The sequence below is a fragment of the Natrix helvetica genome, assembly GCF_964273705.1.
Source record: "Natrix helvetica genome assembly, chromosome: Z".
Lineage (NCBI taxonomy): Eukaryota > Metazoa > Chordata > Lepidosauria > Squamata > Natricidae > Natrix > Natrix helvetica.
The window spans coordinates 103,843,880-103,988,058 of NC_138554.1; the positions used below are offsets into that span (position 1 = coordinate 103,843,880).

The 144,179-nt window shown below is 39.0% G+C and overlaps 3 protein-coding genes across 10 annotated transcripts; 1 reads left to right on the plus strand and 2 right to left on the minus strand.

The window, feature by feature from the left end:
• Positions 1 to 13,103: 13,103 nt before the first annotated feature.
• BZW2 (basic leucine zipper and W2 domains 2) lies at positions 13,104 to 63,421 on the minus strand. Of its 7 annotated transcripts, XM_081970883.1 has the most exons (14): positions 63,326 to 63,406; positions 62,503 to 62,647; positions 60,525 to 60,603; positions 51,209 to 51,273; positions 41,876 to 42,052; positions 41,181 to 41,284; positions 39,333 to 39,398; positions 37,747 to 37,882; positions 35,637 to 35,746; positions 31,045 to 31,215; positions 28,828 to 28,974; positions 27,823 to 27,961; positions 17,047 to 17,169; positions 13,104 to 13,998 (listed from the first exon to the last, which is right to left on the minus strand). In XM_081970883.1, the coding sequence occupies exons 4-14, from the start codon at positions 51,264 to 51,266 to the stop codon at positions 13,961 to 13,963; spliced, it is 1,269 nt and encodes a 422-aa protein (XP_081827009.1). In that variant the 5' UTR covers positions 51,267 to 51,273; positions 60,525 to 60,603; positions 62,503 to 62,647; positions 63,326 to 63,406; the 3' UTR covers positions 13,104 to 13,960. The 7 variants fall into 7 exon arrangements, with proteins under 7 accessions (XP_081827009.1, XP_081827008.1, XP_081827010.1 ...); XM_081970882.1 differs by lacking the exon at positions 60,525 to 60,603; XM_081970884.1 differs by lacking the exon at positions 60,525 to 60,603 and having other exon boundaries at positions 62,503 to 62,644; positions 63,326 to 63,342.
• Positions 63,422 to 63,629: 208 nt separating this feature from the next.
• ANKMY2 (ankyrin repeat and MYND domain containing 2) lies at positions 63,630 to 95,807 on the plus strand. Of its 2 annotated transcripts, none has more exons than XM_081970880.1 (10): positions 63,630 to 63,905; positions 76,350 to 76,414; positions 77,621 to 77,759; positions 78,533 to 78,631; positions 79,207 to 79,367; positions 81,610 to 81,821; positions 82,234 to 82,369; positions 90,670 to 90,798; positions 92,377 to 92,546; positions 94,500 to 94,645. In XM_081970880.1, exons 1-9 carry the CDS (start codon positions 63,839 to 63,841, stop codon positions 92,500 to 92,502), a joined length of 1,134 nt encoding a protein of 377 aa, XP_081827006.1. In that variant the 5' UTR covers positions 63,630 to 63,838; the 3' UTR covers positions 92,503 to 92,546; positions 94,500 to 94,645. The 2 variants fall into 2 exon arrangements, with proteins under 2 accessions (XP_081827006.1, XP_081827005.1); XM_081970879.1 differs by having other exon boundaries at positions 63,638 to 63,905; positions 92,377 to 92,497; positions 94,500 to 95,807.
• Positions 95,808 to 100,199: 4,392 nt separating this feature from the next.
• Positions 100,200 to 115,485, minus strand: LRRC72 (leucine rich repeat containing 72; the record flags this gene model as incomplete). The annotated part of the gene is made up of 9 exons (XM_081933558.1): positions 115,260 to 115,485; positions 114,053 to 114,126; positions 111,438 to 111,507; positions 108,945 to 109,026; positions 106,840 to 106,953; positions 104,337 to 104,426; positions 102,916 to 103,074; positions 101,917 to 101,944; positions 100,200 to 100,365 (listed from the first exon to the last, which is right to left on the minus strand). The coding sequence occupies exons 1-9, from the start codon at positions 115,365 to 115,367 to the stop codon at positions 100,200 to 100,202; spliced, it is 891 nt and encodes a 296-aa protein (XP_081789684.1). The 5' UTR covers positions 115,368 to 115,485.
• Between the last annotated feature and the right edge of the window lie 28,694 nt (positions 115,486 to 144,179).

A 144,179-nucleotide genomic window follows, 5' to 3' on the forward strand; every position in this document is an offset into this window, starting at 1 on the left:
TTATTTCTTTCCTATGTCTGAGTCTAAGATTGATAGGTATTGTAGACCAATATGTCTTTGAAGTATTTGTTTGGAAAAGTCTGGCTTCTAATGCAATGCATATAGTTGGAGACTGTAATTAATTGCCTACAGATATGTTCCTATATTCGGTATATATATAGAACAACAATAAGTAATAAAAAGAAAGCCATAAGAATATAAACAAAAGCAAAAAAAAACCTATAAAAGGGATCTTAAATAACAACTAAATAAATCTTTATACAAAGGAGATTCCCATGATCATGTCAGTAGAAAGTCTGTTCATACACTATAAGCATATCTTTCATCTAAGGTTTCAGGTGAAGTCTACTAGCTGTTATCTACACATGATAAATCCAATGTTTCCTCATGCTTTGATAGATTTCTAATTTGGGGATATAATTCTATACTCACTTTCCCCAATATCCTATTTATAATCGTATGGATTAACAGTGTCATTGTGGAAAGAACAGATCAAAAGCATGTAGGTTAAAAGACTGTTCTAGTGCATTGTACTTTTACTGGTTGGAAATCCAGCCCTCACTAGACATCATCTATGGAGTCCATTAGACAGAAAATAATATTTTATTGAAAGTTTTGTGTATATTGAAAAGACAGAGACATTAGGATGAACAATAAGGCAACCCAATGGGTATCTGATTTGTGTGTTTGTGTGTCCCATGTAGTGAATTTCATTTTTATTGGATTATTGTATATTTGCCTTGAACTGAAAAGCCACATGCTTTTTTTTTAAAGCATCATGGTAATGTATACAGAAAAATAGAGAGCTTTTTCAGAAATAACATTTCCTAAGTTAGTGGAATTTTCTTTAAAGATAATAAGGATTTCAATTTGTATAACATCTGTGTGATTCTATCTATCTGTTTATCTAAAACAACAAATTCTGGGCATCAAAAAATCTGGAGTGATCAAGGATTATATAACACAATATATCTCAACATCTGTGTCTCTTAGCAAAAAGACTGTGATGCGAAAGTAGGTAAGGGAAAAAGACATGCATATAAAATCAGACATTTATAGGAAGAAAAGGTTATATTTTTCTTCTGTCATCCTAGAATCAGGCTATATCCATTTAATGTGTGGTGAGATATTCAGAAAGAGTTAGAGGAAGAGCTAATTCAGACAACTAATGACTGAATATTTTCTGTATGAAACAAGTACATTAAAGTGTTGGGTTATCCAAGTAGTCCTTGTTTTAGGACCACTTGTTCGACACCTATTACAATGGCAAAAAAAGCAACTTGGACCAGTTCTTGCAGTTACAACTTCCAGTTATAACTGACCCTGCACCTATGTGCTCAAAATTTGGGTGCCTAACAACTGACATAGCCATGGGCTTCTAGTATCCCAGGGTCAAATGATCACCATTTATGATCTTCCCAGGGGATTCTGAAAAGTACAGCCAATGAGGGAAGCAAATCACTATCACACAACAATGTGATAGTGATTTGCTTAACAACTGCAGCAAACAGCTAATAAAAGCAACTCACTTAATGAACCTACCACTTAATAATAGAGGTTTCAAACCCATTTATGTTTGTAAGTTGAGGATTGTGTGTGTGTGTGTGTGTGTGTGTGTGTTGTATTTGTGCTGATAAATAAATAAAGGGAGACTAGTATGGATCCATTTCAAGCTTTGGGCATACCAGCGGTTGTAACACAAATACATACATACATACATACATACATACATACATACATACATACATACATATGAAGTAATTTATGCACTGATTCAAAATGGTATGATGGATATCAACTTGGATGGCTTAGTTCAAATTCAGAAGTGAAGGGATTCCAATGACTGTGTCACAATGGTTTTATATTGTTTCTTGGATGACAGGAAGCATTATGTTTCAAATATCAGTTGGTGTTGGAAGAATGAAATGTCTGCATTTGTTTCTTGCTTATGAGCCTCTGATCAATATCTGATAATAGAGTGAAGCCTCCGTGTTTTCAGCTTCAGATTTTTTAAATCTTTGAACTCTTAATACTGCAACATTTTAGCCTTACACAAGAAAGAAAGTGTCAGGCACTAAAGATGAAAAAATGTTAAGTGTTAACCTCTGAAAAAGTGCAGACGTTTATATGGCACCCTCCTCCTCTCATTCTCTTCATAGATGAAGATGTGACCTTTTTGGTCAGGTTCAATGCCAGCACTACCAATAAGAATAAATCCTCAGTGTGGAAACAATAGCAAGTACTATATTATATTGCAAGGTGAAGTACAGACCTTATCACTGTTGATCCATGTGAAGCAAAGATGACAGAAAGTACACGTGTAAAGCAGAACTGGAAGCCTTTTGTGAAATGGATTCCAGCCAATAGTATGATTTTGCAACTGTTTTTAGTCACAGAGACACAGCATAAATATCTTGATATCTGGGCCAACCATCCAGGGAAGGAGGGCAAAATCTAAATAAAATGAATGAAGGGCAAATTAGATAAATTGCCGGTTTTAGTCCTCTCCCCATTCCCAGCAAGTCTCTGCTTATTCCAAAGTGCACTGTTCAATAATCTAAAGATGGATATTTTAAAAGAACTGGATTTACTGGATCATACTTGGCAGCCATTTTATGGTGTAACTACCATATATTTTCAAGATTCCAAATGTGCCCTCTGGGACTACATTGTTATCCATGGCTTTATCTAACACTGAATTAAAGTTTAGTTCAAAAAAGGTTATTTGATGATACATTTGTTACTCCTGATTATCTTTAATTCTTTTGTTTCTGCTCTGCAGGTGTTTTAAGCCCTCCCCCAGAAACTGGGAAATATGTAGATAAGGAGAGAGATGTTTAGTAACCTGGGCCTAAATTATTTAAGGTGGATAAAGTCAAAGACAACATTAGCAGGCAGCATTACTAGATTTTTGAGTATTAGCAGGTGTAGAGTTGCAACTGGCTACATTTAATAATCTTATGAACTCTGTACACCCTTCTATAAATGATTGCGATAAGATGGTCAATGTTCATTATCTGCATACTCAAGGTGCTTTCTTGCACTAAAATGTCCAGTTTGCTAGATAAAGACAAATATAAATATTTGCTGCAGCAAGTTCACAGTTTAAAGAGCAAGCTGCTGCAAATGATATGTATGTCAGGCGCAAGGCATATGTTATATATAAATGTAGAAATAAAAATGCAGTAGGTATGAAAAATAGGTCGATCAAATGCAAAGAAAGGAATGCTTTTAAACTACCCTAAAATTTTTGCAGTGGTAATAAAATGTGTGAATCCAGTGGGGGCTCTCGGTGTTCTACTATAGCATTAGGTCATACATTATGTAGGTGCAGTTTCTTATCCTTGCATTTTGAGATACCCTGTGCATTTGTAAGTCTGGAAAAACAGTTCATAAAAAAGGTAACCTTCAACACAAATACACATGGCAGAGATCCTCGTACAATTTGTAGATTTTTCCCATGCCACTGTTTTTAAAAGAAGTTTAAAATGTGGGTATACTTGAATGTTTCATCCACTTGGCCTCTGAAGGACTGGAGTTTTAATTCTGAAAATCTAAGCATACTTTTAACTTAATTCTGTGTCATTAAATATATATAAGCATAAAAACTACAGCCTTATAGATATGTCTGACTTTGATGATGATTTCTGCTTAATGTGGAAATAAATGCCATTGGCAATTGCTCAGAGTTTGAATTTGGCATAGTTGGGACTGAACTGCAAGGAAAGAAAATGTATTTGTATTGGAAATTTGATGCTATATCTCTATACTTCTTATGTGTACAATTGATTTGGTTTGCTGGGAAAGCCATAGTGATTTTGCTTGACATATATAACCTTAAGAGATAAAAACACTAACTCCAGTGGTTAAACTCCTAGATTGAATTACACCAAACAATGCCAGTCAGATTATATTGTAATGAATGTCCATAAGTCTACTATAAACTTGCCGAATTATTTTTTTCTTTGTTAGAGCTCCAATGGGTTTTGTTCATTCTGAAATGGTGTTTGTTCATTGATATTTTGCCAGCATTCTGTGCTCATAATATTTTCTGAGCTCAATTGTGATTGTAACTTGAGGGCTACCTTTATTGTTAGTTACAATTTCCAAATCTGTAATGCTCACTCATGTAAAAATTAGTTTTCTTAATATTTACCATTAACATAGATATTTGACTTCTCATTTTTACTTTCCAGATGAGTTCAGTCTTCTTTACTTCAGTCAATATAGTGTTGTGTACATATCTCTAATTTTTTTTAGTAGGTCCACTCCAGTTTTGATTTCACTTGATAGATTTGATTAAAACATTATTGCAATATATTTATTAGCTATATTAATTATAAGTATAGGGAAAATGTACACTTATTGTTATCTAGGGCTGTGATGGTGAACGTATGGCACACACGCAGTCCCCACAGTCCAGTTCCAATCACATTTCTCCAATGCGTTTCACTCTCAGCAGATAGATTCAAATATACTCTTGTTGCTATATACTCTTGTCAGTATACAGTCCTTCTCACCTACGTGAGGTCAGCTACTGATATAAAAAACTCAAATAGAAATCATCTTTCTTATTTTATAAGGAAGGTAGTCTATCTGAAAAAAAAATGGGGCCATGAATGTCAAAACTAACATGTGGGAGAGAATATAGGCAATAATGACTGAGCCAGGCAGTCAAGTTGAATTAGTGACTTCCCTCCTCACCTGATCAGCAGAATTTCCAAAAGGCTAGTAGCCCTGAAAAAATATTTCCAGAGCCGTTCTTTTATTATTTTTTTAAAGAACCAACAAGTTACTAAAATATTTATTTAACAAATTAATGATAAGCATCTTGATATAATTGCTACCATTCCTTTCCCAAAGCAATATTTGATATCAGGTACGCAAAGGTCTTTGAAAAAGCTTTGCCTTCAAGGTTTCCCAGAATAGATGCCTATTATTCTGACTAATGGACAGAATGACCCAGGAATAGTTTATGCTTCTGGAAATATTACCTTGTGCAGCTTTCCTTTGCTATTTCCGCCACAGTTTTAACTAGGACTCAGTGATCACATTAGAAAAAATTGAATATTTGCCCAGTCTTAGTTTAGAAAGATAATATTGGGTCCTTTTTATTTTTATTTTCTCTTGCTTGTCATCAAAGGAATTACTTCAGGCATTCTAGTTTTCTACAGACTGGGGTCTTTTGCCAACTAAACATGCCTGTCAGATTGCTTTGGTTTGGTTTTATTGAATTTATATTCCGCCCTTCTCCCAAAAGACTCAGATTCCTGGTATGTAAGGATTTTAGTTTTTGTGACTCCAAAAGCAGTTGCCTATTTTATGTCTCTGATTGACATGAGTTTTCCACTAGATATATGATATGACATTTTAGATATTGTGCATCATTGAGTATTGGATGAGTTCTTTGTTTAGAGCGAAGTATAATCTAATGTAAGAATCCACTGACAGAACATCTATTTTGTATGCGCAAAACACACTTTTGCATGCAATTTACTAAGTGGGACTACTCTTTGTCTGCAGTGTTGCCCAAATCTGACTGTAGGTTCTGCCTTGGTTTATCTTTTCCAGTAAGAAACTGAGTTGGAAGACCATTTCAGAGTAATTTAGTAGAGTGCTCTGATAAAGTGGTGTCTTCCTATGAAAAAGAGGAAACCATGAAAAATGAATTACATTTACTTTTATAGTTGAACAACAAAGAACTTTGAAGCAAAAGTTGATTGGTTTAGAAATACTCATCTGCTTACATACATCACCAGAATTAAATTACATCACCAATTATATGTGAACATAGCCATAGGAAAAAACATTGTATTTTGTGTAAAAGTAAAAGAAACATTTGCAAAGGAAAAACAAAAATAGGTACAGGTAAGCTACAATATGAGCCCTTTCCAAGGTTGAGCTTGACTATTTTCTTCGTTCGTAGAGGCTTGAGAAGAGCTAAAAAAAAAATGGTTATATACAATGTCTTGAATGCTCTCCTGCCAATCCTGGTTTTAGAAAGAGAAGCTTTTCTTTAAGGTTAAGGCTATAGGAAATTATTAACAATACAATTGAAAAAGCAAATTTAAAACACACAAAAACCCACGTTAGTTAGCCAATTCAACAGAAACTACAAAAACCAGGTTTCAAGTATTACAAACTCCATGCTCAGTGGCCCTCAGCAAGGATGTTCAAATATAGGGGAAACAGCTTCATCACTTAATAGAAAGGATTTTATCTAAACATAGTAGCACAATTTGTAATTCCTTTCTCAAAACTTTGTGTGTTGGTGGAGCCAACGCCAAAGCAAAGATCAAATAACTGGGAGATGTTCTCTTTGTCACTGCCCTGAATTTTTCAGCATTTGCCGTTAGTTGTCCTGATCCTTTTTCATCATGCATTATTTAGAGGACTTTTTTTCCCACCAATGAATAGCAACATTTTTCTCTGTCCCCTATGAAGGACAAAACAAGCTAACACAATAGTTTTAAACACTGTAAATCCCATAAAGATCAAATGAAGGATAGAAGCTACTGAGAGAAAACAAATGCAAAAAATTGCATTGTCCATTTATTAATTTAAATCCATTATTAACATGGATATCTCTCCAGCTTTAATTGGAGAATGTTATCCTTCCACTACATGCATTGTAGGACCAAGAATAGAGACAATTGCTAGCAAAAATGAAAATTATTTATCATAAAAATGGCCAAGAGAAACAGGCTTGAGTAGTTGTGCCACGACACATTTCCTCCAAACTAATGATCTTCAGATCTGTATGCCCACAATTATAATTATGATAAAGTGTAGGTAGCAAATGTTATGAATAATTTTGATGGGCACTTCTAGAATTGTCAATTATTTATTTATCAGGAAAGTCTGAAGGGAAGGCTGTGAAAAGTAGTATATTGGAAGAAAAGTAGCCTCAAAGTGTAGGAATTCTTTCTTTTTTTATATAAAGAATTTTATTAGTTTTTACAAACATTTATGGAAAGGGGTAAATAGGTATACAAAAATTTTTGACAGCTACATCGTGCGAAAGGTAGAAATCCCCCCAAATCTCACAACTTTTACAGAAACCCCCCCAAATCTCACAACTTTTACAGAAACCCCCCCCCCCAAAAAAAGTAAGAGATAAACATTGGCAGCTTTTTGTTTTACATTGTATCAACCATATATTCAATCATCTCATATGTCACTTCCAACAATTACATTATATCAACAATTGCAATAATGTTTCAAATATACTTATTTTTGTGACCTGAGTCTTTTCAATATTGCTTCCTCCCCCCTCTCTTCTGGCAGAGCCACGGCCCCTCCCTCCTTCATATCTTGTGTACTGTCCCCGTTCCATCTAAAAGAGCACTGTGTTTTTTAATGAAGGCCTCCGCCTCCGCATAAGTGTAGGAATTCTTTCTGATCTCCCCTAAGGCACTGAAACTACAATTCCTAGTCAGCATCACTACTGAAAGATGCTGAAAAACTAAAAAATTGTCACCCCCAACATTTAGTATCTGGTGGCAGCCTGCTGGAGAAGGCCAAGTCAAACTTAGAATGTTAGAATTCTGCTTCTAATTACAATGATAGCAACTATACAAAATTCATTGTTTGTTTTTTCATTAAGTTGTAGTTACAAAAAAATAACAGAATGGCTCTGAAGTCTCTGGTCCTTCCAAGTCATTTTGAAGTTATATACAGAATTTTAGAGATGCAGACTGCAATAGTTTTAACACTTTTTAGACAAAAGTGCTGTTTTCAATCAGAGGATATTGTGCACCAGAGACGGTCCATTGCTTACCATCTGTTATCTGAGTTTAACGGTGTTAAAACTGGCATACATCTATTATACCAGTGTAATATTGTTGTTACAACTAGGTCCTTGCAGCATCTGTGGTACTTCTGCTGCTTGTTTTGTTAGAGGCTTCACTCCATCCTCTGTGTATCCATTGCTTCTTTCAGACTATTTTATTTTCTTTCAATGGCATTACTAGTAAGTGGCTAGTGTCTAAAGGCCATGGATTGTTTCTTCCATGGGAGAGGGCAGGAACTTTTCCTTTTCCACTTTTTCCATTCTCTACATATCGTTGAATAAATTGCATAATAAATGAAATGGTGAAAAGAGATTTGTCCATTCTGTAACCACTCCAGGCTTTGCCATTTCAGTAAGCATCATTTATGCACGGCATAGTCCCAATTAATTGGACAGCATCTTGAACTAGCATATTTCAGATTTTTGATAATTTTGATTAGCAAAATACAAAATCAGTTGGGGGAACCTTGCAAGGGAGCCAGACACTCTTCAGATGGTTTCTGCTATTGCTGGTGTCCTTAAGATATGTTTGATCTGCATAATTTTCTTTGGTCATGCCCATCTGCAGGATACTTGGCTGGGAAGGGTGACCTAGTGATTACTGAAGAGAAAATGCTGAATTACATTTGTAGATAATAGCAGCCAGTGCTTTTTCCTTTCCCCCCAGATTTAAACATTGCAAGCTTTTTATTAGCTTTCCTGACCCACTTCTTATTACATTAAACCAAAATGGACTATTAAAGAGTTTGGAAATACATAACATTAGAACATCAAATCAAAATGGCAACATATTCTATTACTAAGTGACAAGAAATACAGCCACATACGTTAAATTAGAAGATGAAGGCTTTTATAGAATCATCCCCCCCCCCACTTATTTTTAACACAGTTTATTGTTACAATGCTTCGAATGTTGTTTTTCTTTTCCTTTTCTTTATTATTTCACCATTGGCTCCACTGTTATTTTGGCAGTCATAAATGGCCCATTAAATTCATCATTACTACTTATTTTGCAGGTACCAAATCTCACTATCATAGCCAATTGCATTGATTAATTGATTATGATAGCTGCAATCATAATTCACAAGTTGGGCCTCCTTGAGTGGTAACAGGATGACATTATCTATAAATATAGCAACACATGAGAGAAAATGAAACACGCTCAGTGTTAAATGAGACATCACAAATTGAAAACAAAGGTCTGTTAAATAAACTGACAAGCTGCTTAACAGCCCAACCAGCCACCTGCTCTTCTATCATGTTTTACAAAAACTCAGTGTCTCTGCCAACTCAAGGAAAAATGCTATTATATATAAGAGCTAGGAGAGTGTAGAATTATTGTTGTATACAAAGATTTAGCATGTCTGGTCAAATTACTTATTTTCCTGAATTTCTAATTAAGGAAATCCTTGTTTTTCCAACATAATTGGGCCTAGCAATGTGGCCATTAAATGAAGAGGTTGCTAGGGTGAAATCATGATTGTGCTTATGATTTTATTCCAGCTCTCCTTTGCATTGTAAATCTGTGAAAGTTAAAAACACAAGAAGTTACTTTTTCATTGCTGGCATAATTGTGAATGGTGGCTAAAGAAGTTTTGCAAGGAACTGTGCATACTTGTGATTGTGAGTAGTAGTGTTGGCAAGGCAGTATTTCAGGACATTCAGTAAGTCTCATTGCATAGCTAAAGAAAGTTTCCTTCAAATCAAGCTCAATTCATGCTGACTTTCTCGGAGATACCTTTGTAATTTTCTAGTCAGCAATATGGAAATGGTTTGCCACCATTTCAGGATTTTGTTTTTTTAGTTCTCACTGTGGTCTACAAACTTGTAATCCTTATAATCCCCTGGAGATCTCCTGAGTACACCCTGGACCAGTGGTGGGTTCCTACCAGTTCAAACCGGTTTGGTTTGGCAGTCTGGGTCGCTGGAACCGGCAGCGACCCAGGCCTGCCACGCCCCCGAACTTGTTCTCTGTGCGGCACCAGAGGTGCTGCCATCTTGTTTTTTGCTTCTGCGCATGCGCAGAACAATTTTTATTGCACTGTGCATGCGCACGCAGTGCACATAAAGCATGTTCGTGCGAAGTGCCCATGAGAGAACCGGCAGTAGTGATCTCCGGAACCCACTCCTGCCCTGGATCTAACCCTGATTATCTTCAGAGGTCAGGCAAAAACAGTCAGATGATGCCTCCTGTCAGGAAAGGCTTCTTAATGTAGCCCAGCTGCTTATAGGGTGAACTAAAAACCATGTCTGATGATAGGAAAAAAAGGCTGAGATGATCAAATGAACATAAATTTTAAATGACTACATATAGCGCTGCTGAAAAGTATAGACAGTGAGATAGTCCTCGCTTAATGACCATTTGCTCAGCTTCCACTTGAAATTACAATGTTGCTTACAAATGGTACTTACACAAAATTAGTCATTACAGCATCGCTGTGGTCACATGATCCAAATCTGGGAGCTCTGCAGCCTCCGTGGTAACTATATTGTTACCAGGTGCGTTTCAGCTCCCCCCCACATTTCTGCCCAATCCTCGCTTTTTTGACTGCCATGCATTTCGGCTTGCACCCACCAACTTCACAATCCCTGCCTAACAATCTGCTCTGAAATTATAATGACGGTTTCTGCCAATTATGGTAAAAAAGTGGGATTACATGGAAAGCGTTCCTTTGGGAAATTAAAAGATGAAATCCATCTATTCTAGAGTACTAGAATGACGTCAAGTTTTGTAATGGTTTAGGGTGCACTGCTTTGCCATACTAAAATCTAGGGAATTCACATATGCGTGTCTGCGTGCGTGTGTGCGCACACACACACACACTCTCATTTACTCACTCACACATAAATGTCTTATGTATTTTAGAAGAAACAAAAAGAACATTCTTAGATGGAGATAGGAAGGAAATGGAAGGGGACATATTTCAGAGATAATGGAAATGGGCTAGTGAAGTGGGGGGAGAATAACATGAAAGAAGCTTTTTCTGGAAGACAGAAGTATACATTTAGGTATTGCAAGGATAGTAAAGGATTTCATTTAAATGTGTCAGCAAAAATAAAACCTGCCTGATAATCATGATGTGTTTTAAAGAGTCTGGGAACTGAAATAAATTAAAATAGAAACAGGCTAATTTCTATTAATCCACACTAGAGGGCACTAAAACCAAAATTTAGATTAAAGGCTTTCACAAGTTTTATTTGTTGAAAACTTTGGCAAACTGGAGAGTTTCTTAACTACCATATTTTCTTCATATAAAACAGTTTTGCAGGTTTGTAAATGTTCAAGTGCGTAATTGGAAATAGAAATTAATTCAACCTAATATAGAAGTGATTGCAAAACTGACACTGCTTCTTTTGTTGATTGGTACTAATTTGGAATCAGAGGTGACTGGATGCGATGGGCCCTGAAAGGCCTCATCTTGATGGAGATACTGGAGTATGATTAATGGTTTCAAGAAATGAAGAGGCAAAAGGGACACTAATGTGATAGCAAGAGACATAAGACAAGGAGCATATTAGATGGTACAAGCCAACATTAAGGCCTATCAGTAAATATGGCAAAGCATTCAAATTTATCCAGTACAGTTTAAGGCAAAACACAACCTGCTTGGAATGTGATGAGCAAGATGAATTTCCTGTAGATTGCTGCTACTTCTTTGGTAGGCATTTTGCAAATTAACTCACTTATTCTCTCAATATTAGATCTATGTTGGTAATCGATATAGATCATTACTGGACCAAGGAACTCAAGACAAAATCATACAAACCAATCCTTTGATCTAATTTAGATCTATGCATCTTAATATATTAAATCTAGAAACTTCATTCATTTCCCATCTTATTTGAACCTGTTTATCTGGGTTAGTTCTGGATATTCCTAAATGCCTATTCTTCATCTTAGATAGCTATAGAAGCTCTGAAACCTCTATTTAATATAAATATGAAGGATAGATCTCCATTTACTTCACACCAATGGGTTATTGATATATATTTGTTGTGTCCCAGAATGGATTTTTTCATCAGCAGGGCTTTCAAGCAATTTTATCAATATCCTTGAGGATTTTTCTATATATATCAAGTGGTTATTTTTTTTTAAATCATTTATCATACATATTTGCAATTACCTTGCTAATTTAGACTTCATAGTTCAGGAGAAAATATAAAACTGATCTCTATCCTTCTTGCTTTGAGGTATAAAATATAGTTCGCTATCTAGTTATAAATTCCAAAAAATAAACATCATATTTCTGAACCAAATCTGCTTTTATATGGGTAACAACATAATGCTAAAATGGTTAGGATAGCAGATGTTTGTCCTCCAATCTTTGTTCAATTTATGTCAAACTAGGTAGCATGATTAACAAACAGGGATGATAGGATTAGAATCCAACAATTATCTGGAGAATCAACTTTTGCATTACTATTTTAGAAAGAAATAATTCTTTCAAAAAAGAAAAAAGGAATAACTTTTTAAAAAAAAAACAGCATTCAAATACAGATAATTTCCTCTACTTGAGTGCAAAATGTCCATTGCTAGCCAAGACAGTTAAATTTTCTTGCCACAGATATTAAACCAATCACTGCAGTTGTCAAACTGTATTAGGGGACTGGAGGGGACTGGAGACTAAAACATATGAAGAACGGTTGCAGGAACTGGGTAGCTTAAGAGAAAGAAGGACTAGGGGAGACATGATAGCAGTGTTCCAATATCTCAGGGGTTGCCACAAAAAAGAGGGAGTCAAACTATTCTCCAAGGCACCTGAGGGTAGAACAAGAAGCAATGGGTGGAAACTAATCAAGGAGAGAAGCAACTTAGAACTGAGGAGAAATTTCCTGACAGTTAGAACAATTAATCAGTGGAACAGCTTGCCTCCAGAAGTTGTGAATGCCCCAACACTGGAAGTCTTTAAGAAGATGTTGGATAGCCATTTGTCTGAAACGGTATAGGGTTTCCTGCCTAGGCAGGGGGTTGGACTAGAAGGCCTCCAAGGTCCCTTCCAACTCTACTATTGTATTGTATAACTGTTAACATGGTTGTTAAGTGAATCTGGCTTCCCCATTGATTTTGCTTGCAGAAGGTCACAAAAGATGGTCACATAACCCCAGGGCACTGCAATTGTCATAAATACATGCCAGTTGCCCAGTGTCCGAATTTTGATCACGTGACTATGGGGCTTATATGAAAATTGATCATAAGTAACTTTTCACTGCTACAGTAACTTCGAACAGTCACTAAACGATTGTAAGTCGATAATTTGCATTCAAGATATTTTTAAAATCTACCCAGTTATTAAACACAGGACATCTTCAATTGATTGAAAATTATTTTAATTGGTTAATATAACCGCTGAGTAAATTAAACAGGTCTTAAACCCTTTTTTGTGATTTATCACTGTTTCTTTTGTGTAAGAACAGTCACATAACTGTTTAAAAAGAAAAGAAAAGAAAAACAGGATCCAGTTTAATGTAGATATCTTAGGGCTGGATAGGTGTTACCTATACACACGGCACACTGGCTCTCCTTTGGTTTATTGCAGCTTTTTATGTGGAATATCTCATTAGCCCAGGAGGTTTCTGCCCCAGCATCAAATATTCCTGGAGGCATCAACCTCAAATCTGGAAACATTCCACATTGGTAGTCTTATACTAAGAAGAAGCTTGCCATATGGATAAGGTAATGTTCTTTGAATAATTCTGCTGTAAAAGTTCAGCAGTAGTTTATTTCCACACTAACCACTTCTCAACAAAAAGTCTCGAAACATGAATATACAAAATCCATTTAATTAAAAAAAAAAAAACCTTAATGATGTTGACTCACATGCACAAGCAAATACTGAACTAAGTATAGAGATTTAAAATAAAAAACCCTTATGGGCAGAAAATGAAGTACCTGAAAATATGCGAAGAAAAAGTTCTTAAGCTTTTAATTACAATTTCCCTAATTGTCTCCTTGCTGAATGCCATTGTCTACATGGCATATAGCTTGCCAAAAGAGGCTCATGTATAGCAACAATAATGCTTTTTATTTATTTATTTTATTTCTCTAAACAAACTAAGAAAAAAATCTAGCCTAAAGTTTCAATATGACACTGAAGGAACAACCTTGCTTGGATAGTACAAAATTATGAAAGAGCAGCCAGCTGTAATCTTGTTTGGTTTGTGCTTTGTTTAGCCTTCTTGATTTTCATCCCCTTCAGATTCAGATTCTATAAAACAGAGAGAAAAATAATAAGTTTCTTATAGCTTTAAAAATACTACACACACACACATACACAATTCCATAAATAAACTATCCACAAGCCAAAAGGATGAGGTTGAAAGTGAGAAGCATTTATTTTAATCAGTGGCATAAATGCTCTCTATTGTCAAGAATAAGCTTCTTCGCTCTGGATATTTTGTATGTTCCTCATTAAGTTGTGCTAATGGCCATGTTGAATTTAACATCCAATACATGTGGTGGGCATCTGGCAGGGCAAAATAGACCTACAAATACACTGATGAAGTCTGGACTATAAATTAATCATTAACAAAGATTCAAAGTAAACCTCATTATAGGGACCTTCTTAAGGGGAGCCTCCAAATTATAATAAGAAAAATTGGGAAGGAGACTATAACTGCTACATCTCATGATACACAAAGTGTAGCAGTTGTACTTTCTCCTTCCCAATTTTTCCTATTGAAATGTTTTATAATTTTATCATGAAATGTAAAAGTTACAATTACCAGTGCTGACAATCATCTCCCAAAATAAAAATAGTAATAAACCTGGACATGACATTACTTTGCCACTATTCCTACTAATATCTTTCAGGTTTTGAAGGCCACAAAAATCTCCCTGGTCCATGAAAAACAAAACTAACAAGACTATATCTCACACCATCAACCCTACAGTGCCAATGTCTGGCTGTTTTATCAACATTTCTTGAAGGAAAGGGCTGTGAGCCCTATTTGTCTTTCCATAAAACTGCAACAGACCAAGGCAAGGTTTCCCCAATGTGAATGACATGTACAGAATCCAACTATCTTTAGGACTCAGCATTAAAACCTATTCCCCCATCACTAAGCCAATCCTATCTCCCTGCCTGCCACTGCTTTTTCCTTGGATGGAAGGACAAAGGCTGCTGCTTCCCTGTGTTGTTGTAAAGAAACAAGACTGTCATGAAACGTAGCTATGCCTTTCCCCTTTTCATTGTATTTATTCTTACTTTGCAAGATCATTTTCCTTGATTTTCAAATAAAATACTACCCAAGATGGTGCAATTAAAGACATACAAACAAGGCAACAACAAAAAGCAGGAATGCTGCTGTTCATTTATTTGTGAAAAGCCCAACATGTGAAGTTTAGATGGGTTTTACTTTAATATCTCTTCCCGTGGCTCACTTACTGCTTATCCAATGATTATATTATGTGTGAGTATATCTGTTTTTTTTTAAATTACATGATTCAGTTTCTTTTTGGGAATGTTACTTCAGTCAACTATTTAAAAAAAAGATGAAAAAATTACTAAAAATTGATAGGAATTGATTAAGCAAATAAATATTTTAATTCTGAAGGCAAAATACGATTTCATAGTTACAACCTGCCACCCAAGCGTTGGTTATGTTGAATTAGACTTCAAGGGAATTTGTTTTATGACTTTTCAACAGGATACAAAAAACCCTTCTCCATGAGAAGCTACTATATGAAGTTGAAGAATTAAATCAACCACAATAAAAAAAATGTCTTATTAACTATTGGTAGAATATATGTGACAGCTGGTAGGCATCAAACATCTGTTCTTTCATTTATGACTGTATGCACAATGGAACTAGCCATAGTTTTTGATTTAAAAGCAGAAGTAGGCAACCTTGCAATTTTTACTACAAAATATTCAGCATTTCAGCTCAAATGATATCCAATAAATAAGGTGATAAACACTCAGTTTCAGTGAAGCAATAGTGAAATAAAGAAGGATGATGCCGAATTTAAGCTGTCACTTCTTCAAAAGAATAAACACAGATAAAATGCTATGTTATGCTTCTCCACTTTGTCAATTTGAAGCGCCATCCTCCAGTGTATGTATGTGTACACACACATACACAAATATACTGTATGTGTTTAAGTGAATGTGCACATATGAAACACCTCTTTTTAAAAAAATGTTAAGCAGCCAATCACCTCCACCCCCAGCTTATAGGGCTGCTTCAGAAACTAATCCAAACTGTCTCCATATGGGTACATTTCGCCCAGTAAAATGACATGGCTGTGCATGGCTGTACATCATATGAAGATAGACAGGAACACCTTTGGAAAAGCAAGTATGAACCTATAAAAAGACATTATTGAGTGGTATGCATTTCAAAGCACTTTTTGTGAAAAATTTGCGGAATTCTAATATATACTTTAGAAATTCCAATACAGCATGGATAGTGTGTATTTATGGGTGAGTATATGAAAAAGAGATTAAGATATTGAGAGGCAAAGAAAGACAAACAATATTAAAAAAAAACTATAAAATAAGGTAGACATTGGTTCTGTGAACCTCTAGAGAGCAGCTGTCATTTTCACATTCACAATGGTCACATACAGGTTCGCACACTTTCCTCTCCCTGCCTCCAGAAACCAGAAAAGGAAAAATAAAGTATGGAAATTAGGAAAGTGGAAAGAAGCTATTCAGGCAAGGCAGTATGAGAATGGGAAGAAAGAAAAGAGAATAAAAAGCCTCCTTTAGAATTCATAGAAAGAACTAAATTCACCAACAGAGGAGATAAGTAATCTATGTGCTGATCATTTGAAGGAAGAACAATAGCATGCAGCTCATCTATAACAACAATGTCAAACATCTCACCTAAATTAAACACCAACTAAATATTTGCAAATGTATTATATAAAGTCACAGCAGTTATTTAAACATTTTGGGGCTGAGACTAGACCAAAAATATCATAGGAAGCTCAACTCTTTTGAATTAAATTATTAACCTGACTTGCTGATATTACTAGACAAAATTTATAACCGTACCCAGCAGTGATAGAGATTGAACCCAAAACTTCCTATGTGCAAGCAAGATTTTCTTCTTGATTCAAGTCTCACCCAGGGATTAGTCAATGTGTAACCTGACCAGCCAATGCATAACCTATTTAAGCTTATTCAGTTTGGCCAATGGATAATCCAAAAGATTTTGTTCTGTGGACCAAAGAATCTCAGAGCTCCAGATAAGCAAAGAACATCTCATGTAATTCAAAATTTAATTTAATTTTTTAATTAAAAAATTACCTTCTTCAGCATTTTGCAGCCATTCCACAAACTTCTTCATTTGATCAAGAAACACACTTTTGCCTTTAGAAAGATGTGCCTCTTTGTACCATTTCAAAATGGCTTCTTCACTTAGGACATCAGCTGAAATTCAAATTTAGAAAAATAACCATTAGTAAATATTTCTGGATAAAGGGTTGAACTCTGCAAGTAATCCTCCGCTAACTATGAAAATTGAACTCAAAATTTCCACTGCTAATCAAGACAGTTGTTAAGTGAATTGTGCCCCATTTTATAACCTTTTTTTGCCACAGTTCTTAAAACAAACACTGTGGTTAAATGAATTTGTTAAGTGAATCTGCCTGGGAAACTTACAAACGAGACACTGCAACTGTCATAAATATGCACCCAAATTTCGAACATGTTGTTGTAGAAAAGAAGGAACTAGGCCAAGCTCTTCAATGCAGGAAAGAGTTTATTATGCATAGGAGATGCATAACCATGAAGATGATGCAACATGGAGATGATGCAACAATCATAATGTGAAAAACAGTTGTAAGTTACTTTTTTGTGCTTTGTAATATCAAATGTTCACTAAATACTATTGCTGCTTTAAAAAATACATCCTGAAATAATTTTACTACTGTTGACAGAGACAAATAACAAGGCTTCAGCTGGATATTAAGATATGAAGGAAACAAAGATTCAGATGTACAGTACTCCAGAGGAGGAAAATGAACTAGAGGGAAACAAGTCTAATTAAAAGAGCTGTAGAAAGATCTGGTTACAGTACATTGTGCATTATGAAGAGATCTCAATAGATTATAAAGGAGCACAAAAGTGAAACGTGCCACCTAGAGGAATTCAGAGGCCAATTGATTTCCCTCTTTATTTGAAAAAAGTCTGATTGTAACTTTTGTATGCTTTTCACATATATCCTTTTGTAAAATAAAATTTTTGCCTCAATTAAGCAATCATCTTTGAACATCTCTCATACTTACATTTTGGAATAGTAAGTTAAAGATGATTGCACAGCTATTTTAAATGCTTCTAAATTTTTGATGAACTTTTACAGGATATGGTAATCCGCCAGTATCTCTTAGAGAATCATCACTTGGAACAAAGCACACAAACTGAGACACTGAGAGAATAACATTTTAGAGATTGCCATCTACTACATTTCCAAGGGAGAGCAAAAGACATGTAAGAAAAGACATATAGCAAAATAAGTTATGAAAAATTGGCATGTTTTCTGATTTGCAAAACTAAAGTGCAAGTCAACATAAATTATGTTTGCTTCCATAGGGCTGGAGGATAAAAGCCAAGAATACCAAATTAGTTGGCAGGGTTTATCCTTTAAAGCTGAATATGCAATAGTTGTGAATGAAGGGCAGTACAGAATATATTCTGGCCAAACTATAATTTACAGAAATTAGAGATTTGATGAAATTATTGAAGTCAGACTATTTGATTTATGAAAAATGGGAATCAATAAAAATGTTTAATTTAATAATTTTAAAAGTAATATATTTCACAAAATAAATGTTTCCAATTAAGCTAATTGGAAACAGATTTAGAAATCACATCTTCACATAGCACCATAATTTATCTGTAGAATTCATTAGTACAAGACATGTTAAGAGATATTAACTTAATGGGTTTGAAAGAACATTGAATTTATTATATGAAGGTCTGTGAAAACTCACCAATTTTCATTCATCACATTTCAAATATGAATTACCAGGGAAAAAGGGAAAAGAAATAAATTTCTTCATTTCCTGCTAATAAGCACCTCAGAGGTATCCAGTTGGCCACTATGAATACAAAATGGCAGAATAACATGGATCTTGATGTGGCCCATAAGAGCTATTGTTATATTCTGAACTTCTTTCATTCTTAAGAGATTCAGGTGAAAATGGGGGAAGGAATATATATTAGAAGACATGGGTTTCACATTGAGTTAAAGAATAAGATAGTGCCTTAATAAAATATTTTTTCCAGTAAAGGAAGAATAGACTTATTGACAACAAACAAACAAACAAATCCTTCCATTTAAAATGGTCATTATTCAAAACAATACAAACAAAACTATTCTGAAATTGTTCTACTGAAACTATTTTCCCCTTCAAATATTTATAGCAGCAATCCTAGTAAGTACCAACCAAAGAATTTTGGTTTCCATGACAACTAATCCAAGATCAATATGAACACAATTCTTAAACAAAACTGAAAATGGGGAAAGGAAGAAATCCAATAATTTAGCCAAAGAATTGACTGCTTTCATGTCAGCTTTTTGAACAAAAAATAAACAGCTTTTTCCTTTTGGAAACCTCTTCCCATGAATTACAGGTTGTTTAATATTTCTAATACTCATGTTCAACTTTCAGATCTTTGTAGCTGTGCCTGAATGCAAGTTCAGATCAGCAGCAGAGAAGCAACCAAAAAAAAACCTGCCTTGATTTAAGTTCTGCGTCTTTTACTGCCAGAAACAAGTGATAGAAAGCATGCCTACGTCTACTTTTAATCAAATTAATAGGGAGACCATCTTGTGGAAGATTATCATGTTCTGGGTACTTCAGTTCATTAAATTTTATTATACTACTTGAGGGCTAAAAATATGTCAACTGCAGTCCCTTTTATTTTTAATTTGATGAATGACCCACAACCATTTAAAAGCCTGATATGACCTATGACCAAGAAAATGGCAAACACCAGTAATATGCTTAGGCAATAGGTGTTAGATACTAGCTACAGTTATAATGGTTTCCACCAAGGTCCTCTGTTCTGGCGGAAACAGAGGTTTAATCTCATTGGTCGAAGGTTCTGACAGCTCCCTATAAAAGGGCTGCTGTCAGACTCAACCTTTGCTGGATCGTACATACTTGTTCTGTTACAATAAAGAGCTATTTTTGCCTTTAGCCTACCGTATTTATTCGAGTATAACGCGCACACGTGTATAACGCGCACCCCTAATTTTCGATTAAAAATCGGTATAAAATTTTGTTTCACACCAAGCATTGTAATTGACAAAAAAATGTTGTTGAACACGTGCGGCCATGATAAAAATCATTTATTGACAACGTAAACTGGTATAAACACAATACCGAAATAAATAAATGCCGTCCATTTTATTGCTGATGCCGTAACGTGTGAGCGAGGCGAGGAAATGAAGCGGCGACCATACAGCGGATAATAAGAATTCTCACCCCCAGTTCGGGCCGCCCACTGTACGCGACGAGGGGACGTGTTTTTTTTCTTCGCCCTCGCGTACAGTGAGCGGCTGCAGCCCGGAAAAGGCGCAGTGCGAATTTACAATTTGCCTGCGCCCTCAATGGACCGGCCGCCACTGCCACCCCACCCCTCGTTTATAACGTGCACCCAAACTTTGATTTCTTTTCTCGGTAGAAAATTTTGCGCGTTATACTCGAATAAATACGGTAAGTGTGCCTTTCCATTACCCGATCTAACACTGGTGATGAGGGTGGGATTGGAAGGCAACTAACCAAACCAAAAAGAGCGTAGCAATCCAGCAAGTAAATCCAGCCTGGAGTTCAGCGTGGCTTCGAGCAACCATTTTTGAGTGGCAAACTCAAAACGCCCTCAGAACACAAAATGGCAATGCACACCCCATCGATTCCATATGACCCAGTCACCGAACGCTGGGAATCGTATATGCTGAGGTTCGACTGCTTCCTCGAAGCCAATGACCTCATGGGTCTTTCTGAAAGCCGCAAGAAGAACATGTTCCTGGGTTACTGTGGACGGGAAGTGTTCGAAACAGCCAAAGACATATTGAGCCAACCCCGGTGGCCAGTGCTCCAACAGATGCTGAGGATACACTACGCTCCCAAGCCGTGCAAGCAGGTCCGCTAACATGAATTTAATATTCGTAGCCAGAAGGAAGGCCAATCAATCAAGTATGTTGCGGCACTAAGGAAGGCGGCAGCGTACTGCGAGTTCAGAGACCTATATGAACTTATACTAGACCGCATCATATGCGGTGTGCGGGACATTAATTTACAGAGGAGGCTACTTGCCAAACCTAACTTCACTCTACAAATTGCCTTGGACGAAGCCAGGGCATCCGAATTGGCCGTTAAGTCTACAGAAACCCTGCAGCGCCAAAGCAGTCCATAAGACATGCGAAAGAGCACACACATACATCGCGAGGCTGCAGAGGCGAAGAGCTCAGAAGACGAAGATGACAGCTGCCGCGTGCCAAGCCGGCACGCAAATTCAAACCGCGTCTCCCACTTTGCGCAAGCTGCAGAGGAGACCATGCCAGATTGTCCTGCCATTTCTGTGACGCTATTTGCCAGCGCTGCGAGCGAAAGGGGCACATCGCCAAGGTTTGCAGAAGCAAGCACCCCACAACGACCTGGCAGCCCAGAAGCCAACCTAACCGCCAGCAGAGGACCAACCAAGGGGCATGGCAGCAGCCACCACGGTGCTCAGAGGGCGACACAAGAGTCACCTACCACACCTCAATCGGCCAAGTCCGCACTAGCCGGCCAAAAAAGCTGAAGGTCACAGTCCTCATCAAGGGCCCTCCACGCGAAACGGAGATCGACACGGGTCATCACTAACCATCATGCCATGGTCTACACTCAAGTGGGCTATCCCTAGCCTGAAGAAGCAGCATCTATGTACCCCTGACATCCACCTTTGCAATTACCAGGGGAGCAGAGTCCCCATTGTGGACCAGGGCTCCTTCCGAGTGCAATTCAAAAACTACAGCGGCCTGCTCCCAGTGACGGTGGTCAGTGCAGAGCATCCTGGGGCTTGACTGGTTTGAAGCCCTGGGCCTAGAAGTGACCGGTATCAATGCCTTGAAAGATGAGAGCGCCGAAGCAATTTTTAAGGAGTTCGAGGACGTCTTCGGCACCGGTCTGGGTAAGTATGTGGGGACTCCAATTTCTTTTAATTTAGACCCCAACATAACCCCATAAGGCTAAAACTCAGGAGAGTACCTTTCGCTCTCCGCCGGAAAAAGTTATCTGGAAATTGACAAGCTCGTAGGACAGGGAATCCTAGAGCCGGTTGATCATGCACTCTGGGAGACCCCTATAGTGACACCTGTCAAATTTGATGGGTCTGTCCGCATCTGTGTGGATTACAAATGCACAATCAATAAAGTGTTACAACAAAGTGTTTACCCTGTACCCATTGTACAGCATTTATTACATTTTTTAGTCCCCAGCAAAGTATTCGCTAAATTGGACATGGTGCAGGCATACCAACAATTGCCTGTAGATGGCGCTACCGCGGAGGCCCAAACCATTGTGACGCACAGGGGTGCATTCAAATGTAACCACCTGCAGTTTGGAGTTAGTATCGCCCCTGGACTGTTCCAAAGGGTTATGGAACGGCTTTTGCAGGGGATTCCAGGAGTTGTCCCCTATTTTGACGACATCTTGGTATCGGCTGCAAATGTGGCACAACTTTTCAAACATTTACAAATTGTTTTGACCAGAATTCGAGACAAAAGCCTCCATCTCAAAAAAGAAAAATGCCAAATTAACGTGCCAAGGGTTGAATTCTTAGGGTACCTAATCGACGGCTCTGGGATTCAGCTGACCACTAAAAAAATTAAAGCAATCCAGGACGCCCCTACACCTTGCAATCAAACCGAGCTGCAGGCATTCCTCGGGCTCCTTAATTTCTACAGCGTCTTTCCAGAACAGAAAGCCACCGTTGCTGAGCCCTTACCTAATCTCCTGGCAAAAAACGTGAAGTGGTCCTGGGGCAGAGCCGAAGCAGCCACATTTGCCGCAGTAAAAAGACTATTGTCAGCAGACACGTTCCTGGTTCAGTACAGCCAGACCCTGCCACTGGTGTTAATTTGCAATGCCTCCCCATTTGGCGTCGGAGCCGTCCTCAGCCACTGCATGCCCAATGAAAGTGAGGCTGCCATAGCCTATTACTCAAGAACCTTGTCTGCTGCCGAGCGGAACTACAGCCAGCTGGACCGTGAGGCTTTGGCTGCAGTGGCCGGTGTAAAAAGGTTCCATGAGTACCCCTACGGCCATGATTTCGAACTAATTATGGACCACAAATCACTACTGGGCTTGCTGGCTGTGGACCGACCTACTCCTGTGTCATTATCGCCACAGATGAGCAGATGGACTATTTTCCTAGCAGCCCATACCTATCGTCTCATCCACCGAACAGGCTCCACTTTGGGGCATACCAACATTTTGAGTCGCTGCCCGCTGCCAGAACTTCTTGCAGACCCTACCCACGAGACGCCAGTCCTTCTTATTGACTGCTTAGAGACTGGTCCTGTCTTGTCTAGTGACGTTGCCTGTCACTCTGCAAAAGACTCCACCATCAAACAAATTTTGAACTGGGTGTGGAGGGGGGGGGCAAGGGGCCTGTTGGGTCTGATTTCAAAATGTACTATTGTAAGAGAGATGAATTGTCTGTTATTAATGGTTATTTGCTGTGGGGGGACCGGGTCGTTGTTCCACCCAAACTGCGAGTTGCAATATTAGAGGCTTTACATGTAGGACATCCTGGAATTGTCGGGATGAAGTCTTTGACCAGGAGTTACCTGTGGTGGCCTAACATGGACAGTGAGATTGAAGAATGGGTGGCTACCTACACACCGTGCCAGGAGTCCAGACCAGCTCCCACAGAGGAGCCTGCTAAGGAGTGGGAGCGACCTCAAGCACCGTGGTCTACGGTGCACATTGATTTTGCTGGCCCAGTTCATGGCCAGACATTCCTAGTAGTTGTGGATGCCTACTCGAAATGGCTAGACGTAGTCCTGATGACCTCCACTAGGGCAGAAGTGGTCATCAAGGTACTATGGAGACTTTTCTCCACACACAGCCTGCCCAACGTCCTGGTCTCTGACAACGGGCCCCAATTCACGGACAGGGAATTAGACATGCCCTGGTCGCGCCATTCCATCCGGCCTCCAATGGTCAGGCGGAGAGAATGGTGAGATCTGCAAAAGAGGCCCTATCTAGGATGGGCCTGGGAGATTGGCAAACATGGGTTGACCATTATCTTCTAATTCAACACATCACACCAAGTGCCACTACAGGGAGAAGCCCCTCCGAGCTTCTCATGGGTCGCCGGCTTAGGTCCCATTTAGACTGGCTACACCCAAACTATTCTGCCGCATCGCCCCTAGAGTCCACAAGCAAAATTTGGAATTTTAGCGTAGGGAATTCAATTACGCCCATAACTATGCTGGGGGAACTCTGTGGATTCCTGCCACAGTGAAAGGCATCACTAGGCCTCGCTCTTGTCTCGTAGAGCTCGAGGACCGTCAGAATTCAAGAAGGCACGTTGACCAACTCCGTGGCCGCCTCTCCAACTCCACTCTTAAGGCAGCCAGAGGTAACTCCTGCATGAGTTAGCCAAAGCTATACCCAAAAGGAGCACGAAGTCACTCCTTCCACAGCCAACTCAAACCCGAAGACACCGGGATACTTAGCTACTTGTGTTGCAGGCCCGCAGCGAGCTCCGAGCGAACCGGCTTTAGATGTTCCAGCAGTGGCCTATGAAAAGTTCCAGGAGCTTCCACCAAGCGAAGCTGCAGAGCAAACAGATCCGTCCGACCTGTCTGAAGAACACCTTCCGACTGAACTGTGCAGGTCTGGCAGAGCTACCAAAATACCCGCCTACCTGCATGACTACTTTACCAGTAGGATGATTCCATCTAAGATGGGAGGGGTGTTAGATACTAGCTACAGTTATAGTGGTTTCCACCAAGGTCCTCTGTTCCCGTGGAAACAGAGGTTTAATCTCATTGGTTGAAGTGTCTGACAGCTCCGTATAAAAGGACTGCTGTCAGACTCAACCTTCGCTGTATTGTACATACTTGTTCTGTTACAATAAAGAGCTGTTGCTTTAGTCGGAGTGTGCCTTTCCATTACCCAATCTAACAATAAGCTTATGTTATAACCATTATTGTTTGTTAGCTTGGTCTGGGAAATTTTAACTTCTTAAAGAGGACTTAATTTGTTGGCCTTATCTACAGAATAGTCAGGACAAATCCAAAGAATAAGGACTATAATATAGGAACAGGAATAGGAACATCTTTTATTGGCCAAATGTGATTGAACACACAAAGAATTTGTCTCCAGTGCATACGTTTTCAGTGTACCTACAAGCAACAAATGCATGAGTCTATGATGGCAGCTATAATTCTGCCCCATATCTTTCTGGAGAGGGTAGCAGAACACTAAAGATGATGTGACACCACAAGAAGAGTTGCAGTAATGATTTCCATTGCATTTTGATGTTTTTTAAAAGTGGGTTGGAACTGAAAAGTTTCTTTGATGTCACTTTTTCCACTTTCAAATTACCCAAAATTGCACTATGCCTTTGTGCTGCCAAAATTCAGCAATGCAATCTTGAAGTATTGATGGTTTTGCAGAGCCCAAAGGACTTCATTCCTTGTGTGTATCAGATTAGAGTATGCTACATGAATTTCCAGATAAAATATGTTTACAGCTATATGAAAAATAAAATAGGAACTAACTATATGAAAAATAAAATAAGAACTATCTTCATCATCTCATGATGAATGTTATTGGCTCACCTGTGGAAATCTTTTTAATGAACAAGCTAGAAACAAAGAGTTTGTCAACTTCTAGCAGATTCTTTGGCATACTAAGCCAGACAATGAAATGTTTTCAAATTGATCTTTTCATTTTCTTTATTTCATTTATCACTCTTTTTGTCATTCAGTTTTATGCTAGAATATATTTGTCACCTACATAGTGAGAGTTGAATTAGCTGATACGTAATTCAGTTGATTACGTGATCAAGTCACTAAATTGTAATTAAATCAAAATAGAAACATCAGGTAATGTTTTGACTTTTATTTGAAACCTAATTTTTTCTGTAATGCATTTAGACCCTGAGGGGTAATAATAGCCATACTAGAGATTACAGGAAGCAGGAGAACTTTAGTCTTTTGGGTGTTATTATATGATGTATATGTACCAACAAGTAAAATTGCTAGGGAATTCATACACCTTTTGCTAAACATAGTCTGTAGCTGAAAGTAAAGTTTCATTCTAGCTTTGAAAAAAGCCTTTCCATATTGATATTCTGGCAAGACATGTCCTGAGCAACATGCTGGACTTTTGGAAGCTGCTCTGATAAATGCTTAAAGCTTTTACTCTTACGTTAACACTGGTAAAACTGCAAATATTGTATAATATCAAAATCCATAGAAGTAGACACCAAGGATGATGAATATGAATTTTCCTGTGGAAAATATTAATACTCCCTCCAGGCCACCACTCTTCTGAAAAGGAATTAAAACATAGCTCTCTACCCTCACATGGAGAGCCCAGAGGTTGGGGCCCTGAGAGGCTTTCCTTTACCTTTTTAGCTGATTTTTAACTGGGGTCATCCTTCCTCATCTCCTTTTAAATTCATTTTTAATTTTTTTTTTTAATTTTTAAATGATAATATATTTTTACACTTTATTGTACACTGCCTTATTGAGGGAGATGTGTGTGTGTGTATGTGTGTGTGTTGGTCTTGTTGTATTTGGCTCTTTTCCCATGTAAGATTGAGATTGTCTTGGCAACGTTTCAGCGAGGTCTCACTCGCCATCTTCAGGCTGGGCTTTGGACTTAAAGTGTGATCCCAAAACCCAAAACCCAGCCTGAAGATGGCGAGTGAGACCTCGCTGAAACGTTGCCAAGACAATCTCAATCTTACACGGGAAAAGACCCGAATACAAGACAAGCATACCTACACCATGGGAAAAGACCTGAATACAACAAGACCAGCATATACATACATACATACATACATACATTTGTTTGTTTTTGTAGATTTTAATGATATAGGTATGCAGGTCTTGGCATATTCGGGTCTTTTCCCATGTAAGAGTGACAGTATCTTGGTGACGTTTCAATGAGGTCACACTTGTCATCTTCAGGCTGGTGCCTTTGGCTTCATGCTTGTGCGAGCAAAGCATAATTGGAGTTGCTGTTTTTCTATAAATATAGGTGGGTGGGTGTGGAATGTTGGCTTTGTTGCTTTAAATGGATTGGTTGGCTGTGTTGTCACATCTTGATTGGTTGATGGAATTGATGTTTGGTGAGGGTGATTGGTGAGGGTGTCCTGTGTTGTTCTGGGTCCTGTGTTGGTTTTTGTGGCTGGGACTCGTTTATTGACTAGGTTTATTAACTTCCTCCCTTTTCCAGCACCTTAAAGCAACAGGACATGAAATTGATTTTGAAGGAACCAAATTATTCTCCAAAACTGAACACTTCAACAAGAGAATAATTATGGAAGCTATTGAAATAGAGAAACACCCCACAACATGAATAAACGTGATGATACCTCCTGCCTACCAGACATCTGGAAACTAGCCCGTGTCAATAAATGACTCCCAGCCACAAAAAGCAACACAGGACCCAGAACAACACAGGACACCATCACCAATCACTCTCACCAAACATCAATTCCATCAACCAATCAAGATGTGACAACAGAGCCAACCAATCCGTTTAAAGCAACAAAGCCAACATTACACACCCACCCACCTATATTTATAGAAAATCGGCAGCTCCAATCATGCTTTGCTTGCAGAAGCACGAAGCCAAAGGCATGAAAGCCAATTGGGTGACTTTAGGCCAGTCACTCTCTCTCTGTCCAGCCCACCTGTCAGGTTTGTTATGGAGAAAATAGGAGAAGAAAGGAGTATTAGATACGTTGGCTGCTTTGAATTATTTATAAATATAATAAAGATGGGATAAAAAAAATCTAAGCAATAAAAATAACTCTGAAATAAAAAATATAGATAAAAGAAAGTACCTTTATAAAAGAGCACCACGATCTTCTGAAAGGCTTTCATAAAGTGGATGTTATCATAACAATATTCCTGAACTTTCTGAAGAAGGATCAACTCTGACTGGCCTTGGGTACTGAACACTGCCAGTAAAGGTGCATATTGCTAAAACAATAAAGGAGAAATTGGGAATTGGGTTAGTTATTACAGATAAATACCAAGGAGAATATTATCCAAATGTTTCAAAGACCACAGAAGTTTATTTTGCAATATTTTCAATACAGGTAGTCCTCGACTTGCAACTCAATTGTTGAAAGTTATAATTTAAAAAGTGACATGACCATTTTTCACATTTATAACCTTTGTGGCAGCCCCATGATCATGTGATCAAAGTTCAGATGCCCGGCAACTGGCTCATACTTATGATGGTTGCTGTGTCACAAGCTCATGTGATCACCATTTGCGATCTTCTGACAAGCAAAATCAATAGGGAAGCTAGATTCACTTAACAACTGTTATTAACTTATCAACTGCAGCGGTTCACTTAATAACTGTGGCAACACTGTTTCTAAATAGGGGAAAAATTCACTTAATGAATATCTCATTTAACAACAGAAATGTGTTTCCCTTGTCCAGTCATGCCTAACTCTAAGAGTGGTGAGATCGTTGTTTCCCAGCTGAAAAAGCCAGTGTTGTCTGATGACGCTTCCGTGATCATGTGATTGGCATGACTATACAGCAAAGGCATTCAAAATGCTGTTACATTCCCATTGAAGTAGCACCTTTTTATCTGCTTGCATTTGCATGCTTTCAAACTGGTAGGTGGGCAGGAGATGGGGCAAGAACAGGAGCTCACCCCACCATGCAGTACTTAGAAGCCAATCTTCCGGTTGACAAGCCCAAAATCTTAACTGCTAGGCCACTGTGCCTCTTTCTTAGCAGTCATATTTCTATTCCAACAGCTGCTTACACAGCTAGCTTTAGGATTCAAACAAGTGTTCTCAATGTACTAATATTTTCCACATGCTCACCTTCAGATGCTTAAGTGCTTGTTCTGCAACCAGTTCTTCTTTCTTGTTCCATTCAACAGCATTCATTATACAAGTCCACAGGAGTCCAATCACGGCTGGTTCTGGCAGATCATTTCTTTTCATTTCTTCTTTTACATAAAGCACCATCTGGAATGGGAAATTTAAAACAGAAAAAACATCATTTTTCAAGCCATTACCTTAAATAGCACCATCCTATCTGCCACCAATGCCTTTCAATAAGGGTATTTTTGCATTTTTCTTTTGATCCAATTCTCAGTGGTATATGGAGAAAATAGAGAAACCAAGAAAAATACATAAAGAAGAAGGAAGCATGTCATATTCCTGTATGCCTTTGATTTGGTTTTGTAGGATTGTGTTCATACACCAGATTCACTCCACAGGAAATGTTCAACTACATAAACTAAAAGAAAATTCACTGCATTTTTATTCTTACATAGTGAGTGAGAATACCTACAGCTGTAAAACCCTATAGGGGGAAGGCAGCTTTATTTCCTTGATAAAGGAATTCCTCACTAAAGGGATTTTCTTCATATGATATGCTAAACTATTCCATCTCTTTGGTAAAGATTATCCAGTCAGTCCAAGTCCAGTAATGTCACTTTTTCACCCATTCTCATTTAACAACTATTACAACTGTTCTCTTGCACTGTAAGCAGTGACTCAGTTTTGTTAATGTCATAAGTCAACAACTGCAACAATAGATAGCATCAGCAATTTCTTACAAGAGCTCTACTCTAGGTCCAAAACTGGGAGGGAGAGCTAAGTACGGAGCAATGTAGACTATTCTGAGTTATACTCAGTTGCCACTCCACAGAGATGCATTTGAGGATTTTTTTCTCCTGGATTTTTTTTCACTTGAGACTATGTCTCAGGTTTTTTTAATTGGCTATAGCAAAAACATGTTAAAATTTAACTAAAATTGAGCCTACAATTACAATTACCACCCCAACGAGGCTGTCGAAGTGATGTCCCGGTGTTTGGAAGCCGTCGGGGTCTGGATGGGGGACAACAGACTTAAACTCAACCCCTCCAAGACCGAGTGGCTGTGGTTACCGGCGCCTCGGTTCAGCCAGCTGACTCCATCGCTGGCCATAGGGGGCGAACAATTGTCCCCTGTGGAGCGGGCGCGCAATTTGGGCGTCCTCCTTGATGCCCGGCTGTCAATGGAGGACCATGTGGCAGCCGTGGCAAGGGGGGCGTTCCACCAGGTCCGCCTGGTGCGCCAATTGCGCCCCCTACTGGACCGGAGTGCCCTGCGCACGGTCACTCATGCGCTGGTGACGTCTCGCCTGGACTACTGCAATGCTCTCTACATGGGGCTTCCCTTGGGACGCATCCGGAGACTGCAGCTAGTTCAGAACGCAGCCGCGCGGGTTATTATGGGAAGTACACGTTACTCCCACGTAACACCTCTCCTGCGCGAGCTGCACTGGCTACCTGTGGCCTTTCGGGTGCGTTTCAAGGTATTGATCACCATCTTTAAAGCGCTCCATGGCAGTGGACCTAGTTACCTGCAGGATCGCATCCTACCACACACGTCCCTGCGACCTATCCGCTCACACAGAGAGGGGCTCCTCCTGGTGCCGTCTGCTGGTCAATGCCAGCGGGCGACACCTAGGAGTAGATCCTTCTCTGTGATGGGCCCAACCCTCTGGAATGACCTCCCCCCTGACATTCGAACTACCACCGACCTCCGTTCCTTCCGGCAAAAGTTAAAGACTCACCTATTTCAATCAGCTGGCCTGGCACTTTCTTAGTTTTACCTCCCGGGGATTTATTCATTTTAATTGGGTTTGGGGTTTTAAAAAGTTTTTAATATACTATATACTATATTTAATATTTATTATTCTATGTACAGTCTTGCAACCTCCTCCACCTACGTATTTAATTATTTAACTGTTTTGTATGTATTTTATAACGTATTTTAGTGACTGTACACCGCCCCGAGTCCCTTCCGGGAGAGGGGGCGGTCTATAAATATGAATAATAAATAAATAAATAAATAAAATACTTATGCCTAGGTTTACATGATTAACTTTTATGCATGCAAACCCTTATGAAAATCAGAGCAGTAACAAGAACTGTCCATGGAACAAGCATTACATGAAGCTATTCTGTTCTTAAGCAATACATTTTATTTTTCTATCATGGCATTCTCTTTATGTAGCTAAAATAAGAGAAAAACTATTTTTCCACCTCTTTAATTGGACAATCTTGAGAAAGACGTTCCTGGAGTTCTCTTTGTAGTTCTTTTCGGGTCCCCAATGATTGCTGGACTCTAAGGAAGTCTGAAAGCTCTTTTAGGCCAGCATCTGTGAAATATTTGGCAAAATGATCCACATTCTGCCGGTTGGCTGGAAACAGTTCCTAGAATAGAGTAATAAAAAGAATATTATTTATTTTTGTAAAGTCATTTTAAATCCTGTTCAGAATCATAAATAATTTGAGAGATGGGGGAAGATTGCATGCCATATACATCCTTACACACTTGCATATAATATCATTAAGTTGCAGAAAGAGACAAGAGAGTATACATTAATCATGAAGGATCTAGTTGGCTTACACAAATTGCCACAATTCAAAAATAGCACATGGAGAATCACTGAATCTAGAGAGTTAAATGGCTGAACGTAACTGCTAGCTATTTGGGTAACTCTCAACAGTTTATCTGGAAGATTAAAGCACTTTAAACAGCAGAAGGGATTAAAGAAAGGAAATTGACATATGGGCCAGCAACCAGTTCTGGCCAAAAACCATTTGAATAATCCAAACTATTTTCCAGATTACTACGATGGAATGTAATAGGGTGTGAACGTAGACAGCTCAGTCAAATAGTGAGAGAAAGAGCTGAAGACAGCCTTCCCTAATGGTTCTCAAAGTATATGCTTATTACTTAGTCATATGATGGGTTACGCATGTAGCCAATCTTTTGTGGTTGGTCAATAAGCAAATGGCACAGTTGTAAAGCAACCGCCATTAAGTGAATGACTCAGTCATTAAGCAAACCAAAATAGCTATGGGCTGATTTTGCCAAAAATTGGAACTATGTCAGTTTTCTGCAAAAAACAAAACATGGTCATGTGACCATGGAATGTTTCAAATGGCCATAAATATAATCCTATTTGCTGATCACCCATCATGTGGTCATATGATTGTGGGGAGAGCATGACAACATCACAACCAGACTACAAATACACTTGGGAGGTCCATTATAACTTTGAGTGCTCACTAAGTAACTGGTCATAAATCAAGAACTATCTGCATGCTTATTTTAGAATAAATTTATTTATTCTAAAGAAGCTATTTATTTTGAAGTAAGTATTAATCAGATCAGTTTGCATTACTGTCTATGTGAATCTTTTTTTATATTTCAGATTTTGAACAACTGGAATGATCTATTTGAATTTTTAATTTGTCATTCTTCTCCTGAAAGCTGAAAATTCCCTGGCCAGAACCCAATCAAGATTTTTTTCATAAAGAAATTCTTGTATTTCTTTGTATGATTAATCTTAAGTGGCAATTAATTAATTAATTAACTTCTTAAATAGGAAATATAGTGGATGATTAACAAAAGAAAGAACCTTTTCATACTACCAATAGAACAAATTCAAACTAGAGTCTTGGACTTTAAGAGAGCTAGTTTCAATAAACTTAGAGAGAGCTTGGGAAGGACTCCATGGATGACAATCCTCAAGAGGAAAACAACTCAAGAAGCTTGGAAAATTTTGAAAACAGAGATTATAAAACCCCAGTCAAGCACAATACTAATGAAGAAGAAAAATAACAGCTCTCAAAAGAAACCAGCATGGCTGCATAAAGAACTCTCTAAAAAATTGAAAGACAAAAAGGATAAGTATAAAAAGTGGAAAGAGGGGCACATAACCAAGGCAGAATATCAGCAAATAGCCTGATCTTGTGAAGATGGAGGAAAACTAAGACTCACAATAAAGAAAGGCTTGTGACAAGTAGAATGGTGGTCTTATTTACAGATACAATCAAGGTTTGCACAGGATAGGAAGAAGGAAGGTATTGCCAAAGATTACACAATATTAGATAAACTTTTGATACAGACAGAAAACATGTTGATCAAAGTGTTTTATAGATTTTTGCTGGAACATACCATGTTTCCCTGAAAATAAGACAGGATCTTATTTTCTTTTGACCACCGAAATAAGTGCTTGGCCTTATTTTCAGGGAGGTGTTATTATTTTTGAGGTCTAGGAGGTGGCGAGCATGGTCACTTCATGGCTGCTGCTGTGTTGCAATATCTTCAGGGAGGGCTTATTTTCAGGGGAGGATTTATTTTAACATATGCACTCAAAAGCCCAATTGGGCTTATTATCTGGGGAGGTCTTATTTTCAGGGAAACAGGGTAAGTTAGAGGAGGAACATGTCAAAGAAACTATGGTCGCCTGGACAAAAAAAATTGGTTATAATGTGGAATTAGCTAAGTGGGAAAAACTTTGGATACTTAATCAGAAACTAACAATGGCTACAGCGTATAAAGAAAATCTTTATAAGATGTTCTACAGATGGCATCTCCCCCCAGCACGGCTCTCCAAAATGTTTAAAAATCTGTCCCAAATTGTTGAAAGTGTAAAAAAACACCACACACTTTTTATCATATGTGGTGGACCTGCAATGAAGCAAAAAAATATTGGAAAATGATTCAATCATGGTTAGAACAAATGGTGGGAGACCAAATTCGGTTTAAACCAGAAATTTTTCTCCTAAGTATAATACCAGAAGGATTTAAGAAAGATACACTTTATCGAATTATACATGTACTAACTGCGGCGTGCATAACTTATGCACAATATTTGAAAAAAGAAAATACGCCATCAGAGCTACATATAATCAGAAAAGTGTTGGCCTGTGCAGAAGCAGATAGGCTCACTCTTGAACTTAAAAATAAAGGGGAATCAGAATATTTTGAAATCTGGAACAGATTTTATGATTGGTATAGGACAAAGTGACAAGACTGGAACAAACTGTCTATATTGTGATTGGACAGAAGGATAGACATTGTATTAAGTTAGCTAATAGTTAATGGTTGAGGCTAGTTGTATATAATGTGAATGTATGGTCACTTCGACTTCGCGGTATAGCGTTGTTTTAAATGTAAAAATAATAAAAATATATTCCACCCCCAAAAAAGGATTGTGATAAAAGTAAAAAATAACAAAAAAAGATTCTTCTAATATGTTAAAAACAAGAAAACAATTGGTCCATTGCAGGGAGAAAGTGGCAAGAAGGTGACAAGCAACAGGGAGAAAGCAGAACCACTTAACTCATTTTTTTGTATCTATCTTTACACAAAGGGAAGAAGCAATCCAACCTATCAAAAACAGCATCACAAAAAACAGATTAGGAACACAAGTTAAAATAGGGAAGAAAATGGTATATGAGCACCTGTCTACTCTAGACAAGTTCAAATCACCAGAACCAGATGGATTACACTCCAACGTTCTGAAGGAACTGACAGATGGGATCTCAGAACCACTGAACTATATCTTTCAAAGATCCTGGGGCACTGGGGAACTGCCAGAGGACTGGAAAAGAGCTGATGTAGTTCCCCTTTTCAAAAAAAGAGAAAAAAAATATAGATCCAGGAAACTACAGACCCATTAGCCTGATATCAATACCAGGGAAGATTCTGGAAAAGATAATCAAGCAACGAATCAACGAATACCTAGAAGCAAACAAAGTAATAACTAAAAGCCAATCTGGGTTTGTCAAAAACAGATCTCACCAGACTAACCTTATTGCATTCTTTGACAAAGTGACAAAACTAGTGGACCAGAGCAGAGGTGGGTTGCTACCGATTTGCACAGGTTTGGGTGAACCAGTAATGGAAATTGCAACTGGGTTACCAAACCGGTAGGGATGGCAGGCTTGCCAGGCCCTCAAACTGGTTCCCCGGTCGCTGCATGGTTTTTTGGCATTTTTGATGTTCTGCTTATGCGCAGACCTATTTATAGGCAACTGCTCATGCATATGCGCGAGCGCAAGCGCTCGTGCACAAATCACATACACATTGAACCGGCAGTAACGCCACAGCAACCCATCCTTGGACCAGAGGAATGCTATTGATATAATTTACTTGGATTTCAGTAAGGCATTTGACAAAGTAGACCATAACCTACTACTTGATAAAATAGAAAAATGTGGGTTAGACAGCATCACCACCAGATGGATTCCACCAGATGGAGTGTGGCTCACTGATCAACCACACTCAATGTGTAGTCCTCAATGGAACTGCATCTAATGGAGGGAAGTATACAGTGGAGTACCCCAAGGGTCTGTTTTAGACCCAGTACTCTTCAACATATTTATCAATGATTTGGACGAGGGGATAGATGGGGAACTCATCAAATTTGCAGACAATACCAAGCTAGCAGGAATAGCCAACACTCCAGGCGATAGACTTAAGATACACAAGGTACTTGACAGACTTGAACATTGGGTGCTATCTAACAAAATGAAATTTAATGGTGAAAAAAGTAAGGTTCTACATTTAGGGATGGAAAACAAAATGCACGGGTACAGTTTTATTTTCTTCAGGATTTAAATGCCCTACTTTCTATTCTTCCCTTCTGGTACTTTAAAAAAATTTTTTACAGTATTGATGTTAGTTCCTCATTGATAATTTTCTTCAGATGTTATGCTTTTGGCATTTTAAAATTCATATTTATATTTTATTTATCTACTGTTTTTAAATTTTACTTCAGGATTCCTAGAGAAACTTGCTTATTGGTCACATAGATTATAAGAATAGGAATACTTACAAGCAATCTCTTGTCTAAGTTAGCCTTTCTTAAAGAAGAAGTAACAGAGTTGGCATCTTTCTCAAGCATCCACGCTTTAAAAAGCTTGACAGCAAAAGAGGCTGCTATACCTACAGCAAATAAAAACATCATAAGCAAATAAATTGTGGTTTATTTAATTAATCCAGTCTTTTATCTAATCTAATACCTAGACATGTTTAGATCAGTGTTTCTTAACCTCACCAATGTTAAGATATGTAGACTGGCTGGGGAATTCTAGGAATTGAAGTCCATACATCTTAAAGTTGCAGAGGTTAAAAACTCTGTATTAAACTATTGTTCTCATTAGATTTTGCTGGCACAACTATCTCTGGTTCTGAAGGGAACTGTAATCCAAAATCTCTGTAGGATAACAAATTGGTGAGGTCTGGTTTGATCTCTAGGATTCAACATTGGTCAGTCAGAAAAGAGTGTATGGCTGGCAGTTTCTCATGTACTATAATATAATGGCTTTCATTGAAAGCCCAATCTTTGGTTTTTCTAAAATTGTAATGCTGCAACTATCTGCAGTAATACAAAATATAGTTATACATTTATACATATTCAGATTATACATACGCAAAACAATTTAGTTAGCCAGAAAATGATAAGTTTTCAGAAGGGACTAAATATTTAGATGTCTAAAATTCCTTATTTTACAAGAAAATAAAAGAGAAAGAGAATGGGAGGAAACAAAAATGAACAGCATGTGTTATTTGGGCAAACCCAGAATCTAAGCAGCTGAGTTATTATAGTTATCACCTGTTGAAAACTACTAGAAACGTACCTAGCCATACTACGTTTCTAATATTTTTTGAACAGAAGAAAAACTCATCTGAATTTAAAGTAGGTTATTCAACTGTGCCTGTCCATGGAGCACTGTTTCTGACATTTAGCAGACTTCAACTTCCAGTATTGCCCCAGCCAGCATGAGAGCTGAGCGAATTCTGGGAGTTAAATTCCATACATCCTGAATTTGCTTACATTGTGAAACACTGCCATTGGGGAATTTCATCAATCAACATGCATACTAGAATCCTCCCTTTTGTCCCTGATACAAATTGTCGCATCTTGAAACACTTAGATGAAATTATTGCAGGCATCCCAAAAATGTAACCAGGTAGAAGAGAGCAATAATCTATCCCTTGTTATCTCTCCCTCAATCCAGTCTTTCACTTGTGTTATTAAAAATAAATAAATTTTCAGAAATTTATTGAGGAATCATTTAGGTTTTCTGAATCCCACAATAAAGAGACTCCACTCTTGAGGGAGCAAACCTCTGGCATTGCGTCACCTACTGTTAAAACCTGTACTTTGCCTTCTCTCAAAGATTAATTATATTTGAAAGCTGGAGTACATGTAAGTAACTTGAAAGTTGGAGTACATATAAATAACATCCTGTTAAAAAAAAGAAGCCTCAAAATCTTTAATCAATGCATGATAATGGATTTTAATATCACAATTTCCTTTCTTAAAATATTATCCCTACCCTAAATGTATTTCGAAAAAGAGCAATCCTTAAAGGAAAACAGCAGGAGAGAACATGATTATCTCTTTTCTTTCTAATAAGTTCCAGCTGCTGGTTTGTTTGTTTTTGATAAGAGAGAAGTACCAGTGGCTCTTAAGCACCCTCAGTTTTATAAATACAATTGCCCTAACATGTTACTTCGCCATTAGATTCAGTCATTTCTTGGAAATCCTGATTTCCTCTAACCTCCTCAGCTTTTTTCTAGGAAGGCAATTATTTCCTTTTAATGTACTAAGCCCTGCAAAGATATTGCCCATTAAACAAAACAAAATCCATTAAATTCACAAAATGACATTCAGGATTCTCAAATCAAATCCTAGTCATATTAACATGATAAAATAACAAAATTATCAATAAACAATTTATACATGCACAGCACATAAGATTTACAATTTATTAATGTCTAAGAGGAGGGAATGGAAAATATATAAGATCTCAAGAGAGTGATCCCTAATTCTAAAGCCACAACATCAAAGATCCTGCCTTTTCAAAATAAAGATAACAAAGCTATCTTGTGGGAGAAGATAATGTACATCCTTTGGGGAAGGGAGGATCTCTAATTACCTTCTTTGACAATGCTGTCGGTGAAAAGGCTTGTTAAAATAGTAGCAGGTAGTGTTCCATTAGCTAGTAAGATTCCAGAGAGGATTGCCAATTTTGCTTGTTCAGTTTCAGAAAAGGCTTTAAGAAATAATAGGAGCTGTAAGTCAAAAAAAAAAGAGGCACATGTTTTTGGAAGCATATAAACATAGAAAACAATTTGAAGTGCCCAGGGCTGCCCAAAATAGTAATAGTAATGCAATAAATCCAACTTTGGAATTACCAAAAACTACCTTAAAAGTTAAAGTGTTTATCAGTTTATGAGAAAGAACAGCATTTACATTAAATTAGCAATGTAATTTAAAGTCAATCCAATTAATCTCTGCTGTAAAAGTAAGTTAGCATACAATAATGAAGAATAAGCAGGGTAGATATATTTATTTTGTTTCAGAACAGAAAGAACACAGGCTACAAAGTAGAGTATTAATTACACTTTGATCCACAGCTTTGAATCAAAGTTCAAAATTGCATAATCATACATTGCTGACAACAAAATGCAACACATGGACATAATGGGAATAGAGAAAATGAATGATAATTTGTCTTAATTCCTGGAACAACTTAACTGTTCTCTAATGCAATATTGATCTTTTAACAAATCAATATGTAGACTCTATGATTCAAAATATTTGCTTTTTTATCAGAGAGCTATGGCATACATATTACCTTTTAATAATCATTGGCTGTGCTTGTAAAATAGTAAAGGTAAAGTTGTGTAAGCTTTTTGTACATATCTGAAAATACCTTGATGTTTTCCTTTAACTATAAAGCTTATTTCAGAATTTAAAATTTATCTACATTCTTTTTATCTTTTACTGTAATATTTTATAAATATACATATAAAGATTGTTTTATTATCCATATTTATTGTATTTATTACCTATTGGTTACCTATTTTCATATGAGCTGAAACCAATTAAACTATTTTCCATAGCAGCATCACTTCAAATGGTGCAAATAAAAACTAATTTGTTCTAATGGTTAAGACACCAAGGTAGAATCTAGGAGACTGAGGGTTCTAGTCCTGCCTTAGGCATGAAAGATGTCTGAGTGACTTTGGTATAGTCACTCTCTCACACCCCAGGGTTACTGTTGTGGGGAAAATAGGAAGAGGAAAAAGTATTAAATATGTTTGCACCTTGAATTAGTTATAAAAGTAATAAACATGGTTATAAAGAAATTTGAATAATGAGACTATTTTGTGGGATTTATTAACCGCATTAGTCAAGACCTATGTGTATTATTGCCTAATATAAGATTAAATGCACCCTCAAATCCTAGTGCTTGCCAGCTATGTTTCTTAGCATAATCTCTGAATAGAAATTATTGGACTTGATGCTCAACTCACTAAGAGGGAATAAATTTAGGGAAGTTCAGTTTATAGATGTAAGCAAAAGATCTTTTAGTTACCTTTACTACAAAATAATTTGAAACCTGAAAAATCTATGCAAATAAGAAGGTATTGTAATAACTGATATTTCAGCAGCCAAAATAGTTTCTTATTCTATTTGAAGCATATTAAACGTTCCTACATGTTAGAATAAAGCTACCTTTTTTATTTCATCTTCAAATGCTTTTTCCAAATATTTATATCTTCTGATTAGCTTATTGAAGACCTAAATATGAAAATAATAAACAGTTAACACAATACAAACCAATTATACTGGTCATCTGTAAAAATCCTTACAAATAATAAATGATAAAACTAAAATGTAGATTAAATATAATTCATTAATTTACTTATTTAATAAATCATCTAAATACCCAGGCAGATGTATAATGCTATCCTTACTGTTCTCCAGTTCATCACTAACATGATTGTGGGTATATTTAATGCAGTGGTTAAAGCAGAAAGCAGGAACATAAATTAATATTTTCCATTGTTAAATATTAAGCAATTTATTTCTCTACTGATTATGATTTATCCTAATAAAATATACTCTATCAGATATTATCAAAAATAAACCACTACAGTAGTTAAATTCATTTAAAGTCATTTATTAATTTAAACTGAATCTTGAGCGAGGATTCAAATAGAATCCTGTTAGTCAATTTATTGTTAAAACAAGGTTAGGATTTCAAAGGAAGGGATAACTCAGATTACCAGCATTAGCTGGCTCATCATATAAAGTAATCTAGCCATATAGACTTAACCATATAGTCTTAGCATCTTGAATTAAATAATTTCACACTGAATGTAGGACTACTTTTGAAAATGATCCAACTTCTTTCATTAATAAAAAATATAATATGTTGAGACCTATCTTAATGGTATTACAGGGTATCCTAATCATTCACTTAGACATTATTCAAAGTTATGACACCCCCCCCCCAAGGTACTTATTACAAAAGTTAAAGTCACTGCAGTGCCCTTGTGATAGTTTATCCTAAAACAGACTTCAAGGAAATTGCAGCACCCTCCATCTCTTCCACCCATTCTACAGGGTTCCTCCAGACATTGGCTTATTCCCAAATTGGATCTGGCTATGAAATTTATATAGCTGTTCATTTCCCCTGCTATATCTCTCTGTTCTGTCAATCTAATCTAATTTAATCCTAATCTAATCTAGCAAATTCACTTGGTTTCAGTTTGAAAGTTATGGCCAGGAGGCTTTTGGAGAATTATATCTGATTTACCAGTTACGTCTTTTTCTAGACAAGGAGACCCTGCTTGTTGTAGGATAACTAGAGTTGCTTAAGATAGGCAGCCTCTTTTAATTAATGACATCTTAAGTCACCTCTTGCTTGATTACTGCAACCCTTTCTATTTGCATCTTTCTCTGAATACCATCCAGAAGCATCAGTTACATTGCCAGTCTTGCTTTTGGATTCAATTCAAGGTACTTTGTTATCATTATAGCCTTTGGTAACTTAGGACATTATTATCTATGGAACCCTCTATTCCCAATGGCTTTTATTCAACAAACAAGATTGGGAAGGATAGATCCAACTCAAGCTTGACTTTGGTCTCTTCTCTTAGGAATTTTCATTTATAGGGATCACAGAATCCAGGCTTCTTGCAAGCTGCATAATCAGACTAGCTTCCACCTTACTCAGATTCATGAAAGCTAATAAAAATGGATTAGAAGTGGAATTAATATAGGCAGCAAACTCCCTTTTGGATTGTGCTTTGATATCTGAGTGCTTCACAGATGCTGAAATCTTTTTTAATTTCAGTTGTAATACTAATAGACTTTTAGCTGTGGTGATGGTGATGACATATGGACTGAAATGCACATAAATCCTAATAAATAAATAATTAAATAAATAGTTTGATTGCATCAATAGTATTTTTGCTGAGTATGCATATATACATTTATTAAAACAAAGCTTCAGAATAATTTCAAAATAAAAACAACTATGATCTATTTGTCATCTGTCTCAATGTTTGACTGAACCTGAGCATGGTGTCGGAGAGTATCATGATCTTCAACTGCACAAAATACACACTGGTTTGTTGTCTTGGTCTTATCATTATCATCTATTCTCGTCCCACCTGGAGCTGAGAAGGCACATTCAAAATAATCACATAACTAAATCTTATATTATCCACATGGGAAAAAGAGATACTGTTATATATATCTATATCTATATCTATATCTATATCTATCTATCATCTATCATCTATCAACTATCATCTATCAACTATCAACTATCAACTATCAACTATCATTTATCATCTATCTATCTATCTATCTAATCTATCATCTATCTATCTATCTATCTATCTATCTATCTATCTATCTATCTATCAAACATGTGTTCAGAATAGACATCTGCCAAATGAAATAAGGCTTATAACAAAACATTTTCAACCATGGAACTAAAACGTGATATGAGTATCAAAGCTTATAACGACACTACCTGTTACGCAGACTCTAGTTTTACCTTCTATACCCCATACTACTTCATATATTTATAGTAATCATAGATATCCCAAGTTTCTAAAACAAACTTAAGATATACACCAAATACAAAAAGGAGAATCAAGATAGGAACAGTTCTTTAACCGTATGGCTAACAGAATCAAGGAGACATGTTGCTGGAGCTAGATTTGATGGAAGTGTTGAAGTTTTCTATGTGGCATACATACCTAGCATGCTGCCAGCTATCAAAATGTCAAACAGAGTGTCAGCATAGCGCCGATAATCTAGCCTTGAGCCTGTAGTATCCAGAAATTTGGCTACTGCTTCCAAGTCATCACCAGCTTCATTAAGACCGTGGACAATTGCATCCCGGAAGATAGTGGGTTCAAATTTCTCCTTTTCATCTGTAATAGAAAACTAGTACTAATAAGTTTACCTAATGTATTACTTACCTGTATTTTTCAGCTATTTACAATTCTAAACATATGATTATTAATGCCCTATACTACTGAGAATGCTGCACACATTGTGTTCCATTTTCCTGCTATTTGTCTCTGTTATAATCAGTTTTAACTCAAATGTTTTTAAATTTATCTTGTTATAGAATTCCAAAGCAATATTTTTAATACTGATTTTTTCATACTTTCAAATTAATAACATAAACAGAAACTGTGTGATTTTTAAAAAAATTGAATCAATTTCTAAAGATTGACTGGAAGGGCAATTAACATTTCAGATGACAGCATTCTTCTTTCTGTGCAAGTGTACTTTATATGCTAATAGCAGCAATAAATAAACTCAGCAATTATTATAAAACCTCTCAGATGGTCAAGTCATGCCAATTTTATATCTGCACTTTTCTTTCTTCTTATCAAGCACATAATGACCGTTGGCTACATGAACGGTTGTTCTCTGGGTGCTGCGGGAGAGTCCAAGCAAGGGTTTAATTCAGTCTATTCGGCCAAGGACTGAGTTAATTTTCTTAACCATGCCTCCTCTCCTCATTGAGGTCAGTTTAAAAACGAAGGTGGTAGTCTGTGATGGACTTTTCCATATCATGTGTTCTGCCAACAGAAGAATTGCTCCACACAGCCTGAGGCAATCCGGAGAAAGGAAGGAACCCCAGGGCGAGGTTGGACTCTCCCGCAACGCCCAGAGAATGACTGTTCAGGTAACCCAACGGTCATTCTCCTGTGCGTTGCTTGGAGAGTCTAAGCAAGGGACATACCCAAGCTATGCAGTCTCAGGGAGGGAAGAATCGTCCAGAGTGTTTGGAGCCGCAACTACTCATTGCAAAACTCTCCTCCCAAAGAAGGCTGCAGCATAAGAGTCAATGCAATAGTGTCTAATAAACAGAGTTGGGGACGACCAGGTGGCCGCCCTACAAATTTCTTCCACTGGAGCCTGCGTTGCCCAAGCAGCTGTAGTCACGGTGCTCCTTGTGGAGTGGGCTGTGATGCTAGGTAGTATCGCCCTGCCCTGATGCTGGTAAGCCAGCTTGATGCAGGCCCTCAACCACCGGCTAATGGTCGATGGAGACACTTTGCGTCCCATGGATCCAGGCTGAAAAGAATCAAAGAGTGATTCAGAGCGACAAATCTCTTCCATCCTCTTGATGTATCTGCAAATCGTCCTTCGCAGGTCCAGTTTGTGCCAGGTGTGTTCCTGGGGATGACGAGGACAAAAGTTGGGAAGAATCACTTCTTGAGTCCTATGAAACAAAGAGTTAATTTTAGGTAAAAACGCCGGATCCAACCTGAGGATGAACCGGTCAGCATGAAAGATGCACAGGTCTTGTCGGACAGATACAGCCGCCAGCTCCAATACCCTCCTAGCCAATGTAATGGCTACAAGAAAGACCGTTTTCAGGGTGAGATGTCAAAGTCAGATGGAATGTATGGGCTCAAACGGAGTCTTGGTGAGGGCCCATAGGACAAGCGGTAGGTCCCATGTGGGAAACCTGTGAATTGCAGGCGGATGGAGATTGGCGGTGCCCTTGAGAAAGCTCCTCACCTGAGGATGCTGTCCTAATGACAATGATGAATGTCTGGTTAAGATGGTAGACAGAGCTGTGACTTGGCGATGGAGGGTGTTGGGAGATAATTCCTTATCCAAACCCTCCTGCAAGAATTCCAGCAATTGCGGAATGGTCGCTGAGAAGGCGTCGAAGCCATGAGCCCGACACCAGTAGCGAAGGCGGCCCAAGTGGCTTCGTAAATCCGAGTCGTGGACGGATGACGGGATGCCTGGATGGTACGGATCACCTTGTCTGAAAGATTGTCTTTCCTCAGGAATTCCTTCTCAAGTGCCAGGCGGCCAACTGGAGCCAGCTGGGATCCGGATGTACTATGGCCCCCTGGCTGAGGGAAAGAAGCTCCTGAGGTATTTCCATGGTCTGCAAATGGAAAGGCTGACTACGTCCGCGTACCAGGATCTCCTGGGCCAGTGAGGTGCTATCAAGAGAATTTCTGCTTCCTCCAACAAGATCTTGCGAACCAACTGCGGGATGAGAGGCAGTGGCGGGGAAGCATACAGGAGACCCTTGGGCCATTGGCAATGCAGAGCGTCTATCCTTTCTGCTTGCGGAGTGGCATACCTCAAGAAGAACCTCAGCAGCTCGGTGTTGGCAGGACTGGCAAACAGATCAACCAATGGTAGGCCAAACGTGACTGTCAGATGATAGAAGGTCGACGGATGAAGATGCCATTCTGCAGTGTCAATGGTCGTCCGGCTCAGCAAATCCGCTGTCACGTTGTCCACTCCTGAGATGGGGTCCCCACATAAGGAGGCCAGATGACGTTCCGTCCACCTTCCAAGAACCTCTGATTCTGCCATCAGGGCTCTGGACTTGGTTCCCCCCTGGCAGTTTATGTGGGCCTTTGGCACTATATTGTCTGTGAGCACCAGAACATGGTGACCCACAATGTCCTGTCGGAACCGATGTAAAACTAGTCTGGCAGCCCTCAATTCTAGCCAGTTTATGTTGTGGGCTGCCTCTCTGTGCGACCACTTGCCCTGAGTAACTTGCTCCTGAAAGTGGGTGCCCCAACCCTGGAGGCTGGCGTCTGTCATGACTACCAGTCGGTCCGCCTCCTTGAAGAGGCTTCTCTTTGACAGAGACTGTGAGTCACACCACCGGAGGGACTTATTTACTTTGGGAGGCAGTCTGACACGTCTGGGAGAGTTGCCGGCTTTGGCACGCTGAATGGGTAGGAGGAACCATTGTAGTTCCCTCGCGTGAAGGCACACCCAGGGAACTATGCTTATGCACGAAATTATGAGTCCCAGAAGTTGCAACAGAGACACGATTGATGCAAACAGGTTCATCCTCACCTCCAGTGTCCGGTTGACGAAATTGCGCCTGCGGTCTGGAGATAGAAAAACCCGGCAACTGTCTGAGTCTATGAGAGCTCCCAGGTGTAAGATGCGAATTGACAGTGTCAGCTGACTCTTCTCCCGATTCACTGAGAACCCATGATTCTGTAAGGTGGAAATGGTGATCTGGACATCTCTGAGAGCTTGGTCAGTGGATGTTGATAGAATCAAGATGTTGTCCAAATAACAAAGAAGATGTATGGGGCGTGAGTGCAGATGAGCTGCTACGACTGCCAATATCTTTGTGAAAGTCCTTGGTACGGATGACAGTCCGAACGGCAGAGCTCGGTACTAGTAATGCTCATCGTAGTGGAACCTGAGGAACTTCCTGTGGGACCTGGGGATTGGTATATGCAGGTTATGCCTCCTTCAGGTCGATGGAGGTCAACTTGTCTGATACAGCCTAGGATGGTCTGTAAGGACTGCATCTTGAAACACTTGTAGGCCAGATGCCGATTGAGATTTTTGAGGTCCAGTATGGCCCACCACCACCACCACCCGAACTTTTGGGGACAAGAAAAAGAATGGAGTAAAAAAACCCTTTTCCCCCCTGCTCTACAGGAACCGATTCTATGGCATTTATTTGTTAGAGATACTGGATCTCTGCCTGTATGCGTAGTTTTTTTAGGGGGGAGGAGGGTACGGGGCAATGGACGAAGGTCTTCGGGGGAAGGGAGAGGAACTCCAGAGTGAGTCCCTGTCTGATCGTGTTGAGGACCCAAGTGTCCGTGGTGATCCAATGAGCGGCATAAAGTTGAGACGGCCGCCTATGGGAAGATCCCGTTGGTGGTCACTTGGAACGACGGTAAGGGTGGTTGCTGAAACCGCCACGAAAGGCACATCAGAAGGACTGCTGCTGTCGTCCCTTATCCCTGAGGTTTGTCCTGTCCTTGTTATGATCACTGCCCTGTGTGTAGGGCCTCTGGTAGGAGGGTCCTACGCCTGAGGCATCATTCCCCCGAAAGGACTGCTTTCAAAAGGAGTTGTTTTTCTTATCTGCCTTCCTGGAGGTACACGGAAGAACCTTCCATTTATCTTTGGTCTCAATCAAAACCTTGTCTAGGGTTTCCCCAAATAGCTGTACGCCCTTGAAAGGAGCCGAAGCCAGTTTCCACTTAGATTTCATGTCCGCCTGTCAGTGGCAAATCCACAACTGACGGCGTGTAGTCACGTTGGAAGCTAAGGCCCGGGAAGCAAATTTTGCAGTGTTTAGGGAGACATCGGCCGAATACTCAACCGCTGCAATTTTGTTAAGGTCATGCTTCCATCTGGAACCTTCCATAGGAGGATTTGATCTCAGCTGCCTCAGCCAGAGCAGTGAGGCCCGAGTAAAGAAGGCCGAGGTAGAGGCCCAAATGGACCAGGCAGTCGCCTGGTGGGTTTTATGGCATGCCTTCTCTGCCTTCTTGTCCTCAGCTTTGAGACCCTCAAGGAGATCAGTTGGCAACACAGAATTGGAGGTGAGAGAGATGACCGGGGCATCTACCTGAGGAAGTTTCAAAATTTCCTCTAAATTGTTCTCAACAGAGTAGAGATTCTTGTCAGCCCCACTAGGGTTGGTCAGCAAATCAGGCTTCACCCACTGTCGCTGCACTACATTCACGAACAAATCTGGTGCAGGCACCAGATCCTGGGCAGGAGCGTTCTCTTTGAACAGCCCCTCCTTTCGGTCCTTAGATCCTGAGGGAACAGCTGTCCCCTGGTCAAGGGCACCCAATTCAGTTGAGGCCTTCGCTTTATGCAGTAAAAACCTAAACAGAGAAGGCCTGGACAACCTGGAGAAGGCAGGCTTGTCTGGGGGGAGGGGATTCATCTTCAGAAAATTCCTGCTCCCCTACATTATCCTCTTCTGAGACAGACTCCTCCGTGGCAACAGAGGTGCCGGGGGAGGTAGGACCTTCGGCCTGGTCCCCTTGATGAGATCTCTGGACAGGCCTGGCAGAAGAGGATTTAGCTGCCTGGCGCTTCTTGCGAATGCCAGTGGCAATGCCCCCCCTTAATGGCTTGTTCTATGACCCTCTGCATTTTTGCAGACAAGTTGGTCCCTGATCCTCTGTGGGCCTTGAGCCACCTGCCCTGCTGATGCTTGCATGCCCTGGAATCCCCATATCTTCCTCTACAATGGAACAGGCAACGGGGCAAATTTCCTCTCTAATGGAAGAAGAATCTTGGTAACCCAGAGAGGTGGTTGGAGAATCAGGCTGGGGCCCCTCATCTACCAGAGAAGGGGATATGTCCCTGTTGTGTCCCGTGATTGGCTCCTGCGTCCGTGCAGGCTCGAGGGGATCGTTAAACAAGCTTATTGGTTAACTTTCTGACAGCGCAGCTATAAAAGGGCTGTCAGACGGAGAGTCGTTAAGTTCGTTACTTTGTATCTTGAGCAGAATAAACCGTTACTGTTAACTCGGCTCCTCAGTTACTGTTTCAGTAAAGAGAAACATAAAAGTCCCTTCATGGGGAGGGCTGAATTGGGATCTCCTGAGTCTGGTGTAAGGGACTAGGATCCCTGGACTGATGGCCTAAAGAAAGAGACAGCCTCCAGGCTCTCTCAAAGGCTTTTTTTGGGAGTTTCCTTCCCCTTGGGGCCCTTCCTGCCCTCCTCCATCTTGGGGGGATCTGGCCTACTGTGTTTGGATGGTTGCTTCTCTTGTGTCCTCTTGGCTCCATCCACCATGGTGACTTCAGCTGGGAAAGAGGCTCGCAGTCTGCAGTTGCACGGAGGATTTGTCAAAGCAGTAGGCCTGGCATCTGCACGAGCTGTGGGCTTCAAGGTGCCTCGCAGATACGTCCAAGGGACAGGAGTATGATCCGGGGGGCCAAAGCTCTCCTAGGCCACCCGCTGGAGTCGTCTTGAAAGAGGAGGCCTTGCTGGAGGCCCGAGCTAAGGTCAAGCACTCCCTTGTGGCTATCTTCTGGCTGGGAGGAAAGCGCAGCAAATAGAAACAGCCAGCAAAAAAGGTGCAGGAAAAAACACCTCCCAAAATGGCCGCCACGCTTTTCCAGCGATGAGGGAACTGTTGGGTGCGAAACAGAGCCTCCACTGTGGACCCAGACCAGCAATTAAGGTGGAAATGACAGTTGGGAAAGCAGGAAGCCTCCTACTTTCCTCGCACTCACCAGCAGCCGCTGGACAAGCACCCTGGCAATCGAAAGCTCTCTGAGCGATACGGAGCTTAAAACCCCCTACATTTCCTCACTAGCAATTTTTGAACCAAAGGAACGAAAAATAACTACCTGACTAAACACTAAAGATAAAAATAATTTTAAAAAATATTCTGATTAAGGGAGGGTTTTCAGTCTATTCACACAAGAACTTCTCAAACACGCATCCGAACTGGGCTGGACTGAGTTTTTAAACTGATGTCAATGAGGAGAGAAGGCGTGGCTAAGAAAATTAACTCAGTCCTTTGGGGAATAGACTGAATGTAACCTTTGCTTGGACTCTCCAAGCAGCGCATAGGAGAACACATTAGGTATATACCCTTCTGCTTCTATATAAGAGACATATAGTCTCTTCTGTTTAAAAGGAATTATTACTTAACATTAACAGTTTATTGAAACAGGACAATATTACTAAAATTTAAAATTAGATTATTTTAATGTGTGATAATTGATATAGTTTGGCATAGGATGGGCAGCTACATGTTTTAAATAAATGTGCTACAGTAAATCATAATGCACTTTGCTTTAACCAAATAAGCAAACTTCTATGGTTTACAACTCATTCAGTGCTCTGTGATCACAGCAGTAGTTTTCAATATACCGTATTTTTCGCCCTATAAGACGCACCTTTTTACTCCAAAAAAGAGGGTGAAAATCTGGGTGCGTCTTATAGGCCGAATGTAGCCACCTGGGCAGTGGTGGGTTTCTGCTGGTTGGTCAATGAACCCGGAAGCCCCGCCCCTGTCACTCACTCGCAAGTCCTTGGCGTTTTTTTGTATCGGGGCTTGCTGCAAGAGAGAGGGAGCAAAGACCTTTCCCGGATTGGTGGTGGTGGAGGTGCGGGCCCGTATTCACTAAAGCAAGTCCGGGGAAGTCCTTTGCGCCAGCTGGAAAAGGTCTTCACTCCCGCCCGCCCCTTGCAGCATGCCCCGATGCAAAAAATGGTGAGATCTCTTCTCAGAAATGTCTTCTCGGGCTGGCCGGATCTCTCTCCAGATCTTGCAGCTTTTTCAGGGTTTTATTTTTAAAAAACACCTGTCCGAACTATCGTGAAAACCTGCGATGTTGCTTTGGGAGGGGGCAGGCAGCAGCATTTGCCCCTGCCGCCCTCCCTGGGCACCTGCAGCCTTGGAGCGTGCAGCTTTAAAACAAGCTTTTGCACAGCTGCCCGTCTTTCCCCTCCGAAAGCAACCTCGCAAGTTTTCAAGATCGTCTGCAGAGGCGTTTTTAAAAAAGAAAACTGTCTTTTTTGGGGGGGAACGGGCTGTGCATGGAGGAGCTGGCGGTCAGGGCGCCCTGAAGCAACGCCAGCCAGCATGTCCCTTAAGGGCAAGGGCAGCAGCGCTGCGCCCACCTCTGCCCTGCCCACTTCTCAGCAACGCGCCCCCACCTCCTCCTCCTCCTCAGCAGGCAGGCCGGGCAGGGGCGTGGGCACGGCTCAGGAGGGAGCAGCCAACGGGGGGAACCCTCTGGCCAGCCGGCGGCTGGCGCGAACTCCTCTCCTGTTCCTTCTTCGGCGGGGGGTGCTGCCTTGGTTTGACAGCCACCTCGTTTCCAATTGGGGGGGGAGAAATCCTCTGCATGGATCCCCCCAAATGGAAGGAGGAGGCTCCATCCACGGGCGGAGAGATCCCCCTCACATTCCTCATCTTCCTGGATGGGCTCCAGATCAGTGAAGCCTCCTCCTTTTTAACCAGGCGATCTCTGTCTGTTTGCCCCTCTGTCCGTCCCAACTGGAGAACAACCTTTTCTGTCCCCTTACTAGCCCATCCGGGAAGATGAGGAATGCGAGGGGGATCCCTCCCCCCCCACGGATGTGCTCCGAACCAGCGGAGCCTCGTCCTTCTTTTTAAGCAGGCAGCTATCAGAGAGAAGAAGGCAGCGTGGCTTGTGCAGCCGAAGATCGCCTACTTAAAGATCGCCTGCTTAAAGATCGCCTACTTAAAGATCGCCTACTTAAAAAGAAGGACGAGGCTTCTTTTTAAGCAGGCGATCTTTAAGCAGGCGATCTTTAAGCAGACGATCTTCGGCTGCACAAGCCGCGCTGCCTTCTTCTCTCTGATAGCTGCCTGCTTAAAAAGAAGGACGAGGCTTCTTTTTAAGCAGGCGATCTTTAAGCAGGCGATCTTTAAGCAGGCGATCTTCGGCTGCACAAGCCACGCTGCCTTCTTCTCTCTGATAGCTGCCTGCTTAAAAAGAAGGACGAGGCTCCGCTGGTTCGGAGCACATCCGCGGGGGGGGGAGGGATCCCCCTCGCGTTCCTCATCTTCCCGGATGGGCTGGTAAGGGGACAGAAAAGGTTGTTCTGCAGTTGGGGCGGAGAGAGGGGCAGACAAACAGACACACACACACACACAGAGAGAGAGACACACACACACACAGAGAGAGTGAGTGATTGAGTGAGTGACAGACAGACAGACACACACACACACATGTACACACAGAGTGACAGACAGAGAGGAAGGGAGGAGAGAGAAACACAGAGAGAGAGAGAGAGGGAGGGAGAGACAGACACACACATACAGAGTGACAGATGGAGGAGGGAGGAGAGAGAGAGAGAGAGAGAGAGATACAGAGACAGACACACACACAGAAAGAATGACAGAGAGAGACAGAGAGGGGGGGAGGGAGAGAGAGACAAAGAGCTACACACAGAGAGACAGACAGACAGACAGACACACAGAGAAACAGAAAGAGAAAGAGAAAGAAAGGCAGAAAAAAAGAAAAGAAAAAAAAGAAAGTAGGAGAGAGAGATGAAAGAAACAAACAAAGAAAGAAAACTTATGACCACAATTCAGCCCCAAATTGAGTGGCAATTGAGCCCAAAAATCTTTTTTTCCTAGATTTTCCTCCTTTAAAATTGCGTGCGTCTTATATTCTGGAGCGTCTTATAGGGCGAAAAATACGGGTATACCATTAAAGCAAATCATTACTTCATTATTTTGTGTTTTGTTTGAGAGAAGAAATAAAGCATACAATACTGTATAAAATACTAAAGTACTACAACAAATTGTTATGCCTACCCCTCTTCCTTGTTTTGAACCGCTGGCCTGTTAGAACCGGCTTCTGGTGCTTATTCATAAAATTTCTGGAATACAAATTTTAAATATTATTTTAAAAGAACTATTGTAAATCAAAAGACTATTAAATAATGATAAACTGCAAGAACAAAAGATTACATCACTGCACCTCTCAGTTCAATCCACCTCACAGGGTTGTAAATAGGAAGATGATGTATTGAACGTGTTCCCCTTTGGGGTTGTTTGTAAAAATAATAAAAGTGGGATACAAACAAACAACTGAAATAAATGAACTTTGATTTAGAAAAAAAGACCACAAAAGACCTTTTATTTGTTGCAGTAGAGAGGTTAAATTACTTCCATGTAATGCTTTCACATTGTTTGTGGCTAGCCACATTGATTCTACATGCAGTTTAATGGGGATCATCCTGTCCAGCTCTTAGGTTTTTGCATTTCATAAACATATGCTGACTTTTTCATTAAGACATCATTCTCATGTCTTAATACATGTCACGCTTCCTGAGTAACTAGAGTCAGGGTAAAAGGAAGCACTACATTCTAAAAGTGAAATGGAAACGAAAACCTTAACAATAACAGAGAGAGGAAGCCAAATTTATCACCTGTAGTGGACTTAACAAACTGTTTCATTACATAGCAGAAGTGTAATTCCAGAGATTACTTTTATTTAACATCTATATTTAGCTGTAAAATGCATCACTATAATCTGCTTTAAACCAGGCTTTATAAAGTAGCCACTAAACGCTAGTCACCAATCCCCCTGAGAGAGTAGCCAGAACAGCCAAATGCATTTGATTATAGCTAGAGATCAAAGGAATTGTACAACACTAGTGGGGAAGGCATTGATGAACTGACAGTGTCTCACTTAACTGTGAAGATCACATTATAAAAGACACATTCACTTCATTGCAGGAATAAAATGAAGAGTATTAATAAGTCACATTTGTCAATCTGAAAGATTTGGAAAGTCAAAACAGGATGAAGGTATGTGCATTTTGTAACCACTATTGGTGTACTAAAGCAGTTCCAAGACAAATAGGAACAAGAAAAGGGACTCAAAACTGAACTGAGTTGAATATTTTATTTGTCCAAGTGTGATTAGACACAAAAGGAATTTTGTCTCTGGTGCACAAGCTCTCAGTGTACATGCAAAGCAACAGAATCATGATAATCATAATCATGAGACCAATAAGAGGGCGGGAATAAGAAATATAATAAATACATAATACTATAGCCATACTACATGGGTAAATACATATATTTGCATATACACACAAATACACATTAGACAACACATGAGAATTAGGTCTTCAGTGGAGTGATGGCTCAGGGGGAAAAAACTGTCCCTGTATCTAGTTGTTTTGATCTGCATGGCATATAGGACTGTTCCTAGGCAAGCAGTTGAAGCAGTTTATGTCCAGGATGTATGTGGTCTGCAGATATCTTCTCAAGTCCCCCACCCCACCCCACCTTCTGTCACATGCAATGTTCAGGTCTTCTGTAGAAGGCAGAATTGCCTTTAGACTTTAGAAAATTTAGCTTTTCTTTTTTCTGGGATTACTCTCTACAATTGATTAGTCATAACATTTTAAATATATGCTGAGAGTTGTCAACACATTGCATACCACCTCACTCATCATTTGAAGGTACAACAGTACTTCAAATAAGGAACTATGTACCTGGTTCTTGCTTCAGGTGAATGGATGGTGTCCTTAATTTACACAGAAGAGGTACATTTTTCAAAAAGGTTATCTTCATTTGTAAAGCTTTTAATTGGTGAAATATACTAAATCTTCTGGAACTCATATTTAAAAGCCACTGATATAAAACTTGGAAAGAATGAAGTGTGGAATTATACACTTTGATTGTTACCTTAAATATAGAGCCTCATAGATTGGATTTGTACATTGCCTAAGATATGATTTAACCATATGGTAGTTTATTGAATAAAACACAACTATCTGGCTTCATATAATATGCAAAGCCAAACCAAATCAAACAAAAGCACATTAAGGCTGAGAGTTTTTAGAAAACACGTTTAGGATTACCCTGTGAATTCAGAATGAACAGACACTGGCATTTAATAATTTAATTTTTATTGCAATGCATAATACAAACTTCGTTAGCACACTGCTCAAAATGTGAAATAACAAATAACAACAGCAGTTTGGTTGATATGAAAAATGTAAAAAGTTCAAAGTAAAGCACCCAATATATTGCAGAAACGGCACTAAATGTTCAAAGTCGAACAGAAATACAGTGCATGTGGAAGAAAATAAACAGAAAAATGTTTCTATTCATATGTTGGAATGTGATTTAATCAGACACACCTGAATGAAGTGTTAAAGCAAAGACAATAGGAAGAACTAAGCTGAATGATTCTGAATTGCATTTTTAAATGTCTCAAAATGGTAAACAATGTCATGAAGAGTTATGGGAGTAGTATTTTAATATAAACATTTCCAATATTATATGATCACTTAACGCTGGTGTATCAGGGCAATTTGGTCTACCCAAATATGGGATGGAGCATACTGCTTCTGCTTTGTTGGTAAATTTAAATTTAACACAATATGATCACTTATATCAGTGTTTCTCAATCATGGCGACTTTAAATCCTGTGGACTTCAATTCCCAGAATCCCCTAGCCAGCTTGCTGAGGAATTCTGGGAGTTGAAGTCCACAGGATTTAAAGTCACCAAGGTTGAGAAGGTAATTTAAAGTTTGTTCTTATGATAAATAAATGAAATACATATTTTGGCAACATTCTCTGTCTAACCAGACTTTCAAAGCCTTCTTGCATTCTATCTGGCTCTGCAAATTGGCTTGGGTCCCTGATAGAGATGTGATACATTGTGAGCGGCTGATTAGGTAGAGAACATCCACACCCATCCTCTTGGTTTTTAGCTATTTAATTTTCCTATTTAAATCATTTTGTAGTACCTTTTTTACTTTTTTGTTACATTATATGCTGCCCAGGGTTGCTGTTATCAATGAGATGGGCAGCAAACCAAACAAACTATAGCTCAGCTTGTAAGAATTAAAGGGAGCATCACTGGTGAAGGGATTAAATATGTAAAGGTATTTACATTTAGAGTATCTTCATTTTTCAAAACGACAATGCATAATTTATCTTCTCCATTTTACAGTCAAGACTCCCTTGTTCCTTCATACTCATTTTCAAAATAATTTGATCCAGCTAGTAGTTATAATGATGATCCAGGAGTGGGAAACCTGAGTTTTAATCTTGATAGGTAGTCCTCAATTTATAATCTTGATAATAACAATTAAGCACAAAATTTATGTTGCTAAGTGAGAAATTTGTTAAGTGACTTTTGCCCATTTTATAAGTTTTCTTGTCACATTTCTTAAGTTAATAACTTCAGCTGTTAAGTTAATAACACAGTTGTTTAAGTGAACCTGGCTTCCCATTGACTTTGTCACATGGTTGCAAAAGAGGATGCATCACCACGGGACATAAATATGAACCAGTTGTCAGACATCCAAATGTAAATCACATGACCAAAGAGATGTGGCAATAGTCATGTGTGAAAAATGGTCGTAACTCACTTTTTTCAGTGCCTTTGTAACTTCAAACAGTCACTAAACAAACTATTGTAAGTCGAAGACTACCTATATTTGTTACATTTATATATTTATTAAACGTATTCAACACCCAACTTGTTGTCCTGTGACTTATAAAACATTGTTTTTATTTTGTAGATGGGAGAGTGCAGTACCCAGCTAAAGAAAGTTGTTAGTTTCATATCAAGGTCATTTATTTATTTTAGGGGAAGACAAAGAAACATGTTTTGGATGTAGGATATATAAAAAGAGAAATGAAATATAGAGGTTGTGTATATTTAAGATACTGCATACGCTGCTGGACAGGATATCACCTGGTTAACATGGAATGGAATAGAAAAATAAGCCAGATTGCCTTGTCCAGAGTTTCCAGCACTGGCACAAAAAAACTGGATTGGACAGTAGAAAGACCAGGAGGTAAACTATGGAGATGGAGATTCAGATACTGAATAGTGGAATATTGTGAATTAAAGATTGTATTTGGCAGCTGGCAGATATGGGCATTCCAGTATAAAGAATTATGAGGAGGAAAAGAATATTTGATGAATTGTAAGCAGAAAATAAGGAGAAGAGAGGTAAGAAAATTAAGCAGGTTCAAACATGGTATTTTACTCCTTATCCTATTCTGTATATTCATAAAAATACTGGTTTTGTAAATAATATTTTCACTTATTTTCACAGCACACAATACTTCATTGGTCTGTAGTTTATTGTATCCAGAATATAACATCCCTCATTTGTATATCTGTTTATATCATCCATGCTCTATTATTATATAACTCAAAATGTTGTACATAATGATCCTTCTTATAGTTTCCCCATAATAACCGGGTGGTTGTGCTGAGAAAAAAATGACTAGCCCAGAATCACCAAGCTAGCTTTTATGCCTAAGAAAGGATTAGAACTCATGTTCTCCCAGTTTGTAGTCTAGCATCTGAACTATTACCCAAAACCAGCTCTCTGAGTACAGGTAGTCCTTGACTTACGAAGTTCATTTAGTAACTGTTTGAAGTTAGAATAACACTGAAAAGAGTGATTTATGTTTTTCACACCTATGACCAGTGTAGCATTCCCATTGTTATGTGATCAAAATCTGAATGTTTAGTAACAGATTCAAATTTATGATGGTTGGAGTTTCCCGGAGTCATGGGAACGTATTTTGAAACTTTTGACAAGCAATGTCAATGGGGAAGCCACAGATTCAGTTAACATTATTTAATGTTACTACCTTACAACTGTGGCCAGAAAGTTCATAGAATGGGGCAAAACTCACTTAGCAACAGGAATTTTGGGCTCAATTATAGTCCTAAGTCAAGGCCTACTTGTAGTCTTGATTCTAGGCATGAAAGCCAGCTAGGTGGCTTTGGCCATCACTTTCTGTCAGTCCCAGGAAGAAGCCAGTGGCAAATCAGTTCTGAAATTCTTGCCAAGAAAACTTCAGGGACTCAGTCAGGCAATTGTCAGAAGTTAAGACTAACTTGAAGAGAAAGAAAAAAATAGAACAGAACAAAAAAATCCATGTCAATGCATTCAGATAAAATATTGCACCTAGCCTACAACTAATATTGGGCACAACTGCAGTATCTTCTATTTAAAAAGACAACGAAATTAGCTAGTCCCTAGTTCTGCTATTCTTTGCTATCAAATATGCTAATGGTCCGGTCTTTTTATAGAAACTTTAAGATCAGCAGCATGTGTAATTCTTAAAGGGCCAATTTAAGATTCTCAGGACAAAGGAAGCTGTTAATACACTGCACTAAAGACCAGTTACAATCACACAATAGAGTTGAATAGAGGTAATGAAAGAACGGGATATTTGATTGTGCCAAAGTAGCAAAGCTCACACAAGCTGTCCCATGAGGACCACCAGACTGTAGAAAAAGCAGGAAAGTTGACAAACATGACAAAATTATATATGAATGAGAGATGACTAAGCCTGGACGACATGATGACAGAAAAACTGACTTCTGCTTTGCAACCCAAGAGGCTGAGGAGACGACCCCAAAGCAACAATGCTTACCAGCTTAGATCACAAATTAACATAACAGCTATCAAATGCAATAACTATAGTTGACCTGGTATGTCAGACATTTGGCAAAGATATAGCATACTCAGTCATTGCTAACCACAGTGAATTAATTTTATCAAAAAGGGATGGAAAAAGTAATTTTTTCATAAAAATGAAGGAGAAAAAAGATGGAACAAGGAAAAGCCTCATTTAGTTTCTTCTGTATTTTTGACATGCAGCACTTACTTTCTTAAAAGTTTAGCTTTTATAAGTCACAACCTAAGGGAGGAAGGAACCCAAAGCAGGAACTTTATTTGCAAGGTATTGAGGGAAAAGAATGGAATATAAAAGATTTCTGTCTGCCTGCATATAAAAATAAATTTCCAATAACTAAAGAATGTGAAAAAACTAAGAGACACATCACGTGGTTTAAGAAAAAGTATTGAAATCTGATAGGATGAATCAGGTTGACATTTCCTTAGTCTTTTGAAGTTGAATGCTTTTTATCACTCCAATCTGAAAGTCATAATAATTATACAAATTGTAACAGTAAATGCATTTGTCTGAACATACAAGGTTGGGTCACGTTGGTAGAGGGAATGCACCATTTACTATTAAAAAATTATTTCCAAAGGTAAATCTTGTTTCAACATTTTAAATGTTATATATAAAAAAGATTATGCCCTACACTAAGTGGTTTGTTTGAGCACCAATTTAATAGCAATAACATTTAGCACTTAAAACTTACTGCATTTTCAGAGTATAAGACACACCAAGATTTTGAAGAGGCAAATTAAAAAAAAAGTTTTTGCACTCTGCAGACCTCCCAAAAACAGCCCTTAAAAAAAAAAGGACATGAATAGGCGGCTTATAGAGTGTTCTTGGCAGGTGGTGGGGGCAAAAACGAGCAAAAAATGGCCTATTTTTCACTCATTTCTGCCCTCCCCAGCCCCCGGGAGCACTCTGGAAGCCTCCTAAAGGCTATGCACGACCATATTGATGAAGGGGGTGGGGTTTCAGGAGGCAAAAATGCTACATTCAGTGTATAAGATGCACCCAGATTTTCAGCCTCTTTTTTTGAGGGAAAAAGGTGTATCTTGTACTCAGAAAAATATGGTATATACCGCTTTCCAGTGCTTTCCAGTCTTCTCTAAGCAGTTTACAGAGTCAGCATATTGGACCCAACAATCTGAGTCCTCATTTTACCCACCTTGGAAGGATGGAAGGCTGAGTCAACCTTGAGCCTGGTGAGATTTGTACTGCCAAATTACAGGCAGCCGGCAATCAGCAGAAGTAGCCTGTAGTATTGCACTCTAACCACTGAACCACCAAGGCTCAAATACACAAATTTCACTCAGGAATTCTATGACATCGAGATATATGTCCTAATATGCTGGATTCCTGATGTCTATGCATTTGGCAAACTTCATATGCATATAATTTTTTGTGTCTATCTTCAGTTTTAGCCAAAGTCCATTCTCCAAATTACAGTAGTAAGTTGGGTTAGAAGATGTTGAATCCTGGACTTCCCCTTCCGGGACTGAATGGCAACGGACGTGTAGTCCGCCGATCGCTCCCTTGGCAGGCTCCGAAAGGAGCACAGGAGGCTCGAGCGAAGGGTCTCCTGCCCAAAGGCGGCTTGCTGGGACCCCCCGCAGTGGCGGCAGCCGGTGGGGGTGTTTTTCCCAGCTTCGCCTAGGCGCCAGGAAGCAGTGGGGGGGCGAGTGACGTCGTCTCTTCGCCGGACGGCCCTGGGAGGTTTAAACAATTAGAACGAAGCAGCTGAAGAGCGGTGAGCCGAGGGGTCTCCCCAGGTTTTTTACTATTTTTATACTTCTGATGGTTTTGCAGTTTTCCTGCCTTGCTTGTTTCAACCTCTGGACGAGCTTAGATTGGAGGGGGGGGAATTCCACCACCTCAGAAAAGCGGCGCTTGAAAAATCCCTCCCCTTCATGGGGGAGAGAGAAAGTTTAAAAACTACTTTCACTTCCCTTAAATAATGGGGGGGAGGAATCTTTTTCTTTGGCTACAATTGCGAGAGAAAGGATGGCTGAACTGATTCTTTTTTAAACTACTTATGGAAATTTTGACTTTGTTGTTTTCTTGATTACCTATACTGGCTGACCCAAGATGGCCAACTTCCTCCTTCTTCTTTGTCTTTATGAATGAGACTCCTCCCTTGGAAAACTTTTATGGCTTTCAACTAACTTCCACCCCAGAGACCTCCAGGAGCCTCTTCAAATACATTACTCCCCTGGACTTGGAATATCTTGACCCACCTATTTGTCTTAACTTCTCTGCTAGAGGACTTGTTCTCCTTTGGACTTGCTTGTTTGGTGATCCCTGCCAGCTGTGCTCTCCCACAGACGCCATTTCTTTGTACAGAATAACAATTAACTCTGAGCCTCATGATGGGTCCAAAGAAATTGCCACCTGGTAAGGCCTCGTCGGCCCCAACATCTTCAACGTCCAGCCCTGCACACCAGTCACAAATGGGATCTTTCCTACAACCCAAAGCCTCTGAAGAGAGTGCAAAAGACCTGTCTACTCAGCAGATGCTTCAAAACATCTTAAAGGGACAGGACGAAATTAAAAAACAATTGCAGGACTTAAAGGAAGAGCTCAGAGAGACGAACCAGCAAACCACACGGAATGAACAGAGGATTAGTGTGCTGGAGGAGGGGCGGTTGGGATTAGAGATGAGATGAAGACAATCCAGAGGGGGAATACAGAATTTGGGAATCAGATGTTAAAAATGGAATTTGAAAGGATGTCTTTTTTTCTTAGGTTCCAAAATTTGCCAGAAGCTGAGAATGAAGATCTCAAGGAGATTATGACCACAATACTAGCAGAGTATATCAATAGAGATAAACAACAGCTTTGGTGGGACATTGACCTGATTTATAGTGTTAATTCGGCCTATGCAAGAACACATAACGTTCCAAGGGAAGTTCTACACAATGCCAATTCAAAGTTATCAAAAAAGTCTGTGCAAGTATATTCCACAGCCTCATTAGGCATGGCATGAATAATTATTTCAAAACATTTTGATCTGTGCCAAACTCATAATTAAGTTTCACTGATTATTCAGGATATAAGAAAAAATTATCATTTCCTTTCTTCAATTCAAAAACAAAACAAAACGCAAAATTCTATATTTTATTAGGATAGTAGTAAACCGTATTCTGTATCTGTTTAATTTCTTCAACATACATTTAATATTTATTATATATGGGTATATGTAATATATACATGATATAATAACTAGAGCTGAAAACAAAGCATCTTATACAGAAGGGTAAAAAGTCATTATTGAACAAAATACAGCTTTTGATTCCTTTTTTTTTTGCAACAGGACTGACATTTTTATCCAGTATTTATCTTATTTTTTATGTATCATTTGAGTGACATGCTATGGGCATTTTTTTTACCAGGAACGATAATCAATAAATTAAATACATTTTATGGTACATTAACTTCAAATACATTTTATTGGTGTAAAAGACTATTATTTGAGGGGGGGGGGGATTAACTGACAGATTTCTTCATTTACCAGTTATTTCTTTATTCTGAACAGGAATAGCTATTTTAATGTGTCTTTTTCAAGTCCACTAATTTTGTGTTTTTTTAATGTAAAACATGCACACTTTGTAAAGGAAAAAAGAGGCATTAAATCTATACTTTTGACTTAAGAAGCAAATTACTTACATTTAATATAAATAGAGCCTGAGTAACTTAAGTTCTATTTATTGCAGTAGGCCTATTCCAAATGTGATTTAATTTGAATCTAGACATATAATTCATTATAGCCGAATCAATATTTGCTATAATTACTGTATTTACTAAATAATATAGTGCTTGCCAAAAATAGATACCTATACTGCTTTGTACAATTTTATCCCTTAATCTTCAGTGGCATTAATATTTTGTACCTTTTGAAAAGAAAGACAATGAAAAGGAAGCAGTACTGAAAAAGACACTCTTATGTTTGTCCAATGTTACACAATGGAGAAAGATTAAAACAATAGCAGAAGGCACTACATTGTGTAGTTTAATATAGAACTTAAGGACAGGATGATAGATTGCCTTTTCATAATATTAGGGGTGGAAACAATAGTTGACAACTTTAAATTTTCCATTTGTTCCAAATCAAACATGTTTATCAATCGGCCTATGAATAATATTAACTTCACTGCACACCTAGTTTATAATCATGCAACTATGATGTATTTTTTTTCTTAAATACTGGTCTCAGAATTATAAAGTATCAAGAAATACTGTACAAAATGTAGTAAATTATCACCTGACAAATTCATCTGTAAATCTTAGTTGTAGTGGATTACAGATCTTAGTTTCCAGATAAACATAGACAAAGTGGAAAAGACTATAATCCCTTATTAAAGGGGATTGGTAACTTTTAGATGAGAACAGCAAGATGCTCTAGCTCTTTTCCTTTGGATCTGATAAACACCTTTGATAATAATTGCTAAAAACTGCTTGGTAGTATGAACAAAGAATAAAAAAGAGCAAACTAGAAGATTCTTGCATGTATGTGTGTCCATTTAAATTAGTGTTAACTTCTGAAAGTAGAATTAAGTTTCCTGATCTCTAGCCTAGTGACTAAATCACTACACAAACTGGATCTTACCTGATCCAGAAAGCTTTACACAGATTTTCTTGGAGAGAATTACATCCAATCATATCTATTTGCAAGGGAGATGGTTCTTTCCCTCATCTCTACCCACTTTTGCAACTCTCCTTGAGAATGCTTGACACATGATGCTGGATGCAAAAGTATATCTACTTGAAAATACTACTAACCTTGTGTAATTTAGCCTAACACTATCAATAGTATAAAATGCTGTTCAAAATTATTTGCAAGCTATAGAAAAATCTCTAAAAGCCAAGCAAGAATATTACAACTGAAAGATAAAATGCATTTAAAAGTAGCTAAGTTTTACCATATTAATAAAACCAAATGTTACATTATATAGTTTTAATATTGCATTTGTGACATTTTAAATTTTAAAAGGAGTTCAAAGTCATATTTGGAAGGTATTCCATTAAATAAATCATAATTGCAGATTGGAATTTCAGCTAACTCTTAGAAAAAATAAAAGCAAGAACCTCAAATTTTATAAATCAATCTTAATTTATCTGGACTCAACCTAGATCTGTCCAATCTCCTCAAATCTGAAATACATGACTTTACATTACTGGTTGATTGCTATAGTATCTTTCAATGGAATAGTAAATCTTGTGAATAATTTTAATGTTACTTTTAAGCCATGTGTGTTCTCCTACTCAGTTAAGATATAAGAACACATAATAAACTTGAACACCCTCAAGAAACCCATAGAAATCTAAACAAAGGATGCAACTTTATTTTTTTTAAAAAAGCATTCAAAGTTACAGATAAAAAGTTTATTTGGTACAAGGAATTTTCAAGACATGTTATACCCCCGCAATTTACCCCTTTACCACAAATCTCAATCATTTTGACTTATATATTTAAAAACACCTGTACATTAATGAATTACATTCCAAATTTCATACACAAGTTCTTTCTGACAGGTGTATGTAACCCTCATGACAACTTAGAATTGAGCCCAAATGGAATGCATTGTCGGATAAATAATCTAATATTTGAGGTTATCATAAAATGCCACACAAATGAAATTTATACTTCTCTGGTTGAGGTTTCTTGGATGCCAACGGCGCTTCTGTAATAAAACAGCATGAGACACAGATTGATTTTAAATACTCCCAACCATCGGATCCGTAGCACTGCAGATCAGCAAGCTTTCACTTCCTCAAGCAACCCGTACCTGCTTTTGGGATATTACAAAATATCAAAACGCCTCCTTCGTTTATAACCGTTTCACTAAGTGCAGGGTCTCCTCCCCAAAGAGATAAGAAAAAGATGGCACGTCTTTGGTTTCCCTCCAGTGCTACTCCGGTGCCCAACACGTTTCTTCGTGTTGTATTTTAGCAAGCAGCTGGAAGCAGTCTTGAGACCGCGAATTGTGCTTCCTCCCTCCCCTCCAAATCCCTATTACGAGGCCTTTAAATCCCCATGCAAAGAGAGTTTCTGGTCCGCCCTGCTGCAAAAAGCAGCTGCACAAATGAATGCTTAAAAGCTCCCATTGCTGCTTCCAACCCACCGCGTTCTTGTCCCGTGTCACCTTGCTAAAGTCATGCACGTACACCTCTTCCAACACAAAGTTGCTTTCGCCTCCAAAGATTTGCCGCCGCCGCCGCCGCTGTCGCTTGAAAGCCTTTAGCCCAAAGCCTGGCTAACTGATTAGCTAAGGAGTCAAACCCGTCGGAAAAGACAAGAGTCTTTCTATTTCTATGCCCTTTAAAGCCAGAGTAAAGCCTCCTGCCACCCCTCTCTCTTTGTGCTTTGCAGCAGCCACAAACTCTTTTTGTTCAGTTTCCCCTCCTCTTCGCCTTCTGCCCTTTTCTTGCTCAAGGCGTCAGTTCCCTACAACCCAACATTCACTTACCTCTGCCGAGGAAGAGGCTCTGTCTAAGGAGGAGCAAGACACAAGACAAGCGCGTCCGCACACAATGGAAAAGTGAAGGGCGAGCACGTTGACACCTAAAAGCAGCCTGAGTTCCGCCTACTTCACTTCTAGGCAGCACCATTTTAACCATAGAGGGGGTGATTGATCACAGTCAGGACGGGTTGCCCATTTTAGTATATTCTAAATCGCTACTTTTACTTTGTTCCTCGCATACCTATGCGTGGCCGAGCAAGCCTCTCAGTTGCCGTAAAGAGATGCATTATTACCCTCTGCATGTCAGCCTGCGTTTAAACCTCCCCTCTCCCCGGCGACAAGGTGGTACAAGCCACGAGGTTGGAGCGCGCGCGGAAAGGCTCTCGTAAAGCGCTCCGAGGAAGCTTCGGAGTTGCCCCAGCTGATCGGCAGCGGTTTCCAGTGCGAACGTGCTCCATTTTATGACTGTTGGCAGGGAGGGGAAAGAGAAAAAAAGGAAGAATACACATAAAATAGGCGATGGCGCTTCCAAAGAGAGGTGACTTGAACGAGGAGGAGACAGCATTGCTTGAAGTCATCAGCCGCGGTGAGTGGTTTGCAACGCTCTGCTATCTCAATTTGCATTCGCTGGGTTGCTTCCTTGTTCAGGCCCAGACTGCAAATAGCTGGAGGCAGCTATTTTTGGTGGCTGCGAAAAATCGATAGGCAAACCTCGTTATTAGGCCCGGTGGCTCTTAAAGCGGGTTGTTTTCCGATCGTGAGAGTAGGATTCCACAAGGTGCAGTTTGTTCAAATAAGAGATGATGAGAATAATACAGCAGATCAATGGAGAGGTTCTAGTTCAGATCTGTCCGTGTATTGTGTATTGAGCAGTGCTTGCTCGCTATTCAGGTGCCATTAAATCTAGGCCTGGTCATGTATGACCTTTAGTGATCTTCCTGGTGTTAAAGGACATTTAATAGGAGAGTCCATTCTTATTTTAATTTTCCTAAACTTTTCTAACCAGGCTAGCTAATGCTTGCTTTCAGGGGAATATTTTGCTGTAATTTAAGAAAGCTGAACTGCTGTGGTCAAAGCAAAGAAACAGCAATCTGATTAATGCAGAGATCTAAATAAAAGTATAACATATACTTTTAAATTATTAAATTGGGTTAGTATTGGGCTAAGAACAAGAAAATAAAAAACAAAACATTCAAAGCTAGTCCCTCTTAACCATTACAGAACTGCCCAATATTAAATGGGGAAAAAATCCAGATTTTTCATTTTACAAAAGGCCATCAGAGCCACCTAAATTTGAGGATAATGTTGTTCCATAGTGCAAGACTTGTAAAAGAGAAGGTACACTTTCTGCATCCCATTTGATATCATAGTAGAGGTCTGGAAATGTCTGCTTTGTCAAATCTTATTATGGAGCAGTTGTAGATTCTGAGTCGCCATCAAAGAGAGTCCATGTGCAGTAGCAATAGTCCAAACAGAAAGTGAACCAGGAATGAATGACTGTGAACAAAGTTTCCCAATCCAGGTACAAACATGGTGAGCACACAAGATAGATTTGTGCAAAGATACTGCTAGCCACAGCTGCCACCTGCTTTTTGAGAAAGTCCAAAAGAGTCCAGGAGAACTTCCAAGATACAAGCAAGATTCATGTCAGGAAGTGCCAATCCATCCTGAATTATTGATGGAAAATTCCCCGACATGGAGGACTGTCCTAAAACTAAAGCCACTCAGTCATTCTAGGATTAAGTCAAAATCTATTCTTCTCCATCCAGCTTCAGAAACTGAGAAAGGAACTTAACAGCATAGAAAAAAGTTTGGTTTATCAAGGTTAGAATTGTGTATTGTATATCTGAGAAACAGGAATTGCATAGATGAGTAAGATAGACAAACCGCATACTGACAAATGACCTTGCCTAACAGCTTCATGTAGATATTATATATGAGCAGGGGGAGAATTGAGACATGAGGAATTCTGGGAACTATGGCTAGATGTAAATTTCTCCACCATGCCAACTGTAACCAGCCTCTCAGGAAGAGAAGTATGTTGTTAGTTTCATCTGTTATCAGTTTCATCTGATGGATCACAGGAGTTGGGCCTTTTCTTTCATGGCACCCACTCTTTGGAACATTATTCCATTGAGGTAAGATTAGTCACGACTCTACTGACATTTTGGAAATCTCTGGGGACACACAGGAAAATTGCACTTTATGTAGGGTGTTAGTGTGTTCTCCCATAAGTTTTTATTTTGTATTTATTTATAACAATATTTATTTGTATCTATTTTTAACTGCTTTAATATGTTTATTTTATTTATATATAAAATTTATAGGCTACCCATCTTACCTTAAGGTTAATTTTGAGTCTTTATTAAACATTGAACACTCCCCAGTCATCTTTCTAAGATAGGCAAGTATATTAGTCTGATAAATAAAGAGAACTACAACGAGATCTCATTCTCTAGTCTCAATCCTCTATGTTGATTGAAAAAAAATTGTGATTGATTTCATTAAAGGCCATTGATTGAGTTGATGCAGAATGACTGCATTAACTCTATTCCATTGAATAGAAGAAACCATTGGTTGCCCTCTGACACCACTGGATGACATTGCCAGATCTTGCTGCTTTAGCAGAGTGAGGAAGATACTCAGAGATGATTCATACCCTGGTCAATGTCTCTTTGCACATCTACCATCAGGAAGAAGACATCAAAGTATAGCCAGCCGAAAAAAACGGGTTTAAAGATAGTTTCTACCCTGGGGCTGTGAGACTTTTAAATACAACCACAATCACTCCATGCACACACTAGTTTTTTTTCTTTTTCTTCCTTTTTTCGTTTCTGTTATAATTTTGCACCAGTGAGGTTAAAACCAATTTTGTTGTATTTAAGTACAATGACAATAAAGATTATACTTATACTTATTCCAGTTCTGCCAGAGATGATCAAGTATGATCAATGTGGTTTTGGTATTATATCCTTGTCTGAAACCCAAATGAAAAAGTTCCAGGTAGTCTGTTTCTTCCAGAGCCCTCTGAGTCTACCATTTGATCACTTTCTCAATAGCCTTCCCTAAAAAAGGAAAAGTTTAGAGATATAACAACAATTGTAACACACCATTGGATCCAACATTTCTTAAGATGGAGATGAACCACTGCCTCTTTTAAAACCAGTAGGATTACCATTGCCTAGACCATGGATCGTCAACCTGGTCCCTACCGCCCACTAGTGGGCGTTTTGGGATTCCAGGTGGGCGGTGGGGATTTTGGAGGTTAAAACCTCCTTTTGTGCGAGTGGGCAGGCGAGCGCAAGCGCGTGCACAAGCAAACACGTGGGAAGAGGAAGGGGAGGAAACTTCTCCAGTCACGCCTGAGCTGGTGGAGCGCAGGCAAGCGCCATCCCATCGCCAGGGAAACAGTGAGTGAGGTGAATCACGTGGTTGCTCAGATCACACGGGCGCAGCCCGAGAAGACATTTCTGAGAAGAGAAACTTCTCCCGTCGGGCTGCGCCCGTGTGATCTGAGCAACCACGCGATTCACCTCACTGTTTCCCTGGCGATGGGACGGCGCTTGCCTGCGCTCACCGCTCTACTGAAGACATTTCTGAGAAGAGAAACTTCTCTGGTCGCGCCTGAGCTGGTGAAGTGCTAGAAGGGGGTGGGGGGGAGGAGCAGAAAAGACAAAAAAGAAAAAGAAAGGGAGAAAGAGGAGGTGGGGGATAGTGGGATCCTTGCTGCTTTCTGAGCTTGGGGGTGGGGGGGAAGGAGCAGAAAAGACAAAAAGGAGAAAGAAAGGGAGAAAGAGGAGGTGGGGGATAGTGGGATTCTTGCTGCTTTCTGAGCTTGGGGGGGGGGGAAGGAGCAGAAAAGACAAAAAGGAGAAAGAGGGAGAAAGAGGAGGTGGGGGATAGTGGGATCCTTGCTGCTTTCTGAGCTTGGGGGGGGGGAGCAGAAAAGACAGAAAGGAGAAAGAAAGGGAGAAAGAGGAGGTGGGGGATAGTGAGATCCTTGCTGCTTTCTGAGCTTGGTGGTTTTCTTACACACATTTCATTACCAAACTAGGTAACATCATCACTGCTAGAAGGGAGTGGGGTTGTGGGGAAAGGAGGAGGAGGAGAAGTCGAAGGACAAAACTGGTGGGCGGTAAGGAAATTTTTCCATCAAGAAAGATCCATTAGTGGGCGGTAGGTAGAAAAAGGTTGACTACCACTGGCCTAGACCCAATCGAAGCTTTGATCTACTAGAAGAAATTTAGGTATAATACACAAGAAGCCACATCCATAGCTTCCAGGACTCTCCAATTCTTGAAGACCAAAAGATTCAAACAATTGTCAGAAAATTAAGCCAGATATGCCTCAGTTAACTCCATAGGTTTTCAAGGGCATCCAAGCAGTTGTATCCAGAAGATATCTTAAATAGTCCTTATGTTTGTTTCACTGGCCATTTTTATCTAGGAAGGAGTCGTGTACGTTGAATAGGGCAACTGGCTTCCTATTTGCAAGTATAATAAGAACAGAAAAATAGTTATTGCCACTCTTATGAGAAAAAATAAATTACCTTTAATCATGCTTAGTTGAATTAGCTCCTTGTGGCTTCCTCGCTATACATCAGCGGCCCTGCCCGAACTCCTCGAGCTGATCGCAGAGATGGCAGTTGAGACCCCCAGACTGTTAGTTATGGGGGATTTCAACTTGCCGTCGATGGGAGAAGCATCCGAGGCGGTTCGGGAGTTCATGGCTTCCATGACAGCCATGGACCTGACTCAAGTAATTCAGGGCCCCACACACGAGGGAGGTCACACTCTGGATTTTGTTTTTGTCTCTGGCCAGTGGGCGAGTGATTTGGGAATAGGGGATTTAGCCATCACACCCCTGTCATGGTCAGATCACTCACTTCTCCGGCTTGACTTCCCTGGTACTACCCCCCACCGCGGGGAGGCGGAACCAAAATGTCCGAGATGGTTCCGCCCCAGGCGCCTGATGGAACCAGAAAGGTTCCAGACGGAGCTTGGGCCACTTCCTGTCGACCTGACCCGCTCCCGGACGGAGGACCTGGTGGCCGCATGGAATAGTGCGGCCGCCGGGCCCTAGTCCGGGTTGCGCCTTTGCAGCCTCTCCTACGGCAAAGAACCACCCTGGCCCCTTGGTTTACCGAGGAGCTGAGGGTGATGAAACGCCATAAGAGACGCCTAGAGAGCAGATGGAGATCTTCGCGTTCCGAATCTGACCGAACACAGGTAAGAGCCTACTTAAGGACATACCTTGTGGCATTGAGGGTGGCCAAACGCCGATATTGTGCCACTCTCATTGCATCCGCAGATAACCGCCCTGTTTCGGGTGACCCGCTCTCTTCTATCACAGAGGCCGCGGGAAGCCCCTCTGCAGGGCAGGGCAGAGGAATTTGGGGAATATCTGCAGGATAAAATTGCTCAGATCCGGAGGGAATGGATCTCCCTCAGTGTTCCAGGGGAGACGTCCGAGGCCAGTCTTGAGAGACCATTCTGGGAGGAGTTTGACTCTGTTGCCCCCGATGATTTGGACAGGTTGCGTGGGCGACTGCGAGCCACCACATGTTTATTGGACCCATGTCCCTCCTGGCTTGTACTGGCATCCTGGGAGGTCACACGAGGCTGGCTCTTGGGAATGGTGAACGCTTCGTTGAGTGAGGGGTTCCTACCAGCCGCCTTGAAAGAGGCGGTTGTGAGGCCCTTACTCAAGAAGCCTTCGCTGGACCCAACTGAGCTAGCTAATTATTGTCCGGTCTCCAACCTTCCCTTTTTAGCGAAGGTTGTGGAGACAGTGGTGGCTACGCAGTTCCCACGCCACCTGGAGGAAAATGACTATCTAGACCCGCGCCAGTCCGGTTTCCGACCCGGGCACAGCACGGAGACGGCCTTAGTCGCGTTGGTTGATGATCTCTGGAGAGCCAAGGATAGGAGTTGTTCCTCTATCCTGGTTCTGTTAGACCTCTCAGCGGCTTTCGATACCATCGACCATGGTATCCTATTGCGCCGGCTGGAGGGGCTGGGAGTAAGGGGCACCGTTTTACGGTGGTTCTGCTCCTACCTCTCCAACCGGACGCAATGTGTGTTGGCAGGGGAGCAGCGGTCGACCCTGAGGCCACTCACTTGTGGGGTGCCACAGGGGTCAGTCCTCTCGCCTCTCCTGTTCAACACATATATGAAACCGCTGGGTGAGATCATCCATGGTTTTGGGGTGGGATACCATCTGTACGCTGATGATACTCAGCTGTACATTTCCACCCCGAACCACCCCAACGAGGCCGTTGATGTGATGTCCCGGTGTCTGGAAGCCGTACGGGTATGGATGGGAGACAACAGACTTAAACTCAACCCCTCCAAGACGGAGTGGCTGTGGCTACCGGCCTCTCGGTTCAACCAGCTGACCCCATCGCTGGCCATTGGGGGCAACCAACTGGCCCCCGTGGAATGGGCGTGCAACTTGGGTGTCCTCTTACATGCCCGGCTGTCTATGGATGACCATGTGGCAGCCGTGGCGAGGGGGGCGTTCCACCAGGTTCACCTGGTGCGCCAATTGCGCCCCCTATTGGACCGGGATGCCCTTCGCACAGTCACTCATGCGCTGGTGACGTCTCGTCTGGATTACTGCAATGCTCTTTACATGGGGCTTCCCTTGAGATGCACCCGAGGACTGCAGTTGGTCCAGAATGTGGCCGCGCGGGCAGTGATGGGGAGTACGAGGTACTCCCATGTGACACCTCTCCTGCGCGAGCTGCACTGGCTCCCTGTAGTCTTTCGGGTGCGTTTCAAGGTTTTGATTACTATCTTTAAAGCGCTCCATGGCACAGGACCTAGCTATTTGCGGGATCGTATCCTGCCCCATACATCCCTGCGACCAATTCGCTCTCACAGGGAGGGACTTCTCTGGGTGCCGTCCACCAAGCAATGCCAGAGGGCGGCGCCGAGGGGCAGGGCCTTCTCTGTGATGGGCCCAGCCCTCTGGAATGACCTCCCCCCCGACATCAGGACAACAACCGATCTCCGCTCCTTCCGCACGAAACTCAAGACCCACCTGTTCCAACTAGCCGGCCTGGCCTGAATTATAGCTATTCTAATCCCTCTGGATAAAATTTTAAATTAGGTTTGACTTTGGGTGTTTTAATTGTTTTTTAATTGCTTTTTGCTGTTTTTAATTAATTGATTATTTATTTATTATGTGTTGTATAATGCTTTTTGTATATCTCCTCCTTGTTATTTATTTGTTATGTAGTAAATTGTACGCCGCCCCGAGTCCCTTGGTGGAGAGGGTGCGGCATATAAAATGGATTAATAAATAAATAAAGTGTCTCTTTTGCTATTTCATCTCCTGGCATTCCTCTATTCAAAGTATGGGTAAAAACTTAATCAAACTAGACAACAGATTTCAGGAACATCTCAAATTCCTTCTGAAATTCATCAAAATCCATCAGGTGTCTGGAACAGACCAGTCAAATTAATCTTTCCTTTCTACAATGGGAATTATTACAAATAACTCTGTTAAAAAGTGATCTTACATGACAAATGATTGCTAATATCCCCTACCTCCAAATGTCACTGCTGCTATCTTGAGACAAAAATCCAGATATGTTGTAACACGTGACTTTTGCAGTAAATTGTTCCTTCAGGATTCTGATCAGGGCCATGAATTCTTGAACTGTCTGCAATTCTTCACCCAGGGAAAGCAGACTGTAGCATAAATCTGAGAAGTCCATTAGCAGTTTGGCCAAAACATTAAGAAGCTCAGACGGTGAAACTACTATACAATGGAGTCCCATTTTAAACCTAAAGGCCACATTCACCACTCAGCTCCCAACACTATCCAGGTTTCAGTGATACATCCCAATCTATCATTCTTACTTGTTACTCAGACCTGGATGAAACAAGCTTTATTCCAAGCTGATCTATCTAGTGGCAGCAGTGGCAGGAATTCACACCATTGAAGGTGTGCGCCAGGGTCAAATTGGTATAAAACATGAAGACTACTTTCCCTAAGAGTGGCTTTCTATGTCCCACCTTATTGCTTGCCTTCCCAACAATAAGTCTTCACATCTCACATCCTATAACTCCAGTTGGTTGTCTTGTTAATGTCACCACAAAAATCTCACTACAAAAAAGATATTGGCAGATAAAGGATTGAAAAACGTAAATTCCCTCTTTATTATTCTCACTTGCAATTAACAGATGGACTGGTGGTGACAGATTGTGTTCCTTCTATATTTTTTATAATAATATATTCTGTTTTTATAATTACTATGTGACAGCCAGTTCATACTACCTTTAGTTCATTCACATAATGAGTTTCAAACAATGTGCTTGCTAACTGCATGTTCAAAATTGCATTAAGCTGAACAGGTGGCTGCTTTGTAGAACATGGTATGTCTACTTCAGTCTTTCTAATCAGGTTTCCTGCAAGTACCGTGTTTCCCCGAAAATACGACAGGGTCTTATATTTTTTTGACCCATGAAATATGGCCTTAGGAGGGCTTATTATTTTTCAGGTGCAGGAAGCAGCAAGCCCACCAGCCCCACACTCTCCATTCCACCATTTGCTTGCCTGTGGCCACAATGACCCAAGTTCTCCTTGCATCCTGGACTTCGCCTGTCCTGCTTGCTGGCCGCGGAAAGCTGACTGTGCTGCTCTGGCCTCACGGGAGGGGGGGAGCTCTTCCTGGCAGAACGAACGAACACACACACACCCTCCCCCTCCAAGGTAGCCACATCCCTTCCCTAACTTGCTTTCCTGCTTCATTCTCCATTTCACGTGCAGGACAAGAAAAGTAGACTGTGTGCCTATGGTAAAAAAAATACCAGAAAATACCTTCCAAGTTCTCGCAAAAAAAAAAAAAAAAAAATCTCGCGAAGTTGGAAGTAAACTAACAAACTACTTTTCTTGCCCTGCACTTGGCAATGGAGAATGGAGCAGGAAAGCAGGTTAGTAGAGGGATGTGGCTACCTTGCCAGGGAGGCGGGTTAGGGACCTCTTTCACACCCACCCACACACCATCCTTTCCTTGGGAGCTCTACACAGACGCAGAGAAGGCTTCGGATAGAGCATTTGGGGGATGCGCTGAAATCCCAAGGAAAGAACGATTGCCTGGAAAAGGGTGGGGGGGATTTTGCCTCTTATCCTATGTGCTGAGCTTCAGAACAGGGTAAGAGGAAGGAAAATCTCCCCTCCCCATTTTCAAGCCGTTCGCAAAAATGCCTCATTCTGAGCCTTCAATCCTGCAATATGCTGAAGGCTCGAAATGGAACGTTTTTGCAAACCGTTTGAAAGTATGGAGGGGGATATTCCTGCCTTTCCCCCTGTTCTGAAGGTCACAGACTGACAAAATCTTCCCTCCCGCATGCCTTCAATCCTGCAATCCTGGATAATGTAAAGGCTTGGAATGTGGCGTTTTTCAAACCTATTGAAAATGGGGAGGGGGGATTTCGTCTCTTATGTATCCTGTTCTCAGTCTGTGCTGACCTTCAGAACCGGGGGGAGAGGCAGGAATATCTCCCTCCCCATTTTCAAGCCGTTCGCAAAAACGCCCCTTTTCGAGCCTTCAATGTGAATATGCAGGTGAGAAGCTCCTACCTCCTGTAGGCATTAAAATCCATACTCTTGGGACATCGGAAGAAGCCCTGCGAGGAGACGCTGCTGCCGAAGTGCAGGAAATCTCTCCCCTCCCCCCAACCTGCAGATCGTCCTTTCAAAACGGAGTTTCACCAGGATGAAGAGGTGGCTGAAGGCGGCATTTGTGTCATCTTCATCCTGGTGAAACTCCTCTTTGAAAGGACGATTTGCAGGTGGGGGGGGGGATTTCCTGCACTTCGGCAGCAGCATCTCTTCACAGGGCTTCTTCCGATGTCCCAAGAGTATGGATTTTAATGCCTTCTTTTCCTGTTCTGTGGACGGAATTACGAGCTGTGACAGTAACCGTTAGGCAAGGAGGGCATGAGGCATTTGGGTTGTGTTGCTTGGGCTCCGGCTTCTTTTGCAGCAGCGATTGGCTGCAAAAGTGACCGGCATTTGCTGTAGGTAGAGGCCTGAGCGGCACCCGCGAATCAGCTGTTTTGTGAATGGAGCAGCCCAACTGATCCAATTAAGGGGTCAAGAAGCCCTGAGGTGACCAGGAAAGGGAAGGGCTGCCCTCTGTTCTGGCTAAACCATCATTAGGGCTTATTTTAGGGGGAGGGTTTATATTTTTGCCCACTGCAAAAATCTGGCATGGCCTTAGTTTCAGGACATGTCGTATTTTCGGGGAAACACGGTACATTGGACTGTATTTTTCTTAATGCTCCTAAGGTTTAGATTCATATTTTGAGTCTTCTAAATTCATTGTTAATCTTAGAGATTAAAATGGTGTATCATCTATCAGGTTAGATTGATGCTTCCAACAATGACTCTACTGGGGCAGAAGTCTTATAATAATTATGCTCTCAAATAGAAACATCCCATTTGAAATATTGAAACTGCAGGGGCCTGCCTTCAAAAATGGTTCAGAATCTTCAGCCATAACATTCCCTTATATTAGGAAGCATGATTATTTTGTGCCATCTTCACACTGAAAAAATATAATCTGAGGATCTTCTTTTATTGGCCTTTCCAAATATGGCAATTGAGTTGATATAATAGAGGGTATTTTTAAGTAATGATGAAAAGTAGAATATCTTCCCAAGAAAAGAATGCTTGCTGCCAGAATTATGGTATTTTTAGCTCCAAATGTGAACTTTGGCAACTCATGTTAGATGTTTGACTTCATGTCTTTGCTTTCAACTATTTCAGTTATCAACTACAGAAAGTCTTTGACTTACAAACCACAATTGAGCCCAAAGTTTCTATTGCTACATGTTGTTAAGTGCATTTTGCCGCATTTTACGAACTTTCTTGCCACATTTGTTAAGTGAATCACTACAGTTATATAAAGTGAGTAACATGGCTGCGAAGTGAATCTGGCTTACCCATTGCCTTTCCTTGTCGGAAAGCCGCAAAAGGCGATCACATCACCCTAGAACAGTGGTCGGCAAGCCGCGGCTCGTGAGACACATGCGGCTCTTTACACACTTTAATGTGGCTCTTCTGTGTGCCGGGCGCCCGCTCCCCTCCCTCCTCTCGGGCACTTTAAAACAAGCACCTCTTTCCCTTTTTTCTTTTCGACCCACAATGATTAGGGAGGATCCTGAAGTCGGGCGGGGACGAGAAGCGAGGAGGCAGAAAAAGAAACGGAGGCTAAGGAGCTTCCCCCCGCCTCCTCCCAGCAAAAATCTAACCGGGGAGCCGGGCGGGCAGTAGCAAATTAGCCGATCACGCCGCGTGATCGGCTAATTTGCTACTGCCTGCCGGCTCCCTGATAAGATTTTTGCGGGGGGGGGGGGGGAGAAGCTCCTTGCCTCCGTCTCTTTTTCTCCCTCCTCGCTTCCTGGGGCTTCACCAATGGGGGAGCAAGGCCCGCCCAGCGCCAGGTTTTGGGCTAACACAGAGATCTGCAAAGTTGGCTGTTTTAAGACTGGTGGACTTCAATTCTCAGAATTCTGGAAGTTGAAGTCCACCAGTCTTAAGAGCCAATTTTGCAGATCCCTGCCTGGGCTAATATGATTGATGCCCTTGGTGGACTTCAACTCTCAGAATTCTGGGAGTTGAAGTCCACCAGTCTTAAGAGCCAATTTTGCAGATCCCTGGGCTAATATGATTGATGCCCTTGGTGGACTTCAATTCTCAGAATTCTGGGAGTTGAAGTCCACAAGTCTTCAAGCTGTCAGGTTTGAAGACCCTGGGTTTTTTTTCTAAAGGGTTAGGGGTGCAAGGGTCTTGCAACTTGACAGCTTTAAGACTTGCATGCTTCAGTGCCAGAGTTCCTGAGCCAACATGACTGGAGGAGGAATTCTGGGAGTTGAAGTCCACAAGTCTTAAAGCTGTCAGGTTTGAAGACCCCTGGGTTTTTTTTTCCTAAAGGGTTAGGGATGCAAGGATCTTGTAACTTGACAGCTTTAAGACTTGCGTGCTTCAAATGCCAGAGTTCATTGAAACTAAAAACAGTGTACCATCCTATGTATTTTCGGTTTTAAAAATGTGGCTCTCAAAATAAATTTCAATCATGGTTTTGGCGAGATTTGGCTCAGTTGAAAAAAAAGGTTGCCCACCACTACCCTAGAACATTGCAACTGTCATAAATAAGAGTCAGTTGCCAAGCATCTGAATTTTGATCACATGACCATGGGGATGCTGCAAAGTTGTAAGTGTGAAAAATGGTCGTAAATCACTTTTTCCAGTGTCATTGTAACTTCAGATGGTCACTAAATTCCCCTCCCCACTAGTCCCCTCGGGGAGAGGGGGCGGTTTATAAATCGAATAAATGAAATGAAATGAATGATGACTAAATAAACTATTATAAGTCGAGGACTGTATTTAACTATTCTGTTTTTCTTGGTATAGCTCAGCTAAATAAAATTAACAGTAATACATAAAATTGAGAAGTGGCACTAATTCATCTATTATTTTTATTTGTATAATATATAGAATTAAGAAATATTGGTGAAATTAAAAAATCCCCTTCATCCCTCAAAATCAACTGAAGGTTTTTTTTAATCTTGATTTTTTTCATGGTACTATGAAATGGCTTGATACAATTTTTTTAATATTATCAATATTTAGATTATATGCTTTAATTTTTCTCTCTATAGGAACAGAATGGGAAATTAAAATTCTTATTCAGAATTAGAATTCCCTTCAGTAGGGGATTCTTCTTAGTAAGCGTTATTAGATTCTTTTGCATCATTATTTTCAGACAAACCTGTTCTTATAAGCAAATGCCACTTTATACTTTTGTGCACAGAGAAACCTAGCACTTAATAAGTTGTTTGCATACCAAATGGATCAAATAATTATATATGAATTGTGAATGTAAATACTTTATAACATTTATGGAGACTTGAAAATATATATATAAATACGTTAAACTATTTGGAAAGAATGCAGGATACAAATGTAATACCCATTTTTTTTAAATTCCTTCTCATAAACTTTTTCCCTCTAGGAAACAACGAAGAAGCTTCACGACTCCTTGGCAGCAAGACCGTCCGTGTGAATTGTTTAGATGAGGTAACATTTGGCAGAATTACATTTTTGATCTGAAACTGATGGGTTTCTTTAAGCCAAATAAAACCTAACAAGAATTTTCGCCACAAATGTAAGATTCAGGAATTAGCAAACTATGAATTGCATTTAAACTTTAGTAAGAATGATTACTTTAAGATGAGTAGTAGCATTAAGCAATTCAAATGATAGTAAAGTAGTTAGATGAGGTGGAAATGTGTGGTTTTAATATTTTAATATTTTATTGAAAACAAATATCATCTTTCAAATGTGATCCTATACATGTTTATTCAAAATAAGCTCTCAATTTGTAGCCATAAAAAGATTACAATGTGACTTCCAATGCATTCATTCTTTTAAAGATATTCATTCTTTTAAAGATATTATTAATGTTAATCATCTTCTGAAATCATTTTTAAAGCTTCTACCTTTCCAAGCTATAAAGTCCAAATGGCTCTTCAACCTGGCTTTAATTACAAATATGTATACTTAAATAAAGCTGTATATTTATTTTCAATTCATATTTTCAGATTACTTGAAAATGAAATTATCATATTCTCCCATATTTAATGCTTCTGTGCTCATCAGACCCCAGAGAATTTGATTTAATTCATCCAGTGGCCATGTTCTGCTAAAGGCAAGTCATTCTAGTAAACCACACCTGCCTTCTGATTCAAATTTGGATCTGATTTTAGGTACACATTTTCTTATCAGTATTTATTGAAGTTTGAGGAAAGTATTACCATCCCATAGTTAAACATTCTTTCCTGAATGATGGGTCAACTTTGTTGGCACTCTGAAGCTTATGTTCTATTTATTTATCCATACTAGTGCTTCCCATTAAAAATCTCAGACATTTGCAATAAAATTAAAAATAATGAGACATGCTAAATCAAGTGTTACATAAATTTCTAAAAGGGAATAAAAATAGCAATCATGAATTTAAAAATAGAAGAAAAAATCTTGTCTTTTAACAACTTGGTTATATTAAGGCAATGGAGTTAAAATGTTTTTGTTAAGCTATAACAAGATAAATATATTGTTATACCGCTCACCTGCATTTTTATTGGGTCAGGGGTTCGCCACATTTTTACCTTTAGGATTCTAACAATTAATACTTTTTTGCTAGTCCACCTAACATAAATCTTGCTATGGTATTACCATATTAACTAGAAAACAAATGGAACTTGCATTTATACCTTCTCTCATTAGCATGGAATGACTCCTCTAATGCATGCAGCATATAAAGGTAAAACTGATATATGCAGACTATTGATGCAACATGGAGCTGATGTAAACTGCAACAATCATGAATATGGATATACTGCCTTAATGTTTGCTGGGCTCTCAGGTAAATAGTGTTCTCTTTTTTAATTTCTTATTTACTTAAAGAAGAAAAAACTTGTTCTTTTCTGAGGGACTACAGAGGAGTCCCTTAGAAAAGATTTTGATAGGAAGATTTTGTTCTCTATAAATGTATAAAAATGGTCATCTTCAATTCGATCTGATGACACAATATCTTAATGAGGCATATATTTTTCAAGTTATATTTTCTTTTTATTTGAGTTGTGGTGATAGAAAAGACTAGGTGGTAACAGAATTTGAGGAAATCAGCGGGATGGGGCATTTTAATTTGATATAAGACTTTGTAGCTTGATTTAATATAAATAATTGAGTGATGGGTCTTAATCATGTCCACAGAACTGACTGCTTTCTCACCCATATATTTGGATGCTATTTGGTGCAGTGTCCTTTTCTTTTTCTCCTAATTGGAGAACATGCAAAATCAAGTCTTTGGCATCATAAGAATAATAATGGTGGATGGGAGAGTGAATAGCAGCCAATTAAGGTTCTAGAAAGCAAGAGTTAAAGGTAGTTTGTTGATACTTGTTTCATCTTTGAAAAGAAAAATGGCTATGTTCTATCCCTGCAAGTACTTCCAACTGAAGGTACAGTTGGAAAAGAAAAGAATTTGAACCTGTGTAATTGATTATGTTAGAAAACCAAGTGTTTGATTTCTTCCTTGTTAGTAGAATGGTTAGTTTTAATATCTATCAGAGGGAAACCTATTTCATCTACAGTTTGTGAAAACATCTTTAAAAAGTCTAAAGTTTCTTCATTTAGGCAACAAAGAAATAACCCGGATGGTGTTAGAGGCTGGAGCAGAGATTGATGTCGTCAATTCTGTGGGGAGAACTGCAGCTCAGATGGCTGCTTTTGTGGGTAAGGACAAAAGATGTCTTGTCTATCTATTTTTCATTTATTTATTAGATTTATAATCTACTCTTCTGCTTGTCTAAATATTTAAGATATCTTCTGCATTTTCTGTTAAAGAATGGAGCTTGATTTGCATCATGTGTTAAATTAAATCGTTTAAAAAGTGTAAAATATTTTGGTAGAAAAAGCATTCTTCGTTTTAGCCTAATATGCCCATACATCATTTTATTTCTGAATCTGTGGTACTTTGATATAAAGTTGTGAGATATTTCTAGAAATATTAAATCTTTGTATGATTATACTTTTTAGATTGGATTGATACAGCACATTTTACTAAAAACAACACTGGCCTGAAAAATGGAAATGATTTTAAATTATATGTCAAAAATGAATATTTTAGATCCTAGATTTTCTGTAGAGAAGAGTTGATTGGAATCTTATCAGTTATTACTAAAATTATTTTTAATGTCTTCCTCAGTATTTTTTTCAGCAATCTAAGCTTCATCACCAAATCATCAGTTTTAATTGTGAATTAATCATTTACTTTCACTTCATAAAGGGAAATCATTTTCTATCTCTAGGTCAGCATGATTGTGTAACAGTTATCAACAATTTCTTTCCACGTGAAAAGCTAAACTACTACACAAAACCACAAGGACTGGATAAAGAACCCAAGCTTCCAATTAAGCTAGCTGGACCGCTGCATAAGATCATTACAACTACTAATTTGCATCCTGTTAAGGTACAATATGCTCTTATTTGTTAGTTGCCAGCTAATTGGACCTGCAAAGTTGCCAGCTAATTGGACCTGCAAAAATGAAATGTGACTTACCTAATTTGTATCTTAAGACTGATTTCATATATAAGATTTTTATTACTGTATAGTCCAGTACTTTTTGCAGTGTCTTTGGTGTCTTAATTTTCACATGATACTATATGTATATAAAGTATGTTCCACTTGAAACTCACATTTTCTCTGTTATAGTGTCCCAAAATTTTATAGCCCAGTGTTTCTCAATTTCGCAGCTTTATTACGTATTGAGTTTTGTGATGGAGTTCAGTGGTACAATTATCAAAACCATATGGTTTTGGAATTTTTACAGTTGTAGTCAGAACACATATGGAAGTTTCTAGATTAGGTAGACTCGTGTTCTTCTGCTAAACAAAATCACATTAAAAGAAAGTACGTGTCAGGGTAAAGTTTATTTTAGTCATGAAACAGTTCTTTTGAAATTCTTTATTTTCAGCAAAAGGTGTCTATTTACTTTTTAGAACATTGCTTACAGGTACCAGATGATTCTTTTAATAGGATTGTTTATTATATTTCTACTTTGCTTCAATCAGGATGAATTGCATAATACACTTTAAGTTAAGATACAGGGTAAGTTTCCAACTAGTTACAACAATGATTAGGACATCAGCCCTGACACGCAACACTAAGGATATAAAAAATAACAATAACCAGAAAATAAACAAGACATGGAAAGCAGTTTGTCCATTGACACAGTGACAATAACACAATTTTTAAAAGATTCCAGAAAATCAACATGGACAAGGCCAGTGTGATCTCCAAAATACAAAGGAGCCCTGGTGGCACAGTAGTTAAACTGCAGTATTCCCAGAGCCTGGAATTTGATCTTGACAGAACTGAAGGTTGACTCAGTTCTCCACCCTTTTGAGGTGGGTAAAATGAGGACCCAGATTGTTGAGGGCAATATGCTGACATTATAAACCACTCCGAAAGTACTGTGAAGCAGTATATAAGTGCTATTGTTACTGGAATTGCCAGAGAAACAATGCCAAGTAGCCTTAGCATCTCAAATTTTTGAGAAGTGAGATATGACGCTTCTCTATTTCTAATTTTGCACTGCCATACATGAGCATAGACCTTTCTGGCCATGGCCTCCATGTATCGCTCAGTTGCACTGGAAAAAAATATAGCTTTGTGCTTATTGACTAAACATAAGTAAGCAAAACATTTCACTGGCAAAAAAAGATCAGGGAAAAACAGTGAGGAAGAGATGAATAAAGGCAACATTTTATATTATTTTTATCTATGACTCAAAAGGTACAACATGAATAGAAACTAGCATGAATAGTATTAAGAGTAGTCTTTGGTAATTCAGTTTTAACCCTTTTATTTACATATCAATACATATACACACAGAGTGTATTTGTAGTTCTATTAAACTGCATTTGTGAATGCTTGCTATAAACACTTAATTCAGAAAAGAATTAACTTTATTTCATTTTTTCTTTTTATTCAATGTATTCAGTAGCCTGTAATATTCATGAATGTAAGATAAAGCAATCTCACACACAAATAAAAACAATTGCAAATTGTAGATAACGGTCACTTGGAAAACAAAGTAATTTATGAACAGCACAGCCATTTTATGGGCTCCACATCACCCTGATCCCCAGGCCATCAAGATTGAGATCAGGCTGATATTGGAGGAATGCTCTTTCACAAGCAGCAGCAAAAAAAAAAAAAGCTCTCCTCTTGAGTATTAGCAAGGGACACTTTGAAGTGGACAGACTGCAAAAAGTCTCTTCTGCCAGATCTGATGATGTGAGTACATGGCACTGGGGGAGGGGATGTCTCTCAAATAAGCTAACCCCATACCAAATAGGGCTTTAAAGGGTATCGCCAGCAATTTCAATTGGTCCTAGAAGCAAATTGATAACCAGTGCAACTCACAGAGCAGAAAGATAACATACAAGTGTAGATTCAGGCACAACTACATCATGCTATTGCATTTTGCACCAACGTTAGTTCCAAATAATCTTCAAGATAGTCCCATATCAATGCATAATTTATATATGAAAGATGACCAGGGCATGAGTGACCTGCATGTAGAGCCTCCTGCTCCAGGAGCAGCACATAAAGCTTGAGCAAGAATCATGAGTGCAGAAGAATGTCAATTGTGCATTGGATCTGTTTTGGGAATAGTACTTATGGGGTATATAAATATTTTCTATAGGTTGTGTTGCTGGTGAAAGAAAATCCTCTTTTGACAGAAGTTGAAGCAATGCAGAAATGTTACAAAATATTGGATCTGATCTGTGAGAAGTGCATGAAGCAGAGAGAAATGAATGAAGTCCTTGCAATTAAAATGCACTACATTAGCTGCATTTTCAAAAAATGTATTCTTTTCCTCGAGCGGGAAGACAAATTGGATGGATTAATCAAAAGGTATGCTATTTTTTCAGTAGATGGTTCTTTTCAATACAATATATTATCTGTGCACAAGTACAGATTCTTGTACTTTTAATGTTAAACTATGAAACTGGAGCTTCTCATTAAGTCATTGGGACGGATGCATATTTGAGCCATAAGGTAACCGTGCCTTATGTTTCAGTTTTGTACGTTAGCTACAGCTGAAGGAAAAATTACATGGGTATACATAGTATATTCTTTAAAATCCAATCCTATCATCTTTGAAGTAAAAGAATATACTGCTCTCACAAAACTCGTACATTAAATATTTGCATTGCAGGTTTTCTTTATGTTGTGATCTTATGCTACACATATAACATTTGCATGACTAGGAAGAAAAAACATGGGCAACATATGTAACATCAGCTGTATTCACCTTTAATTTCAGCCTGTTAAAAGGCAGAGAGAGAGATGGATTTCCAGTTTATCAAGAGAAGATCATCAGGGAATCTATTCGAAAATTTCCTTACTGTGAAACTACCTTGCTGCAGCAGCTTGTGAGAAACATTTCTCCTGTTGAAATTGTGAGTGTATCTTGATAAACAGTATGTCTGTTCTGAATAGACTGAACATTTAGAATCTATAAGATACTATTTTAGTGCGTGTTATTTACACATGTTCACTGTAACCAAATTTTAATTAATGTGAGGAATTGGGGGGACACAACTTTCTGCAAGTTTAGTTCTTTGGGTGGTTATCTCAAAAGTGTTCTGTACATACTTCCTCGTGGTTTTTTCAGAAATTATATTTTGCCTTAGCTCAGCTCTTGCTGATCTTTTAAGTTTCTAAGACTTGCATAGCAGTCATGAAAACCTAAGGTACCAGGTATTATGGATTCTTCTAGTGTCACCTAGTTAAACATTTGGAGGCAAAACAACTAGCACTTAGCACAAACATGAATCAATCTGGCACTGGCTGCAGGGGAAAAACCTATCTAAGCAGATGCTTCAGTGCATCAGTTAAAAGTTATCTAATCCAATTGGATAACTGACCTGAACACAATCAGGCAACAAAGACAGAAGCAGCAACTGTGCTTCCAAGCTTATTCTGCTTTGTCCTTGTCTTTCCTTTCCAATTAGCATAGGGAGGAAATATGGATCATGCTTTACAAATTCTTACAGGTCTGATAGGGGGCAGTGACAAGCAGCAGTCTAGAAAAGAATGGCAGCAGCACTCTACAGAAAGAACAACAGGCTTAGCACAATATATTTTCTTAATAATACATAATAGAAAAAAGATGATCACTGACTTGCTTGTTGGTAGCCCAATTCAGGAAGAAGCCAATATCAAGTAAGTAATCAAAGATATAGTTGCTCTAAATGTTTACAAGGCAAACACCTTTTGGAAATTTCTGGCAGTTTAGCTGATTGGTTCAGCAGTGACATAATCCAGGAATTAGCATGGATACCAAACCCTCAATCCTTCCAACAGATTGTTTCCTGATTTAGACATTGCCAGAAACATACATCTGGATGCTTTTAGGACTGACTGGCTGATGAGTCTTCTGTATACCTTTTCCTTAAAATAATTTCCAAACAACATAGAAGTTCTGACTAGCAGAATTCATAGTTATTCTGGTGATACCCGATTGTCCTTGGTTTCCAGTTTGTCCAGATTAAGCAGTATGGAATTGGCAAGCACTGCACCGGAAGGAGTGCTGATTCATAGACAGGTTATATGGTCTCAGCCAAATCTTCACAGTAGAATGCAAGTTATTCATCAATGGGTCTGCTTTCTTGAACAACCTTTTCTTAGAAATCTTCCATTATAATAGCTTCCGTTAATTTACGTATAACATTAGTTGAAAGAGGTTTTGGCTTGATGTGCCAACGAAAATCAAAATTCATCAGGCAAATTCTTCACTTTCCTGCCTTTTGTTTTGGCAAGTTGGATTAGAGGCCTAAGATTCAGTGCATACCATTAAGCAACAGACAGCCATTTTAAATAACATTTGAAGATCTGTAGGGAAAATATCATTTTTCTTTTCCATTCTCTTTTTAAATGGTTTCTCAAGAGTAAAATTACTCAATCTAGTTAGATTGTAGAGATTTCTTAAATGAAAACTGTGTTAGTCCTTTCAGTGAGAACAGATTTTACAAATTCTGCCCTAAATAATATCATTATCTTCAAGATACCTGGTGTTAAGGTAGATGCATGTCAGGCACTTAAAAAAAAAGAGGAAAAAATAGTTCAGAAATTTTTTGAGAATTTGTACAGCAAAGAAAATATATTACAAGACAGTATCGAACAATACTTAAATACAAGGAATCTACATGAAATTGAAGAAGAGAGAAGAGAAATACTAAACAAAAAAAAATCACAGTGATAGAATTAAAGGAAACATTGGAGAGACAAAAAAATAATAAAACACCGGGCCCAGACGTATACCTGTAGAATTTTATAAAGTCATGCAAGAGCAGACAGAAACAGTGATTTTAGACTTATTTAATGAAGCACTTATAGAAGCAAAGTTACCAAAATCATGGAGGGAAGCATATATAACATTGATACCCAAAGACGATTCGGACCACCAGCAAATAAAAAATTACAGACCAATTTCTTTACTAAATGCAGATTATAAAATCTTTACATCAATAATGGCAGAGTAAATTTAAAAAATATTAAATGAAATCAGTGACGTGCGGTCAGTAGAGGCAGGGGAGGCAGGGCCTCACCTCTCTTCATGGAATAATAGTATATAATATTATATACTATATATAATATTATATACATCCGTCCTGCCGCGCCCGGGAGACGCGGAGGGAGCAATGTTGTCGGCGCCTCCGGATGACGAACCAGTCGCTTGCTTTCGTCATCGGGAGGCCGACAACATTTCTGCCTCCACGTCTCCCGGGCGCCGAAGCAGTCCGGCGAGCGAGCGAGCGAGGCAGCGAGATCTTCGGTCACTCGTCCACCGGACTGCTTCCGCATCTCCCGGGCGCGGATGGACGAAGGTAGCCAGAATGGCGCCGAAGCAGTCCGGCGAGTGAGGCAGCGAGATCTTCGGTCACTCGTCCACCGGACTGTCTTGGCGCCATTCTGGCTACCTTCATCCATCCGCGCCCGGGAGATGCGGAAGCAGTCCGGTGGACGAGTGACCGAAGATCTCGCTGCCTCGCTCGCTCGCTCGCCGGACTGCTTCGGCGCCATTCTGGCTACCTTCGTCCATCCGCGCCCGGGAGATGCGGAAGCAGTCCGGTGGACGAGTGACCGAAGATCTCGCTGCCTCGCTCGCTCGCTCGCCGGACTGCTTCGGCGCCATTCTGGCTACCTTCGTCCATCCACGCCCGGGAGATGCGGAAGCAGTCCGGTGGACGAGTGACCGAAGATCTCGCTGCCTCGCTCGCTCGCTCGCCGGACTGCTTCGGCGCCATTCTGGCTCCCTTCGTCCATCCGCGCCCGGGAGACGCGGAAGCAGTCCGGTGGACGAGTGACCGAAGATCTCGCTGCCTTGCTCGCTCGCTCGCCGGACTGCTTCGGCGCCATTCTGGCTACCTTCGTCCATCCGCGCCCGGGAGATGCGGAAGCAGTCCGGTGGACGAGTGACCGAAGATCTCGCTGCCTCGCTCGCTCGCTCGCCGGACTGCTTCGGCGCCATTCTGGCTCCCTTCGTCCATCCGCGCCCGGGAGATGCGGAAGCAGTCCGGTGGACGAGTGACCGAAGATCTCGCTGCCTTGCTCGCTCGCTCGCCGGCCATCCGCGCCCGGGAGACATGGAGGCAGAAATGTTATCGGCCTCCCGATGACGAAAGCAAGCGACTGGTTCGTCATCTGGAGGCGCCGACAACATTTCTCCCTCCGCGTCTCCCGGGCGCGGATGGACGAAGGGAGCCAGAATGGCGCCGAAGCAGTCCGGCGAGCGAGCGAGCGAGGCAGCGAGCGAGGCAGCGAGATCTTCGGTCACTCGTCCACCGGACTGCTTCCGCATCTCCCGGGTGCGGATGGACGAAGGTAGCCAGAATGGCGCCGAAGCAGTCCGGCGAGCGAGCGAGCGACGCAGCCTGATCTTCGGTTGCTTCCAGAGCCGGAGCGGGATGGAGCAGCCATCGCCTTGGAAGTGAGTCGCGCGGACGGAGCTTTGGGGCTGAGGAGAGAGGCAGGGACGGAGGGAGTGGGGGGAGAGGAGCCGCCCCCCTCAACCCCCAGGCAATGGGGAAAGCTTTCCCGAAATGGGGGGGGTGTCACGGGAAATAAAAAGGGCGCGCGCTGGGGGGGGACGAAGGAGGCTTTGGCGTGCCTTAGAGGCAGGCGGGCAAGCAACGAAAGGAGCAGCGAGGGCGGGCGGTGGCTGCAGGCGGCAAGGCTTGAGCGGGGTGAAAGGGACTGGTGCCGGTGGAGGAAGTAATGCTACGCCGCGGTCCCCTTAATGTTCACTCAGGAAGGCGGAGAACGAGACCACGTGGTCTGCACATGTGGTCTGCACACGTCCCATTCCCCGCCTTCCTGATGACGTCACCAGCCTCCCCAGCCATAACTCTCACCGCACGTCACTGAATGAAATTATCCGCACAGATCAAAACTGCTTCTTACCAAAACGTCAATTAAAAAAACAATATGAGGATAATTATAAATACCATAGAGTATTATGAAGAAAATCCGGGAAAACAAGTTGCATTGGTCTTCTTAGACACCCAGAAGGCCTTTGATAACTTGAATTGGCATTTCATAATCACACAGTTAAAAATGATGAGAAAAAATTATAAAAATGATAGAATCAATTTATTCGGCCCAGACAGCAAAAATAATAATATATAGTGACACTACAGAAGAAGTTAAGATATGGAATGGAGTGAGACAGAGTTGTCCATTATCACCTTTATTATTTATACTATCACTGGAAGTTCTATTAACAGAAATTAGAAACAATCAAGAAATAAAGGGATTAAAAATTTTAAAAGAGGAATATAAAACACAGGCATTTGCGGACAATATGGTATTCATATTAGAGGATCCATTAAAATCAGGAATTAAATTAAGCCAAAAAATAGAGGAATTTGGTAAGGTAGCGGGACTTAAAATTAATAAGAAAAAACAAAGATCATTACGAAGAATTTTACTAAAAAAACAAGAGCAAGAATTAGAGGAAAACATGGGAATGCAAATAGCAAAAAAAGTAAAGTATTTAGGAATTTGGCTGACAGGGAAATGCTCAACAATTAAAGAAGATAATTATGTTAAAACGATTCAGAAAATTAAGAAAGATCTGGAAAATTGGAGGAAACTACGAATATCCTTAATGGGAAGAATTGTCATCATTAAAATGAATAAATTACCAAAAAAATTATTTTTATTTCAAGTGGTGCTGATTAGCCTAGGGAATTTTTTTTTTCATAGATTTAAATAAATTAATTGCACAGTTTATTTGGTCAGGGAAAAAACTAAGAATTAAATTAAAATTGTTACAAGACTGTAGAGAAAGAGGAGGATTCGGACTTCCCCATTGGGAGCTTTATTATCAAGCAGCAGCTTTCACCTGGATAAAGGACTGGATCAATTTAAAAAACAGAAGATTAACAATAGAAGGTTATAATTTGGAATTGGGTTGGCATGCCTTTATCTGGGATAGGAAAGACAAGATTCATAGCTATTTCCAAAAACATTTAATTAGAAAAGCTCTACTACAAACATGGTTAAAAATGAAAACAAAACATTATAATAAAATCCCAACCTGGCTATCCACCATGGAAGCTCTGATATACCCAAACGTATTGGACATAAACAAGATAATAAGATATAAAGACATATTAGACAACCAAGAAAGGCTAAAAACAAGGCAAGAACTGAAAGACGGGGGAATAGATACTATTGGCTGGTGGCCCTATTTACAAATACAGGCAAAGTATAAAAAGACAGGGAAAGAGACAGATTCTATAAGGAGCCGCAAGAGTGGATAAAATTTTACAGGGAACTGAAGAAAAATTGATTAAAAAAATATATCACTACTTATTAAAATTTAAAATGGAAGAAGAAACTGTGAAAGAAACAATGATAACATGGGCGATAAATTTTGGGTAAAGTATAGAATTGGCGGAATGGGAAAAAATTTGGGAAATAATTACAAATTAACGATGGCAACGACTTATAGAGAGAACATGTACAAAATGTTCTACAGATGGCACATTCCACCAGTGAGAATTGCAAAAATGTTCCCGGAGTGTGCAGAGATGGATAGGCTCACGAAAGAACTAAAAGAGAAAGACGAATCTGAATACTACCCCGTATTGTTCGTTTGTTTTATTGGACTTATATGCCGCCCTTCTCCCAAAGGACTCAGGGTGGCGTACAACATTAAAAACACATATCACAAAAGTTAAAAGGAAATTAGATAAATATCCAAAAAAACAAACCCAATTAATATGACAATATTAATGTCATATTAAATATGGGATTTATTGTACAATTGGCTAGAGCAGTGGTCGGCAAGCCGCGGCTCGCGAGCCACATGTGGCTCTTTACACTCTTTAATGCAGCTCTTCTGTGTGCCAGGCGCCCGCTCCCCTCCCTCCTCTCAGGCGGCTGCCCCAAAAGTCAGGACTCTGCAGCTAGCTCTGTAATTACGCCTATGTTTTCCACGGCGTGGAGCAGCGGCGAGGCTCTGCGCGGCCAGCGATGACTCCGGGGGCCATCCAGGAAGACGAGGAACGCGAGGGGGGACCCTGCCCCCCACTGATGGCCTCCGGAATCATCGCTGGCCGCGCAGAGCTCGCCGCTGCTCCACGCCGTGGAAAACATAGGCGCAATTACAGCCCGGAGCAGGAGCAAAGCCCCTTTCTCAACTGGCCCTTCCTCCCTCGGAACGCTTCGGAGGGAAGCTTCTGAAAAAGCCCGGGCGAGTGACAACAAGTTCCCGCCGTTACGAAGTCTCCGAGGCTGTAATTTTCTGAGCTGTGCGCACGGGCCTGTTTTCCACAGCGTGGAGCAGCGGCGAGCGATGATTCCGGAGGCCATCAGTGGGGGGGCAGGGTCCCCCCTCGCGTTCCTCATCTTCCCGGATGGCCCCCGGAATCATCGCTCGCCGCGCAGAATCTCGCCGCTGCTCTACGCCGTGGAAAACAGGCACGCGCACAGCTCAGAAAATTACAGCCTCGGAGACTTCGTAACGGTGGGAACTTGTTGTCACTCGCCCGGGCTTTTACAGAAGCTTCCCTCCGAAGCGTTCCGAGGGAGGAAGGGCCAGTTGGGAAAGGGGCTTTGCTCCTGCTCCGGGCTGTAAGCTTCCCTCCGAAGTCTTGGGATGTTCTGAGGAGCCCCCCAAGGCAAAACGCCACTGCCAGGTAGTTAAAAGTACCTCTCTGATTCTGTCAGAGGTCCTATGACTGCAGAATGCTGCAAAATACCATAAATGCAGGCCAGTTGTTGAGTGTTTCAAATGTGATTGGAACACTCAACAAGGTGACCACAGTGTGTGTGTGTGTGTGTGTGTGAGTGAGACAGACAGACAGACAGACAGAGGAACAGAGAGAGGGAGTGAGGGAGGGAATCAGAGAGAGACTGACACACACACCCACACAGACAGAGACAGAGAGGGGGAGGGGGGGAGAGAAAGATAGACAGAGAGAGAGAGAGACACACACAGTGATTAAGTGAATGAGTGAGAGACAGACACACCCACATACACAGTGACAGAGAGGGAGGAAGGGAGGGGAGAGAGACAGAGGGAGAGACAGAGACAGACACACACACAGAGAGAGTGACAGAGAATGGGGGAAGGAGGAGAGAGATACAGAGAGAGAGACAGACAGACACCCAGAGAAAATGACAGAGGGAGACAAAGAGGGAGGGAGGGAGGGAGAGAGAGACAAAGAGCCAGAGAGAGAGAGAGAGAAAGAAAAACAAAAAAAGGAAGAAAGTGGGAGAGAGAGATGAAATTAAAAACAACAACATACAAACCTGACTTACTCAAACTATCCAAGGAAATGCAAGGCCAATGTTCACATTAGTGGTTGTGACTTTGTCAGTCATTGTCAGGATGTAATTTTCTCTACATTGTAAGGCAAATTTTACGGAATTTAACGTTATCGATAATAATATCGTTCTAAAGTTTTTGTTTTATTAGTTGTGTTATTTGTATCCTCCTGACCTATGTGGATACTTGCATGCAGAATATTCTCAATAAAAACTTATTGAAACTAAAAACAGTGTACCATCCTATGTATTTTCGGTTTTAAAAATGTGGCTCTCAAAATAAATTTCAATCGTGGTTTTGGCGAGATTTGGCTCAGTTGAAAAAAAAGGTTGCCCACCCCTGGGCTAGAGGAAAGGAGGGGGAAAGCAAAAAAGAAACGAAGAAAGATCAACAAAACAATAGACAACTACAAAACCGGAAAAGGATTAAAAGATTGAAATATGAAATAGACTATAGCAAATAAATATTACACAAAATGACGTAAATGTAGTAAAAACTGTTACACATAGAATACATAGAATATTATATATAGAATGAAAAAAATGTATGAAATAATGTAAATGCACAAATATATAGTCATAGTTATAAAAGATTTAATATATACTTTACAAAATGACATACATGTAGTGAAAACTGTTATATATAGAACATATAGAATATTATATATAGAATGAAAAAAATTATGAAATGATGTAAATGCACAAATATATGAAGTCATAGTTAAAAAAGGTTTATTGGTATAGATAAAACAGACACAACAAATAGGTAAAAAATGTAATGTGTTGCAAAGATGTGAAGTTTGTACAAACAAAATAAAATTTATTAAAAATAAAACAATTAGAGCATAGAGCCCTTTGGGCTTGGATTTAGGATTGTTGTTAAGAAAAACTGCTATTTCATCTCCCTTTGCCTTTCTAGGGTTCTGATCCCACAGCATTTTCTGTACTTACACAAGCTATTACAGGCCAAATAGGCTTTATAGATGCTGAATTTTGTACAACATGTGGGGAAAAAGGAGCAGACAAAAGATGTTCCACATGCAAAATGGTAAGAGGATGCAGATAAACTAATAAGTAAACTTACCCTTCATCACGTACGGTATATAAATAACCAGCACACCATTCTCCCTTAGGTTAAGCATCATGCCTATCACAAATGTACAGCATACATCACATGATAAAAAGAGATCACCACTCCGTACTTTGTGATCCTTAGAAGCAATTCATGTTTCTGCCATATCTATACACTAATTCATATTACTTTTCCTTCACACTTTCTATTTCTCTTCAAAATTTGCACAACTGTATTACTTAGTCTTCTTCTTGACCTGTTCACTTCTCCTTCATGTTTGTTTTATAATTCAGTCATCATTCAGTTTGTCTGCAATCTTAACATATTTCATACTGGTAACTCATTAGGTCATTCTTGCCCTCTTTCATTTATCACACACACTTTATAATCTTCCCCATTGCATTCAGCTTTTGTTTTTCTTGACATATCCAGTTCCCACTTTCATACATCAATGGACAGAAACCTATTCTCACAAATTATTATTTTTGCTTCTTTCATCTAAGTTTTTTTCCATAATCTTCCTACCATCACTTGTATGTTCATTCTTTTTATTTTCCCATCCTTTGTAATTATTTACCAAATAAAATTAATTACAACTGAATGACAACTCATTTGTATACATTTATGGTACTGTATCTCAATCTTCAAAACTAATTTTTAACTTTTAAAATGAAAACAACAAAACAACTTCTCAATATTAGAATTCCAAGTGTGTGAGCAACAAAAGGTAGATCTCAGTCCCATTTTTGTGTTATTGTAAACGCATGGTCCTGGAACTTAGGTACTGTACTTTTTGGAGTAAAGATGCACTTCCCCTCCACCTTTAAAAGAAGTGGAAACGAATACAGCAATTTTTGGCCTTGATAAACCCCGCTCTGCGCATCCAGTTTTTGCCAAAAACAGGTTTGTTTTTTGCAAAAATGGGGTGCGCAGAGGGTTTGGAAGGCCGGCAGAGTGCTCCTAGGGGCTCGGGAGGGCAAAATCGCGATGTGTGGGGGTTTGGGGAAGCAAAAAAAGGGGACATTTTTGCCCTCCCCAGCCCTCAGGAGCGCCGGTCCCCCAAATTTTGTGTACCCTGTTTTTGGCCTACCCCCCCAGGAGTGCCATTTTGCTATCCTCAGCCCCCCGGAGCACTCTGCAGGCCTCTCAAACCCTCTGCACGTCCTGGTTTTTTTTAAAAAAAACAGGTCCCTTTTGGCCTCCCAAACTCCCCAAGAGCACTCTGCAGGTCTCCAAAACCTTCTGTGTGTCCCATTTTTGTGAAAAACAGGCCCATTTTCATCTCCCAACCCCATCACCACCACATTTTTCCTTCCCCAGCCCCCAGGAGCACTCTGCAGGCCTCCTAAACCCTCTGTGTGCTGTTTTTGCAAAAAAACAGGATACACAGAGGGTTTGGGAGGCCTGCAGAGTGGTCCTGGGGGCTGGTGAGGGCAAAAACTTTTTTTTCTTGTTTACTTCTTTGAAATCTTAATGCGTCTTATAGTCTGAAAAATTCAGTAATTCAAACAGTTTTAAAAATTAAAATAGTAATATATTTTTATTGATTTTCAGGTTATTTACTGTGATCAGGCTTGCCAGAAAATGCACTGGTTTACACACAAGAAATCATGCAGCATGCTAAAGAAGATGTATGAGAAACAGGCGGTAGAAGCAGCCAAAGAAAAAAATAAAGGTTGAGATGCCTTGTTATTTCAAGAGGATTTAGGAATATGTCCTTTATGGTGGGAAATATCTTCAAAACAAATTAATAACTAAAACAGATGCTGATTGTGTTTCAAAATAACAGGACATGACAATCTTTGCACTAGTAAACTACTATTATATTTTATCTTTGTCAAAATTCATCCATTTCCCTGTCATATTCAAACAGATTATCCTGAGACAGCATTTTATACTGTGGTTATGCAACGGCAGTTTTTTGATGAAAAAAACTGTTTTCAGATAGACCTAATCTTTCTCAATCTTAAAATCTTTTTCTTGGCACTTAATTTTCACCTGAAAATTTGATTTTTGGCAAGTGTAAATATTTGTTGGTACAAATAGTCTGCAGGTCCAAACTCCATTAGTGTCGATGCAGTTTCAACAGCACTGGGAAAATAAACTTATAACCAAGATACAATTCAAAATTATGGATCAAAATTATAGCAGACCAAAAGATTCTTATGGCCTGATTCCCCCCCCCCCCCCCCCAATGTTCACGATTAGATTTTGGGTGCTTGACAACCAGCCTGCATTTTTGGCTATTTGTTACATTCCATGATCATATGACTGGGATTCATGTTTTTGCTAAAGGGATTACAAGAAGAGACTAAGCAGACACACAGTGGAGGATAAACATCTGAAGCAATGCCTTAGCATTGGCATTGCAATAGTGCATGATGAACAGACAGTGTGACTTTTTACTCCCTTGTAATCAAGTTATATCCAAGTTCTCTCCAGTTTTTCCTCTCTTGTGATTGGGGCACATCAGGTACAGGAAACATTGCCGATAGAAATCTGTTTTCTTTTCTTCTGTCCATCTCGCAGAGCAGAAAACTCTGTAGGGAGATGATACAAAAGTAAGGCAATGCCTTCCAGCCAGGGATCCCCTTCCTGGGCCAGCTGTTCAAGCTTCCTTGCAACTCAGTGCTCTGTTGGGGGATTGTTGGCCATTTCCTGTGTTCTGCCAAATCAGGCAGAGAAGCAGCTCCATGGCTGTTCACCAAGTCCTGACCTCTTCAGAGTCCCCTTCTTTTGATCAAACTTTTCTTCACAACAAAGCAGCTGCCATCACAAGACACCATTTTTTTTGACACAGGCAATTAATTCCTCCCCCCCCCCCATCCTCCCCCAATAAAACAGAAAAAGCCAGCTGAAGTCCCAAGTTGATATGATCTAAGCCAGCAAGTCAAGCTGCCCATGGACACCTTTTCTTTGCAAGCAGTCCAGGACAGAGACTTCACAGTGCACAGCTCAGAATGTCAAATGGAGCTAAGAAGGCTCTCCTTTGAGTTGCTTCAGATCAGATCAACAATGGGTAGTAGATACACAAAAGCTATCATGGATCTTTCCATGATAGACACCCATTCACATATGTTGCAAAACAAACATCTTGGACAGGAACAGAGAATAAGGCAACTGTCTCAGCTCTCCACACAGGCAACTTAGGCAAAAGGAACCTTGTTGACACCCTATCCTTTAGCACTTCCCCCTTTCAGTACCCATATTGGATTAGTGATGCTCAGCCCCAATAGCAGGAAGACCTTTTTCTCTTGTGGATCCTCTTCCATCAAAATGTCGAGAAGTTGAGTCATGATCACAGGACTTTTTTATTTGTTTGAAATGTTTTGCTACTAATCAAGTAGCTTCTTCAGTTTGACCAAGTTAGCTTATTCACATTAGAAAAAAATGAAACAATCTTGGAGGACATATATGGGGCTCCCTTAACCAACCACCTTAGACTGAACAAGCTAGATATTTTGTGCAGACATGATACTTTTACTATTAAAAGTATTTACACATATGATATCACATTTTGATTAAGTTTCTCCTTTTAATTTATTTTCAAATTAACAGAAAATAACAGCTTTTTGTATTAATTGGAATTCAAGCAGGAGAGTGTCAGTTTTCTATATTACTTACCAAAATGTACATGATTCTATGTTTCACTTGACACATGGTTGTTTTCACTTTAGAAGCAGCACAAACTGCAGAATCTATTTTAACAAGTGAAGAACAGTTGTCTGAACCTGAAGCTCATAAAGACATGGAAACAAAAAGTACTGGAGACCAACGTGAAATGATTCCCAGCATAAAAATGACTGTGTCATCTCCAGCAGTTTGTAACTTTCTTGAAGAGGAAACTACTTCAGAAAATATTGTTAGTGAAAAAGTTCAGGAATCTGAAGAATAAACAGAACTTTTTAAAGAATGTCATCTGGATCACAGTCTATAGATTGGATTTCACAATATGCTAAGTGCTCAATGACATACTGCATTTCAATTTTTATATCAAGCATAACTCACAGAATTGTAGATTGTAATAAAGAACTTAAATAGCTGGTTAAATGGTCTTAAACCCATCTGTTTTTCTTCCTGTATACGTTAGGTATGTTTAAAAAAAGTTTAAAATAGATTCATGTTGCAGTACAAAAAAGCTTTCTATTTAGTTCAAGCCTCTTTAATTAAATTACTACCATAGTGATATCTGAAATATAAACAGAGGTAGTCCTCGACTTATGACTGGTTGTAGTGATTATTTGAAATTATGGTGGACCCTTCCCCAAAGTTATTTAAACTTCTGTTTCAAAGTTACACCTGCTGCAAGACCTACAGAGTCATTTGTTCTTATGACCAATCATAGGGACACTGCACCAACACCTCTGCCTATCTCCCCCGCACCTAGGCTCCACATGCCTTGGGCCCGCTTTCTACCCACAGGGCTCCTCAACCTCCTCACCTTTAAAAGATATCTGATTAGGAAAGGATAGGTCCATCTGTTCCTGGACCTCATGGTCAGTTAGGTCTGCAATCCCATAATTGGCCACCATTTTGGGGATGTAACCTATTGAATTGTGGCCACTCAGAAAACGGCATCCACTTTCAGGATTGCACAATACAGTCCAGGAACAAGGAACCCTATCATTTCCTAATCCTAACTCCAGAGTTTGAAAAGTAAATGCACAATGGGTGAGGAGGGTATAGGTTATGTTGGGGTGGAAACAAGCCCATGGGGTTCAAGCACTTTTTTTTATTCCCCCCCCCCCCCTATTTTAACTATCTTAAACAAAATAAAATATATACAAAAAAGATTTCTAACCATAATGGATATCTCTATTATGGTCATCAGTCAAGGATTACCTGTACATTAAAATTCCTAGTTGCCTGTTTCTATTAAACAATATTACTAATCAATATTAGTTTAATTAACTTTAATGATAAATTTTCAGTTATAAAGCTTTTTTCAAAACGTTTGCTGAAAAATTAAAAATTACAACTTGACTATATTTTAAGTATTAGTGATGCTTTAATAATATAATCAAATTAATATTTGAACAATACGTTATGCGTAATCTGGAATAGAGAGGCATGTAACACCTTGAACCTAGATTTTCTGGGGGAGAAGCGGGAAGAGAGCTAAGAGTAAAAGAGCTGAATTTCACAAATTTTCTTGAATTATACTTGACTTTCATTATATCCCAAATACTCAGATTTTGCTTTTAGGAAAAGTAGAAGCACAGACAGTAGTGCTAAAAGTATTCAGAATGTCAGTATGTTGTCATTTTCTCTCTTTGCGATTGGAATGGAAATACAAATTATGCAGGACAGCTTTTTATTTAGAAAGAAGCAAATTTAAATATACAACTAGCTATCTAAAGTTTACCTGTTTGCTGCAGTGCTTACGCTTCCAATAAGATTCAGGGTTTATGGTGGGGGAAGAATTATTCATTTATTATAACTGTGGCTCAAAAAAACCCAGGGTGTTTTTACTACAGGTAATCCTCACTTAATGACCACTCATTCAGTGATTGCTCAAAGTTATAAAGGTGCTGAACAAATGATATTTGTAGCCATTGCAATGCCCTCATAGACACTTGACCAAAATTCAGATAATTGCCCTTTAACTCCACCTGCCTATCCTTTTAGGTATCTCCTCTTTGCCCTTTTAGGTACTTTGCACCCCCATGGCCCCTGCCACCTGCATTTCGCTGTCCTCAACTGACCTTCACTGGCTTTTTCCTTCTGATGCTGTTGGCAAGGCATGCCCGTCCCAACCTTTCATAAGATGGATACAAGCCAGTGAAGCCTTCTTCGCAAAGCCTTGGGAAAGCTTTTTGAGGCTTCAGAAAGACTGCATAGTTTCAGGAAGAAGGTATCAGGAAGGGCTGGGCCATGCAAACTTGGCAGCAGTGGGACAAAGACAATAAAAGTCAGCAGGGGCATCGGAGGTCAAGGCAAAATGCAGGGAAATTAAAGGGCAGAAATGGGAGTAGATAGATGGATTTGGATTGCTGAACAGGAGGCAAGCATAGCAAGATAAGAGAAATACGAATCTGCCGATCAGCCACCACTGGACTACTGAAACTGCTGTTGATAAACAGTACAGTCATGTGAAATTGTACCTAATAACTGCATTGCTTAGCAATACAAATTCCACTCCAAACTAAGTGGATTAAACAAGGACTACCTGTATACAGTTTCTGAAAATCCATATCTGCACATTAATCAAGGATAGTTGAGCTCCGCTACGAAACTATGTGATCAGGCTTGATAAATCGACCCATACAGCTTTAAAATTATTGAGTAGTTATGATCGGCCTCTCATTCTCTCCCTCAGGCTTGCCCCATAGAAGCCTCTCCTCCCCCTTCTCAGCCTCAGGCTGGCCCATTGATCCTCTCCTATCACCTTCTCTCCCACAGCCTTGCCCCACAGGTCTCTCCTATCTTATTCTCTTCTCTCCCTCAAGCTGGCCCCATTGATCTTCTCTGATCTTCTATCCCCCTCTCTCCCTCAGTTTAACTCCGTAGCATTAGAGTGTTTTTCAGATGGGAAGGAGAGTAGAATGTCTAAACTCCAAGCCACAGGCCAGATGAGTCATGCGCTGGCCATGCCCACACCCAAGTGGCACTTGGAATAGAGTTCTTTTCAGATGGGGGGAGGGAGTAGAACATCTAACTCCTTAACAGAGTGTGTTTTAATAATATAAGAAATACTAATGATCTGATGGTCATTTAGAAAAATCCTTTGTTAATGAGCACCTAGAAACCAAGAGGAACATACATGCCAAATTTCAAGTTTGTAGGCTTTACAGTTTTTGAGATTTCGTGATGCTGCATGAGTGATATTTCACTTATATATAGAGAGAGATAATTTTTCTCCATTTGAACAATAAGCTTGTGCTGGGCTAAGTGCACTGTTCTTTTTTTAAAAAAGCAACAGATTATAAAACATTACAACTATTTTTTTTTAATTCACATGATATTTTAATATCAAGGTGAGATTGGTTTACTCTGAATTATCACTAAATCGAGGCATAGAGAAACATTGTTCCAGCTTTTCATTTTTGGAATATAAAAACACCTCTAAATAACAAACATATCTTGAATCCACCTCCTATTACTTTTTAGACATCTTTATATTTCTGTAATTTTATTCTTTAATAAAACCAAGGCTTTTCATAAAATGACAATGTCCTTGCATTAGGAATATAATATTTATGTCCACATCTTTAAATTTATATTTCCTTCCAAAATTATTAATGTAAGTCAAAACCATAGAAGAGCTGTGGTAAGACATGAACAAACCATATGAATTAAAAAAAACTCAATTTTTTCATAGTGACACTACACACAAAAAATAATTTGATATCCAATCTTTTAAAAAGATTGAGGGTTCCATAAACATAAAACATATTTTCTGATGTACTAGCTTTTTTCTTAAATCAATATCTGCGTTTACATTTCTTGGATCTGGCTAATGATTTTCAAGATTGTGTATTTAAATTCTTTATTCCACATTTCAAGTATATAATACTTGTTATCATTTAATTTCTACTTCATTTTATTTTTGAAAATTTCATGTAAAATTGTTAATTTCTTTAAACACAGTTTCTATTAAAGATATATCTGAAGCTGCTGAGGCATCTGGTCCATATAGACATATCACCTATTGTCTTCAAATTTGGATTGTTCAAGTCAGTTTCTTTATAGCTCTGGGTCAAATTTTTACCCTTTACCTATTAGCAGCAAAATATGTTTAACAATCTTTAGAGCTAAAAATGAAAATCCTTGTTATATCTTCATTCTAAAATTTGCTGAGATTTAAAAGGAGCAAACTATGTAATTGAGTCAAAAGAGGGCAATACTCAGAAAAAGTTATCATTTCCCAAGAATATATGTTGAAATGAAAACCAGGTGATAAAGCTGAAAGTCTGATAGATTAAATCTCAGTTCTGCTAAAAAATATTTTAGTGGGCTTTGGCTGTTATAAATTTGTCTGTATAAAATAATTACTTCCTCCGCACCTATACATTTTAACGAATAAATCAGTAAGACAAGTTTAAAGTTTCTTATGGGGAATTTTTTTTTAGAAAACTCAAGAGCATTGTTGCATCTACTTTTATTATATATATTAATTTCCAGTTAATTTCCAAACTAGCATATAATACTTTCCCCTCATTTCTTATATGAAATGCAAAATATTGAACTTGGGAAGTCTGTACTAGGAATGTACACAAAACAGGAATATTTTATAACAAATCCAAAAACAAGATAAGCTGAATTGTTCTGGACCAGCTATTTTTACGGAATAAGTAGGGCAATCCCTTAAACAGTTCAGTATTATGACTGGTTTCCATTTTTTTTATTCCATGCACAACATTGTCAGAGTGAATATTTGCCTCCAAAAGTTAATATCATAACAGGAGAATTTTTTTTATCTTAAGACATCTGTCAGTTAGAATTTGTCAGACTGTTTACATGCTACCCAATTAGAATGCCCATTAGATGTCATTCTAAATTAGCAAATTAAAAGTATCTGGTAAAGACTGCATCTAAAATCTTTGTAACAGAAAATCATAATTCAGCCTTCAACTAATATGTAACATAAAATTTACTTAGAGTTCATTACAAAGAAAACAATATGATATTGGTTAGGCTGCCTGTGATTAATTTATGGCAGATATTTAGAGCCATCCAGAAGTTGCTAAGTTGTCTCACTGGTGGATATATTAGCTGGAACAGCTGGCTCTAAAATTCAGTAATGATGAGAGAGCCATACATGCGAGACTTTTCAAAAATTAATGCCAGATAATTTTTTAGCTGACTGCATTATTATTTACAGCTTCTGAATGCAAATGAAATTTGAATATATATTTAGACTCACTACAATGGTCCTATAAATAAAGATATTAACACTTATTTTAAATACTATGATGAAGCTTATGGGATGAAATAACTAATCTCATACCTCCCATTTCTGCTACCAGTTCACAGTATTTTTTTAACATTGAAGGCAATTAAGGACCGAGACTTTTCAATAGGGATCTCATATCTTTGAAGATATTTCAAGCAATATAATTGTAATATAGCCCTTATATCCTATTGTTGGGAGGCAAAAATTTGTATTTAAACCTCTATTACTTCAAAATATTCTAATTCTTTTCAAAAAATACTTTGAAACTTCAAGACTGATCTGTATCAGGTATGTAACATTATTGCTCTGGCCACTGAATTCTTGAATCACTTACTTTAAAAAGTGTTCTACATTCAATGCTAAAAAACCTAAATAATATTTTCCCTCTTAAAATATCTTCAATTGACACTTGGAACATTTAATAGGAATGCAATGCAAAAAAACCTCTTAAGAGAGGAGGTTTTCTGTAAGAAACAGGCTCTTATCTGAATCTAATGGTCAGTTTTTCTGGCCTTTTCTCTGGACTGCTGCCAAGGCGTTTTTCTTCACAGGTAGGTATTTTCCCCCAATCCATAGTTGAAAATTCAATCATGCCACGCTTCATTGCCCGCAAAAAGACAGCATCTTCTGGATTTGCAAATGGGATTCTTTAAGAGTAACCCCCCATCCCAAGACAGTTAGTAAATGACAATATTCTTATACAACCAATGGTTAAATAGGCATTTGCACTATAATTTAAACATATTCTTAAAATAATCACAAAAACATACTACCATTTCTAAAATAAGGCTACCCGTAAGTTTTTCTGCAGTTCTCAAAAACTGCTCCAAACTCACAACCAAATTCTGCTCAACTCCAAACCCAAAACTGAATTCTGTTCTCCCCCCCCCCCAAAAAAAAAATTCCATCAGGGCATTTTGTTTCTTTTTGATTTTGAGCGAACCCTGACTACTGTTGATTGCCTTGACAAGTCCAAGAAGTTTTCTTGGCAACATTTTTAGAAGTGGTTTTCCATTGTTTTTGTCCTTCATCTAGGGAGAATGAGAACTCAGGTTTCCCCATTTCTAGTTATTGCCTTAACCACTAGACCAAACTGGTTCTCAGTATACTTTGTACTAAGTAATTGTGCAATACAATACAATAGCAGAGTTGGAAGGGACCTTGGAGGTCTTCAAGTCCAACCCCCTGCCTAGACAGGAAACCCTATACCGTTTCAGACAAATGGCTATCCAACATCTTCTTAAAGACTTCCAGTGTTGCGGCATTCACAACTTCTGGAGGCAAGCTGTTCCACTGATTCATTGTTCTAACTCAGGAAATTTCTCCTCAGTTCTAAGTTGCTTCTCTCCTTGATTAGTTTCCACCCATTGCTTCTTGTTCTGCCTTTGGGTGCCCTGGAGAATAGTTTGACTCCCTCTTCTTTGTGGCAACCCCGGAGATATTGGCACACTGTTATCATGTCTCCCCTAGTCCTTTTCATTAAACTAGATATACCCAGTTCCTGCAACCGTTCTTCATATGTTTTAGTCTCCAGTCCCCTAATCATCTTCGTTGCTCTTCTCTACACTCTTTCTAGAGTCTCCACATCTTTTCTACATCGTGGTGACCAAAACTGAATGCAGTATTTCAAGTGTGGCCTTACCAAGGCATTATATAAAGTGGTATTAACACTTCACGTGAACTTGATTCTATCCCTCTGTTTATGTAGCCTAGAATTGTGTTGGCTTTTTTGGCAGCTGTTGCACATTGCTGGCTCGTATTTAAATGGTTGTCCACTAGGATTCCAAGATCCCTCTCACAGTTACTACTATTGAGCAAGGTACCACCTATACTGTTCCTGTGCATTTTGTTTTTTGTGCAAATGGTACGTAAATTAAAGAGGGAAGTGTCGATGATATACAGGCCAAATAGTATAGTCAATATATTCCTACCAATTATATCTTCCATTGAAATGTTCTTTTGCAAATCATTTAAAATTCAAGATGGTGAATCTAGTGATATTTATATCTAGTGATTGATATTTAAATCTCTAATGCAGCACAACTTCATGAAGTTTATAAATCCATATTAATATTTATACAAGCACAATTATCTGTTCAATTTAAGGAGCTATGGCTTGACTTGTCCTTTTACTTGTATAGAACTTTTTTATTTACAGTATAATCTTAAAATATGGAGAAATTGTTTGAGCTACTTACTTAACTAAGTGATTTCCAAACTCGAAACCTAGAATAATTATTAAAAACATTGAATGTTGTATATTTCTTTTGTCAATTAATATATATTATTAAACAATTAATCAATTAAAATTACATTCATTCAAAAAAGTAAATGCATAAAATTATCAATTAGTTCTAAAATATTTATTCAATAAAATGCATTGATTTTTAATTTTTAATGGTTAAGGATAGGCCCTTATAATTTATAAATCTTTAGAAATTTACAATGTGTACATCTTGAATAAGAAAGATTGCTTTTTTCTGCTTCAGATTAACTTCTATATGCTATGCCTTTCAAAATATATTATACATATTTGAATGTCTAGTTTTTATATCATTTGGAGAACTACTTATATAGTCCAAAGTCTTCATCACTCAATCATTATTCTATTCAACAATCTTTTTCCTTAACTTCTAGAAGCAAAACAATTAATTGTAATAACTGCTTCATATTCATGCAACATGCATACAATGAACAAATTAATAATTGTAAAATATTTTTTAAATTTATCAAAGTTCAAAACCTCCAATAGTTGAACCAGAAAAGCTAAAAATAGATTAAATGATTCAATACAACTATGTTTTTACAAAGATTTTTATTTATATGTACCATATGTACAATATAATTATAGATAAAGATCTTTTGAGGTTGAGAGGTAATTACAAAAGTTTAGATAATATTAAAAATTATTAAGGATGTTAGAGAAGGGCAGTTGATTGGTAATCTATATTATTAAGAAGCATGGTTATGACACCGGCTTAACAAGCAGGAAGTTCATTTTTGAGGCACAAGTGCTACCAGGGGCTGGGTCAGCTCTTTTTTTTTTTTTTTTTGCTCCTGCTGAAGATATTAAAAGACCCCCAACAACCCCAGACAACAATGATGTCAGCAGCTAATCCTTTCAACCTATAATCACCTTGGTGCCTCTAACAAGAGTACAAAATATATGTTACTTTAATGAATTATTATTGAAATACCTGGAGGCAAGTGCAACACTTTTGTGGGTGACAGCCTGAATGCTGCCTTTGGCAACAAAGGTATATCGACTCTTTTCCCAAATCCTATGGACTGAAGGACAAGAGTCTTCTCATGATTGTAGATATGTAACGCTGATTCTCTTTCTTTTCTAGTTATTTCTGGGAAATATAAAGTTTTGTTAGAGCATTAAAATACTTTTCCTTAAGTGCTCAAATTTCTTTGGCTTTTTATTTACTTTTAAGAGACTTATCACATTCCATAAAATATTCCAGAGATTCCTTTATGTCTTTCTATTCTTTCTTTAGAATATTCCCTGAAAATGTCAGTGCCTATTGCCCTTTCAGAGGCATTATGAAGCCTTGCTTTCAGAGTGTATTTTTGTTAAATGGAGTGGTTGATCCATAAAATAGAGAAGTTTTGAAATTGATGGTATGAATAAAGTGGATAAGAATAGTAACTATTTTCCCTTTTCAAAATATTATAGCCAGATGTACATCAATGAAATTAAAACTTGGAAAAGTCAGGATAAACAAAAAGAATACTTTTTAGACAACACATAATTAAACTTCAGAATTTGCTGTGATGTGATGTGATGATGGCTGTCAGCTTGACTGGCTGCAAAAAATGGTTAGACTAATTAATAGAAATCATGGGGATGAATGGCTGTTAGCCTTGATGGCAGTGTGACTACATGTAGTTTGCAACCTAGAACCATTTGTTCAGTGACTGTTCAAAGTTACAAAAATATTGAACATTAAGGTGTTTAGTATTAGCACAGATTCTGCCTCAACCTCTTCATGCTTTCTCAGGCGCTTCTTGCTACAACCTCAACCAAAAGCAGCAACTTACCTGCAACTTTCCAGAACCTTTGGTTCTGTAAACCTGGCAAGAAACCATGGGATTTGGTTAACAACAGCAACCAGGACTGTGGGGATTGCTGTTGCTATGCAATATGGTATGCAATATGGTAGTTACAACTGCATCATTTAGCAATGAAAATTCTGATCCAAACTACTACTGTAAATCAAGGACTACATGTAATCTGAAGTCCATTTGCTGGGAGACTAGTGGATGTCCTGCTGTGGTTGGCTGGGCACTTGGAGAAGAGACTGCTAAACCAGATCGCTCAAAAGGTTGATGCAACAGGTACGGATTATATTGTTATTTATTTATCAAATCTATATAAACAATCCTCTATTAGAAAGAACTGCGGGAAGCAAAAGATTAAAACACAAAAAGATATAAAACAGTACTGAGGCCCAATAAAACTCATATTAATCCGTCAACAATCCAATACTAGATCCATCAACAAAACATACAACTATAAGATTCTTGCATATTGAACCTTATACAATTACTTTAACCATAAAAATACTTCTTATCTTTGCAAAACATTTCTCTTGAAAAAAGAGAATTCTACCTTTTCTGTCGAACAAAGTTACTGAAGGAATGTGATATATTACATATAGGCGGTATCTGCACTCTTGTGACAGAGGATTGTTAAACAGGTCTGCAGAAGTTGAAACAGAGAAGAAAATTATTGAGCACAAATGTGACAATCTAATGTTAATTTCCACTGTGCAAACATAATATGCCATTTAAGAATTCAGAAAGTGTATCTTTCCTGGACCTTCTGACCCATTGTGAAATGCATTGTGAAAAAAATGGCCTTTGCTTTTTGGCATATTTTGTATCATCTTTTAAATGCTTTTGTACCTTATGATTAATTAGAAAAAATTACTACTTTAAGCAAGGAAGTAAACCACAAGTTTCATATAATGTCATTCTTTTTATTTTACCCTTGCAAACAGACTTGCTAATGCATTTCAAAACTACAACTACAATAGAACTAACTCTTTCCTATGTAACTTACTAAGATCATCATTGCACTTCAGTAAAATAATATGTATTTAATATTACATCCATGCTTGAAAGGTTGATGTACACAAGCTCAAGAAACTGACGTACTACATATTGAAATAGGCTATAATAACAGAATTTTGATGTCCTGATTATGTATTGCCATCCTCCCTTTTATAGTTTAGTGTATTGGGCAGGAGCTAAACTTGTGTCTTCTAAATACAATCTTATTTCCCAAGAATTAAGTCATGGTTCAGACCTCTTTTGTTTATATTTGTTTTTGCCTATTTCTATCAGGGTGATCTCTTAACGCTCTACAAAAAGCGACAAGTTACATTTAAACTTTAGGATTTGAAGATACATTGCTTTGGAAAAGCATTTTGGTTTAGTACATCTGAATAATATGAATATCTATAGAATGGATAATGAGGCTTTTTCAAGGAATTCTAAAAAGCCTTTGTTTTAGAAATGTTTTTCTCTTTCATAAAAAGGAAACCTAATTAAGTGCACTTAAAGAACCACTAGATGGCAGGAGTGGAAAGAACACCTACTTACATTATTTTTGTAATTTACTTGGAAATGATGTCAATGTTAACCAAATCATTTTTGCTATCATACTATGGGTTTTCATTTCAATTATTTGTACAGTATGCTACTGTTGTAGGTAATCTTTTGTGCTTTTTAATAGGAAGAAAATTTAAATATAATATTATACACAAATATATCAAGATTTAATGTAACAAATGAGTAGTTTTGCTGAACTAATTAATACTTTTTGGCAAAATAAAAATAATTCTTTATCTATAATCATTAGAGAAATTACATTGGTTTACTGGACTGTCAATTTGGAAGATTATAAATAATGTCTTTAATATTGTGGAGTATTCAGGGGGGGGGGTAGAAAATAAATGGCATAATGATTTTTTATATATTAGTTTCTTCAAGTCAATTTTGACTCATGGCTATTGCCTGACTTTACGAAGCTTTCTTGATATGATTTTCAGAAGTAAGTTGCCATTGTCATCTTTTTACGGCTAGGAGAGCAAGTGGCCCAAAGTCGTTCAGTTGGTGTCCTGCAGAAGTAGAAATCTTTAGTTCTCTGGTTTCTAGCCTGATGCCTTTTACAACTATAATGAACTGGCTCTTACTGATCAACATAAATTATCTTAAATGCGTATTCTTATCTAAGAAAAGTGTTTGTTCTTCTAAACCAGTGTTTCTCAAACTTGGCGACTTTAAGTCCTGTGGACTTCAACTCCCAGAATTCCCCAGCCAGCTATGCTGGCTGGGGGATTCTGGGAGTTGAAGTCCACAGGACTTAAAGTTGCCAAGTTTGAGAAACACTGTTCTAAACCAATCTAAACATAATTGTTTTGGAAATGCCCATACCCATCCTAAGCCTTTTCCCTTTTCAATAGCGGGTGCTTTCAAAATATGGTGGCTATATCTTCTATAGTAGCTGGGGTAATCTGACAATCATTAATCATCTTCTTTTCAACTTTAGAATGATTCATATTTGTTTCTATGAAATGTTCAGTATGCTAGTAATGATTTGGAAGTAATTAAACACCTCCAATAATTACTTTACCAAGCAATAAGTTCTTACCTCTTAGAATTCTGAAAGCCTAGCAGGATGCATAAGTGCATTCCTTGGGGTGGGGGGGGGGGAGAGAGAAAGATTGCCTACACACTCACTTTCAAGGTTAACAGTTTATAATCCTACTTCCCTGCAGGCAATTTCATACAGCAGAATTTAGTGGCGCCAGTACTGTCTTGTTTATCTTAATATGAAGTTTCAGACTCAGGCATTTTCATATGTCCCTTGCTCTGCCCAATATAGTAAAAGAACACACACACACACCAATTAAAAATACACAGGTGTGCTGAATTACAAAAAATGTTTCTCAACAAAATAATCTATTTTAAAAAATTGAAGTATAGTATCCCAGTCCTTTCTCAAAGCTGCTTCTATGAAACAAATGTATTTATGTTGGTACTGTTATTCTATGTAAGAAATTCTCTCTCTCTCTCTCTCTCTCACACACACACACACACATTATTACTTAGGGTATGTAAGGTTCGCAGTCCTTGTAGTTCTTTCACAGTCAAATTCAAATTTTTTAGCTGATTGTTGTGAAGCAGCAAGATCTGCAGTGAGTGTAAATTTTTCAGAGCACCTAAAAATGATAACCAAAATATAAGGCACTATAGAAACAACTTGTACTTTAATACTTATTTTATTGCAAGAAAGGCAATAAAACAAAATATGCATGCTTACTTTACAAGATTCTTGAAGGCATTTGGCAGGATGGTAAAAGCTTCATGGACCCATAAACTAAGTAAGGGATATCTAAACTCTTCAATTCATCACCTTTTTTATGAAGTTTCAGATTGCTCATTCACTTTACAAAATTTATTACATGAAAATAGTGTAATCATCTGGGACTGACTATGAGATTCTGGGTAACATTCTAGCGGCTAGCCACCACACCTTCAGGATGAAGAACTAGCACTCTACAAAGACCTAAACAAAATTAATTGATCCAAATGACTTTCTATCATTTGTCTACCACCTACTGATTCCCAGCCATTTACTGAACCACTTTTTATTCCCAGTCATTTATCTACCCCTGGGATAATCCCATCAACATTTGGGGGTCATTATTAACCACTTGGGGAACTCTGGCCTAGACCATGTTCTCACTGACCATCAAATGAAATTAGGAAAACAACTGGCCTACTATTATTGCAAATAGTTATTTTGAGAGCCATGCTGACACAGTGGTTAGAGCACAATATTGCAGACTGACTCTGTTCATTGCCAGGAGTTCAATCCTGACAGGCTCAAGGTTGACTCAGCCGTGCGTTCTTCCAAGGTCAGTAAAATGAGGACCCAGATTGTTTGTGGGCAATATGCTGACTCTGTAAAACATTTAGAGAGGGCTGTAAAGCACTATGAAGTTATTATAAGTATAGTGCTAGTATTATTGCTATTTAACAGAAATTATAATAAAATTACAATGGACCAACCAGTATTAGCAACTAGTCAATTAAATCTGAGACTATGTGTTTATGTTCATTTACAATATTTATGTCATTATGTCATTATGCAAATGACATATTTGATGCAATTACATCATTCACACAAATGATGCAAATCACTTGAAATCTAGTCTATTGTATGTAAACCCTTTTTATAAATATCCACGTAAAGAGATTTGACTGCATTAGGACATTACTTAAACTCAGGGAGTACAAATGTCATGTAACCAAATCAATATAAGGCTTAAACTAAACATAAAAAGGTAAAGGTTCCCCTTGCACATATATGCTAGTCGTTCCCAACTCTGGAAGGTGCCCACCTCTGTTTCAAAGCCGAAGAGCCAGCATGACCGAAGATATCTCTGTGATCACGTGGCTGGCATGACTAAACGCCAAAGGTGCACGGAACGCTGTTACCTTCCCACCAAACGTGGTTTCTAATTTTCTACTTGCATTTTTACATGCTTTCGAACTGCCAGATTGGCAGAAGCTGGGACAAGTAACGGGAGCTCACTCCATTACACAATGCTAGGGATTCGAACTGCTGACCTTTCTGATTCACAAGTTCAGCATCTTAGCCACTGAGCCACCACGTCCCTAAATTCAAACTAAATTCATTTTAATTTAATAAATTAAATTTAAATTAATTCAAACTAAACATATGAATAAATTAATCTTGATCATATAAAAGCAACAATTGGGATTTAAGATTTATTGTTGAGTTAAATTAGTATTCCATCTACCTCTGGTGAATTTACTGAGAGGATACCATGAAAATATTTTCTTTGTTTTAAATGTATATATTCCACATCTAAAAGAAACTTTGGAATTACAGTAGTTTAAAATTACAATTAATATTTTTAAATTAAAAACAATTGTAAAATTCATATTGCATTTCAAACTACAGGTAAGGAAAATTAGATTTAAAAAACCATTGCATATAAAAATCAATACAATAATTTATTTTCAAAAAAAATAGAAGAGCAGAAATCCTTATCTGATATAAGAATGGTAAGTCAGGACCATTACATATTTAAGAGAACATTATAACTTACTTCTTTTGGATATGTTTGGAACTTATTTCTTACTCGGACAAATCAAATCAAATCAAATGTTTATACAGTACCTGTTATATTTCTGATATCATTATTATGAAGATATAATTCTGTCAAGCAACAGTTATATTTCACGAAAGTTATATACTGAATCTAAACAATAAAAATTAGAATAACACTGTTATTTTATTGGTACACACACACATATATAAATTTAATTTAGGAATATATATATATATATATATATATATATATATGTTTGTTTTTGTAGATTTTCACAGGTGTAGGTATGCTGTTGTATTCGGGTCTTTTCCCGTGTAAGATTGAGATTGTCTTTGCAACGTTTCGGCAAGATCTCACCTGCCATCTTCAGGCTTGGGCTTAAAATGGGAACGGAGCTGCCGTCTTTCTGTAAATCTTGGTGGGAGGGGACGGGGTGCTGGCTTTGTTTCAGTAAGTGGAATGATTGGTTGTGTGGTTGTATCATGATTGGTAGATTGGTGCTGGCTGTGTGTGCATTGTTGTTTTGTATTGTAACGGCTTGGGTGGTGGGTAGTGTTCGTTTGTTGGCTAGGGCTGGTTTCCAGATGTTTGGTAGGCGGGAGGTATCATCATGTTTATTCATGTTGTGGGGGTGTTTCTCTATTTCGATGGCTTCCATAATTATTCTCTTGTGGAGGTGTTCTGTTTTGGAGATTAACCTGGCTCCTTCAAAGTTGATTTCATGTCCTGTAGCTTTAAGGTGCTGGAAAAGGGAGGAAGTTTTTTCTTTTTTTCTTACTGCGTTCTTGTGTTCTGTGATACGTGCATTTATCCTCCTGTTTGTTTGTCCTATATATATTGCCGGGCAGATTTTGCATGGTATTTCGTAGACTCCTTGGTTTTCTAGCTGGATTTTGTCTTTGGGGTTTCTTAAGATGTTGGCTATTTTTGGGTCAGTGGTGAAGGCTGTCCTGATATTGTGCTTGTGGAGAATTTTGCTGATTTTATCTGTGGTGCCTTTGATGTAAGGGAGGAGGGTGATGCCATTGTCCTGTTCTGTGTCTTGGTTTTTTGGGGGAGTCTCCTTTTGGATTAGGTTGGTGATTGTTTTTCTTTGGAATCCATTGGAGATTAATACATTTGTGAGTTTGTGTAATTCAGTTTTCAGGTGGTCTTTGTCGGCTAGGCGTTTGGTTCTGGAGATGAGGGTCTTGGCTACAGAGTTGATCTGTGCAGGGTGGTGATGGGATTGTGCATTTAAGTAACGGTTGGTGTGTGTGTTTTTCTGGTAGATGGTGTGTCCTAGGGAGCCATTGGGTTTTTTGTAGATTAGGACATCCAGAAAGGGAAGTTGGTTGTTTGCTTCTATTTCCATGGTGAATTGTATTTTGGGGTGTAGGCTGTTGAGATGTGTGAGGAAGTTGTCCGGTTTTTCTTTCCCGTGTGGCCAAATCACGAAAGTGTCATCAACATATCTAAACCAGAGTTTGGGTTTGTGTTCAGATTTGTCTAAGGCGTTGGTTTCAAAATGTTCCATGTATAAGTTTGCAATGACAGGTGAGAGGGGTGATCCCATGGGTGCTCCTTCTATCTGTTTGTATCTTTGTCCATTATGGATGAAGTATGTGTTGGTTAGGCAGTGGTTGGTCAGGTCCAGGATGTGTTTAGGGGGGTTGTGTTTTTTCCGGATGGCTGTCAAGGCTTCTTTTATAGGCACATATACAACCACACAACCAATCATTCCACTTACTGAAATAAAGCCAGCACCCCATCCCCTCCCACCAAGATTTACAGAAAGACGGCAGCTCCGTTCCCATTTTAAGCCCAAGCCTGAAGATGGCAGGTGAGATCTTGCTGAAACGTTGCAAAGACAATCTCAATCTTACATGGGAAAAGACCCGAATACAACAAAACCAGCATACATACATACATACATACATACATACATACATACATACATACATACATATTATTCTATTACATAATATTAGCTATGATATTATGATACTTTAGGAAATATATTCTAATGAGTGTGCTGAATTAAAATATATTAGAGATGTGCACAATTATATTTCTAGAATTGGACCCTTTTGGAAAAATCCAGAACATTCTATTGGTGTTTTCTGTTGCTGCTCGGGCAGAGTCTGGTCATTTCCAAAATGTAATCTTCAAACTGGAAATATTTTGTGATAGCCCAGAATTTTTTTGTGAAATCCCAGAAAATAGCACATGAAATTTATACACAGCTAGATTCTACAGAATATTATAGTTTTATGAAGACTCTTAAATACTCATATTTATTTAACTTAGTATGATAAACTAATAGTCCACTATGTATAAAGTTATGTTTTAGGGAGATCACTATAGCTTTTATAATTTTCATTATAATTCTGAAATTTTGGCTTATTTTAAAATACAGCCAATAGTCATCCCTGTCAGACCTGGAAGCCATTTTACATTTACATTACATTTTTCATTGGGGTGTTACTTGGAACTCTGACACTTCCCTTGAAAGAATAATCTGAAAAAGTTTATCAGAGATAAATAATAACTGTAGTTATGAAAATTCCTATATTTGATACCTTATTGTGGTTTAGCCACAAATGTCTTAATTTCCGGAATCGTGATAAATGAGGAACATCTTTTAATCCACTGAAAGAGAAATTCATAACTTTAGTATGAAGTGACCATTTAAATATTGTTCTACAGTTACATAATACTCATGATTTAATATTATTAAACATACAGTAATATACCTTTTCATATTACAGCTTAATTACAGTAATTGGGACTAGACTTTTCACTGCTGAGTAATGAGGTCATAAAGCACAAAATCTTCTCATTTTGCCATGTAACTACAGCATTTCCAACAGTCCTAAATTATTGTAGTTACACATAACTTCAATTTCCTACTGGCATCCCTCTTAACTTTGCTTGTCGACAGGGTAGATCACAAACCATGACCATGTGATTGCAGGAGTGCTGCAGCAGCCAGAACTTTGAGGACTGTTTGTAAGTACTGGTCATTCAACGCTATCATACATTTGAGTGGTTGCTTATTGAATGTTTGTTAACTGAGAACCACTTGTATTAACAATTGCAGACAGCAGATATGATGCAAAGAATACAAAGACACTAAAAAATTCATCACCAGCATGATTTGGATTCATACCAGCTTTTCCATTTCCAAACTTGATTCCCTTTAATTTCTTTTAATAGAGACAAAAACATGACTTTGGAATCCAAAATGAAAAACTGCAGTTTCAAATATTACTACTGTTTTGTCATAATCTAAAACAACTCTGTGATAGAAAAGGAAACAACTTCCTCAAGTTGACATAGTATCTAGAATAGATAACAAATACATCTTTCATACAGATTGATATCACAATGGCCCAAATAATAATGCATTTTCTTTATTTTTGGCTTTCATGAATACAGCTACAGGTTGGACCATTGCAAGATTAGCCAATTATGGTTTAGCCTACAGGTTATGATTTTGCAAGGTATGTAAGCTTAAAGTTTAAGATTATTATGAGACTTCGTCCATAAAAATGACAAATAATAGCAGTAACACTTACATTTATATACAGCTTATAGCCTCTCTAGAGCTCTCTCTAAGTGGTTTACAGATTCAGCGTATTGCCCCCAACAATCTGGGTCCCCATTTTACCGACCTCGAAAGTATGGAAGGCTGAGTCAACCTTGAATTGCAGCCAGAAGCAACCTGCAATACTGCATTCTAACCACTGTGCCACCACAGCTCACAAGCTTTATGGGCTTGATTTAATTCTGGACAAACCAATCGAAAAGAGATACAATTTTTATACTGTATTTTGGTTCTAATATATCTAATTTTGTATTGACAATAGTACCACTTTATTTTAAATGTCTTATGCTGTCATTTTATTTACAGAATACAGAAGTACACACTGAAGCATACAAATATTTCTTCTTTTTATTTGTTCTCTAAAACCATGAATTTACTTCTAAATGTTTTCATTTATTTATTTTCCAGGCTGTTCTTATTTCTTAAGTAATCAGGTTGCAAATCTCAAAACTTATTCTTGAAATATTTCATTGAAATCAATGGCAAAAATCTGAAGAAACACATCTGAAGCAGACCCTTAAGGAATCTATTTTTTTCCTAGTAGAATTTCATTTCAGTCTTTGTTTTTTTAATGTTAATTTTCACAATTTGTTCAAATCTATTCTTTGCTTTAATACAACTAAGTTTATTGAGTCTTGGGCATCCAGATATAGAGATAAGGTTATCAATTTCCTTGTGGTTAAATTTTATAGTACCTTACTATAAAAATAAGAATCTTATAAAATATTAAAAACAATTGATCATCTCATAGAACAGTGATGACTAATCTTTTTGCCATTGAGTGCCAAAAGCAGGGGGAGCGCAGGGGGTCATGCATGGGCATGCCTACACTCATACTGCTATGCGCATGACCCCCGTGGGCATGCGTGCACAACCCATGCCCTCCCCCACTTTGGGGCCACGATGGACCCATTTTTTGCCCTCCCCAGGCTCCAGCGGCTTTCTAAGAGCCTGGGGAGGGCAAAAATGGCCTCCCTTGCCCCCCTTCGAGGCCCTCCAGAGGCTATTCACTGTCCACTTCACTTCACAGTGGTGGCTGTGGCTAATGGGCTTGGCCCTGGGCTCTTGCTCCATCAGCCTGGGAGATGGAGCCCAGGGAGGAAGATAACAGCTGTTTTGGAGGCTATGGATCCAGCGCCTTCCACTTGCATCCACAGCAGCAGTGTGTGCCACTTCCTGCTGCCTTTGGATGCAATGGAGGTAACTGCTCTTCTTGGGGGGTGGCCGTGCTTGTATAGTCCTGGCTCCTGCCAGGGCAATACCTCGTGTGCCTTAACCAATGGCTTCCCATGCCACCTGTGGCTCGCATGCCATAGGTTCGCCATCACGGTCATAGAGAGAACAGGGGAAGGAGGTGAGGAAGCAGAATAGTTTCTTATTTATGATTCTTTATATCACATCAACTTTGAACATTTTCTAAATTCTGGTATTTAGACAATGTTAAAATAAATACTAGTCCAATAAAATAAAGACTAAACAATCCATTTGATACCATACTTTGATTTCAATAAATTCTGTTTGCTACTGAAATAGTCACTGATCTTACATGGTAAAACTTAATTATAGTAACAGCTACAAACAACTTACTTTTCTCCAAGGTATAGATATATGACTTCTTTATCATTCTTGTAGCCACAAATTTTTAGTTGCTTTTCTAAAATCTGAAAATAGATTGTGTCAGAAAAATTTATTGTACTTGAGTCCCTCCTCAAGGAACACTGGCGATTCAAAAATGTGAAAAATAATAGAATATGAGAATCTAATTATACAAGAGATAGGTAAATGGCCATACTGTTCAGAACAATCATTTTTGAGAATCCATTGTCTTTTGTTCCAAGCTAGATAGTTAAAGCATGCAGGTACCATAACAGAGCTGAAACAGCCTGAGTGAATAGGACTTCATTAGTTTTTCCTTGAAGACGTTTCACTTCTCTATCCAAAAAACTGCTTCTTCAGAGCTGAGGAAGCTTCTTGTATGTTTTGTATACAATTTTGTTGTATTTAAATACAACGACAATAAAGATTATACTTACACTTATGAGAAGTGAAACATCTTCAAGGAAAACCAAAGAAAGTCCAGTTGCCTCTTGCAAAAGTACCTTTGAGAAGTCATGATCTAGATGACTGAGAATATCCATAGACATCTTGAGGGGGGCAAATCTGCTTTTCCAAGGACAAGTTTAAGCTCTGCAGCTGCTATTTTTTATATACTTTCTCCTGTAGGACAATGGAAAGAGCACACCCCTTCCCCAAGTTAAAGTTCTGCTTTAAGAAGCAAAGCCCCCCAGCAAACACTTTTTTCCTATTGCTCCCTATATTGGCCCCTTGATAAAGAAATAGAACCTCTTGGTGTTCATGTATCACCTTAATTCTACTTTACCTGATTTGCTGCCTACATCACTATTGGCTGAACATGGATAGCACACTTTCACAAAGGATTTTGAATGAACTCAAAGGTATCTTTTGTAATCATAACAGTTGAATAACTGCAATTGGCTTGCTGTACACCTTGCAGGAAGTCATCACTCTTGATTTACAAACCATAATTCCTATAATAATCTAAACCGAAACTAAATGTATCACATTATGTGCCAATCGCCAATACAGGAATAGGCTAAAAGACAGGCACACACCCCTTCCTCAAAACCTCCAAGGCATATATATTGACTTAGAAGTCTGTCTCCAACTCAAGACAGGTTTCTTGTTTTTTTTAAGAAGGGGGGGGAGGGATTTCATAGGAGAAATGACCCCTTGCCAAACTGCCGGAGAAAGAGCAGATGGTGAAGAGACTCACCTCATTAGCAATTTGGTGTTCATCCAAACTGATCCTTTCTTTACCCCCTCCTGGACCACACTGAAAAGCTTTTGAAGTCTGTCGGGCGTCAACGGATCTTTTCGGCATTTTTATTTGGGAGAGGGGGCGCGTCGCTTCCCAGCCCGGTGAAAGAGGGCTAGGACAGCCGTGCCAAGGCAGCCCTGGGATCGCGTCCCGCTGCTCCGGTCTCTACCTGTCCTCAGCTGGCAGGTCCTACAAGAGCCAAAGTGGCCAACGCGCCGCGTGCCTGGAACGGTCGCTATGGCGACGGACAAGCGGCCCCCGCTGAAAACGGTCATTCTGAAGCGCCCTGAACTCAGCGCTTAGATCAGATGGTGCAGCCGCGGAAGGACAAATCCCGCGAAGCCAAACATCACCGTCTCTAATCGATGGGCTAATCGAAAATCAGGGAGAGGTAGGCGGCTCCTCCTACTGAGCAGCAATGCAGGAATGTCTTTTGAGCATCTTTCATTACAGACATAACTTCTGTCTGGTTTATAAAACCACTCATTTTTACAAAGCCCCTGGTTCATGTAGAACAAAAAACAAACCAAAATGTAAGAACTGGGATGGGTTCACCTTACATATTCTCTGGTGTTTTACCAGTGTTCAGAATAGTCATATTGCATTAAATTTCCTAATAGTATAAATAGTTAACAAGTACTCAAACGACCATTAATCTCCTTATGGTCATCTATCTGGAACCTTTAATATGAATTCTTGCACTGAGCAGAGGATTGAACTGAATACATGCAAGGCCCTTTCTCATACTATGATTTCATAAATGCATTTGCTGGGGTTGAATCTACTTTTCACAGTAAGATAAAATTAATTTTGCTGATTTATGGTTCAATGTATTATGCAAACACAGTTATGTTCTATACATAAAAGTAGGAAATTAAGGAAGTAAAGGTGTCAGTTTCCATCTTTTGGGAACATTTCTTTATAACCTGTTATAATTACTCTTTTTTCTTACCAGGAAAAATCTTCTGGGAGGAAAGAATACCTTTTGGATTGTAGGTTAGTAAAGGTCTATCTGTAAACTAGCAGAGTATTTTGTGATTTGAAAGTGGAAATTGTATTATTCATTATGAATACATTCCTGGTAAAATAATGTTGCTACGAGTATGACAGATTTTTGTAATATACAGTATGAATAAAGTTATTGCAGTCCTATGGCACACAATTGATACATGTTCAAATGAACATTCACTGTTAATCTGAGTGTTGTACATAAAAGCATATCCTTTTAATAACATTTATTACTAGGCACTATCAGGATACATGTTTGTTATTTTCTGTTGGAAGATTCAGTTTCTCATAAGCATGCTTATGACTGCAGCAGTCCCAAAGAGCTATTACAGAGTAGCCCCACTGAACACAAATGACTATACATCTTGGACTCATTCTCATATCCTGATTGCCATGGCAAAAGACACTTCACTATGCTTGACATAAATGTCCTCCGCCCCTTCCCTAATCTAGTTGTTCCAGTTTGAAAGTGGTGCTTTGTTTCTACTGGGACAAAATACCATGTAGGTAATTTAGGACACTGTAGGGACAATGTTGAGGATAATTTGAGTAGGGACAACAATTTTTTTAGTCCAAATGGTGTGGCAAGTTTGCTTTTGAAATATTGCTCCCACATTAGTGTTTCCATGATCCTTGTGACATTAGCTGAGAGGCCAGATATTTGCTTTTTTTTCTCTTGAAAAAAATTATATGAATATATAATTCATGCATAATGGCAAATAATTTATGATCTTAATGAGGGAATTGGAAAGTAGTGCCATTTATAGTTATGTTTTTGCTATCATTACTTAATTTTAATATCATATTACATTATTGTCAACTTGTTTGTTTATCTTTGGGCTGTCTGGCTATTTATAATAAAAAAACAAATACTGATTCAGTAATATGAGCATTATCTTTTATATGTTAAAGGTTATAGTTTGTTTAAAGCTGTGGCAATACAATTCTAGAGGCATATTTTATATCTTGGCTTGGCCTTATGTCATCAATAATGTTTGCAACTGCAGTATTAATTATTAAACTGGTTTTAATGTAAATCTGATTTTCCTTCAAGGTTAAGAATGAAAAAGTCTAATATACAGCTTTTAAAGTTCATCTTACATGGGACTTAGAGTAAGGCTAAAGGGCTGCAACACTGGAATAGCTAAGGAACTCATTTCTTGGAGACAAAATGAAATCTATACCACAGAAATAAAACATTGCCAGGAAATGTTTTTTTGAAGACTGAGTGTGAGTGATGAGGAAAGCTCTATTAAGACACAAAGAAAATACAGCAATTGAGTCCTGCAATAGTACAAGGGAACATGAGAGGATGAGAGATAACCATAGGCATTGTAGAGAATACATAAGATGTCCTTGGTTCACACAGGGACATTTGATTACTGATCCTAGCATGCATAGAATATGGTAAGCAGTTTAATTTTTCTTGTGAGATACTGGCCAAAAAGTTCTGCACTGACTGCATTTGTCCTTATTGTTAGAAGAAAATGCATGTAGAACAGATGTGTCTAAAACTGATAAAGTGTTCTATGCTTTTTTTATCTTATGAAAAAGCCTAATATCATCCCATAATTGGTGATGTAGATCAATATCCATGTGACTGTCTAGTGATGAGCATGGCCTAAGGAAGACTGTGACTGAGATGTAAAGAGTAGTAAATAGTAAAGAGCAATAAATTAAAGAAATGCATTTTCATTGCATTTTTTCACCAGGTGTATTTGTTTGTAGGCTGTATATAAAATATCATTAATATTAAATACAACGTCTAGTATAATATTAGTGAAAAGCCCCGTGGGGATGAGAAAAAATGTACATAAGACAATGATTTCAACATGAACAGGTGAAATAGCATGCGGGGATGAGAAAAAAATGTTAAGACACTGATTTCAACATGAAACGACAATCACAGTATGTTATACTGTTTATAGAGAAAAAGAGATAGTTAAAAAAAGAGAGGACAAGCAACAATTCAGATTAAAGATGGAGAAAAAATGCAAAGCAGTATTGATTGAAATTTTAAGGAAGTGAAAATATAAATGGGCCTCCAATATTTATTTTATTATTTAATTAAACTTTAATTAAACAATAGCATAAATGGTTTTCAAAATGAAAGTAAAGAGATGATTGGGGTGAAACTAAAGTGAGAGAATGTTGGATAGAACATTTTGGAAATTTTGCTTGGGAATGGTAGTGATACATCAAAGAGTAGAATTGAAATTCTTAATTTAGTGTCCCAGAAGGAAAAAAACTGATAGAAAGTAATGAATGCTGCAAGAATATTGAAAAATAACAAGACTAAAGTAAGATAAGTGAATATAAAAACATAAATGTGGTTTCCTTATAGAAACGTTTTTCACTTGCTTAATGTGTATGTGCATTTATCAATTGAATCTCTGTTTGAGAATTGGAAGAATATCATTATTGTTCCTTGATTTTTTTTTCCTTAAAGTGAATACTAGGGGTGATTTGGGTATTAGGTATGCCTGTTGGAAGAAATGTCCTTCTGGGTTCAGCTCCAAGTGGGGAAAAAGACACTGGAGACGTGGAGGCTGCTTGGATAGATGGTTTTAATGGTGGACAGGACCACATGGCTTGAGTCCTGAACAGAAAAGGTGATCACATGCTTCAATGTTGGTGGAGAAGAAGAGAAGAGAGTGAAGAAGGGCTTGCAGGGTTTTTTTATAATCTGTTCTGCCCCACCTATCTGTTTCCTGTTCCTGTGTAAGAAATGTATTCTGATTGTTTGCCAGACTCCCATGGGCCCGGGCAAGGGCAACCCTCTAGGCTGAGTTTTGAATCCAGGTTTAGTTGAGTTCTCAGATGCCATGTGGTCAGTTGAGAAAAAGGCAATATTATCCTGCCTTAATCCCATCACTCTGGAGCTGAAGAGGAGAACTCTTTCTTATGTAAAGTGGAGTAGCTTGGCCTTCTTAATGGCCCATTGACAAAGTGGGGATGGGCCGGAAGCTGCAGGAATTTACTTTGTGTTTAAAATGTGTTTCTCCCTTTTTCACATCCAGGGAAATATTCTGCCTTTTCAATATTTCCTAGGATATTTCATTTTTCTGGGAGAGGGCTGGGTGATAACTTCCAACATGCCTAAGAATGTTTTTGTCAAACTTCTGATTGGAAAATTCAAGAGGTAACATGAACAGAATTTGGAAAGTCAGGTTTATTCCAGTCCAGGTGTGCAGATGAGATTTTGTTCTTAGGAGATCATTGAGAAATGAATGAATGTAAAAATTGGGAGGTTGTAAAACATGGTGGATTATAAATGAATTTCTGTATCGAAACAAAGTGAAATGAAAATAAATAAATAAAAATGAATAAAATGAATGGGTCACAATTATTGAAATTGTTTCATTTCTACTGAAAGTCCTTAAATTTATTAGTTTATTTTAAAAAAGTTTACAGGCTCTATCTTGGAAAAACCTGGAAGAGCCAGGTTGGGAACAGATTGTTCTGGAGAAAATTTATTTATGAGGTCGTAATCAGCACCAATTTTATGATAGATAATAAATCAAGACATTTGAGAAAGTTCAATTTTTATCAGGTTTGCATGAGTGGAAGAAATTAAATATTCTTTTTAGTATACCCCAATCTGAGGGGAAATTCGCTTCCTGTCTTTTTATTAAATAATATTCAAACATGGTTTAGATTCTATTATATACATGAGGATTTGTATAATTTAATTTGAATGTATAAGATCATAATATGGTTTGTTTGATTCTGCCTTAGCATGTGTGAACTCAGACACAATGAGATTTGGCCTCTAATAAATGGGTGGCACTGTAGATTTAGAAAGAAGTTATTGATATTTTCCATTTTCACATTATTTACATGAAACTCAGTACCCCAAAGCTATGTAGTAATCTTGCTTCCTCCACCCAAAATAATAGTAATAATGGTACTCTGTTTCTTAATGATTGCAAAATGGCATGAAGCATTGCTTTTCTGTCAGCAGCTCAGTTTAAAGAGTTATTACACATTCCATTCATTTGAACCAAATAGAATTCATATTTTCTCTGAATAACTTTCTGGGAAAGACAAAACGCTTGGTTAAACGCATCCATCTTTAGTATTTAGTTCTTAACCTGTGTGACACCTGATAAATATTGTTTGAAACAAAAATTCTACAGAAAATATAATAAAATATACTGACTTTTCAGGGAAAAGGGAGTATCATGATTAAACATTCAAATCTATTACAATCACCAGTATTAATACTTTTTGATGAACAAAAAGTTAAACTGAAAATATTTAGCAAGGCTATCCCGGATATAATCTGCAGTTAATAAAATACTTTTGTCTCCAGTCTTAACCATTAGATGGCAGTCTTCAAACAATTCTAGGAAGATAATGCTAGAAATGAAATTGCTTCATCATACTCTGAAATAATATTAGCTGTTTAAAAAAAAAATACCAACATATTTGCTTTATTTAAGAGACAAAGTAGTACTTTATATTTAATAGTAATAAATTTAAGGAAAGTAGTATATTTAAGGGAAGTAGTACATTTAATGATAAATAATGTAGACCAAAAGGTGTTCCATATGTATAGGACCATGTTCAATACTGAGGGATAATATCTATTATCCTCTTTGTTCTCTTCATATGTGCATAATTGTAAAAAGTGATGTTTCAAATCTTTTTCTATGATGTATTCTCTAAATTGTCTAGAGTTATTGGAATGAGTAGCATATGCATTTAAAAACAAATTAATAAACCAACTTCTCTTAGAAAATATATAGAAAGCTCAATGAAAAGAACAATCAAATGATAGCTGTCAATATGCAATAGGTAGGGGTGTGTGTGTGTGTGTGTAGATATATAGATATATAAAGATAGATACATACGGTATGTATCGATTCAAGATTTCTGGCATGAATTCATACTGTGAATAGTAGGAAAGATTTATAAACTAGCAGTTGAATAAATAAATTTATAAAAGCGAAGGACTACATCCAGTATCCATCTAGAAAGCTATGGGTAGCATTCATTGGTCCTTGCCATTCAAATACAAACATTTGAAAAATGAGTAATACTACTTAACATGACTGCATAAGTAAGGTTGCTAGGAACTGTTCATAATATATGAATAGCATCTCTCTTGGAATATAAAACAAATAATTTTAAAATCCTTATATCCAAGATATCATACAAAAATAGATAACTGTTTACCCTAGAAATATTCTAAAATTTAATTTAGTACAATCCATTTAATAGCCTAATTTTCAGTAAATTCAGCTACACCTCAACAAATTCAAGTCTAACCATCAACCAAGCCAGGAACTGGTTGCAACAGTTCTGAAAATACGGGAATACTAAGTTACATAGCAATTTTAAGATTTAGTGCAAAATTCTCCTGTTAAAGTGTACCTAATCTTACAATGTGAGATTGTGGATAATGTTTATTTAAAGTAAGAGAAACTTCAAGAGAGAAAACATCCTGACATTTGTAGCAATTTTATAATTATCAAGTAGATAGCAATAGCACTTACTGTTTCATAGGGCTTTTACAGCCCTCTCTAAGTGATTTAGTCAGCATATTGCCCCCAACAATCTGAGTCCTCAAATAGTGAGCTCCCATTTGTGTTCAAGTGAGGAGGGAAACAACCATTTGGCAGGGACAACTTAGGTCTAGCTATTTTGTTCCAATTCGGTGTTTTTTATTAAATAGCAAGAATCTTACATGAGATTAGAAAATTACAGACTTACAATTTAGGCTCAAGCAAAGTTAATAACTTTGTTAATTTAAATTAGCAACCTGGCTGCAGCCTGGAAAATTCTAAGAGTTTCAGGTTGAAGAATAAGACAATGATTGTTGATTGATTCAATTAAAAAATAGTAATGATCCCTGAGATTATTAAAATTAGTTGAAGCTTATTGTTTTATCCTAGATAAAATTGAATGTTGATGGATGAAAAAAAATAATTCTGAAATAATGTGTTTTGTTATGAGTTAGTTCTTCCTATAGTTAATGGGACAATACATAAGCTACTCTTTATGCGGCTCAAAAATACGATTCAAGTTTGAAAGGTAGATCTGGGTTTTGCTGAAAATTTAATATTGCCTTTTTTCAAAGAATAAAAGATTGAGTTAAATGAAGCATATTTGAACACGTTTAAATGTAATGATCATTTTCCTTACAAAACAACACGGCTGCAAAAGTCCCTATTTTTGTCTTGTTGGAAGAAATGTCCTTCTGGGTTCGGCTCCAAGTGGGGAAAAAGACACTGGAGACATGGAGGCTGCATGGAAAGATGGTTTTAATGGTGGACAGGACCACATGGCTTGAGTCCTGAAAGAAAAGGTGATCACATGCTTCAATGTTGGTGGAGAAGAAGAGAAGGGAAGAGAAGGGGAAATGGAGGGGCTTGCTAGGCTTTTTATAACCTGTTCAGTCCCACCTCTCTGTTTCCTGTTCCTGTGTAAGAAATGTATTTTGATTGGTTGTCAGACTCACATGGGCCCATGCAGGGGCAACCCTCTAGGCTGTTTTGAATCCAGGTTTGATTGAGTTCAGATGCCATGTGGTCAGTTGAATAAAGGCTTATTATCCTGCCTTAATCCCATCACTCTGGAGTTGAAGAGGAGAACTCTTTATTATGTAAAGTGGAGTAGCTTGGCCTTCTTAATGGCCCATTGACAAAGTGGGGATGGGCAGGAAGCTGCAGGAATTTACTTTGTGTATAAAATGTGTTTCTCCCTTTTTCACATCCAGGAAAATATAATATTCTGCCTTATCAATATTTCCTAGGATATTTCATTTTTCTGGGAGAGGGCTAGTTGATAACTTCCTACAATCTCTTACTCAACTCAGAAGCATCAAATTATGTTGAAATATTGATTTTTTTATTAACAAAATAAAGATGGATCCACTTGATTAATGGTTAGGATTTTCCTTTTATTATAAAATAATCCATTAAAATTTGCATGAGTGACTTAGCCTTCATTGTCCTCATATGTAACTGTTTACATTTCTCATAAGTTGCCAAATTGTGGTCATAATACTTTGACCACCCCATGCAATATTTTATAACAGTCAGAAATTCCAGTTTACGAAATATGTTTCTTTCTAACTATTCAGCATGTGTGGCTTGTTTCTTGGCAATCAGAGGAAATATTGCCTTAGAGGCAGTTTGTAGGACCAAACCGGACATCCTTTGGAAAAGAGACTCTGAGTTTAACTAAATAAGTAGTGTTTTGATAGAGAGCATTGACTCATAAGCAAGACTTTGAAACGTGTTTCTTCAGGTTTTCTTAGGTGATAGAAAGCAGCTAATGATAGGAACATTCATTTTAAACTGTTGGCAAAGAGGAGGATTCTAATTAGTCCCTTTATTTACATTGTTTATTTTTATTATTTGATTTATTTTTCACATTTCTGTATGCACTCTCCCTCACAGAGGGACTTTGAGTATTGTACAGTTAAATGCATTTGAAATAAAATTCATGGTTTAGAATAATTTTGTTAGTAAAATATTTTAAAATAATATTTTCTATGAACTTAATGACATTCTTTGATTTCTAATGACAGAAAAAGTTTATATTTATAAAATACAGAAAAAAATGCTGTAGGTACTAACTTGAAACAACATTTTAGTAAATTTATAATATACATGTTTACTTGGTGATTTGAATTACATCTAAAGGAAGGAGCCAAAAGCATATGTCTACCAGCAGGATCATTCTAGACTTTACAAAGTGTCTAATTTGCAGTATTCCTGCCACTTTCTTCATCATAGTTGTATCTGAGTTACTTAAAAATAAACTTTATCCATAAAACATCTTCCTTCATTTAAAGACTTCTACTAATAGAACATGTTTAGGGAAAATCTAGATAAATTTATTGTGTGTAACTTTAGTTCCAAATCATAATTGTGGAGATTATATGATTTATGCTGTGCCAAAACAGATATTTGGAGAAAGGGATCAGGATTGTATTAAATTATATTTATATTGTTGCAAATTAACACCAAACATGAATGTGTGGAACAAACAAAATCCATTCTGTCATTGGGAAGAATGACAAAGTATTAGAAAATACTGGAAAACAAACAATGAGGAGAGGGAGAGAATTAGCAGGCAAAGAAATCAAAACAAGAAAGCAGATGAGTTAGGTTTTCCATTTGTTTTCCTTCTAAATTAATCTTCAAAACAATGTAAACAAACATGCTCTTTCTAGAACATTCAGTGTGATTACTTAAATCTTTACCAAGTCTCAAAAAAAATAACCTCTGATCTAAATTGGACTAAATTTGACTTTCTGGAAGCTATTCTAGCTAACTAGTGTCTATTAATGTCTGCAAAGTATGATCAAGTACTTTGAGATGACAGCACTAAAATAGGTTTATCTTCAATCACCTGGCCATAGCCTCCACCATGACTTTTTGAATGGCTCAATAATTAATCTTGTAAGCTATGGTCTTTACGGGATTTAACTGGATATTTCAACAGGCTAAGATCAACTTTCATTTTTTTTAAATCTCACCTTATATAATCAAAATCTAATATATATACATATATATATATATACTGATAAATAAATAAAGGGAGACTAGTATAGCTATTTCCCTGGCTCAACTGATAAGGAAGACAGCCCGTGGCTTAGTGGCTAAGACTCCTGCCTAAGATATATACAGCCCGGGTTCGAATCCCAGTAAGGGTATGGCTAGCTGATGAGAGCTAATTAGCTCGAAATAGATCTATACTAGTCTCCCTTTATTTATTTATCAGTACAAATACAACACACACACAATATATATATATATTCTAAAGTACCTATAGTTTATTCTTATGCATAAGGTATCTAATAACATTTCTTGTGCAATGAGTTATATATATCTGAAACTATCTATATGGGCAGCTGTATATATTTGATGCTTTCTCCATCATTCTTATGTGGGGAGGGAGCAGAAAGAATACTCTGAACTTATGTGCCTGACAGGAATATATAGTTTAGAAGGCAATTTAGGAACGGGTCTGGCTGTCCCTACATGCCTTGCTTTTGTTGCTGTTATCCATTAATTATACTTCAACCTTGTTCCCATTTTATGGTATGTCATTGTGTTTTGCCTACTTTAACATATTGTTAAGCATCGTATTTGATTTGTTCGGGAGGTTTTGTGTGTTTGTTTGTTTGTTTGTTTATTGGATTTATATGCCGCCCTTCTCCCAAAGGACTCAGGGCGGCATACAATATTAAAAAAACACATATTACAAAAGTTAAAAAAGAAATTAGATAGAGTATCCAAAAACAAACCCAATTAATATGAACAATAACATTTTTAAAAATAGATTAAAATTAACAATTACATCAATTGTTTATTTTATTTTGTTCAGGCCAGGCCCGCTTGCTGGAAAAGCCAACTTTTTGGGGTGCATCGGAAGGACCGGAGGTCAGGGATTATGCGAAGCTCCGGGGGCAGCTCATTCCAGAGGGAAGGTGCTCCCACAGAGAAGGCTCTCCCCCTGGGGGGTCACTAGCTGACACTGTCTGGTGGACGCACTCGACTCTGTGGGATCGCACTCGACGGTGGGAGGCTACTGGTGGCAGTAGGTGGTCTCGCAAATACCCTGGGCCTAAGCCATGGAGTGCTTTAAAGGTCATAATTAGTACCTTGAATCGTACCCGGAAAACAACCAGCAACCAGTGCAGGCTGCCTAAAAGGGATTTTACTTGGGAGCACCTAGGTACCCCCATGATAACCCGCGCGGCCGCATTCTGGACCAGCTGAAGCCTCTAGGTGCTCTTCAAGGGCAGCCCCATGTAGAGAGCATTGCAGTAGTCCAGGTGTGAAAGGACAAGGGCATGAGTGACTATGCACAGAGCATCCCGACCCAGGAAGGGGCACAACTGACATACCAGGCGAACCTGGTAAAAGGCTCCTCTAGTCACGGCCGTCAGGTGTTCTTCTAAACTAAGCCGCATATCCAGGAGGACTCCCAAATTGCGGGCCCTCTCTGAGGGGGATAAAATTTCTCCCCCTATCATTAAAGATGGAACAAGATACATAAATCGGGATGATGGAAACCACAACCACTCAGTCTTGGAGGGATTGAGCTTGAGCCTGTTCCTCCCATCCAGATCCGCACAACCTCCAGGCATTGGGACATCACGTTGAGGGCATCGTTCGGGTGGTTTGGGATAGAGATGAAAAGTTGGGTATCATCAGCATATTGATGATACTGTATCCCAAAACCACAGATGATCTTGCCAGCAGTTTCATATATGTATTGAACAGGAGGGGTGAGAGAACCGACCCCTGGGGCACCCCACAAGTGACGCGCCTCGGGGTTGATCCCTGCCCTCCAGTCAACACGAAATGCAACCAATCTGACAGGTAGGAAGAGAACCACTATAAAACGGTGCCCCCCACTCCGAACCCCTTGAGTCGTCGCAGTAGGATACCATGGTCGATGGTATCGAAAGGCGCCGAGAGGTCTAATAGGACCAGGACAGAGGAGCAGCCCCTGTCCCGGGCCCACCAGAGATCATCGACCAACGCGACCAATGCCATCTTAACCTGACTTAAACAGATCCAGGTAGACAGCTTCATCCAGGTACTGGGGAAGCTGACGTGCTATCACACTCTCGACAACCTTTGCTACAAAGCGAAGGTTGGAGACCGGACAATAGTTGGCTAAAGAAGCTGGGTCCAGGGAGAGCTTCTTAAGGAGGGACTTCACCACCGCCTCCTTCAAGGTGGTGGGAAAGAACCCCTCTCTCAATGAAGCATTGGTAATCGCCTGGAGCCAGCCCCATGTCACCTGCCGGGAAGCGAAACTAACCAAGAGGGACACGGCTCCAGCACACAAGTGGCAGCACTGAGTCTCCCCATAATCCTGTCCATGCCCAGGTTGTCTCCACAAGATTCATCCCCATCGACTTGCCTGAATCTACCCAGTCAGAGTCCAAGCCTGTTCGGATCTGAGCGATTTTATCCTGCAGATACTGAACAAATTCAGCCCTACCCTGCAAGGGGTCTTTCCCAGTTCCTTGGTTAAGTAAGGAATGGGTCACCCTAAACAGGCCGGCTGGGCAGTTGTCTGCGGACGCAATAAGAGCGGAAAAATGTTGCCGTTTTGCCGCTTTTATCACCACTAAGTAGGATTTAATATGAATTCTTATTAGTGTTCGATCAGATTCGGATCAGCTGGCCCCCCAACCACTCTCTAGGCATCCTTTCCGGCGTTTCATCTCCAGGAGCTCCTCGGTAAACCAGGGAGCTACCCAGGATCGACACCGGATCAGAGGCTGCAAAAGCACAACGCGATCTAAGGCCCCAGTCTTCCACTAGGGCTTCATCTAGTCAGTTCCGCCTCCCTGAGGCGAGGGGTAGCAGTATGGAAGTCAAGCCTGATGAGGAAATGATCAGATCGTGACACGGGTTGGATAGAAATATCCCCTAAATCAAGATCGTTCATCCACTGCCCAGAGACAAAAATCAGGTCGAGCGTGTGTCCCCTATTATGGGTGGGGTCTTGAATTAACTGAGTTAGGTCCATAGTCGTCATGGAAGCCATGAACTCCGAGCTGACTCAGATGTCTCGCCAATGGAAGGCAGATTGAAATCCCCCAGGATCATAAGCCTGGGGAAATCAACCGCCAATCCAGCTAACACATCCATCAGTTCCAGCAGGACTGATGAAACGTAGCAGGGAGACAGGTATGTAACAAAAAGGCCCACCTGAACTCCAAGGCCCCATTTCACAAAAAGGGACTCACACCCGCCTATCTGAGGTATAGTAACCTCCTGAGGTCCGAGACTTTCCCTAATAACCACCGCCCCCCCATCTCTGCCCTGGGCTCTCAGCTGATGAAACACCCGGAAGCCTGGTGGGCATAGTTCACTAAGGGGAACACCCCCTTCATGGCCCAACCAGGTCTCCGTAATGCACACCAGGTCCGCTCTACCCTCTTGTATGAGGTCGTAAATGAGGGGAGCCTTATGTACCACAGACCTGGCGTTAAGAGGCACCAGCCAGAGACCAGGGTCCTGTAATCCCGAGCACCCAGGGTGCGAGAAGGGTGTGAGAAGGGCGATGTGTGTATTTCTGTTCGTTTATTTTTAAGAACCTAAGACCTATTTATATAAGCAAGCAATCCCTTCCTACCTCTATACTTGCATGTTTTTTTTATGATAGTTGGTTTGGATTTATGGAAATGTCATTATTATATATAATTTCATTTTATTAACACTTTGAGTGATATACCTTGTACTTGCTTGATGACATTTATTGCTATTCCTCCGATGAGGAGTCTTGCCAGAATACATAAATTTGGAAGTAACAAATAAATAAACCTACATTTACAAAAGGCAATGAACCCCAAAGTAAAATAAAATATAATGTTTGTCCAAATTGAGTCTCAATACATGAGCACACATACCAGATATAGTATTATGAGCATTTTTATCCAACAATCAGTGGGAATTTCCGGAAGTGATTAATGGATTGAGATAGGAATCCTTATCTCTCCCCATATGCATCTTGTTCCTTTTTTTCATGTTTGTCAATTTTAAATAATTTAATGTCATTATTTATTGTTTTTATGTTTTTATTGATTTTTAATTATTGTAAACCACTTAGAATCACCACCAGGTCAGATGGGCAGCATGTTGAATGAATGAATGAATAAAATCAGTTGCATTATACTAACCAATTCCAAACTTGATTGGCTTGTTTTGAAATCAACCAAAGTTTGATATCTGTGGCTAAAAGTTATCAAGTCACATTAGAAATTACATCTGTAAGCAGCTTTATTTAGAGTAAACCCATTGAAATAAAGGGAATGTACTTGCAAAAACTTGGATTTATTTTTCTTTGAGAAGTCTGAAAGTGTTCTTCCAGGCAATTGTGAAGTATAGCCACTACTTTTTCAAGGATTCAGACAAATTGCGTTCAGACAACGCAGAAGGAAAACCTCAGAATGATCAAAGGACTAGAACCAAAAGCTTGTGAATAGGGATGCAATGAATATTTTACAATAAGAATAAAATGCTGAGGGATTAAGTGATGGTTGTTTAATACGTGAAAGAATGCCACATAAAAGGTCAAGCTATTTTTTGTACCTTTCCAGATCACAGAACATGGAATACCAGATTTCAATTCCAGGAAGCTAGATTTCATTTGAAAAATAGGAAAAAGAGCCAATCAGTCAGAACAAATTGATTACACAACTAATTAATCAATGACATGATGGACTTGTCTTTTGCTTGGATGTATTCAAGTGAAACCAGGTAGCTATCTGTCCAGAGATGTATTGATTTGTATTTCTTCACTGAATAAAGGCAACTTAAATAGCAACTGTATAAGGGTATATAGACTTCAACTCTCATAATTCCTCATCCAACTCTGGGAGTTAAAAATCACCCACTGGTCTTTACAGACCATAAAGTTGCCAAGACTGAGAAGCATTGGTCTAAATACTGCTTCAACTCAGGTTTTAATGATTGTTATAGGTATGTTCTAATTATGACTAAGCCTGGATCCAGTCCAATAAATATCTAAGATTTTGGATGAGATGAATGAATTTTTAAAAGGGGAGCCTACCACACACAAAACGTGTCTTTGTTGAGAAGAAATATGTAAGAAGAATAGCATCTAACAAATGGAACATTCACAATTTGGTGCCAGTAACACTAATTGAAAAGTTAACAAAGCCACATTGTAAATACATGCACATTAATAGTGAATGTCATCTTTCTTGCTGCAACTGGCAAAAATAGTTCCTGTTAATGGTTAAAAGCCACTCCCTCACTTATGTTTTTAATCTTTTTCATCTTGCATTCTCTATTCCAGATTTCTTCTGTCTCGTGTACAATTCATATTATAACATGCATACTGAGAATAGGAAAGGAAGCAAGAATGTTTCTACCCACGGCAGGCTGTATTATTGTTTCTTTTCTTTTTATTTTGCAGAGTTAATGTCTGGGTACAAGACCCTTGAAGTCAGTGAAGATACCTCCATTGACGTCACGGGCTCTGGTTGAAGCCCTCAGGCATCAATGCAATAGGTATCTTAATGAAATCACAGATGACTCTTGTATCTTTATCATTATGAAACCAAGTGTCTGTTTTAAATATTTCAACACCAAATTGTCAAAAATGTTCAGAAGCATTTCCCTATGAGGATCTGCTGATGTGAGGAAACATTGATGTACTTTCTTATTTCCATACACCTTTTTCCTGGTTTACTATCTTAATGACATGTTTACATCCTGCTTTTTGTTTCTTTGATACATGCCAAATATTTGTTTGCTTGTATGTTTATTTCAGTTGTTTGCATACTTCCCAATCATTGAACTCTGAGTGGCGTATAGTATAAATCAAGATAATATAAAACATTCAACCACAAACTAAACAATTCCCGAAAACATTAGCACGAGTCATCACTACAAAATAATTTTGATGGCCTTGCGAAAGGCTAAAAACAAGGGAACAATAAACATCTCTGGAAGCAAAGTATTTCAAAGCAGTGGAGTTACTATGGAGAAAGCCTTATTCTTGATTCTGTTTCCTTTAGTTAGAACCTTCCCCAAATGCACGACACACAGGTCTCAAACCTATGCTCTTGACTTTCCAGCTGGTAAGCCCATTATCTTAACCATTGAACCATCACGCCTATGCTACTTTAAATAGAAGGAGTAAAATACAAATGTATTATAATATCTGTCAAAAAGATTGGAAGCCAATCTTCTTATATTTTCGATATTATGTATTCACTATTCTTTCTTATTTTCTTTGTTTCTGTTCTTTTATATTGCTTTCATCTTGTTTAAAATTTGTTCAATAAAATTATATTAATAAATTAAGCCAATATCATGCAACTTCCTACAAGCTTTCCCATTGATTTGTTTGTCAGAAATCAGCTGTAAAGATGAAAATGGTGATTACAGGACTATGGATGATGCAAGCATCATAATTGTGCATCACTGCTAAGCACTCAAATTGCAATCATTTGACCTTTGCGATGCTGCAACCAGTGCAATTTAGATGACCAGCCATAAGTCTCCTTGTTCAATGCCATTATATGGTCATGGCATAAGTGATTGCTAACAAGGAAGATCTGTAAACAATTGGGTTGAGCACTTCTTTCAGTGATGATGATAACTTATCCTTTTTCAACAAGACATTTGCTTTTTGAACCTTACCCACTACTTTAGGCTCCAGAATGTCAAAAGAATCCTGCATCATGTTATAAACACATCTTGCCATACTTCACTTCAGTCTGCTCAACTGGTATCAAGATCTGAGTAATGGTTAGCAAAATTATCTTCAAAGAAACTTTTAAACTTATTGCAGTTACCTGCAGAGATATTGTCCTGCCCTTTGTTCCACAACAGAATATGGGTAACCCTAAACATACTAGCTAGACAAGAATCAACAAAGGCAATAAGAGTGGAGAAGTAGACATGCTTCTTTGCTCTTTTTGCTACAGACTGGACCAGCATATGCACACATAGAATATTTAATCATAAATGGTCATCAGTGCCACACTAGATGTCTCTTTGCTTACTTCATTTCACAACAATCTCCAAAACTCTGTTATTTCCTGTTACTATATGCCTACCAAGTGCAAAAGAATCATTTTACCAGGACTTCTCTAGTTTCCTACTTCAAGATCCAGGAGGCACTTGGACAAGCACTTTAATAGGTCCTCAGTTCTCACGGTGGCACAATTTAGATGTGTGTTGGGCACTGCAAATTTACATTGATCGCATGGCGGAATCCAGACGATCAGAGACCCTTTTAATTTTGTTCCAGCCTTCTTCCCCTGGCCAAAAGGTCCCGATGGCTACCATTGACAGGTGCGTCAGATGTTGCATGGCAGCAGCATACGATTCATGCCAGGAGAGGGTGCCAGCAGGGGTGACGCCCCATTCTACAAGAAGCACAGCCACCACGACAGAGTGGACGACACAGGCTTCCCTGGATGAAATTTGCAGGGAGGCTGCATGGACCTCTCGGCCCCCCTTCATTCATAATTACAAAATTGATAAATTCACATCTGCAGATGCCTCCTTTGCAGGCAGGTTCGGCAGGCCATTCGGTCAGGTGGGTCAGTTTCGGAACAGTCTATCACCCACCCTTGAGGACTGTACGGCTTGGGTATGTCCCATGCATGGATGCTATTTCCACCCTTATTGAGAAAGGGTGTTGGTAATTTACCTGATACGCCTCTTTTAATAGGGTGGAGATAGCATCCAGCCCCAGCCCAGGATTTGACTGTTCCTTGTCTCTGCGGGGCTGTTTTTTTCTTGGACTGTTTTGAAGGTTTTATCTCGACAGGTTGGTGATGTTGCCTTGTTTACTTTTTTTCTATGAATCACTAAACTTAAAAATTGTTTGGATAACATGTGGAATCTGTCTTTTTTTCTCTTCGCCGGAAACTGGGTTTCATGGAGGCGGGTTATATAGGGGTTAATTAATTAGTAATCAGACTCAGTCCAATCAGAGCATGAACAGTGTCAACCCATGCATGGATGCTATCTCCACCCTATTAGAAGAGGCGTATCAGGTAAGTTACCAATGCCCTTTCGCCATCACGGGGATAGAATTAGCACTCTCTATCTCCCTAAGCATCCAGGAGGAATCTAGTCTACCTATGGATTTTTATTGATGCTTCACCACTAACAACAATTCAGTTCAACCATAACCTATAACCAACAATATACTTGGAATATTCCCCAAGACCCCATTCTTATCAGAAACCTGTTTTAATAGTTGGCTGGTCTACAATCATGGCATAACCATTAACCAAGGAAAGGCAGCAAAAGTCAAGGTATTCTTTAAAAATCCACCTGCAGAGCTCTTACCAAGGAAGCTGAACTATGTGATACACCATTTCTTCAACTTTGCAGAGAAAGCACTTGCTTTCTGTTGCTGTCTTTTCAATTCTGGTTTTGTATCCATTTGTTCTTAAAGGTTGCTCTTGTGCAGTCAGAATTAGGTCCTCAGTCTCCTTCTTCAACTTTCCCCTCACTTTCCCATTTGTGTTATCTATTTTCTTTGCTTTTTTTTTGTTATTGTTTTAAATATACTGGCCATGTAATACTTTGTCTTGCCATATCTCTTTTTTATTTATTTGATCTTTTACTTTTCTTTACTTTATCTTACCTAAATAATCTTTTTATAAATCACTCAAAACAACTAAGACAGGGGTGTCCAAACTTTTTGCAAGGAGGGCCAGATTTGGTGATGTGAAAATGTGTGGGACCGATCATTCAGCCTGACATTCTTTGAACCCTTAACATTAAATGCGAATTAACTACCATATTTTTCGGAGTATAAGACGCACCAAGATTTTGAAGAGGCAAATTAAAAAAAAAGTTTTTGCACTCTCCCAAAAATGGCCCATTTTTCACGAAAATGGGCCTTTTTTAAAAAGGGCATGAATAGCCTTTAAGAGGCTTCTAGAGTGCTCCTGGGGGTTAGGGGGGGCAAAGTTGAGCAAAAAATGGCCCTTTTTTGCTCATTTATGCCCTCCACAGCCCCCAGGATCACTCTAAAAACCTCCTAAAGGCTATGCACAGCCATTTTGGTGAAGGGGGCAGAGTTTTGGGAGGCAAAAAATGCTGTATTCAGTGTATAAGGTGCACCCAGATTTTTAGCCTCTTTTGAGGGGAAAAGATGCATCTTTATACTTTGAAAAATACCCTATTTTATGAAAGACTAAGCAAATAACTCCAGTGGGGAGAAGAGGCTGTGGGCTGCTTGAAATTTTAAAAAGGGCCACATTTGGCCCCCGGGCCGCACTTTGGACATGCCTGAGCTAAGATATTCAATTCTCTTCCTTCTCCTATTTTCCCTACATCAACCACCCAGTGAGGTGGGTTGGGCTGAAAGAGAATGACTAGTCAGATGGCTGGAGCATGGATGGCTGGAGAATTTAAATTAAATTTATTGAAGTTTATTGAAGTTGAGAAACATTGTTCTAGATAATTTTTTTTGGTCTTAATTTCCAACTTATACCCTCTTCTATTCATTTATGAAATTCTATCCAAACACTAAGCAATATTTGTGTATGCTAATCTGAAAGGAATTCCTTCATGGGCAGCCATCCTACCTGATCCCATCTAGTCTAGCTAATGAGATAAATATCTGTATTCAGGTGATAATCATTCATCCATTTCTATTTTTACCTGTATTATGTTGCTTTATGGCCTGAGATCAAACTAATCTACATACACAAATAAATCTTTTGAATAGTTTTTAATTTAAATTTCAACAAACAGGAACTAATAATGTTGTATAGTTTCTGTATAAAATGAGTAATTATAGTTTGCTTTGAGGTGGTCTTTTGGGAGAAGAAAATATATACATTAGATAAATTTGGATGCCTTCTAGAAGAATATATAAAGACGGTTACATTTTATTTACCTAAATAATTGTGGAAAGTCATATTTTTGAATTGTGATATAGTTATGTCAGTCTCCTAAAGATCCATTATTTTTATGGTCTAGACTGGGACAAAACTAAACTGGAAATAAAAAATATTGAAAAGCCAAACCATTTCAAAAAAACAATATTTATTTAAAAAGCAATATTTATTTAAGGATACTAGATGTTATACTATAATTAAAAGTTGTGCGTCATGAGCAAGATTTGGGATTAGCAACATACAATTACTAGCAATAATACTCAGCTTTATAAATGAGCCAAAAAGAGAAGTCTCATTTCATTTAAACCTTATTATGAAAGAAACAAAATCAGATGAGAAATCACATAAGGAAGGCACTGTTGTGTTGATATTTTCTTGAAAGTAAGTATTATATCTATGGGAAGGAAATCAAACCTTTCCTACCATTCAATATTCCCTTGTTCTTCTGTCTCAATCTCACAGCCATTTCCAGGGTAAAAGGTGAGAAAGTACACTAAAACAAAAGGTAATAAATTTGACAAAGAAGTTGGAATTGGCCAAAGAAGGCAGCCCATTCAGGTAAACATTCCTTTCAAGATGCCGCGGATTCCACATTCTTATAAACAAAAGATCCTTTCCTTCATGAGACTGCTAATGCTAACCAAGCAGGAAGTACTGTATTTTTCAGACTATAAGATGTACATTAGATTTAGAGGAGGAAAACAAGTGTGTGTGTGGGGGGGATCTGCCTCTGCCTCCCAACATCCATTCACCTGACTAACATCCTTGCAGCAAACAGAAAAAAGCCTGGTCAGCTTCAGCACGTTATAGCAGCTCCAGCACATGGCTCATCAGGGCTCTGTCAGGGTTCTGCTCCATTGCATCCACCACTGGTCAACAGAGCTGACTGCTGCCATTGGAGGGAAACACTGGAGTCTTCGCTGCCAAGCAGCTGATTGGTGATTTGATTTGGCTCCCAGAATACAGCCTGTCAGTTTTACATGCTAAGGATTCCTAAAAGGCACACTCTTTCCACCCACCTTTACCAAACAAAGGCAAGACTTTTCTATATAAGGGGCACGTGGAGGAGAGCTGACATTAGCTACAGTATCCACCTCCAATTGCTGATCTGGAAATAAACTTCTCTGCTTCAAACAACTGCCTGTGTTCTGCATTCTTTTTCTTATCCTAGCTCAGAATGGACCAGAATTTCCTTTCAACATAACTGAATAAAAAGATACCAATTTGCTCAATAGCTGAATTATAAAGCTGAATTATAAAGCAACTTAAATACCAATAATAAATAAATGCAATTATGATGGTGTGCATGGGTAGTTAAAATAAAAACTAAGCAGAAACTGAAAGAGAGAGAGAGAGAGAGAGAGAGAGAGAGAGAGAATTGCCTTATTCTGAAAAGAGACTGTGTGCCTCTCTAGAGAAGGCAATTCATAAGTAGAGCTTCTCTAGCAAGGTCCTATCAGTTATAGCTATCTCTTCATTTTATGGGAACATCTTAAAAAAACCCTCCCCACTAATAATCATAGATGCTGAACTGAAAATGGCGTTTCTTTAATTTAGATCTGATGTTCTTGAATCCATTCCAGACTTTATGTTTCAGTACCGAATATTTGAACGTCTCTGGAATAGACTGTTGGCATTGGTATAGTACAGAATTGTCAAACTCGATTTCATTGAGGACTGCATCAGAGGACCAGGGGGGCATGGCCAGAGTGGGCATGGCCAGCTCAACATTACTCATGTCAGAGGCACCTGTGGTGGGCCAAGTGCTAAGGCACTCCCTCTCATAATCTTCCTTCTCTTCTTTTTCCTTCCCTCTTCATTCACCTTTCTTCTTCCTCTTTCTTTTTCCTTCCTTGCTCTCTTCCCATTGTTCCTTCTTTTTTTATTTTTATTTCCTCTTTCTCCTTCCCTGTCCCTTCAAATGCAAAAGGGGAAACATTTTTCTTTTTGTTTTATTTTGCTTTTAGTTTGTTTCGCTAGCCAGCAAAAATGAAGCTGGGAGGAAGGGCTGCGCCTACCAGATTAACTAGTGCAGCCGAACGTGAGTGAAATCAACCCTTGGGTTAGCTCAGAACCACCTAAATGGGCCCTGGCTCACTCCACATTCTCCTTCCCTAGCAGAGGCTCTGCAACGCATTGGAGTGGAGACTTTTACTCCTTCCACACAGCGACAAGTGAAATGACCCATTACCCTGCAGCTGAGCTGCAGATGGATCCCCATCAATATGGGGAAATCAATCCAGCCAGCAGAAAGGGGCTTGAGCCACATCACCCCCTAGCCAGCCACCGATGTTTGGGCTGCAGCCTGTGAATCAAGCACTACCAGGATGGGCTTCCTTCCAAGGCCATGGATGGGAGAGATGCCAGTGGGCACCTGCCTTCTCTCAGCAGATGGCAGCATGTCAGATAACTGGGCAGGAGCCAACTAAGGGATTGACCCCCCCACACCAATTCCAGTCCTACCTGCAATGCCCCAACAGGCTCTTACCCCACCTTTCAACAGAGAAATAATCTCCACAATGGCAGAAGGGATAAATGAGAGGGAAGTTGCAGGATGGATAGAGGAGTATTGTGAAGTTTAGAGATGCAACCGGATTTCTTCCCTCGGGGGGGGGGGGGGAATAAAATGCCACCATTGCTATCAACCTGGACACAGAGCATCACAGTGCCTGACTCCAGTCCCAATCTCTCAAACGTGCGCACCAACCACCAGTGCAGTAAAGAGAAAGCCCCAGAAGCCACCCGAAAAGAGTCATCTGTGACAACAACCTCAGAAAGCTGATCCCCAACCTAAGGTGATGAAAAGTCCAATCAATGGGGAAACCTCTGAAGAGGAGAATAGTGTAGAGTGCACCCGTTTGTCCCTTCGCCATTCAAGCCAAGCTCTAAGTACCTAAAATGGGGGTGGAAGGAAAAGTTGAAGCAGTTGTTGGATACCAGCTACACTCGATGCTTAATCAGTATGTTGATTGTAAAGCAACTACGCATCCGCACAAGATCTCTAACCCATCCCATTCGGTTTGAGCAGGTAGATGGAACACTAATTGGGGGGACGCTGGCCATGCTAATGACTGAACTGGTAAAGTTACAAATAGGCCACCACTATGAGCTCCTCAGATTCATCGTGGCTCCAAAGATACCGGAATTCATTATCTTGGGGCTTGCATGGCTGGACAAGTGGACGCCTATGATAAAGTGGGAAGACGGCGTTAGGAAATTGATTATCAGATTTGGGCTGCTACCACTGGTGGAGCCAAAGGGCCACCCAGGGACAATTGAACCCAAGAGCCCAGAACCTGCAGCACCTGCAGCAGACATAAAACCCCCAGGGATCCAACAAGTACCAAAAGACTACTGGGACTTGGCGGAGGTGTTCACTGAGGAAGATTGCAACTATCTTCCCCCTCACCGGTCCATAGATTACGCAATATAATTCAAACCAGGGGCTACCCTACCAAAGCTGAAAATGTACTCCGTGACTCCCAAGGAGATGGTTGAAGTGAGGAAGTACATCGACACCAATTTGAAGAGGGGCTTTATTGAACCAGCAAAGTCAAAAGTAGTGGCCCCAGTGCTCTTCAGAGAAAAGAAAGATAGCGGTGTTAGTCTCTATTGATCTACAAGCCTTGAACATGGTATGCATGAAGAACACCTATTCCCTCCCCCTCATGAAAGATATGTTGAACCACTTGGCTAAAGGCAAGGTATTCACCAAGCTGGACTTGAGAGAGGCGCATTACCACATACCAATCAGAGAGGGAGATGAGTGGAAGACCACTTTTAACTGCCCCCGTGGCAGTTTTCAATTCAAAGTCATGCCATTTGGGCTACAAGGAGCACCCACAGTGTTCATGCAGTACATAAATGAGGTGCTATATGAGCACCTGTACCACGGAGTGCTCATTTATCTCGATAATATCTTGATCTTCTCTGAAATTCTGGAAGAACACATGAAGCTGGTATGGCAAGTCCTGAAAAAACTTCAAGCTGCCAAGCTGTACCCAAGTTGTCGAAGTGTGAGTTCCACAAAACCTCACTAGATTAACTGAGTTATCACATCTCCAATGGGGGGATAGAAATGGATCCAGAAAAGTGAAAGATGTTTTAGCCTGGAAACCTCCAAGTACTCGCAGACAACTACAGAGCTTTCTTGGATTTGCAAATTTCTACAGGTAATCCATTCCAGCTTTTGTGGAGATTGCCCTCCCATGGACTGAACTATTAAAAATGGGGCCTTCCCCGACAAAGCCAAAAGAAAACCAACCCCTAAAGTGGACAATGGACTGTCAAAAAGCCTTTGAGAAATTAAAACGGCTCTTTGCCCAAAAGCCCATACTGTAACATCCTGACCCAGAGCAACAATTCGTAATCCAGATGGATTCCAGTGATGTAGTGGTAGTGGCAGTGCTACTGCAAAAGAATAAAGAAGGCCACCTCTTGCTGTGTGCTTACATCTCCCAAAAACTCACCACTACTGAAAGGAGGTGGGCCATTTGGGAGAAAGAGGCATTTGCAATTAGTGGTCCTGCTCACTTGGAGACATTTCCTGGAAAGGGAGGATATGCCATTCGAGGTCTGGACTGACCATAAAAACCTTGAAGCTCTCAAAGCTCATCGAAGACTATCCCCAAAACAAGTTCACTGGGCACAATACTTCCAAAGGTTCCAATTTGAACTGAAACACATCCCTGCAGGGAGGAACTTGTTGGCGGATGCCTTGTCAAGAAAACCGCAGTACGACAGAAAGAAAGAAGTTGTTCACCCGATCCTTTCTTCCTCCCCCCAAAAGACAGTCCAAGTGAACACACGAAGCCAGGATAAGCTGACAACAGTGATGAAATTGGCGCTCCCGGCAGACCCGTGGCTCAATAATAACAAGGACATCCTAACAATGAAAGATGGCTTAGATTGGAAGGAGTCCAAACTTTATATCCCCGGCGAGTGGGGCTGGAAGTTCTACAGTGAAGCAATGATGCAAAACTAGGAGGCCACTTTGGATTCCTAAAAATGCTCCACCTCACCAGGCGTTAATTTTGGTGGCCAAAGATGAAATTGGAAGTGGAAGATTACGTAAAAAGCTTTGCTACTTGCGCAATGATGAAAATACGGCTGGGGAACCCCCCTGGACTACTATGAATGGCCAGCCCTAGCTGACCATGGGAAGAGATCACAATGGACTTTATTGTCGAGTTCCCAGACAGCAGCAGGAATAGAGTAATCTGGACAGTTATTAATTTGTTTTCCAAGCAGGTGCATTTCATCGCTTGCTCAGGGTTGCCACCCGCAAAGAAATTAGCTAAAATGTTTGTGAAACATATTTATCGCCTGCATGTAGTGCCCAGAGGATCATTTCAGACCACAGAGTCCAGTTCACCACCAAGTTCTGGAGAGAGTTCCTGAGGTCCATTGGGTCCACACAAGACTGAGCTCAGCATGAATGGCGCAGCGGAGAGGGCCAATGTAACGGTGGAACAATACATTCAGTGTTATGTGGACTATCAGCAAGACAACTGGTCGGATTTGCTACCCTTCGCCAAAGTGGCATACAACAATGTGGTCCACAGCAGCACTGGATTAACTCCTTTCCAAATTACCAGTGGCATGGAATTTTTTTCCCATGCCTGAGCTGCCTAGAGAACCTCCCTCCTCCATGTCTCTGACTGAATGGATGGACACACTAAAGAAAGGATGGGAAAATACAAAGAAAGCTCTAGCGGAAGTAGCAGAAGTCTACAAAAAGAAAGCTGATAAACACCGCTCACTCCAACCCCCCTTTCATGTGGGGGACAAAGTTTTTGTATCTACCAAATACATATGATTAAGAATGCCTAGCAAGAAATTTGGCCCAAAATTTCTAGGTCCATTCCCAATAGTGAAGATAATTAACCCAGTTACAGTTCAACTCAGTCTACCCAGAATTCTAGGAAAAAATTACCCAGTATTTCATTACAGCTTGTTGAAGCCAGTAATTGGTCCAATATAAGACCATCCCCCCAAGCTCCGCCTCCTCCGGTAGTGATAGAAGGTGAAATACATTATGAGGTGAAAAAAATCTTAGACTCCAGGCTGTATATGGATTGCATACGGTATTTGGGTGCATTGGAAGGTGTACTCTTTGTCTGAAGCTACTTGGGTGAAAAGCTGGAACCTAAAAGCAGATAAGTTAGTAAAACAATTCCATGGTAAGTTTCCCGATAAGCCAAAGAGTCCCTCTGGGGGTGGAGAGATGTGTTTAATTCTGTTATGTTAACCCCTACATTATTCTCTTTTCAGGAAACTTTTTTCTTCTGAGGAGAGGCCGCCTGTCAGACCTGCAGCCTGTTCCTTTTGGGATCTTTGGCCTGCCACACTAATATTCTATTCTACTGTGCTGTTTCATTAGTGGGGAATTGGAAGGGGGAATAGTAAAGAGTAGAATGTGATGTTGTCAAAATACAATTCCTTTCTAGAATCCAAGGTCATTCTTTGTCTCTACACCTCTGCACCTGACCAGAACTGGATGGCAGCATGGCAGTGGAAGATTGGACCATGTGATGGGCTTGCGGGTGTGGGGGCAGGATCTTGAACTTTCTTTTTTTTTTAAAAAAAAAAAAGAATTTTATTGGTTTTTAAACATTTATGGGAAAAGGTAAAGGGGTACATAGAAAATTGTGGCAGCTCCCACGCTAGTGGTAGAAATCCATCCAAATCTCACAATTTTTACAATATTAAAAACAACATTTTTAATATTGTAAAAATATTATAAAAATAAATATTATAAAAATAAAAGATAAGCAAAAAACAGAATCTTATTTTATATTGTATCAACTTGTCATTCCATTCATCAAACCATCAAAGATATTTTTAAACAGAATCTTCCTAAAATCAATGTCTCTGTGTCTCTCTCTCTGCCGTCTCCCCCCCACCTATCTATCTACAGTATCTATCTATCTATCTATCTATCTATCTATCTATCTATCTATCTATCTATCTATCTATCTATCATCTATCTATCTATCATCTATCATCTGTACAAATATTTCTTTTTGTATTTTTTTCTGTGTAAGTTTGTATATAGATATTTTATAAAAACTAGCTGCTTTAACATATATTTTGTATATTCTTTGTGAAGTAAAAGTGTTTTTATATCTTTTCCCATGCATTTGATCACCTCTGATTCTTGGAGATTGCCTGGAAAATCCCAGCAGTTTCTTGGCAAAGTTTTCAGAAGTGGTTGGCCATTCCCTCTATTCTAGAGCTGAGAGAAAATGATTAGGCCAAAGTAACCCAGGTGGCTTTGTGCTCAAAGTGAGACTTGAACTCACAGTCTCCCAGTTTCTAGCCTGATACTTTAAAAATTTCACCAAACCGTCTCTCATTTTCAAATTCACTCATCTCAAAAATAGTAACTTGCATGAATTTTAATACTACTTTTTTTAAATGGCAATAATCTGTGCTATGAGAGTCATGGCTTTCAATCTAACAGAAATCCATGTTGAATTTGTGTTTGTAGACACAGTCACAATGTAGTTAGTAAACCAGCCAGTACAAAATGTGTTCCTTGGAAATAAAAAGTTAAATAGCCACCATTTATTTTTAGTTTAGGCTATTTTTATTCAGCAGTGTTTAATTTTCAGAAGTTTTAAAAATTTAATGCCATCCAGTCTTTGAGTCCATTGGAAATGTAATGTGTTTTTCAATTGTTAGAAGAATTGTCCTTCTGCGTTCAGTTCAGTGGTGGGTTTAAAATTTTTTTAGAACCTCTTCTGTAGGTGTGGCCTGCTTTATGGGAATGGCTTGCCAGCCATGTGACCAGGTGGGAGTGGCTTGCCAGCCATGTGACTGGGAGTGGCTTGGCAGTCATGTGACTGGGTGGGTGTGCCCAACTTGTAAAATGTGGTAAAACTCACTTAACAACACTCTTGCTTAGCAACCAAAATGTTGGCTCAGAAACTCTGGCATTTCAAGCACGCAAGTCTTAAAGCTGTCAAGTTACAAGAGTCTTACACCCCTAACCCTTTAGGGGGGAAAAAAACCAGGGATGTTCAAACTTGACAGCTTTAAGACTTGTAGATTTCAACTCCCAGAATTCCTCCTCCACTCATGTTGCTCAGGAACTCTGGCACTGAAGTGTGCAAGTCTTAAAGCGGTCAAGTTACAAGACCCACCCCTGGTTCAGTTCCAAGTGGGGAAAAACACACTGGAAACATGGAGGCTGCTTGGAAAGATGGTTTAATGGTGAATAGTATGACATGGCTTAAGCTCCTGAACAAAAAAGGGGGATCACATGCTTCAAGATGTTGGGGGAAGAAGAAAAGAGACCGAGATGCTGAAAGTTCCTGTTTTTATACCCTCTCTGGTCTTTGATCTTGAGCTTGTATTCTGATTGGTTTTCAGACTCCCATGGGGCCATGCGGGGGCAACTCTGTGGGCTGTGCTTTGAGTCCAAGTTTGGTTGAGCATTGCTTCTTCCCAGCTGCCCTGTGCCTTAATCCCATCACCCTGGAGCTGAAGGGGGAGATCTTTGTTATGTAGAATAGATTGGCTCAGTCCTTTTAATGGCCCATTGACAAAGATGGGAGCTATTAAGAGTGGGTCTGTTTCCTGCCTAAAACATGTTTCTCCATTTCTTCTCCAGGAAAATATAATATTCTGCGTTTTCAATATTTCCTAGGATATTTCATTTTTCTAGGAGAGGGGTGGGTTTTAACTTTCTACACATTTAACCAGAAAAATGCTGCCTTTAAGAATGTATTGCATTCCATTCAATGCTGTGAGACAATTGATTTTTATTTGTTGTTGCATCGTTGTTGCTATTATTGGGTTGTTGTTTGGATTTTGCGAATTAGAGAGGAGAAGATCCTTTTCATTTTAATGCAGCTTGTGCGGGATCTGCATTGTGTAGATAGATTTTGAGCCAGATGAAATGGTCCCCTTGGGGAAAAGAAGGAGAAAGGAATGAAATCCCTCCCTGGTTCCTTTAAAAGGCTGTAGGCCTTGTTTAAATTATGGCTGTTTTGCTGGATCAAAGGACAGGTTTGGCAAGCACTTAGTTAGACAATTCTGCAACTCTGTCAGATTTTTAGGCGAATTTGCTGGGGAGTACATATTTTACTAAGGCTCTTTTGTAGTCATTTCAGAGTAGTTAAATAATTAGAAACAAAGTAGCAAATTTAAACACAATTAGCACAATATTATATAAAAAGTTAATCCACAATTTACTTCAGCGTTAATTAACTTGTTAAGATGCACCCTTTGGACTTGATTTACCAGACGTTTAATGAGTGATTGCAGAGACAGGATAAAGTTTAAAAAGTTTCAGTGCCCACAAATAAAACTGCAATCTGGGACAAATTCATATATTTTGTGAACCGCATTGAAAATGCTTGTCTTGACATATTTTGTAGTATTAGAAATTTGATTTTAAGTATGATCAATTATATTAGTATTACTACTTTCCTATTCAGACCCCAAGATATTGCATATTATCTTTTCTTTTA

Excerpts from the sequence above, each read along its gene's own strand:
- BZW2 (XM_081970881.1), bottom strand. The coding sequence starts at position 51,266 with ATGAATAAGCACCAGAAGCCGGTTCTAACAGGCCAGCGGTTCAAAACA. Across the intron at positions 39,399-41,180 it reads CTCTCCGACACCATGCTCAG|GTCTTCAATAAGCTAATCAG; the intron begins GTTCAGTCAAAC and ends TTTCATATTTAG. Across the intron at positions 28,975-31,044 it reads AAGATTGTCCAATTAAAGAG|ATGGTGCTTTATGTAAAAGA; the intron begins GTGGAAAAATAG and ends TTCCCATTCCAG.
- ANKMY2 (XM_081970879.1), top strand. The coding sequence starts at position 63,839 with ATGGCGCTTCCAAAGAGAGGTGACTTGAACGAGGAGGAGACAGCATTG. Across the intron at positions 76,415-77,620 it reads GTGTGAATTGTTTAGATGAG|CATGGAATGACTCCTCTAAT; the intron begins GTAACATTTGGC and ends TTCTCTCATTAG. Across the intron at positions 82,370-90,669 it reads ACATTTCTCCTGTTGAAATT|GGTTCTGATCCCACAGCATT; the intron begins GTGAGTGTATCT and ends TTGCCTTTCTAG.